The following is a 144,179-nucleotide window of genomic DNA, read 5'->3' as shown; positions in this document are numbered from 1 at the left end:
AGAGTATAGTTGATTAACAATGTTGTGTTAGCTTCAGGTGTACAGCAAAGTAATTCAGTTATACATATACATGTATCTATTTTTTTAAAAATTCTTTTCCCATTTATGTTATTACAGAATATTGAGCAGAGTTCCCTGTGCTATACAGTACGTCCATGTTTGTTATCTATTTTAAGTATAGTAGTGTGTATATGTCAGTCCCAAACTCCCAATTTATCCCTCCCTCCGTCTTTTCCCCTTTGGTAACCAAAAGTTTGTTTTCTAAGTCTGTGAGTCTAACACGCTTTCATCTTAATGTCAAAACATGAGCAGTAGGAGAGAGAAAGTAAAAGAAGACATACTGATTTCAGTGGGCAGGTGAGGGATTTTTTTATTAGAAACATTAAACTCTTGGTGATCGGTAATAAGGAGGTAAAGGCAGACCTAACTGTTTATGAAGGTGGGATCAGGGGACACTTAGTGATGAGGCTGAAGGGCCAGGGTGGCGAGGACATGGGAGAGACTTAGGGGGGCCTTCAGCATGACAGAGAAGTGAAGTGAAGTCAAATCAGCCGGGGTGCACACACAGCCTGTGACCAAGCTTGGAGAGATCAGGCCCCAAGCTCTACCATCACAGGCTCCAGCAACAGACAGACGCCCAAGGATGAGGCCAAGAGCAGAGCATCAGGCTCAGAGTGGGGGCTTTTGGGGCCAGCCATTCTGCTGCAAGGCCCAGAGGGTCACAGAGGCCACCATGTGTATTCAAGTACTCCATCTCTTCCTTTCTGTCAGAAGGTGCTGAGCCTCTACCCCATGTAGCCAGAAGCCATCATAGGGAAGAGGATCTGGGAAACCAAGCATTTATCTCAAGGGACTGTTAAGACTATTGCTTCAAACCAGGTTAATGAATTGGACAGAAGTATAATTTTTTCCCTGCTACCCATCAGATAGAGTGTCACGAATGATCAGATTATAGAACAGATTATATTTCTCACTTATAGAGAAATAAAGTACATTCTCTTCTTGTTGTTGCACATTTGAGTACAGTGTAAGAAAATCAGGTCTTCTAGTGTACAGAAGTTTCATTATGCAAAAACCAGTTCATGAGCATATGCTATTTCTAGCATTTTCCAGTAAGAAGTGGACCTTCTCCTTGCCTGATGGTCCTATGCTCTATCCTAATACCACAACCTCTACATGCCCACCTTTCACTCCTGGACTCTTTCGGAATGCTCCTTGCTTATTGGTACACTCCAGAAATAAGCTGGGAGGACAAGGTGCCGGGGAAATACTTTTAAGCTACTGTCTCCTCCGAGTTGTCCCTTTGTCCAGCTTTGGAAAGTTTGTTAATGAGGCCTCAGGGAAGAGACCCACTCGGTAATGTGCTGTATGCTCACAGACCTAACATGACTGGCAAGCCATCAGTCTGGGACTGCTGATTCCTTGTCCCTTTATTCCTTCATTCAGTAAATATGTCCTGTCCGGGATAAGCAGTGATGTTACAACTGGGAAAGAGAAATTGTAACACATTTTCCCCTCATGGAGCTTATAGTCTGAGAGGTAAACAAGCAGCAAGAAAGGTAGAGAGGGATGGTGAACTAAACGGATACTTTCTTACACCAAACCTGCTTTAGAAGTTGAACATGGGAGAAAAGAGCTTGGCAAAACATAGAAAACAAAATGATGTATTTGAGTTGACTCTATAGGAGGCTGGGACTTTCTGAAAGTCTTTAGGAAGCAGATAGATATCATGAGGATCAGAGAAAGAACACTGAACAATAATGACCTTGTCCAATTATCTCTGCATCTGACAATGCAAGAGTTTCTTATTTAAAGAACTACTTTATACAATAAGAGTAAACTGAGGAAAGAGTGGCATGGAATCAAAGAAACTTTTTGCTTCATTTGAAAAAAAAAGGATTTTTCTGTTATTCATTTGAGATGTCCTCTTTCAATACCAAGGAAAAATCATTTTATACACATCAGGGAAATGAAGCCCAAGTATATTCAATATTCATGCAGGAAATAAGCATAGCATGTGGAGCCTAAACTTGCCTTTGTCTTATTTTCCAGTCATTTGCTAGTTTGCCATACTTGGCCAACCAGTCTCATCAACTTTGAGGGCCCCCCAGGGGATTTTGGTGTCAGCAAGGAAGGATGAAATTGCAGTTAGGCATAAACATGAAAATTTGTGTTAAATGTGTTAAATCACAGCTAATGAGATTCCAGGCATTTCTCTGTAATATGCAATGGAATTTGTAACAATACGCTTGTATAAAACTATGCTACTGGAACTACTGGGCTTTCATTATAATTAAAAAATAAGATTAAATATGAAGATACTAAATATGAAGAAATGTGGTAATGACACAGATTTTGTCCTCCAGAAGAAATGAGGGAGCTGTGATTTCTGGTCATCTGAATTCAGTTCTCTGACTTAGTCTACAGAGCAAGGAAAAAGGTTAGCATCCAGAGTTATCTCCCCACTTGTGGGAATTCCCTGGTGGTCCAGTGGTTAGGACACTGCGCTTCCATTGCAGGGTGGGTTCAATCCCTGGTTGGGGAACTAAGATCCCACAAGCCATGTGGTACAGCCAAAAATATATATATATCTTTCATTCCAACTTGTTCTGAAGTCTAGTGGTGTCCTCTTCAGCAGGGCGTTCATTTTTTGAGTGCAAGAGCAGTCATGCATTGTTTACAGAAATAAATATTTTGTATCTGACCAATAACTGTTTCATTTAAATATATCACTCCTCCAGTTTTTTAATTTTTCAAAAACCTAGCCTATTAATGTACTTGTTAATGGCAAGGCTAACTCAGGCATAATAATTATACATGTCATCATTTATATAGCTCTTCATTGACAATATTCCTCAGTTTGTCTGTGAAAATCTTCATGTATGTTTGTGGTCCAGTGTGTTTATTAGCAGTGATCTCTTTGACTCTCAAAAATGTCCTGTTTTGCTGGATAACTACATGTAAAAGAATAAAATCAGAACATTTTCTCACATAATACTCAAAATAAACTCAAAATGGACTGAAGACCTAATGTAAGGCCTGAAGCCATAAAACTCCTGGGGAAAAAAAACATAGGCAGAACACTGTTTGATATACATTATAGCAAATTTTTTGGGGCTCAGTCTCCTCCAGCTAAAGTAACAAAAGCAAAAATAAGCAAATGGGACCTAATTAAACTTAAAAGCTTTGCACAGCAAAGAAAACCAACAACAAAATGAAAAGACAACCTACTGAATGGGAGAAAATATTTGCAAATAATATGACCAATAAAGAGTTAATATCCAAAATATATAAACAGCTAATACAATTCAATATCAAAAAAACCAAACAGCCCAATTAAAAAATGGGCAGAAGATCTGAAGACACATTTTTCCAAAGAAGATATACCAACGGCCAACAAGCACATGAAAAATGCTCAACATTGCTAATCATCAGAGAAATACAAATCAAAACCCCAAGGAGCTATCATCTCACACCTGTACATTGTTGGTGGGAATATAAATTGGTGCAGTCACTATGGAAAATGGTATGGAGGCTCCTCAAAAAACTAAAAGTAGAACTACCATATGATCCAGCAATTCCACTCCTGGGTATATATCTGAAGAAAACAAAAACACTAATTCAAAAAGATTTATGTACCCCAATGTTCATAGCAGCATTATTTACAATAGCTAAGATATGAAACAACCTAAGTGCCCATCAACAGATGAATGGATAAAGAAGATGTGGTGTATATATGTGTATACATATATACAATTGTATATATTGAATACATACGCAATGAACTATTACTCAGCCATAAAAAGAAGGAATTTCTGCCGTTTGCAACAACATGGATGGACCTGGATGGTATTATGCTTAGTGAAATAAGTCAGACAGAGAAAGACAAATACTCTATATTATCACTTATCCATGGGCTCTAAAAAATAAAACAAACAAAGGAATATAACAAAACAGGAACAGACTCACATATACAGAGAACAAACCAGTGGTTACCCGTGGGAGAAGGAAGGGGGGAGGGGTAAGGTAAGGGTAGAGGATTAAGAGATACAAACTACTGTGTATAAAAGAAATAAGCGGAGGGGTGGAGTCAAGATGACAGCGTGGGAAGATGCAGAGCTCACATCTCCCCACAACTAGGGCACCTGCTGGATGCTGGTGGGGGACCCCAATGCCCAAGGAGACGGGAAGAACACCCAAGCAGACCGGTAGGATGTAGGTGGACTGAGCAGGGAGGAGGAGTTGAGGCCAGACAGGACTGGTGGTCCTGAGAGGTGGCTGAGAGGGGGGAGAGGTTCCCATGTCTGGAGTGACCCTCAGGGGCTCAGATGGAGGTGGTGGGAGCGGGCGCAGCGTTTCCCCTGCCCAATCGTCTGGGGAAGTCTGCTCAGCTCTCAGGCTGGGTCCTACACCCTCAGAGGTCCCCTCTGGGCTGGGTTGGTCCTGGGGGCATGGGAGGGAGGCTGGGAGAGAACAGGAGAGGCAGACAGGAGGGGGCCTCCAAGACCAGAGGAGCAGGAAAGGAGCAGAGGAAGTTTGCTCTGCCCACTCAGGCATGGGGAGCCTGCTGAGCTCCCAGGTCAATCTCCCGCCCTCCAAAGCCCCCTCTAGGCTGCATGGGTCCTAGGGGCATAGGAGGGAGGCTGAGGAGATCAGGAGAGGCAGGTGGGAGGGGCCCTCAGGGACTGGAGGAGCAGGAGAGGAATGGAGGGCATTTGCTCTGCCCGCTCAACCCCAGGGAGCCTGCTGGGTTCCCAGGTGGGGTCCCCACCCCTTGGAGACCAGAGGCGGGAGGCATGCCTGGACCCCTTCTGTTCTGTAGAGCCTAAGCCCCACTGTCCACACCCCCCATACACCCCCGACATCCCCTCCTGCCTTTTTCAGCCCTGTGGGTCCTAAGCATAGGCCCCGTCCACCACCCAAACCTCACCTCTGCTTAGGCCCTGCCCTCCACAGCCAAGGCCTTTTCCACCATTTTTTTTTTTTTTTTCTCCTCGTCTTTTTTACTACTGTGGTTCTGTTTTACCTTCTGGTTGTTGTTTCATCTATATTTTTATTTTTATATTTTTTTCTAACATAGCTGTTAGCTTCCTAGTCTAATTTTACTTTTTACTTTGTTAATGTTCTCCCTTTTTTTTTTTTTTTTTTTTTTTGCCACCCCATGAGGCTTGCAGAATCTTGGTTCACAAGCCAGGGGTTGGGCCAAAGCTCCTGTGGTGGGAGCTCTGAGTCTGAACCACTGGACTAACAGAGAACCTCAGACCCCAGGGAATATTCAACAGGTTGTGGTCTCCCGGAGGTCCTCAGCTCAGCACCAAGACCCAGCTCTACCCCACAGCCTACAAACTGCAGTGTTGGAAGCCTCAGGTCAAATAACCAGTAAGACAGGAACATAATCCCACTTATGAAAAAAAGGAAAAAAAATGAGAAGGCAAAAAAATATGTCACAGATGAAGGAGCAAGGTAAAAACCTACAAGACCAAATTAATGAAGAGGAAATAGGCAATCTACCTGAAAAAGAATTCAGAGTAATGATAGTAAAGATGATCCAGAATCTCGGAGATAGAATGGAGGCACAGATTGAGAAAATACAAGAAATGTTTAACAAAGATCTAGAAGAACTAAAGAACAAACCAACAGAGATGAACAACACAATAACTGAAATGAAAAATACACTAGAAGGAATCAATAACAGAATAACTGAGGCAGAAGAACGAATAAGTGAGCTGGAAGACAAAATGGTGGAAATAACTGCTGAGGAGCAGAATAAAGAAAAAAGAATGAAAAGAATTGAAGAAAATCTCAGAGACCTCTGGGACAACACTAAATGCACCAACATTCGAATTATAGGGGTCCCAGAAGAAAAAGAGAAAAAGAAAGGGTCTGAAAAAATATTTGAAGAGATAATAGTTGAAAACTTCCCTAACATGGGAAAGGAAATAGTCACGCAAGTCTAGGAGGCACAGAGAGTCCCATACAGGATAAACCCTAGGAAAAACACACCAAGACACATATTAATTAAACTAATAAAAATTAAATTCAAAGAAAAAGATATTAAAAGCAGCAAGGGAAAAACAAAAAATAACATACAAAGGAATCCCCATAAGGTTATCAGCTGATTTTTCAGCAGAAACTCTGCAGGCCAGAAGGGAGTGGCAGGATATACTTAAAGAGATGAAAGAGAAAAACCTGCAATCAAGATTACTCTACCCGGCAAGGATCTCATTCAGATTCCATGGAGAAATCAAAAGCTTTTCAGACAAGCAAAATCTAAGAGAATTCAGCACCACCAAAACAGCTTTACAACAAATGCTAAAGAAACTTCTCTAGGCGGGAAACACAAGAGAAGAAAGACCCACAAAAACAAACCCAAAACAATTAAGAAAATACTAATAGGAACATACATATCGATAATAACCTTGAATGTAAATGGATTAAATGCCCCAACCAAAAGACACAGACTGGCTGAATGGATACAAAAACAGGACCCAAATATATGCTGTCACAAGAGACCCACTTCAGACCTAGGGACACATACAGACTGAAAGTGAAGGGATGGAAAAAGATATTCCATGCAAATGGAAATCAAAAGAAAGCTGGAGCAGCAATACTCATATCAGATAAAATAGACTTTAAAATAAAGACTGTTACAAGAGATAAGGAAGGACACTACATAATGACCAAGGGCTCAATCCAAGAAGAAGATATAACAATTATAAATGTTTATTCACCCAACATAGGAGCACCTCAATATTTAAGGCAAATGCTAACAACCATGAAAGGGGAAATTGACAGTAACATAATAATAGTAGGAGAATTTAACACCCACTTTCACCAATGGACAGAAAATAAATAAGGAAACACAAGCTTTAAAAGACACAATAGACCAGAGAGATTTAATTGATATTTATAGAACATTCCACCTGAAAGTGGCAGAATACACTTTCTTCTCAAGTGCACACAGAACATTCTCCAGAATAGATCCCTTCTTGGGTCACAAATCAAGCCTTGGAAAATTTAAGAAAATTGAAATCATATCAAGCACCTTTTCTGACCACAACACTATGAGATTGGAAATCAATTACAGGAAAAAAACCTGTAAAAACCACAGATACATGGAGGCTAAACAGTGCACTACTAAATATCCAAGAGATCACTGAAGAAATCAAAGAAGAAATAAAAAAATACATAGAAACAAATGACAGCAAAAACACAACGACCCAAAATCTATGGGACACAGCAGAAGCAGTTCTAAGAGGGAAGCATATAGCAATTCAATCTCACTTCAAGAAACAAGAAAAATCTCAGATAAACAATCTAACCTTACACCTAAAGCAACTAGAGAAACAAGAACAAAGAAAACCCAGGCAGTAGAAGGAAAGAAATCACAAAGATCAGAGCAGAAATAAATGAAATAGAAACAAAGAAAGCAATAGTAAAGATCAATAAAACTAAAAGCTGGTTCTTTGAGAAGATGAACAAAATTGATAAACCCTTAGCCAGAGTCATCAAGAAAAAAAGGGAGAGGACACAAATCAATAAAATTATAAATGAAAAAGGAGAAATCACAACTGACACTGCAGAAATACAGAGGATTATAAGAGACTACTACAAACAACTATATGCCAATAAAATGTACAACCACAAAGACATGGACAAATTCTTGGAAAGGAACAGTTGTCCAAGACTGAACCAGGAAGAATTAGAAAATATAAACAGACCTATCAAAAGCAATGAAATTGAAACTGTAATTAAAAATCTTCCAACAAACAAAAGTCCAGGACCAGATGACTTCACAGGTGAATTCGATCAAACATTTCAAGAAGAGCTAACATCCATCCTTCTCAAACTCTTCCAAAAAATTGCAGAGGGAGGAACACTCCCAAATTCATTCCATGAAGCCACCATCACCCTGATACCGAAACCAGAAAAGGATTTCGCAAAAAAAGAAAATTATAGACCAATATCACTGATGAACATAGATGCAAAAATCCTGAACAAAATACTAGCAAACAGAATCCAACAGCACTTTGAAAGGATCATACACCATGATCAAGTGGGATTTATCCCAGGGATGCAAGGATTCTTAAATATACACAAATCAATCAATGTGATACACCATATTAACAAATTAAGGAATAAAAACCATATGATCATCTCAATAGATGCAGAAAAAGCGTTTGACAAAATTCAACACCCATTTATGATAAAAACTCTCCAGAAAATGGGCATAGAGGGAACCTACCCCAACATAATAAAGGCCATACATGACAAACCCACAGCAAACATCATACTCAATGATGAAAAACTGAAAGCATCTCCACTAAGATCAGGAACAAGACAAGGATGTCCACTCTTGCCACTCTTATTCAACATAGTTTTGGAAGTCCTAACCATGGCAATCAGAGAAGAAAAAGAAATAAAGGAATACAAATTGGAAAAGAGGCAGTAAAACTGTCACTGTTTGTAGATGACATGATACTATACATAGAAAGTCTTAAAGATGTCACCAGAAAACTACTAGAACTAATCAATGAATTTGGTAAGGTTGTAAGATACAAAATTAATGCACAGCAATCTCTTGCATTCCTATACACTAATGATGAAAAGTCTAAAAGAGAAATTAAGGAAACACTCCCATTTACCATTGCAACAAAAAGAATAAAATATCTAGGAATAAACCTACCTAAGGTGGTGAAAGACGTGTACTCAGAAAACTGTAAAACACTGACGAAAGAAATCAAAGATGACATAAACAGATGGAGAAACATATCATGTTTTTGGATTGGAAGAATCAACACTGTGAAGTTTGGTACTACCCAAAGCAATCTATAGATTCAATGTAATCCCTATCAAACTACCAATGGCATTCTTCACAGAATTAAAACAAAAAATTTTACAATTCGTATGGAAACACAAAAGACCCTGAATAGCCAAAGCAAGCTTGAGAAAGAAGGATGGAGCTGGAGGCATCAGGCTTCCTGACTTCAAACTATACTAGAAAGCTACAGTATTCAAAACAATATAGTACTGACACAAAAACAGAAATATAGATCAGTGGAATAGGAGAGAAAGCCCAGAGATAGATAAACGCACCCACATATGGTCACCTAATTTACGGCAAAGGAGGCAAGAACATACAATTGAGAAAAAAATAGCCTCTTCCATAAGTGGTGCTGGGAAAACTGGACAGCTACATGTAAAAGAATGAAATTAGAACACTCCCTAACACCATACACAAAAATAAACTCCAAATGGATTAAAGACCTAAAAGGAAGACCAAACACTATAGAACTCTTAGAGGAAAACATAGCAAAAACACTCTTTGACATAAACCACAGCAAGATCTTTTTTGACCCACCTCCTAGAGCAATGGAAATAAAAACAAAAATAAACAAATGGGACCTAATTAAACTTCAAAGTTTTTGCACAGCAAAGGAAACCATAAACAAGACAAAAAGACAACCCTCGGAATAGGAGAAAATATTTGCAAATGAAACAATGGACAAAGGATTAATCTCCAAAATATACAAACAGCTCATGGAGCTCAATATCAAAAAAACAAACAATTCAACTAAAAAATGGGCAGAAGACCTAAATAGACATTTCACCAAAGAAGACATACAGATGGCCAAGAGGCCCATGAAAAGATGTTCAACATCACTAATTATTAGAGAAATGCAAATCAAAACTATAATGAGGCATCACCTCACACCGGTCAGAATGGCCATTAACAAAAAATCTAGAAACAATAAATGCTGGAAAGGGTGTCGTGAAAAAGGAGCCCTCCTGCACTGTTGGTGGGAATGTAAATTGATACAGCCACTATGGAGAACAGTATGGAGGTTCCTTAAAAAACTAAAAGTAGAACAACCATATAACCCAGCAATCCCACTACTGGGTATATACCCTGAGAAAACCATAATTCAAAAAGAGACATGTACCCCAATGTTCATTGCAGCACTATTTACAATAGCCAGGACATGGAAGCAACCTAAATGTCCATTGACAGATGAATGGATAAAGAAGATGTGGCATATATATACAGTGGAATATTACTCAGACATAAAAAGAAATGAAACTGAGTTATTTGTAGTGAGGTGGATGGACCTAGCGTCTGTCATACAGAGTGAAGTAAGTCAGAAAGAGAAAGACAAATACCATATGCTAACACATATATATGGAATCTAAAAAAAAAAATGATACTGATGAACCTAGGGGCAGGGCAGGAACAAAGACATAGACATAGAAAATGGACTTGAGGACACGGGGGAGCGGGGGGGGAAGCTGGGGCAAAGTGAGAGTAGCATCAACATATATACACTACCAAATGTAAAATAGTTAGCTAGTGGGAAGCAGCAGCATAGCACAGGGAGATCAGCTCAGTGCTTTGCGATGACCTAGAGACGTGGGATAGGGAGGGTAGGAGGGAGGCTCAAGAGGGAGGGGATATGGGGACATGTGTATGCATATGGCTGATTTCACTTTGTTGTACAACAGAAACTGACACAGTATTGTGAAGCAATTATCCTCCAATTAAGATCTATTAAAAAAAAAGAAATAAACATCAAGCATATATTGTATAACACTGGGAAATATAGCAATTATTTTGTAATAACTGTATTTTTTTATTATTATTATTATTTTAAATTAATTAATTAATTAATTTATTTATTTTTGGCTGTGTTGGATCTTCGTTTCTGTGCGAGGGCTTTCTCTAGTTGCGGCGAGCGTGGGCCACTCTTCATTGTGGTGTGCTGGCCTCTCACTGTCGCGGCCTATCTTCTTGCGGAGCACAGGCTCCAGACGTGCAGGCTCAGTAGTTGTGGCACAGGGGCTTAGTTGCTCCGCGGCATGTGGGATCTTCCCAGACCAGGGCTCGAACCCGTGTCTCCTGCATTGGCAGGCAGATTCTTAACCACTGCGCCACCAGGGAAGCCCCTATAATAACTTTAAATGGAGTATAATCTGTCAAAATATTGAATCACTATGTTGTACACCTGAAACTAATATAATATTATAAATCAACTATACTTCGATTTAAAAAAAATGTCCTGTTTGGGTGATAAATTGTAAAGTCAACTTAATTCAGCACTATCTATGTCCTTGGCTCTGTGCTAAGTATTTGATATGTGTTATCTCAGTTAATCCTAAACAAGTAAGGAAGCAAACAAACCTGTATGATTTCTGCCACCGTCTTTAACAGCTGTATCAGACCCATCTTCTACTGCGATTTGATGGGTCAAGAGCTCAGTACATTCTCTGCTGCTTTTCTCTTTAGGACAATTGTCAAGTTGTTGGCTGTACAATGAAAAGAGACTAAGAAGAAACAGTGCTTCAGGGTTTTAACATATACATTACATACAGGAAAGTACATAAATATGCAGGTAGTACATATAGTTCAATAAACTTTCACAAAATAAACACATCCATGTAACTGCTGCCCCTGCCAAGAAACAACAGTTCCAGCATCCTAGGAGGTGTTCATGTACTTCTTCTCGGGCATTGCTCACCACAATAGTAGCCATTCTTCTGAGTTCTCTATATGTTAGTTTTACTTGTTTTTGGACTTTATATAAATGAAGTCACATAATATATATTCTTTGGTTCTGCCTTTATTTCATTCAATTTTATTTTGTGAGATTCATCCATGTTGTTCTGTGAAGTAGTAGCTTGCTTATTTTCATTGCTGTAGACTATTCCATTGAATGAGTGGAACATAATTTATGTGCTCATACTACTATTTGATGGATATTGTTTCCAGTGTTTGGCTATTATGAATAGTGCTGCTATGAACACAGTTTTGTTGAATATATGCCTAGTGTAGAATAAGGCTGTACAGTATGTACTGTATTGTCCTGTGTTAGTAGATTTTCCAAGGGGATTGTAGCAGTATACCTTCCCCACTCCCAACATAAGGTATAAGGCACCTTTCTTTTAGTTGGTTCTTCAGGTAGAAATCCTGAAAGTGAAAACAGAGTATAAAATTATAGTATTTAGTTGTTACTAAATCGAAATTGGAAATTCAAACTATAGATTATTATTCTGGAACACTAAATAACTTACCTGAGGGCTGTGGGGAGGAAATAATTTCCTAGAGGGCCAATTTTTCAGATATTCTGACATATTAGGAACTGAGCCATTTAGAGAGCTTATCCCTGATTTCACCATACATCTGAGAGTGAAAAATGATATCTCAGTGCCATTTATATTTGCATTTATTTGATTTTTAGTGAGGTTGATGACTTTTCAAAGGGTTTATATTTCCTTATTTGGGAATTGCCTGTTCATATGTTTTGCTCTTTTTTTGTTGTTGGTTGTATGTAGTGAATTCAATGCTTGCCCTCCACACCCCCAAATACATGTCCATGTTCTAACCTCTAGGACCTATGAATGTGAACTTATTTGAAGATAGGGTTGTTGTATTGGTCCCAGCTTACTGACGGTGATGCACTTGGCTAGGAATGCCTGAGGCACCTGTCCAAAGCCAGGGCCGTATTACTCCTATGAAGCCCCACAGACATTTCTCCATTGGAGCCAAAGTTGTGGCTGGGCTGGGTTCTTATTATGATCGCAGGATGCACTGAGGAAAAAAAATATCAGAGGATTTTGAGGAACAAGGTTTATTCCTCATAGGTCCTGGACACGTCATGAGGATGTGAGGAGACAGAGAGAGAAGAAGACAGAGAGAGGGAGCCTGGGGCTCTGCCTTTATTAGAGTCCAAAGGTGGGGTGTCTGGGATTTTATGGGATCACTCATTATTGGTTAATTTGAAGCTGAAGCGTGGGAATTAGGATGGGGGAGAGTGGAGGCAGACTCACTCAAGCTGTCAGTTATCTAGGTTGAACTTCATGGGTGTGGGTGGCCTAGTTCTTTACCTGGTTGTTTTGCTAGTAGCTGTGTCATACAGCTGGCAAGATGTTTATTTAAAATGGGTCTCTTTTGAAATGGATGCCTTGGCAATCAAAAACTTGCAAGGTCAGGCACTTACATTACGAAGGTCTTTGCAACTGCAGTTGGGGTCTCAAGATGAGATCATCCAGAGTTAACTAGGGGGCCCTAAATGTTATGACAATGGAGATGTAAGAGTAGATGGCACAGACATAGAGGATAAGGCCACATGAAGATGGAGGCAAAGATTGGAGTTTGCAGCCATGAACCAAGGGACTCCTGGAGCCACCAGAAGCTGGGAGAGGAAAAAAAGGACCCTTCCCTGCAGGCTTTAGAGGGAATGTGGCATTGTGACACCTCGATTTTGGACTTCTGGCCTCCGGGACTATGAGAGAATAAATATGTGTTGTTTTAAGTCACATGGTAGTTTGTTATGGCAGTTCTAGGAAGCTAATATAGTGTATTTACAGATTTTTTTTTAAACTGAGCACAATTTGTATATTAAGACTCTTAACCATTTTCCTATTATGCATATGACAAATATTTTGCCCTTAATTTTTTACTTGAAAAATCTTGTTTAGGGTTGTATTTTTTTACAGAAACTTTAGCTTTTTTCCCTGTGGTAATCTTTTTGTTTGTTTGTAATTAATAAACTTTATTTTTAGAGTAGTTTTAGGTTCACAGCAAAATTGAGTGGAAAGTACAGACAGTTCCTATATAGCACTGTCCCCAAACGAGCACAGCCTCCCTCACTATCGACATCCCACATCACAGCAGTGCCTACGGAAGAACCTACATGGACAAACCATTATCACCCAGAGTCCATAGTTTACATTAGGGCTCCCTCTTGGTATTGCACGTTCAATGGGTTTTTGACAAATGTATCATACAGAGTAGTTTCATTGCCCTAAAAATCCTCTGTGCTCCCCTTATTCACCCCTCCCTCCCTTGATATCTACATCAGGTGAAATTAACTCTGTGAATGTAGCCATTGCTTCTTGAACTTTGACTTATGTGCCCAAGTCAAAGGTAACCATGGAGGCCAAAAGCCTGCTGGAAATGGGGACCCTATCACTCATCCATTTTGTGAAGTGAAGATGTTGGGTATTGTTGGACAAAGTGGATTACTTGAGCCTAGGCTGTGCTTTGCTCCCATATAACCTGTCCTCTTCTCATTCTTGGCAGTCTGGTACCTGGAGTGAAGGTAAGCTTGGGTCCAATGCTAAAGTTTTTTAGTAGACTTACACTCATTTTCCACCAAAAAGGTCTTCTATGTGTTTTCCTTCCTTTTCACTTGAAAGAATCTAATTAAGGTAACTTTTAAAACAAGTTGAAGTAGAGTTGATTTACAATATTATATTAGTTTCAGGTGTACAATGTAGTGATTCAATATTTTTATAGATTATGCTCCATTTAAAGTTAAAAACTATTAGCTATATTCCCTGTGCTATATAATAGCTCATTGTCGCTTATTTATTTTATACTTAGTAATTGTACCTCTTAATCCCCTACCTCTATCTTGCCCCTCACCCCTTAATTAAAGTACTTTTATAATACAGTTTATTGACTGGAAAGTGCTTATTCATTACTCTTGGCTTTCTAAAGTATTCCACCTGTATATCTGTGCTTATGCTTCCAGGTGAATTTTGAATGATGTTGTTAAGCTCCCATTTTCCACCTTTATTTCCACAATAAAAAATTCCTAATTTTTATTTGGAATTTCCATTTTTATATTTACAGTTTAATTGGAAGAGAATTGACACCCTTAGAATATTGGAACTTCCCACACAGGAAGACCCATTCATGACACAAGTCCTCATGTATCAAAGTATTTTGAGTCCATGAGTAAAGTTCTGAAGTTTTTTTTTTTTTAGTATGGGCCTTTAAGACTTATATTTAACTTTATTTAAAAATATCTAAAATGTTTGTATTTAGAAGAAGATCATCTAATTATTTCGGTGGTATTAATTCTGCTTTATTTGTTTTGTGCTGATTCTACTGCAAAGAATGATAATTTTGTTTCTTCCCTTTAAATATGATACAACTTATTTCATTACAAGGCTAATTGTATTAGCTAGTCCTTCCATAAATTGATTTATAATGGAACAAATACATTGTGTTTCAGTATTAGATATGCCTTTATACCCAACTCTTAAAACCAAGACGTATTCTTCCTCCGAGTTTCAGATGTTATTCTGTTATAGTAGTTTTATATTTTTCTTTTCCCTTTGTCTTTTATCTGATACTTTTACAATGCAGGGCCATTTGCTGTAGAAAGAGTGGGTTATTTGTCCTTGTATTATACCTGCCCTCCACTGTGCTATGTGATGACCTAACAGCTTTCTCAGATTTTCAGATGGGGGGCAGGCTGTTTTGAGCAGGACCTCATTTCTAGAATTTGGAGTTTTTGTGTACTTCTACTCTACTGTGGTTGTATCTTCTCTACCTCACTATTTTTGATAGTAATAATAAATATAAAACAAAAAAATACTATACCCAGTACTGCTCCAAAGTCTTGTGCATCCCTGCCTCATGCAAAGTGTGCTCTGCCTGCTGTCAGCACCGCCTGTGCCTGGAAGTCAATGTTGGCCTCTTAGAGCAATTCCCAGGGGTCCTAGTGCCATCTGCCTATTCTCTGCTAAGTAGGGGCTCTGCAACTCTGAATCTGGGCAGCAATGATGTGAGAGGTGCAAAGCCTCTTTGTCAGGCAGTCTTTCTTCATTTACCAAGCCATGTGTTTAAGCCTCGATAAATGTTTCACAATCCAGATCCAACTCCTCTATAATTAATGCCAATTCCTCCTAGATTCTGTTTTTAGGTTTATGATCAATCATAGTTTTTTGGTGAGTTGTCAGTGTGTCCTTTTTTGCAAGTGTTCATTTGTATTTAATGAGAAGTTGGGGGCAGCTATGCTGGGAACTTCTTGCCATTCATCATTTTGAACTTGTCTAATGTATGTTTACTCCTAAAGATACCTGTTTATATTTAACTTACCCTGATCGAATTTTATAGGTTGTTTGGTCAAAACATGTTGGTTGTGTTTCAAAATCTTGTACTCTGATCTCTTTGAAAAGTTTGCAAAATCATGCTGAGTCATTTACAAGAGGCATTCTGGAGTTGGTTAATTACAAATAGTTTAAATAAAATCTCTCATTAGAATAAAAGATGGGTACAACGGATAAGGCAACAATGGTTAAAGAAGAAGGAACAAGTTCAAAAATGTCTCCCAGTTACCAAGCTATTTTTCTCCTTTATAATGCTTATCACTATTGTGATTAAATTATTATGCAATTAGTTGTTGAATGTCTTCCTACTCTTTTTAATGCAAATTTGATGAGGATTGTTGCTTTCACTGCTGTATCACCAGAATATAGAACTTTGCACACATAGTAAGTGCTCAAAAATAAATACCAGATGATTGAATAAGGTTACCACTGTCCCAATTCACTCCCATGCCACACCCTAGAAAGCATTCCTGCCTCAGAAGAAACAGTAATATTTAGTAGAAACTAATCCTTTTGACAAATTTTAACCAGATAAATGAGTCATGGCTGACAATTGTAATACTGCAAAGAAATGCATTTTGGGGCTTGAACCCTGGGATGAAAAATGCTAAGACAGAGGTGACCAAGGGGAATGATCACAATTAGTTTTATATTTCTTTAAAAAAGTAAAACAACCCCTCCAAACAGCAATAAAAAAATGAGTCTACCCTCAAAAATGTTTGTAAAGGTAGTTTAAAAAGTTAAAAATTACATAAAACAATAGTATTAACCTCCCATATATGTTTGCACATCTTTTGGATTCACAGATTTTTAGACAGTGATTTTCAGAAATATAAAGTGATGCATGATCTTTCCAAACATTCTCAGATTATGGTCTAATGTCCTAAATCATAAGAAGTACCTCTAGTCACTAAAGTAAGCATCTCCATTTGGCTTGATGTATGTTTAGTCTATTTCTTCTTGGCAAAAGTATTTTAGCCTAAGTGTCCGAGCATAAAGCTGACAAAATGTTTTCTTTCCTACCCATTTGTGTGGTCTTGTTTAATAAAAATTATATATAAAAAAACTAAGTAGGATTTGTTCAGAGGAAAAATATATATCTATATAAGCAGTTTACTTGGTATTGAGAATAATCCATGAAAGGTAGATGAATTCTAAGTGAGAAAAAGTAAGAGACCATTTCTTCCTATCACCCTCTGTTTCAGCTGTTTAATTACAAGTTTGCCTTATCTCATTAGAGAAAGTGAAAATCTCTCAATGAAAAGGAAGTAATTTTAATTTTTGTGAATAATTTAATTTATAATACATTACCACTTTTGCTCTCACCATTTAATAATACATAGGCATGGATTTGTTTCTACTTTTGTCTTTTTTGAAAACTTGAACAGGAAATTCTGCATTCCCATAACATTATTCTTACAATACTAATATATAGGTACTTGGGATGAAAAATAATCTTAATTCAGAAAGTATGTGTTGAAATTTTTTGTGCTTATAATATGCTGTCGAAGCAGTCTAAAGACCTTACAACATAAATGATGAGATATATTCACGTGCGATAATTATATGTCTCACAAAGCAGCATGTGACTAGCTACTATAGTGGACTGTTGAGCTTGCTACAGAAATGTAGAGAGGGAGGAGTATCACAGTGGGTTAGAAGAGACTGAGTATGCCTTATAGTTTAAGCTTAGAAAAGTAGATTTAAATAAAGTAAATGAATGGGGGAGGTCACTTCCTCTCAGGAAAATAGTATGAAGAAAGATTATGAGTTGAGAGCAGGCATAGGGCAGAAAGCTTGTGTGTGATGAGATTGGCCATGAAGGCTGGTACAAATTTCAGGAAGGTCTTGAGGTCCAGACTCATCAGTTTGATTCTATGTGTTTTTAATTTTTTAGACCAGTAGGAGGACATTTTTGTTTGTTTGTTTGTTTATTTATTTATGGCTGTGTTGGGTCTTCGTTTCTGTGCGAGGGCTTTCTCTAGTTGTGGCAAGTGGGGACCACTCTTCATCGCGGTGCGCGGGCCTCTCATTATCGCGGCCTCTCTTGTTGCGGAGCACAGGCTCCAGACGCGCAGGCTTAGTAGTTGTGGCTCACGGGCCCAGTTGCTCCGCGGCATGTGGGATCCTCCCAGACCAGGGCTCGAACCCGTGTCCCCTGCATTGGCAGGCAGATTCTCAACCACTGCGCCACCAGGGAAGCCCTAGGAGGACATTTTTGAAAAGAGGAACGAAATGTTGACATTTATTTAAATTTGGAAATACAACGTATAGGATCAATAGGAATATGGAATGAGTAAAAGCAGAAAGACTACATATGGTGTTCAAGAAGTGACAATACTAGGATGACAGTGGATAGGGGTGCCCTTTTTTACTTTTTTTTTTTCATACTATGTGTTCTTAGATGTTTCCAAATTTTTTGCATGGAGCAATTAGGAGAATGAAACTGCTAGGGAGGATAAGGTAGAAGGCTTCTTTTTTATGGATGATGAATTTGGTTTTGATCATGTTGATTTGGGTATTGTGCGAATAGGAATGTCCTTAGGTAGCTGGAGATCCGGGCTAGAATTACCCAAGAAAGCAGAATGGAGGCACAGATCTGAACTATCAGCGTAGGAGAAATAATTAAAATCATGAGAAACTATAATGATAACATCTGATGCTTTAGGTAAAGGATTAAAGACAGCTTTGGATACTTTCCCATTAGTGGCTGGGGGAAGGAGGAAAAAGTAAAAATGTGCAGTAGGACACAGGGGAAAAAAATGTTAGCCAAGTATAGTCCTGGAAACAAATGGGTGTTCACTGCCCCATTGTGCTTGAAGGTCAAGTCTGAAAATTGTGAAAAAAATCTTTAGTTTGCCAAGAAGAGAGTAATTTGTCTTTTTTTTGGGGGGGGGGAGGGCGGTGGGGAGAGCCACATATAGGTCGAAGAGTGAACAGAAAGTTTGGATTTCAGGATATTGGGGAGTGAACTAGGGTTGCAGAAATGAATCCATTACTGAATGGATGGAAGCATGGTTGTAATTAAGGAAAACAGAAGAGTCAAGAGAGAGATTTTCAAGAGCTCTTTACCTTAGAAAGGGATGCCTTTTTAAAAACGACATTGGGAACAGGGTGGGTGAGGGAGCTAAGGGCTGATGGCCTCGTTTCTTTGCAGGAAAGTAAGGGCAAGAATTTGCTGGCAAAAATAGAATGCAGCAGTGAGAAAAATCGAAATATTTATACAGTAGAATCTCATTTATCAGTCCTACATTTAATTTATGTATTACCAAATGAGTTTTGAAAAAAAGGCAAGGTAACAAGTGCCTTCAGTTTCATATGGATAAAATTATTGAATCTGTTCTTCATATATAAAGAATGATTTATTTTTAAGTTTTTCCTTGGCCATGAAATGAAACTACTCAGTATATCTTCTATGGTGGACACTGTATGCACCTAGATCCTCCTTCTGGGTTGAAGGATCTATTTCCCCAGCTGCTGGGAATGCCGCCAGACAACACTCTTTAGCTGTCATTCCACTTTGGAAATTGCCTGGGTTGAAGAAATATGCCTCACCCGAGGTCATATCTCCTTCTAGGTGGCCCACATTTAGTGACTGATCAATAGACGCTATATAGACCCACCTGACCACATGCCCCTCCCCAGCAGAGAACCAGTCTGAAGGTCTAGCTAAGCTCTAGAGCCTCCCACATGGTCCCCTGGGTTCTTCATTGGGATGTATCACACAGCCTGTTTTCTTCCTCAAAACAGGTGCTCGAGAACACTCCCTAAACATCCTTTATGCTGATCTATGTTTCAAAGTTCCCTTCTCAGGGAAACAAACCTGCAGTGGAAAGAGTTAATCCTCCAGTGGCTGTAAATGATGCTAGAAGAAACCATCAGAATTTGTCTCCTTCATGATTCGCCTCAGCTGAAGAAAACTTTCTCTGCCAAGTCATGCTTTCTTCCGGGAACGATCCACATTCAATGACTGATCAAGGTGGTGACATAAAGGGCTGCCATTTCACTACAACTTGGGACAATTCTCATAGGGCAGCATACATTCAAAGCTCCCCATGGCATTGGCTGAGGCCTTAGTTGAGACTGCATTGCTGCTCAGCTTCTCCTTCTGCCCAAGTCTCTTTCCTTCCTTCCCTGCCATAGGTGGGAGTCCAAGGGCACTCCTCAATCAACCTTCTGCATGCTCAGCTCCATTTGAGAGTATGCTTACTGTGGAACTTAACCTGTGACATCTTGCTAACTCAGGTTTTATTTTTTAACACTAATTTTTACTGTAATGAAATATTCCAGTAAGGTCCCACTGTTGTATTTGACTCTCCTGGAAATAAGTAAGTTGTTCATATATTTTATTTCTTTTCATGGAGATATATTCCTCCTGTATCCATGGTTTAAAGTTTTTAAAGGTCCACTGACAATGCCACTTGGTTTAGAAAGTTTGTGTGTTATGTTTTGCTTCATTAGTTTCAATTCTCAAACACTTATTTTAATTTTATTTGAGATTCTTTTCAAATTGCCTGATACCTCTACAGAATATTAGTCAAAACATGTGTATATTTGGTCATGATATATAGAGGATGATTTCTGTTACTCCTTTACTGAATATTGAACAAGTGTTTCTATAATGCTGATAACTTTAGCTGAGTGTGGCAAAAATTGCTGGTTTTTATCCAATATCCATTTCCCTTTACGATTTAGTTAAGGCTTCTTTTCTTCCCTCCCCTCCCCTCCCCTCCCCTCCCCTCCCCTCCCCTCCCCTCCCCTCCCCTCCACTCCCTTCCTCTCCCCTCCTCTCCTCTTTTCTCTTCTTTTCTTTCTGTTTTAGGAGAGTGTAAACCTACCTTGTTAAATACTGCATTTCCCATCCTCTCTTGTAGCTAAGTATGGCCATATGATTCTATTCTGGGGATTTTCAACGTAGATGGAAATGACGTACGCAACTTCTAGAGCAGGAGAACTGACTGCTGATGGATATGAACACAATGGCAGGAACTAGGGGAGTGACCTCGGACCGTGTTGAGGATGGCAGAACCACAAGACAGAAGAAACCTGGCTCTCAACCAGGCCACCACATCAGCCAAGACTTTTACATGAGAAAGAAAGAAACATGTATCTTATTTAAGCCATTATTATTTTGGGTCTTTCCATTACAGCAGCCAAATCAACTCTTTAACTAATCTTGTAAGAATATGCCTCTCTTAGGATAGTCCCTAATGTTATATTCATATAATCAGTTAGTAGTTGCTTGTCATTAGGTTGGGAAATACACGAATTCTTCTAAAACTACACTTATTCACCTGGAATATGCGTGACTCCATGGGTAGGTGGTGGCATGCCAGAGTTCAATAACCCTTAGGATCAGCATGACATATCTTCTCCAAATACTCACTTTACTCAAAGTTTAATAATAAAATAAATTTCAAAACTGTCTCAAAGATAATTAAATTATTTTAATATTCGTATAGGTATATATTAAAGAATAATGCGAAACTACCATGATATTTTAGGACAAACACAAAACTTAAAAAATATTTAAAGCTTGAGATGGACTACCTTTTGATGTATACCCCAGCCTACCAGTGGGCTTATGTTCCCAATCCCTTTGCTTTTATGGTGCTTTTGGGAAAATTTTTGAAAAGCACTTTTCCATAGAGCTATTCTATCTCAGTGTCAGGAGCTCTCAGGCTGAATCAAAATGACTTTTCCTTATTTATATCAGCATTTAATTTTGTTCCATGTGAGTCATGATATCATTTATTAAATTGATGCTTTGATGTTTTAGAAATACTATATTTTATAAATTGTAGAACTGACTTTTGTGATTTTTCTAGACTTTATTCTTCGAGTTTTTTTTAGATATCCTTATTACCATTTTCAACAGAGGTCTTATTTATTCCAGCTCAGTAGTTATACATGGCTGAGTCTGGCTCAGACCACGGAGGCCAATTTATTGTTTTTGGCTGTCCTTTTCTAACTTTGTTATTCAAACCCTTGGGTGGCTGCATGCTCATTTTTGAGTGCCTGATAGAGTTTGAGAGATTCCAAACACATAACACAGAATGTTAGAATGCTACTTGGGTTCTATTCAGTGATATAAGTTTTGGTATAAAGTTCAAAACTGCAAATATAAATGGATTTTCTTCCTGACTGCAATCAGACTTCAGCCTCATTTCATCCTCCAGAATATTCAACATAAGAGCTAACAGTGGGGACAAAGATCAGATAGAGAGTTGAACGTGTCTAATAGAGTTTTGAAGAGGGACCTTTTAGGGTGGCTTTGGAATGTTGAATGGAGCTAATAGAGATACACATTGCCTGGCACTTCTGAAAGCCAGGTAGAATGCCTTTGCTCTGTGTCCTTATGAAATGGGTACATTCATGAAGGGGATGCAGAAAAGAGAACACTTTCGCTCCACACTAATTATCAACAAGGGGTCCCTTCTCCTTAGGCCAGTGACTACTGAAATTAAAATATTGGATACAGGAGGCAATCATCCTGTATATGTGGTTTCAGATCAACCTCAGAGTGCTAACCATAAGCTGAACAGCATGAGGAGTATAAAGATTAAGGAACAAACACACAAATGAGAAAGATGGTACATGGAACAAGGAACACTGCAAAGCCATCAGTGATTAACTGCCAAAATGCTGTGGAAGTCGCATTTAGAGCATGCTGGCCAGTAGATCATGGCACATGGCAAAGTCAGCTGCAGCTGAAGAAAAGCCTGAAAAAAGGGGACCCTTTATACAACCACAGTTATGTTTCAGCAACTCAGTGACAAAAGTTGTCACCTGGCAAGGAGTATGCAGTGAAGACATGAGCATTAGTAGGGGATCTGATGCATGTGTCCGCTCTGCACGGAGAAGCTTGAGCAAGTCTCCGGTCTGCCCTGGGTCTCATTCTTGTCACTCTAAGATATTTCTTGATGATTCAGCTAACGGCACTTTGTCTGCAACCGCAGGAACCAATTTTGCCTGCTTAAGCAGAAGAGTGATTTACTGGAAAGATGTGTGGTTGTTCACAGAATCTAGTAGAATGCTGATGGAACCAGGTTCACTTTGGGAGTCTAGGAAGTAAAAAAAAAAAAAAAAGCAATAATGTCACCCCTGGGATGAATCCAGCTTTTGTGCCCTTTGCTCTAGGATCAACTTTCAGGCAGAATCCGATCTTCTTAGTTTGAGTCACGTGGAGGAGACTGGGGATGGACAAGGTACTTTGCTTGACAGACCCTCTAAACTGTATCCAGTGAAAAAAGTAGAAAAGGAGAAATGGAATATCTTTTGCCACCTTCCAGTTAATGCACAGCACTATTCTGACTTTGAGTGCTGGTAGTTACATTATCTTGGACAAGTTAATGAAAATCATTTGTATCTGTTTCCTCATCTGCAATGACAGTGCCTAATTCAAAGTGTTGTTGAGAGGTTACATTCATGTAATTATGTGAAACCTTCCAGTGAATGGAACATAGTAAACACTCAATGAATAGTCTTTTCTTTCTCTTAATCTTTGGAGGAAGGACTGGTATATGGTTTAAGATGTGTCACGAATATCTACAAGTATGTTTTTCTATGCATGGCTATGTTAATGTCTTTCTCATGTCTATCTATGCTTGTCTATTTATGAGTGTGTCACTATCAATGAATGTTTATCAGTACTTCTTTGGGTACACAGTGCTGAGATACAAAGATGTATATATAATATGGTGTTTTGAGAAATTGTAAAATGCTAAATAAACATAAGTTAAACATAAGTTAATAAACACATCAATTATAAAACATATGTGGCAATGTTTCCAAGTGCTAAATAAGAACTTCTAAGCAAAGTGTAACCTCAGAAGTTTATAATGATTATATAGCTTTTTTTTTTTTAAGAAAACTTTAAAAAAATTTACTATATCATATATTCAGAAAAGCCCACAGGTCATAAGTAGATGGCTCAATGAATTTTCAAAGTGAACACACCCATGTAACTACTACTTGGGTGAAGAAATAGAACATTTCTAGTGGCCAAGAAGTATCTCCTTGGGCTCTGCTTATTCAGTAGCCATCTTTCTGTAAAAAATACCTTCACTTCTACCACCTTGGGTTCATTTTACCAGTTTCTGAACTTTGTGTAAGTGGAATCATACGGTGATAAATTTCTTTATATATGGTTTCTTTTGCTCAACATTATACTTGTGAGATTCATGCATGCTGTTGTGAGTAGAAATAGTTTGTTTCCACTGTTGTTCAGCATTCCATAGTATGAATATATTAATATTTATTTATCTATTCTACTGTTGGTGGACATTAGTGTTGTTTCTGATTTGAGCTATTAGGGAATCGAGATGCTATAAGCATTCTTGTAACAGTCTTTTGCTGCACCCATGCATGCATTTCTTATGAGTATATTCCTAGGGATTGAATTGGAGGGTTTTAGGATATATCTTCAGGTTTAGTAGATATTATTTTCCGAACCAGTTGTACCAGCTTATAGTCTCACCACCAGTATTTAAACGTTCTCGTTGCCACACGTTTTCCTCCTTCTTAACTTTACCCTTTGTTGTGGGTGTGTGGTGTTATCTCACTGTAATTTTAATTTGCATTTCCAGCATAATAACTGTCTTTACCATCCTTTCCTTTCTGTTTATTGAGCACTTGGATATCTTAGTGTGAAATGCTCATTCAAGTATTTGCTCATTTTTCTCTTGGGTTGTTAAAATTTCTTATTAATTTGTAGACATTAAAAAATATTTTGGACACAAAATATTATAAAAACCTTTTCCTTCAATGTGTGTTGCCTTTGTAATCTCTTAATTAATTGATGAATTGAGGTTAATTCAGTTTTAATAAATTAAGAAATTAATTCTTAATTTTAATATAGTATAACTTATCAATCTTATCTTGCAAGGTTAGGTTTTTGTTTGTATCATGTGTAAGATAACCATCAAGGAGTTGACAGGGTGGTTCCTTCTGAGGGCTGTGAGGACAATATATTCTATGTCTTTCTCCTAATTATCATCTTTTTGGGAGACACAGTTCAACACAGAGAGTGGGGTTCTATCAGAGCACATTGTTACCCAGAAGAGTATAGTATTTCAACTGGGAATATGGGGGAAATCAGACATTTTACTATTTTATTATTATATTTTATCATATCATATTTTGTCATATTTCATTGTCATGTGTGCATCTATATACAGGCAAAAGTTGAATGTTAGGGTATAGGACTATCTGGTGAATGTCTATTTTTCTTCTACTGAGTAATAATTTCTATCTTGATTCCTTTCCCTATCCCTTCCAGAACTGCCTGAAACAATTTGTATGCTAGATTCTGTCCAAAGATGTTTTGAATTTCACTATTATTATTGTTATTTTTTAACAAAAACAATCCTGTCAATTTATTTTGTATATATTTTTAAAGTGCTATTTCAAATTAGTGAAAAAAAGGAAGGGGTTCAATAAATAGTGTTGGGACAACTGACTAGAAATTTAAGAGAAAAATTAAATTGAATCTATAACACACAATTCCAAATTTCCAAAACAGACTAAAAGGAAAACATTTTAAAATATCAGTGGAATCACTTTAGCACACAGAATGACCTCCTGCTAAGTAAGCATGGCACCGGAGAATTTCACTATTATTTTTAATGGAGGGTTTTCTCATCTGCAACTGGTTACTAGCTCTATCCATCTTCCTGTCCATGTCACTATCTGCTTCTTCTCAACAATGGGCAATTGGCTTCCTGACCTTATGTGCTTGAATCATTGGAACTGAGAACATTCTCTCCACCAGCAGCTCCTGCCCGCTCCACACTCCTATAGTTTCTGTCAAGCTACTAGATTATGGAATTAATCTTGCCCAGAGGAAGGGGAGTTTGAAAGAGCCTTAGGCCAGCAGCTCATGGTGGCTGGTTCCATTATGATCCTGTTCTGTGGCTCTTATGTTCCTTTGTGAGCACAAAAGGAAAAAAACCTTCCTTTCCCTTCACCTACAGAGCCTAGACCTTTCAGTCTTGCACTTGTATCTCTGAGTCCCACTCACTTCCACCTAATCTAGGGCCCTCTAAGAGACTCAGCCAGATGAGAGGACTTAGAAAGAACAGATGTTTGCCTATTGGGACCAGATCACTAAGACGTTCCTGCACGTATATTCTTCTCTCAAATATTTTTTGACATCTTTGTAAGTGAGCCCCATTCAGCTACCCTGGCCTTGTTCTCAGAATATGTATGTATGCTTTATTGCTGTCTCTAGTTCTGTCCAACCAAGAAATACTTTTCTCACCACGCTCCATTTTCTCTTTTCCCTCTAATTTCATCACTCAAGCTCTGGGCCCAGCAGTGATTAGCACTCTTTGAAACACTGCCCTTGCTGTAACTTTGGACTATTCCCTTACTTAGAGTCAACACCCCTAGACTAAAGTCCTCTGCATGTGCCCCAGGGATCAAGACTGGAAGCTGCCTACCTTCTTCTAAGTGTGGATTTCGAAGCCTTCGTATGATGGAGAAAGACACCTCTTCCAGGTGGATGCAGCCGTGCTCCTGGACGCACTCCATGGTGAGTGGACAGGGATCCCCCCACTCAGTTGCTCCCCCTGGCATCTTTATGCAATGAACAAACTGCGGAATGGGAGAGCCCTGTGCCTGGACCTCTTCCCTTTTTCTCTTGTATGAATCCTGGCCTCCTTTAGTTGGTGCCCCCGCCTTTTTTTAACCTTCAAAAAGTTTATCTCCTGAATATCCAGATCCAAGTCTTTTAGCTCTGGCCCACTTTGTCACTAACTTAATCACAGTGGCGGATTCAGGAACAATCATAGAGCAACTGAAATAGCCATTTAGTCATGTTGGGGGTGCCAATCGGAGTTCCCAGAATCATGGATGGGAAATTTGATGCCTAAGACTAAAAGTGCAAAGATATATGTATCTATTGAAACATTGGGTCCAGTTCACATTTACTATTTCAATACCCACAAGTGACTGAGATTTCATAAAACCATAAAGGAGGTATTAATATTATTCATAACAGTACATAAGTACACTCAGAATCTAGGTTTTCTCATTGATTCAAGAGAAAACATTAAGGCAGCCTATCTGTTACAAAAAGGTCTTGGTTTATTAAAAATCCATTGTACATTTGAAGTGAATTGACCACTTTTCCTGAAAGACTGTTTAAATATAGCAATAAGAAAATGGATGCATATTAAAAAAAATTGGGTGCCAATAGCTGGTTCTGAAGCTCATTAAAACAAATGAAAGGCTTGGAATGTTTTCTTGTTTTTTTCTCTTTTTTTTTGGCAGAAATTACACATCCACATTGCAAGTTTAATGATTCTTTGTTTGTGATTAAAACTTGAGTAATATTTTTTTTCCTTTGAAGAACATAATAAATGCATGTGGCATCCATAATATTCGGTACTTCTCTGTCGTATGGTAGAATTTCTGGGTGCTTAAAAATATTAACTCCTTTGCATAATAATACTCAGGAATAATTTTTACCTTATGGCTCCCATTATATCAATGAGAAAATAAAAATAAAAGGATTGTGTCAGGTCGGTGGCAGGATCTCAATACTAATTCAGTCACACATGTAACCCAAGCCCAGGGTTACGGCCCCCTGCGGGGAACTGGGAAGACCTTATCGGATTAGTTGCCATATGGGCTCATGAAGTCGAATCATAACACCTCGCCTCCCTTCCCTGCTTCCTATCTTATGGACCTTCCGTGGGTGATATTAATTTATAAGAATCTGTATGCAATTCCAATTAAGCTTAATCTACACAGAATTAAAAACACAAATCTTGTTCCCAAAGGCAATGTAGAATGAACTATTGATGAACCACTTATCTGTTCCCTGCTTTCCAAACATACCAGTTTATTAATTCCTTAGTATGTTTTCTCCATTCCAACGCCCTCCACCCCCAACAGAAAGCAAATCCAAAAATAAGCAGTCGGTCCCTAAATCGAATAGGGGCAAAATCAAATTGAATCCCTTCCCAGGAAACCCTAACCTTTTCTGATCAATGGGCCTCATTCCTCTTTCCCACAGTCCTTGGTCAGCCTGGCAGCCAGCCTGGTTGGCTCTGGGTAGCAGGGCATTAAAGGATGACCCTGGTTGTCTGTTTCGCAAAGCTGGAGGGTTTACTCTTGGTTTTGCTCAGTTGCTTGGCCAATCAAATAGGATTCTATTTAAAATAGCATTTTTTTTTTCAACCTTGGCCTCTGAAGTCTTCCAGAATATTGGAAACCTGTTAAAGCATAAACATATGTCAGGCAGAGAGAGGGATAGTCAAAGAAATCAGGATGGCAGAGTCAAAGATGCAAATTAAAACCCAGGAAGAATCAATTAAATAGGCACCAAAGGTCTGTTTAAATGATTAAATGAGACAGAAGTTCATCTTGAGATGAATAAATTACAGGAATGTGTGAAAAAAAATGAAGGCACGAGAGACTTGTGAAGAGGAGGATGAGTGAATAGCTGTGAGAGAAGAGAGTTAATACAGGTGATGTGCACACGGTCTCAGGTTTTGGTTATTAGATTGATTAAATATGCAGAAATGTTGCCATAGCCTCTGGGTAATTGTACAAAACATGAATACAAACGGTGGGCTCGCACTGCTAGAAGAATAACAAGAGGAAAGGCTTTGCATTCCTCATGGGGCTGTGAGCACATGTCTCTTGAAACCCCACACTATTCCTCTATGTACCCAGTGCTCTGTCCTCAAGGTTCATCATGACCAACTGAGCTTTTTGGTCTCCCTCCTGCCTGGCTGAAGAGCCCTGGGTTAGGCTGCCTTGTAATAATCTCTGTCATTGTGTATGCTTCCCTAAGTGCTTTCATGTATATCACTTAATGCTTAAAACTATGTGAGAATGGCAAGCATCTCTACAGTTCCAGCTTTCTGGGGCCGCAGCCGGAAAACAGAGAAACTTAGGTAGCTGGTCACATAGAGCCAGGAGCTGCCCGAGGGCTGCCATGTGCGGTTAGGCAGGTTGTGCAGCACACAAGATTGCTGGTTAAGAGGGTGAAAAGCGGCTGTAATGCAAACCCTGTTCTCTTCACCACACTGTGCAGCTTGACACAAGCTTTTCTTCCTGGAGGTAAGGGCATTGTTTCCTAGTTGGCAAAGGAAAGGTTTAAAGACCAGCACTGGCCCTGAGATGGCCTTGGGTCTCTTGGGTCTCCCTCACTGATTTGGTCCTGCCCTAAGATAGTTCTCTTCCTTCCTCTCTTTTACCCAAGTCAGGGTCCTCCCTTCATCTCAGGCTCAACAGCCTGAAAATAGTACCATGCTCAGTAATCTAGGTCTTTTAATTGTTTCTCAGGGCTTTTTTTCCCACATAATAATCCTTTTAATTTTTTATTGGTCTTCACTGTTTCAAAGGGCTTACATTGTCTTAAAAACAACCTCATGCAGAAATGCTTATCCTCACCTCACAGAGAAACACCTCAGGGAGAATTTCTCAAGGGTGGGAGGAAAAGCCTGGATTAGAGGCGGATCAGATACCTGGTTTCCGGCTCTGTCCACTGTGGGACATTGCCTCGGGCCCAGTGGACCCTCACCAACTCCATAACAATCTTTCCTGGCTTCTTTCTAAGTAACTGTACCTATTTTTACCTCTTCCATGAATCTATTCATGGTTTCATCAGATAGGCCAATAATACCCAGCTTCTTCCGTGCTGAAATTTCATGAAATGTCCACTTAGTTTTGGCCCAAGGCAAGGACCCTGGCTTAATTCCTTTTGTTAACATTCCTATTGAATGCTGAGTTTCCATGGGATCTGTCACTCCTCCCCACTCCTCCCCACCTAAACCTCTAAAGGGGCCAATGATCCCATCTCCATGTTTCCTCCCATCAGACTGAATCGATTCAGAAATCATCTCTGGGGGCAGGAGAGAGGAATGAGTTTTATTTATGGTTATAAGTAGGATGTGGCCTGGATTCAACACCAAAATGCAGTTCTGATTATCTACCTACCCCGTCCTAGTCTGCAGAGCTGGGGGACAAAGCTTCCTACGAGGCGGGGGGACCCAGAGGAGGAAGAAAGGGCTTGCCTGAAGGGCAGGTTGTTTCCAGAAAGAGATCCCTGCGCAGCATGCATTGTCCCATCAGGCCCCCGCGGCCCCCACCCCTAAGGGAGGCTCTTGCCACCTTCCTCCTCACTTGGGACGAGAGGCTGGTTGATGGAGAGAGAAGCAGGAGCTTTTTCCTGGCTCTTTCCTTGGGAGGGCGGAGGAGGTGGCAGAAGAGCCAGTTTTATGGGCCACGGAAGGACTCTTGGCGGCAGGATGTTCTGGTCCCTAGGAATGGAAAGGGTCTTGAGGTGGCCTTAGGTGAGCCCTGTCTCAGCGCATCTCTGAGGGCTTCCTTGTCCCCCCCGTGGAGTGCACTGCCTCCTCTCCAAGACCCCTCTACTGAGAAAGACTTCTGGAGTAAAATGCAGTTTATGGAGATTGAGCAACCCTCCTAGCTGCTGTGTAATGGGAACTCCCACTGTGTGGGTGTATATGAGGAGATGCTGCTCAAAGGGCAGAGGGGAAATCTCCTCTCTCTCTCTCTTTCTTTTTTATTTTTTTGTGAGCTATTGATGATTTTGCCTGACAATTCCCTGAGAAGAATTTTCTCCTGTATGAATAGCAACATGAAGAACACACTAGTTATGAAATTATTTATGTTACTGGATTACTTGAAAACCAGGAACACTGGCCTGAGACTCAGGAGACAGACTATCATTCTGATATTGGCACTAACTACCTGTGGGGTGCTGGAAATGTCTCTTAACCACTTTGGATGTCAGTGCTGTAATCTGTATAACAAGATGGTTAGGGAATTCCCTGGCGGTCCAGTGGTTGGGACGCCGCCCTTCCATGGCAGGGGGCACGGGTTTGAAATTTACATGTATATGTATAACAGAATCACTTTGCTGTACACCTGAAACTACCACAACACTGGTAATCAGCTATACTCCAATATAAAATAAAAAGTTAAAAAAAGAAGACGGTTATATCAGCTGGATCCTTCCAGGCTCAATGTCTCCCAAGCAATGAGCTCTGAGATCTTCAGAACAGTAAGAAGCCTCCTGGCTGATGAGATATTAAACATCAACTCGCTCAACTCCACAATGATTTTTTAAAGCAGTAGGAAGGAGTCGAATTTGACACAAATGCCTGGAATATCTCTAGTTGTCACTGTCTTAGCAAGAGGCCCGACGGCTTCCTTATCTGATTTACGAGTGGAGATATTTTATTTACAAACACTGTCTAATCAGAAAAGACTCAGTACACCACAGAGAAATGTGATGGTAACAGGTTCAAAAGACTGCTGAGTAATATTTCACAGGTAAATTATCTCTACGAACACAATCTGTTGCTGCTGAGAACGGGTTATTTCTTTAAGTCTCTGGAGCATTAAAGGAGACATTGATTTCCCATAGATACAAATCAGCAGAGAGTGTGAATATACATTTTATAGGAAAATCTAGATAGGAGGAAATCAGGGAAGAATAAACGGAGTTCTTTAGTGGTGAGGATTAAGTATATGAAAGACTATATTGTTATAGATGCTCACTCCTCATTTCTGTAGGATGGTAAATGAGGGCAGCTTACAGCAAAGAAAGGATCATTTTAACTGGACAATGTCCATTTTTACAGAAATGTTCAGGTAAGGGGAAAAAGTGAGACAGCACTAAGTCAGATTCCAGGAATATATGTGGCAAAGGTTTTTTCTTTAAAGTTCAAAATTGGTATTCTGCCCCCCCCCTTATTTTTTTTCTAAGGAAATATTTTGAAAACTGAAACTTGTACTGGGAACTAGTGACCAGTCACAAGTCTTTTCTACCCTGGAAACTTGGTTGACATCCGGTTTGGATAGATTAGCTAAGTGTTATTCCTATTATAGTCTAGCCTGGTTTTTGTTTTTTGAAATTGGGTAGTTTTATTACAATTAATTCACATTAACTTCAGCTAAGAGAAAATATTACACCATCTGTCAGAATTCCCAATTTTCTTTTAAGCTTGTGGCCTTTTTGTAAGTCTTGATGGCGGTATACAGCTTGTTCTTGCTGTTGAATCCACTGAGGTTAGATTCTGTTTATTTCTGAATCTACTAAGTAGACCATCTCCAAACAATAAATATTTATCCTCTTTAAATGAAATGTGCAACTTAAAATCACAGAGAGACTCAGAAGTGAAAGTGACTTGCATAGGCTCACATAGTTGGTTCCTGATACGGGCAGGACACCTCTTCTCTTGGTTTATGGAGAAGAATTTTGGAGAAGAACTTTTGTGGTTGCCCTGATTTTGAGATAAATGGATATTTGAGTCTCTCTTTCTGTCACTTTATCTTTCTCTCTCTCTCTCTCACACACACCCCCAACTTTTAGTATATATATTATAGGCAGAAAGAAACCAAATGTATTACAATTATAGACAAGTCATACATGTCTGGGAAATTCAACTTGAAAATACAATTCATCAAAAGTAAATGGCAGTAGGGGGATATGAATGGCTTGAGGCCACTTCCAGATTACAAATGCATTGGGAAATTCCAAGCCAATTTACTATCTGTTGAGTAGAGGAGAAATTTCTGAAAGACTGAATCTAGTTTGAGATATAGATAGATAGATAGAGATACAGATAAGTATATGCATGTACAGGAACAGACACACACATACACACAGTGAATTTTAAGAAAACAACACATATACTGCTCTATTGCACTGTACATCTCCAGAGGCCACCATTCACATGAAATACAATGTGAATGGGAACCCCTACCCATGCTCCCACTCCAAATTGTATGATGTGTAGTGCTGGACATTACTCTTGAATATGTCAGAGTTGTCATCACATTAATGTTTAATTTCATCAGGCATGTTTTAAGATTCTTTTAAAACTTCTTAATCATGTATGAGTTCTTAGGTATCATTTTTTATGAGTGAACTCATTTTGCCAGAAAACTAATTGTATTTAGAAAATCAATGTAATTTGGATGAGGCCGCTGGATTTGACAAGACTTACTTCAGAGGTTGTTAATTTGTTATAAGTAGATTTAATGTAGGTGAAAACCATTCTACTTGTTGGGAAGATAAACAGTGAAACCAGGAAATTCCCCAAGAGAGCATAAGCTAAGACAATTCTCCCCTTGGTGTCTACCGTGATGTCTGGAATTCCTAATATTAGTCATTCCTTTGAGTCATGGCATTGTCTGCAGAAGGGCTCCTACAGGGCCTTGTTAAAATTATGATGTGCCTCACTCAAGTGGGGCAACATGTACCCCATTAACCATTATTGTTAATTCAACAAATAAAACATTTATTAAGAATCTTATATTTTCCTGACAGTAAGCTTTGGTTCACGTTTAATTCCACTTACTTCCGAAGAGAATTTGAATCAACCTAAAGTAACAAGCCTATACAAATAAACTTGTTCTAAAAGTGTAATGATAATTATCTGAAAAGGCAGATGATGAGAAGTGTGTATGTTTTGATGGGGTGTTTGAGGGCGTTTAATAGTTGAGGCTGCAGAGTGTTGGTCGTGGTTTACTATTCCATTAGCTAAAAGCATGATCTGCATGGGATAAATTCATTAATATGCATTTATGGTCCTTCCTCCATCTCCAGCCCCGCTGGTGCTAAACACTGTTCTCAGAGCCATTACACACTTTCCACAGCTGAGTAGAAAGTTTTGAGATGAACAAGCACCCAGTGTGTAGTCTGGTTCTTTCCTGCTTTTGCACATATTTTTCCTGTTTAGCTTCAACATGTTGATAGGTTTAAGGGATGCCATTTCTCTCTACTTTTTTTTAACACACATTTGATTGGAGAGTCAGCACTTATTTTCTCTTCGGAAGCCCTATCTCATCAATGGAAGCCCTGTGAATGAGAGCAAAATGCACAAGCAAATTCAGGAGGAGGGATTAAAGATTCAGAGTTTATATCTGAGAAGAACACATATTCAAGGGACTGCAGAATCACTCATTGAAAGACAAATATAGATTTAAGAATCAATTATTTATGTAGGGGTTTTAGTTCAAAAACCACAATTATATATTTATTTTCCTATATTCTTCATCGATGTTGCTTCTTGTGTGATTGGGATGTAAGGTTTATGTATATTCATTTAGAAGAATGAAGTGTGTGTAGAGGATATTTGTTTGCGGTGTCCAGCAACATGTGCTCTTTCCTTCTCTTTGCTGACCATCTTTTTCTACTCTGTCTATTTGATTCAGTTAAGCTGTCATTCCTGATGCCAGGAGTGGAGTCTGTGACCCAAGCTTGGCCATTCAGTGCATCAAAGCCCCTTAACCACAATGATTATTGCAGAGGCGGAAAGGAGTGAATCAGGGAATGTGCAGGAGCTCTTGGGAAGAAACATTTTCTCTTCTCTGTTGGATTGAACATGGGAGAGCATGAGCTTGGAGTTTTCAGTAGTCACCACAAGGACCCTGAAAATTAAGTCAACACAGTAGGAGGCACAGTCAAGAGATGGAGAAATTTTGACTCTAGGACTTTATTTGAGCACCTGGATCAAACCATACCTGAAACTAGAGTTCAAGTGTGGGCATTACCAGTGACAAACTCATAAGCCCCCAAAAGGTTCTGGTTAGGTCTATCAACTTCTTAAACATAAGCAAATGCTGAGGTCTTCAGACATAACTGTTATTGAATATTATCTTGTTTTTTAAAGATTTGTGAACTGTAATGAATTTAATTTTTATTCCCCCCCTTTAAAAAAAAATCACTCTTAAAGATTTCAAGTTAAATTACAAGAAAAGCTATCATTCTGAATTCCTTCAACTACATGTAGCCAGTTTTACCTTTCTAACTTTCACAGTAATTTTCACCACTTCTGTGATAAAGTTATTTGTATGCCTGTCTCATTACCATAAACAATTTTAAAATTCTTTTGAGAAAGAACAGGTCTTGTACATGTTATAACACATTCCTCTCATACTACACACCATATACATTAATTGAAGTTACTTGAAAGCATGTGTGAAGTCAGATTATGGAGGTTTTAAATTCAGGAAGTGAGCCAAAAAATTAGGTAAAGAAATTAAATGTGGAGCCAAGATTTATTGATACTCGAAATTAGCCATTTTTAATCGTTGACTACCCAGTAATGAAGGGGAAGGGACATATGCGGAACCAGAATAACAGCTAATCCTTGTATAAGATAGGCTTTGTTTCAAAACCATTCAAAAACATGTAGTTACACACAGTTATTTACTAAAAAGGTTGATTTAAAAAGGTGGCGAATTTTCTCTACTTTGTCATTTGTTTATGTGTATATCTCTTGCACTAGACTGGCAGCTCCTTAACTTATATTCATAAGGCTTGATGCTCAATTAATATTTATTGAATGAATGAGTACAGTATAGAATGAATGAAAGATTTTTTTCCTCCTATCTTCATTGCTCATTTTAAGCATTTCCTTCTATTTTTTTCCTACTGCTCTCTACCGTTTCTGCCTGACATTTGGGTGGCTCATTGTAGGGTGTGTGTGTGTGCGTGTGTGTGTGCACGCGCACTTGCATTTTTGTGTGCGTATGGCAGCAGTGGCGGTAGTTAGGGGTATTGTGAGCCTTGGATCTTTCTAGAACTCTTTAATATAAAAATATTTCTGCCTCTTGCTTCAGTTCCCTGTGTGTATATTGCATTTACATTTTATTTCAGGTCTCAGGTGAGGTATCAGGGCACAAATGGATGGCTTTGACTGTGCATATTTTGGGTGCATTGGTTGGGTGGGTGAAGAATATAGGAGATGCCTGTGTTCTTCACATTGCCACAGAACTGGCCTTGCTCACAGGGATTCTGGCTTTGTCTGTGTGAAAGGAATAGCCAGATTGTGAAACAGTTTGCCTGTTTTGGCCCCTTACGTTTTTGGATCGTTCCATAACCCAATCAATTGTGTAGGAACTGGCTCTAAATTTGCCCAAATGTAGTAAGCTGAATACATATGCACACTTAGGTACTTGCATGGCCACCCCCACTGGGCCTGGCCTGAGCATCTTGTAGACGAGTCCAGACTCCCAGTGATTCAGGACGTGCATGAACATCATGGGAGGCAGGAGAGAGTTAGGGTTAATGGCACAAGTTCTGAAGTTGGACTGTCTGGGTTCAAGCTCAGGCTCTGTCACTTACTACCGAGTGGACTTGAGTATGATATTTGCCTAATATGTGTTTCAGTTTCCTCACCTGTGAAATGGGGATAGGTCTTACCTCATTGGGGTTGTTATAAAAATTGAGTAAGATAATCCATGAAAAACGCTTAGCTTAATGCCTGCCAAATAGTAACTCTCAGGAGTTGTTGGCTATGATCCTGGCGTCATCAATACCACCATCATCACCTCCATTACTATTAGCATCAGCACCATCCATAGGACAGCTATTCGTGATAACGAGGCCAGAGGAAGGAGTGTTGAAATTTGAGGAAGGAATACGAGATTTCATGTCAGGGCAGATGATCTTTAAAAGTTGGGGACCACATGTAAATCAGGTTAGGATTAGGGTTTAAGCGCCTGTGGATGTATTTGCTTCTTCCCCTTGATGAGAAGCTGTATCAAAAGCTGGATCATGATTTGTTCACTGAAAATCCATAATAGTCCTTAGGTAATTTATTATGGGTAACTTTTTGATGGTGAGTCGTAAATATTACCTTTGTGTAAAAAGACATATGCAAGCAAAAACAGTCACAGGGATTTACAAAAGGCAAGATGGGGAAACAAGAAGATCTCTCTCTCTCGTCTATCTATCTATCTATCTATCCATCTATCTATCTATCTATCTAATAATCTATCTATCTATCCATCCATCCATCTAATATATCTACCTATCTATCACTGATCTTTATATATAAAAGCAGCTTTTTCGGGTTTCTGGTTTCTCTTTTCTCATATAAATCTTGGGGCTCTCTGTCATATCTTTATATCATAATTCCTTTCTACTCCAGAAATAACAGCAAAACAACTCTTGGAGAGAAATGTATTCCTATGTGAGCTACTGCATGAGTGTATCATATAATATGTGGTGGGTGCAGTTGTGAGGTCTGCTGGCAGAGGCAGGATTTGAAACAACTCTGGGAGAGGACCACTCCTACTGTCCCAAAGCCTGGGATGGGTGGAAGGAATGCATCAAAACAAGTTCTCTAAGTAAGCAACAAACTAGAAGCCCTTATTGCGCCTTTGTGACTCTATCAGTTTGTTTTTGAGCTGTGAGTTGTCCTTAAGTGGAAAGTATAAACTGCAGTGATTTCTGAGGACATCAGCTTCATTATTCCCATGTCCAGGCTCACGCACTTTCCCTCCTCCAGACAACAGCTTTGCCCAGCCTAATGCTGCTTGACTGTTTAGAATTCCTGACTCGTTCTTCCACATTCTTCAACCCAGAAGGTATAATAGTCTTTTATGGAAGGGCCACCTTCTATTTACCTTCTGAGAAGGAGGGAGATGAAAAAAAAATTAGGAAAAGGTGAGATACGGTGACAAAAGCACAGAAATAGCCAAGACACTGGACAGAGATAGGAGAAGCTGATCTACATATTCCACCTTTGGGCTTGAAAGGAAATAATACTTTATAAATCCACGCATGAACTGCAATTCTGCTAGGTGTTTTTTTCTCCTATGGAATATGTTCCTTTTTACAGAGCTGAAAATTACTTTGTTTTCCTCTTCTCTAGGTTTCTTTCTTACCCTTGGTTATGTTCCTTTTTAACATGTACTTCTCTTTCTCTTTTTAAAGCTTTGTTTTCCTTTGTTCTCCTTCCACAAGACCTTTCTGCTTTTCCCTTGCTTTCTTTAAATTGCATGCATGTGTGCATGTGTGTGTGTGTGTGTATATGTGTGTGTTGTGTGTCTGTATGTGCTTGTGCATGTGTCTGTTTGAATAAAAGTCTAAGGGGGAGGAAATTTAAAAATTGGGGAAACCAACTGAGTTTGGAAAAAGTTATGTTCTCTGAGGCACATTCTTTTTGCCATGTGCTTTGAGACACATATCCTGCTCAGTCGTGCAGTATACCAAAAAAGTGCAAACAGTGGAAAAAATGTCTCCCTTTCCAGCTTTCATATAAGCTACATGGGCCGAGGTCACAGCTTCTGGGATGGAGTGGTGCCTTTTCTGCTGTCTAGGTGAAAAGTCAGTCAAGAGACAGCACTTTGCACCTGGTGCTGGAGTCTGCAACAGGACGCAAAAGTTATTTTACAAGTTGCACAATGAAAGAATGTTGTTTGTGCAAGATCTGATGAGCAGAAGTGCTTATTAGGTGTACCTTGTTAAACCAGTGCCTGATTTAATCATAATGATTGTCTTTTGTGGTGGGGTTAAATTACAGAGCGTCTGCTATGTAAACAGGTAGACAATTGAAGTCCCACTGGAAAGAAAATCACCCATCTGGGCGCTCCTGGAAATATCTGATTCCTCCAAGGTAGAGAAGAATTTGAAAAATCTGACATTACAGCATGCAGGCAGCTGGGGAAAGGAGCTGCAGCTTTTACTCCAAGATACATATATTTTCGGTCTAACTTTCACTCCCGCAGGATGAAAGGCAAACCCAAACACAGCTAACTCATAATCACTTTTCCTATTCTGGAAAACCCTTAAGAACTGCTTTAAAAGTTATGGTTCTTTCGGATTTCCTTGACTTTTAAGTCTTAGGTAGAGGCTGCAATTGTAATTACTGTGCTTCTCCCTTCCAAGACCTGAAAAATTTAATGGGTACCTCAGGAGAAAAGTTTAGTTTTGTTTTAAAACTGTGCTATGTTAAAGCTTGGAAATATTATTTATTTTTCATTTCAAATCAAAAAGTCATTAAGTCATTATTTAAAAAATGTTCACTTTTTGGAGAGTAAGGTCATATACCTCAAGGTCATATGAAAATTTTTACAGTGGCAATTCCCGTGGAACTTATGAAATCTAAAATACAAGGGTTATTTTTATTCTTTGAGATTATTTTAAAAGTAATTGAAAGATTTTTTTTTCTTCTTAAAGAAAGAATACACATACAAATGCACACACACATATACACTACATTTGGGATGACTAACATGATTTACCAAATAAAATTTATCAATGATCTCTTTTTAGCAATTGTCTTTATTAATATGTGAAGTTCTGTTAGATTCTGCTGCATCATTTAGTACCTGTGAGTTGAATTACTATTTGAAATACCATTAGATATCATATAAAAGGAAGGAAAGAGGAAATAAATTCAAAATAAATACTAAATATATTCACACTCAAATGTAAATGACGCCAAGAAAAAACATTGGTGAAAAGTTTTATTTTGAAGTAGTGCTTTTGGCTCTCTATAATTTCATGCTTATAAAGCACACACATGCTGCCTAAATTGGCTCCAAAAGCCTTTTGTGTCATTGTTCATGACACACATGCCTGGTTCTGGGCCTTATTTTCTACCCAACCCCCAACATAACGTAAATTTTATAAGTGTGAAATTAAGTTAAATGATGTATGTCCTATAACTGTTAATAAGTATGCAAAAGCATGACTTAATTTTCTTGATTTTCTTATTATGCACTATTTTATTTTCTAATAAATATGTTTTGCTTAAACCACCAAAAGACAGGAGTTTGAGCAATATATGACTTTCCAAACCCTGTTATTATGCAAATAACTTTTGTTTTCTTCCCTAGGAAGTATAACTTTTGACCCATTTGAGATGAACTCTTCCATCTGAAAAACTTTGCTCTCAAAAGTGATAGGTTTTAAGATGTAAATCAAACACTAACATCTTATTAACAATTCAAAAGTAACAAAAATAAAATATCTCAACTTTCACTATACCTCTAGGTTTGAAGGCAGTCTGTATTAAATGACCAAGCTGTGCAGTGAAATTTGAGTACCATCCCAGACTGTAAGCAAAATATATTTCCCATGTCAACCTTAAGATACAACAATGTAAGATAGTCTGTCTTCTTAGAATGCCCTTCTCTGTCCTTCCAAGTTACCTACTATTCAAGGACAGATCAAGTGCTCCTCTGTGAAGCTTTCCTCACAGCTCCTGTCTGATTTCCATCACATGCAGAAGTAGATTTTCCCTCTGCCATGTTCCCAACATAACTCTTCATACATCTATTGTAGTTGTCATTGTATTATAATTATTTGTATGTGTATATTGCTAGATGGTATATTATTTGAGAGAAGTGAGCATGTATTTAGCTATATGTTCTCAAAACTGAATCCAATATCAGGCATAGAATAGATGTTTAATAAATATTTGTCACATAGAAATACATTCAGCAGGAAACTTCAAGTCCTGTCATCTGGTAATCAGTGGCTTTCAAGGTCTCTGTACAGTAATGCTCTGTAAAAGTATTTCTTTTCATCAGAACTGAGAACACACCCAAGCACAACTGACAGTTTTATGACACAGCATTTTCCTTCCCTCAGTAAGTGTGATGTACACTGATTTTTTTGTATTGTGTTGTATCATATTCCATTCCATTTCATCCAGTCCTACCCTATCCTATTCTATCCTATTCTAATTTTTAAATTTGGCTCTGATCTACTACATTGATTTCCTGAACTACTTGGTAACCCACAGTTTGAAAAACACTATTTCATCTTTGTGGCTTTTGGCACTCTATTTTTAAAATTATGGTTTCAAGGTAATCTGTCCTATTTTTAAAGGTTATCAGAGATTCAGATTATTATAGCCATTTTCTAAACACTTGTTCCACTGGAAATAATCAGTGTAGAAATAAAATGTTACTTCAAAATCTTCCTATTAGAAAATTTCTTCCAAAGCTCCTCTAGTATATTTTGTTCAAGAGATTAGCAAAATTATCTAGTTCTGATTTTACACAGTCTACTACAGTGTCCCATAAGAGGTGCTAAGGAGTGAAGTATTAAAAAGGTCATGTGTCCTGATAGTTGACTGGTAGCCATGACACATAGCATATCTGAATTCATGTAACAAGAAATCAGTTACCAAGAAAATTGCAAAAGAGTTTTCTTGAAATAACTACATGGAACACTCAAAGTTAAAGTCTAATAAGCTTGTAATTCTTGACTCCAAACCCACAGAGAAAAAAATATTGAACAAAATTATTTCCATGATCCAGGAAGTTAGTACCACAAATCAACTTACAAAAACATTTAACTACACACCACGGTCATCCCATCCTGCTGTGCTTCAGTTACAATGGGGTGACTACTCACCCGGAAACCTTCATTGGAAAATGTATAGTCAGGAGGCAGATCCTTTTCTCTGTGAAGTCAGAGAGAACTAGTCAACCTCTTGCTGATTTTCATGATCTTATCTACCATACATAGGCTATTCAAGTAAAGATGGTCCTTCTGAGTAACTCAAAGGGATCCCTTTTGGAAATGACAATGTTTTTGATGTTTTGTCATGCCTGAGCTAAATATAAGCACTGCATCTTATTATTTTTAATGTGGGGCTTTTGATAGGTAGGTAGATACCAACTTTAAAATCCAGCAGAGTCAAAAATTCTTTGACTCTCCTAACTCAGTAAAGTTTTATTCTCTAGAATTGCACCGTCCAATATGGAGGCATAAGCCACATGGGACTATGGAAATTCAATTAAAATTGAATAAAATAAAAATTCAATTATTGAGTCACAGTGGTCACGTTTAAAGTGCTCAATATCCATTTTTCCAGGAGGTTCTATTGAACAGCACAGTTCTCAATAGAGAATATCTTATTTGATTAACATCTGATTTCTTTGGTCGTTTGATTGTTGAAAAGGAAAGGTGGCAGGGGGGTTGAGATGTGATGGTAGAGACTTGTCCACACAGGAAGATATTTATTTTTGGCTGTAAGGGCCTCTTATCTTACAGTCTTTATTCCCTCTATAAGTGCGTCATTGACATGGGTCCGTTCTAGCTCCTGATTTGAGTATCTCTCCTCACTGCTTCCAGAGGTACACTTCTCAATCACAGGTCAGTGTAAGTCTATTTTTTCTTAAGAAAACTTCGAAATGCTCAGAGTAACTTTTATTCTTGTTTTGAATTCAACCTGGCACGAATCAGTAGCTCTTAACCTCTTCCTCTGTGTAGCTTTGTTCTGGTGACACCCTTAGCCACCTACCCATGCATCTTTAGTCCTTGGCTCTCACTGTTCCTTGGAGCTCCATGAAAGGTGTCCATGCCTCTTGGTTCAGTTTACATGACAGAACCTTTGTGAAAACTTCTGTGATCTCGTCAAACTCAAACTCACCCCTACGTTTTTAAGTGCTCACAGCATTTTACTTGCACCTCTACTACAGCATTTTTTTTCCCAGTTAGAGTTTTACATGTCTAACTTTCCCACTGGATTATAAGCTTTTTGATGAAAAAGAGACCCGGCATCTTTGTATCCTCCACAGCTTTCTACACATAACTGCTTAACAAGGTATATATAAAGAGAGTTAAATTTAATTTGGAGTGAGGAATAAAACAACTGGCTAACTGAATTTCAGTGAGAGTTTGCTTCAAGAAACGCTGCTGGAAGTTGGGTAGGGTTGTGAAGGATGCAGACAGGAGGAGGACTGAACTTACCGCAAGAAATCTAACCTTGGCCATGCTGAAGAGCATAACAGAATTGTGAGGCGGCACTGCAGGCTGCCAACGTTTCATAGGTCACAAAACACCACAAGGCATTCCTCCTGATGGAGATCAAGCTCAGGCAGCATGAGTCACTCTCTCCCTGAGCTCATGGGGCACTTAATCCACAGCTCTACTCTGTTCTGTGTCCTTAGGCTGGGCACGTTTTGCTGTCAATGCCACCATCTTACTCCGTCTCCCCTCCCCACCGCATGCTCTGCTCCATCCATCCTAGTTCCTAGTTTCATACATTCCATAAGGAGGTTCTCAGTAAACTGTGGCTGAATGAATCCAACTGTGAGCTAAGAAATGAGTGAAAGGTGGCCACAGGTAGAATGTAAAACATGTAAGATTGTCGAGTACAAATAGGAATGCAGAACATGTTGCCAGAGTTATTTTATTTATTTTCAAACAGCATGGGGTCTTTGGGTCATCTCCCCCATTTAACCCAGCCATATCTTGGCATGCCTGGAATTCTAAATGCTGTTTGATCAATCATCACTTTTTTTTTTTTTCCACAAAAGGGCCTGTTTTTACTAGAGATAAAACTCTCTTTCCTCATCTTCAAAAGGAAGCTCAAAATGTTTAAAAAAAATTCCCCCCTTTGACTTTTCTCTCTCTGTGTTTCCTGGGGTCAATGTGAAGTGAATTTGGAGACTCAGAGCTGGGAGTGTGAGGAACGTGGAACTCTTCCCAAGAGTGGGAGGGAAGTTCATCAAAGCACACGTGTGGTCAAGGAAGCTTAAAAATAAAGCTGATTTCTAAAGGTGAAAAAGAAAACATTCATTAAGCTTTCAATAAGCTGCTTTTTTTCTTAAGAAATTAGTTGATTTACTTACCAAAAAAAAAAAAGCTGCCAGCAGAGGAAAACGTAATCCACTCTTCCAAAAGGATCCTTTGAGTAAAAAGAACACATAAATTCTAAGAAAAGTTAGTTAGAAAGAACAGTTTATTCGCACTGGTGCCTTCTCATCACATCAGTATTTATTCCCTCCAAGTGCACTTTATTTATTCATTTTAAACCATCATAGGTGTCTACATTTTGGTCAGGACATAAAGAACTTTTCTTACCACGAAGACCCTTTTGGGACACCACATGGAGACCTCAGCTATCCTTTTAAATTCTCAGGACTCCAAAACCTAATGTCTGCAGAGACTAACAGGAGGGCTACTGCAAGAAGGCAGAAGCCTAAGTAGTTAGGATGTAGGCTTCTTACCAAGAAAATCACTGGGCTGTTCCAACACGAGCTGGTTTGCCATCAATCCATAAGATGGAGATAGGGTGTGCCAGTTTCAGACTGTGTAACTTCTATTTACTGAAACTGTAACACATATTCATTGTAAGCTACAATTATCCACAGTTTAGTCTGTTTATGAAACCATTTTGTGGTTATTTATTAAAAATAAAATTTGTGTGTGCTTGTTGAAGCTATATTTTGGCAGGCAAAAGAGGCTGGCGGAAATTTTTGAGTCAACGTCCAGGCTCCAGCCACTCTTTATGTCGTCATATAAAAACTTGTCAAATAATATTTAGTTTTTAATCTTTAGTTACGAACATAGGGTTCGTCATGAAAATATTCTGTGAGTAGGTCTCCTTGAAACAAGAACCCGGGTGTTTGGATTTCAGTAAAGGTGATAATTAAGTTTCTGGCTTCTTTAGGGGCAATCTGTCATTCCTTTCCTTCCACCGACTTCTATTACCTGTTTTTTGTCCAAGTTCCTCATGTCTTTAAAGAGCTGTTTCATAATGATTTTTAAACATATAAGCTGTTTATCTATCAGTTCTAAAATCCAAAACCAAATATATTAGCATTATTAAAAAGAAATTATCCTGCCAGTATACTCACAGCTGTCCTCTATTGGAGATCTTTTGAATGCAAATGGATTATTTATTCTTATGAAACTTTTTAGTTATTTAAATCACCAGTCTTACTTTTCTAATGCCTTCTAAGAAGGAGGTTCTTTTTAAACAGACCACAGGTGTTGGCTGCAGGAATGTATAGTTCATCTTAATGAGATGAACTTACAGATAAGCCAGAATGACAGGAGTTTGTTGACAGGAATCCTGAATGGAAAGAAAAATGTCATTAAGTAAAGGACCTTTGAATTAGAGAGAAGAAATATACTATGAACGGTTGGAATAAAGTGATTCTTTGCTTTGAATCTACTTGCAAAAAAAATCAGAGGGAGAAGAAGAAGGACTTAGTATGAAATTATTCAACAAGAAATCTTTCCTGAAAGGGAGTTTCTGAGATGTGATAAACAGGAGTTGAAAAAAGACTGCCCAATGTGCTTCTTGCTATTGCCTTAAATACCTTCGGTGTGAGCCATACTGAGATTGTTGCGTAGTTCACCTTGAAAGAATTTCTGATCCCAGATATACATTTTATATGTCAATTGTCGCCTGTCTCTCCACCCCCTTTCTCCACTAGAATTTGGCTTTGGTTCTAGTAGAAGAGCTGTTTTAAGGGTGCCCTTGTTGATAGTGATTTGATCCTGCAATTTAACATTTGTTGCCAAGTTTGCAAGTTCACTTCCATACATGTTTTATTTATTGGGCATTTTCTGTGAGAAAAGTTCTGTGCCATCTGCTAAAATGAATGTCAAGTTTTCTAACACAGAACCATTCCTGGAAGAAGCTTATAAAGTGATAAAATATATCATATATGAACGATCTGTATCCCATAGTCTATGGGAGTTTGGGTACCATTAACATGATGAAACCTTATTTTGTATCCGTCAAGTACAAGAATCCTGAGACCTGGAGGAGTTTGGTGTATTTGAAGACAGAGATTCAGCACGACTGGAGTGGGAGAGTGGCAAGACAGGGATCTGTCTGGATCAGTAGGACTCCAAAAATGCCATTGCAGGGTTTCAAGCAGGGCAGCAAAAGACTAGTGTAGATTGTGTTCCTGAGGAAGCAGTCTGAGAGAGTTGAGTAGGAAGGATGTTTATAAAAGAGTGATCTTGGGCTTAATACCTGTGGAAGTTTGGGAAAGAAGAAGGATTCGCCAGAGAAAAAAGGTGATTTGGGGTTTGAGCCCAATGACAGCCTTGGCTGACCACACAGGGAGGAGTGTTCCTCCAGAGTGGTCCAGTGATGTTCGCTTATGTGGGCATAAATACCTCCACACTCAACGATAATTGGATAGGAGCCTCCCCAGGATGGGGTGGGACCTGGGGCAAGGCAGTTCTCTGCAGCCAAGTTAACCCTGAAGGGGCTGACATCACACTCAGCTTCTGCATAACAAGTTCTTCATTGAAGCAGAATCTGAGTGATGTGTCTCAGTGTCCACCAAAAAGAGTGGATTGGGAACCCAGTTAGGTGCTCTTTGAGTTGTTCAATGCGAGATGATGATAGTTTGAACTATAGGAGACTTTTGAGTTGCAAGGAAGAGAATGGAATCAAAAGATATTTTGACATAGATCCTATAGGAACAGAGGATGGATTGGATGAGGGGAGTAAGGGAGAGAAAGGCACCAAGGATAAATCTTAGAGTTTTGGCACAAGCAAGTGGGAGGAGAGATACCATGAACAGAGGAGGGGAGTGCTCAAGGAGAATTGTAGGTGGGGGGAGGGTAGTGATGGGATTAAAGAGCTTTCCTCTGCACAAGTTAAATTTGGTATGTTGGTGATTCAATCAAGTGGAGACATCAAGCGGAATGCTGGATGCATGATTCTGGAGCTTAGAAAAGAGGTCTGCAATGTTGCTTTATATTGTTGCTATTATTGGTACAGAGCCAGTTGAAAGTGCTAATTCCTAGCAAAGGGATGTGGTAAATTGGAAAGGAGGTTCAGCAGAGAATCCTAGGGAATAGCCACCTCTAGATGTGGAGGAATGAACAAAGGAGACTGAGCTACCATGTGAGAGGAAGGAAGAAAACCAAGACAATGTGATGTTGTGGGAGTTTAGGAAGAAGATCACTGTTAGCATCTCTTTTAATACTAATAAGGAAGAATATCTATTTTAATGTTTATTGTTCATTTATTAACAACTTTGTTGAAACATATTCAACATATCATATAATTCATTCATTTCAAGGGCACAATTCAGTGATTTTATTTATTTTCTTTTTTTTAAGTAAATTTACCAAGCTGTATAACCATCACCATAAATCAGTTTCATTAGAACATTTTATCACCCAAAAAAGATTCCTCATGCAGAGTCATTTGGTTTTGCTTCTCTTTTGTCTATTGCTTTCTATTTTTTTAAATATCGATTTTTTAAAAACTCTTTTTGATGTGGACCATTTTTAAAGTCTTGATTGAATTTGTTACAATATTGCTTCTGCTTTACGTTCTGGCTATATGGCTGCGAGGCATGTGGGATCCTAGCTCCCCAACCAGGGATTGAACCTGCACCCCCTGCATTGGAAGGCGAAGTTCCAACCACTGGACCACCAAGGAAGTCCCTAAGTATTGATTTTAAAGACCTTTAAAAAAAGATATTAAAATTTTGGGGGCATAGACTTGAAAATACTGTTTTTTCAGGTTGTCATTTATCTTTCAATCTAGTTTGTGGAGATACTTTGCTATGTAGAAACTTTGCAATTTTATGGAATTAAATGTACTGATCTTTACTTTTATGGATGTTTACTTTGTTTTTGATTTTTGAGATTATTAGAAAGTCTTTTTTTCCCAAGATTATAAAGATATTTTCCTACTATTTTTAAGGTTTCATTTTTTTATACTTTGATTTCTAATCCATCTGGAATCTGTTTTGTTTTAAAGAAAGATATAGTGATCCATTTTCACCTGGTTTTCCAAACTACTGGTCAGTTGTTACAAAGTCAATTATTCACTAATCCATCTTTTCTCTATTGATTTGGTGAAATTACCATATTCTCTCCATTGTTGAATCTATTCTTGCCTTAGTGCCATGCTGTTTTGTTTACTACTCCTTAGCAATACATTTTAGTATCAATATCATGAGACTATAATAGCAATTAGACTATAGACTATAATAGCAATTAAACTATAGACTATAATAGCAATTAGCAATTAGCATGTGACAAAGTTGATTCAGAAATACATTTACTCTCCTTTTTCTAGTGCCCCCACCCTTTGCCTTTTCTCTCCCTTTGGCAGCAATCCACCCCTCACCCCAAGTAGATCCTGCTCAACCTCAGCCTTCAAGTCTATTTGTTTATTTCACCAACTGTCCAAAATAAATCTGATTCTTCAGCCAGACTAGTAATTTGGAAGTTTGACTGTTTTGGTTGCATGAACATCTAAATTGGCTTGACTGCCCAGTAATCTGAGGGTAGCTCACCAGCATCTGTGAGCAACCCATTTTGTGGGTAACGTAAGGTAAACAGTATCTTGTGATACCTGAAAAGGAGGGTTGACTATTATAATTGCATTGGCCAATTGATATACTCAGTTGAGTTCTCTGTAAGTAACAGATTTTTATGTCAATTTCATGTGGTTTCACTGTCTTTCTGGTAGTATTCAAGTAAATTTGGAGTTGAGGGTTATTTTTCCACTGACTGTTTAATGACATTGGCTATCTTTATTCCCTTCATCAGCTCAAAGTATTGTCCCAATTCTGCAGAGCAGTTTTTGCATGCTTTTCTTTTTAACATTTCTTTTTCTTTCATCCAAGAAGGCTTCTGTCTACTAGTATGAAGACCCTGAAATTTCAAGGACTTTTATATAGAGCAAAAGTCTAGGAGTAATCATGGTGGGGTAGTCGAAGGACCAGAGCTTGTGCCTGAGGACATGCATTCAGCTCCTGGCTTAGAGACCTCGTGCAGGGGGATTACCTTCTCCAAACCCCTAATTCCTCAGCTGTGAAAGGAAGTGATAACAGACACTTACCTTATAGGTTTGACATGAGTATAAAATAACACATGTGGATAAGTGTTGTAGGATAAGAAACTATAGAGATCTTGAGTATAGAGATTAATTTCTAGCTTTTCCCTGTCTTGGGAATATTCATGTTAACTGAAGGCAAAGTAAATAATGTGGTTCATCTCATTTAAGATGCCATAGATTGTAAAATACATCATTATTTTATGTACCACTAGGGGAAACCGCTCCCAATTTCAAAAATCAAATATAAAACATAACTTGATTTCTGAGATGATAAAATCTGAAATGACTGTGTCTTAGAATGGATGAAATACATTAAGTACAGACAATATTAAAGATTTGGACCTACTGGAAAGAGAGTCATTCTGAATTCATGATAACTCATACCTGTAGAATCTTTTAATAGTTTGTAACTTTCAAATTATAATAACTGAAATAGATTAAAAGGTCACTAGACTAATTGCCTTAATGAATAGATCATTGATTTATAATTAGCATGTTTTACAGGAGTAAGAATATGACCATTGTTTGGGCCCATTATAAATCTGGGCCACTTGGCCCAGCTGGGCCCTGAGCTGGTCCTATGATTGGTATACAGTATAACTGTATAGCATATCAGTGCAGCATAACTGCTGTACATTATATATGAAAGATATTAAATCCTAAGAGTTCTCACCACAAGAAAAAATGTTTTCTATTTCTTTACTTTTATAGCTATATGAGATAATGGATGTTCACTAAACTTATTGTGGTAATCATTTCCTGATTTATGTAAGTCAAATCATTATTCTGTATGCCTTAAACTTACACAGTGCTGCATGTCAATTAATACTATCTCAATAAAACTGGGAGAAAATAAATAAATAAAATAAAAAGTGTCTTTTCTCTTCCGAGATTAAAATTACACCTGAGTTTCTTTCTCACCTCGAGAGTTTGCTTTATCTACTCTCTTCTCAACTATTTCTACCAGCTTTTTCTATTTTGCTTACTAGTGGGTTAATACTTTCCAAATTAAAAAAAAAATCCTTATAATCTGCTACTATTTAGAGGCAAGATAGTCAAGTGGATAAAACATATTTCCTCTCTTTTATTCTTATCTCACCATCAACAAAGAAAGTTATTTTTCAAAACCATTGCATTGGGCTGACAAGTAGAACTATTGAAGGGAAAAACAGTAGTCACTGAGTTGTGATGTAATAAGGAGCAGGTCAGATCATGCAAGAAAGTAAGGACTTTGGATTTTCAGCTAGATGAGGTGAGAAGACATTGCACAGTTCTGAGGCGAGGAGTGCCATATTTTGAAACATGTTTTTAAAGGATTACTCTGACTGATTGACTAAAAGTGAGGTGATGGTGTTGAGAAGTGTCTCAATAATCCAGGTTAGAGACGGTGTGGCTTGGGCTGTGTGGTATCAGTGAAAAGTGGTGAGATTTGAGGTATATTTTGAGGATAGAGTCAACAAGACTATTGATGAATTGGATGTGAGAGAGAAAAAAGAAGGCAAGGGAGATTTGAAAGTTTTGACCCCTAGAAGCTAGAAGTATGTGGTTACCCTTACCAGAGATGGGAAGACTGTAGTTAGAACTGGTTTGCAGAAGAAGAGAAGTTTAATTTTGGTCATATTGAATTTTCAATGTCTGTTAGACCAGTGGAAATGTTGAATATGTAGTTGAATATACCAGTGTGAAGTTTTCCAAGTGGCCTGGGCCCAGGATATAAATTAGAGATTATCAGGATAGAAGGTACTTAAAACCTTGAGACTAATAAGATCACCAAGGGAGTGAGTGAAGGATAAGAAGAAAATGAGAGTAAGGACTGAGAACTGGGGAATTCCAGGGTATAGTGGCTGGGAAATGAGAATGGAGACATACAAGGAGGGATTATTTAGGTGGTAAAAGCATGGTGAAAGCCAAGGGGAGGAAGGACTTGTAGGGAGGAAAGAACATGTCAAGTATGGCTGAGAGGTCAAGCCAGTGAAAGATGTCAGAGGTGACCTTAACAGGAATACTTTGGTGGAGTGGTGGGAGTGAAAACTAATGAGTGGGTTTAGGAGAAAATGGGACGTGAGGTATTGTTAAAGACAGGTATAGATAACTCCGTAGAGGAATTTTGCTAGACGTAGGAAGGATGGGGCAGTAATTGTAGGGGAAAGTCATATTAATATCAAGAAAGTTTTTGTTATTTTTTTTAAGATGAAAAAAATGTTTTATGGGGACTTCCCTGGTGGCACAGTGGTTAATAATCCGCCTACCAGTGCAGGGGACACGGGTTCGAGCGCTGGTCTGGGAAGATCTCACATGCTGTGGAGCAACTAATCCTGTGTGCCACAACTACTGAGCCTGCGCTCTAGAGCCCACGAGCCACAACTACTGAGCCTGAGTGCCACAACTACTGAAGCCCGTGTGCCTAGAGCCCATGCTCCACAACAAGAGAAGCCACCGCAATGAGAAGGCCTCACACCGCAATGAAGAGTAGCCCCCGGTCGCTGCAACTAGAGAAAGCCCGCACACAGCAATGAAGACCCAACACAGCCAAAAATAAATAATAAATAAATAAATTTATTTAAAAAAATGCTTTATGTAGATGGAATGATACAGTAGAGTGAGAGAAGCTTATGAAGCAGAAAAGAGTGGATAGGTACTACAACAACATCCTTGAGTAGGCAAGAGAGGATGGAAACTGGTGCACAAGTAGAAAAGGTTGATCTTAGAAGTGCACGCAAGTTGGAGAAAGTGGACTGCAGGCAGGGTGTAAGAGTCAGATGTTGGTAGGTGGGTAGAAGTGATGGGGGAAGTTCTGTTCTGATTGTTGCTACTTTTTGTTAAATTAGGAAGCAAAGTCTTCAGATAAGAGTGAAGACTGGAACGGAAGTGTGGAATTTCCGAACAGTCACCCAGCAGGGTGGGAGGAGGGATAGAGATGATCTATTTAGAATGATTGCCTTGCATCAGGAAGGGCCCCCTAATGATAGAGACCACAAATTTAAGCTGATATTAGATTTTCTTTAGCCATATTTAGCTTTTCTGAGATAGGCCAGAAATGGGTTGAAGTTTGGTCTTAATCAGGGTTGAGTTTTTTGCCAAGTGAGTAAAATGTTAATAATATGAATATGAGTGATATGAAACACCATGTTCAAGGTATACTCCAGGGAGAGATGAGGTTCTGGTAAGAACCAGGGCACTATAGTTAAATCGAGGTCAGAGTGTGGGATTCTTGGAACTGGATTATAGACATGTTGTAGATATTGGTAACAGTGAGGAAAACTTGAGCAAGTACCAGAATCACACGGAGGGCTCGTGAAACAGAAATTGGTGGGCCCTACCCCACATTTCCTGATTCAATATAGGTCTGAAGTGAGGTCTGAGAATGTTCATTTCTAGCAAGTTCCCAGGTGATATTTAGAATGAACTTTGAGAACCACTGGTCTGGTGTATGAGAATGGTAAGTAAATGGCTGAGACGGGTGGAAGAACAGAACCATCAGAATAAATTGGGTTCAAAAATCTAAGAAACCAGAATGTTGGAAGAATCATCTATTTGGAGATAGGAAATGTCAAGGAGAGAGGAACAGTAGGTCCATGAGCTAATGTCATTGAGAAATGAGGGGTATGGCTGTCATAGGAAGAGGGGCGGGGTGGGACAGTTTGACAATGTGAGATTGAAATTTGGATGTTTAAATGAAGGAAGGGGGACTGCAGGGGTTGTGGACCCTGCACATCTCTAGGGAGCTCTGCCTACATCACGGTTCCTGGGAAAGAGAACGGTCTGTAAATTTCATTGAGACCTAGGAATACACTTACTTCATTAATTCCAAGCCCACAACTATGTAAGCTGTACATATGCTCTAATTATCTCTGCCCTAAAAGGAAACTGCTTTGGCGTCCTTAAAACTGTGGGGCATTTAGCTCTGCACTGAGGTAACCAATGAGGGAGAAAACACATAAATAATCACACAACCGAACTCCTACACAGACACCCCTGTGCTCAAATTGGAATTAGTTCTTCTGAAGTCTAAAGTCATGAAAGTTGGGTCCTTCAGGTTCAAAGAATATCACAAATCCCTCCCAGTGAAGATGAGACAAAAGCAAGGGGTACACTTTTGGATATTTGCCATTTAATTTTAAAAGTCTGCCTAATAATCCTGTGAGGCAGGAGGGTAACCTCAATTTAGAGTCTGAAGAAACAGCAGCTCACAAGTATGAAATCTGTTTCCTTTTCACTGCCTTCTTTCTTTTTACTTCCAACTTTTCCCTTTCTCTCCTTTTTTATTGTATATATCTTTTGGCCAAACACCATACATTAAGATGGATTTATAAATGCCCAACTTTCACTCATTTTCAGTCTAGCTCTGAGGGAGGACAAGAGAAGTTGAGGGATCAGATAGGAAGGCACCTGGTCCTTCCCTTTAGACAGGTTAAATGCATCCTGTATAGATCCAGCGGCCCTAGTGAGGTGGCTCTTGTCTGTGGGTGAGGTATTACCTGCTGGGGGGCACAGTTCTCAGAAGTGTGTAAGAAGTATTTGATGGCAGACCAGAATTGGCAAGTAAAGTGGGATTTTAATTTTTATATTTAAAAAATTCTGCCTTTACTTTCAGGCTTATTTTATAGTACTACTGCCAACAAAACGAAGAAACTGCTTTACAACATGAGTTTAAATTGGCTGGATGGGACCATAGCACCCTCAGAACACTGGTACAGGATATTTATTTTCAAATAGCCATGAAAATTCATATTAATGTTTAATTTCCTTAGATGAGCTGAAATTAAGAAAATTATCTGAACATGAAGAAAACATTGGGTTTAAACTAAGTTTGGGTAAGGTTTTTGTTTAGAGTATCCCTTTGTGTTTAAGTTTGTCTCTGTTTCCTTGGTCGTTTGGCCATTTGCTTTTCCTGCTATTGCATTTGAGGTTCTTTACAGAAAAGTTACATGTTTAATATTTTCCGTAGAGTATGTGATATATCTTAATTATGTTTCGAGCTTGTTTTTATGAATAAGTAAAATACACTCAATCTGCAATAACAATATATAAATAATTGAGGAAATTATATGTGAGGGGTGGTATAAAGAGTAATTTACTTTTCATGGCTCTTCTTTTAAAATATTATTGAGTGTTCATGCTGAGGAATTTTGACAATTGTATACAGCTGAATAACTGAAAACAAGATTTCCATCACCACACAAAGGCCAATCATGCCCTTCTCTAGTCAATACCCAACCTCCTTGTCCAAATGGTGATGAATACCTTGATTCTTACTATTTTATAGTACTTTTGCTTATTCTTGAAAGTCAAAGTGTACCATAGATATGTATTTTTGGTGTGTGCATGTGAGTGTGTGTGTGTGTGTGGCTTTTTTCTCTCAACATACTATTTAGGATTTATCCCCACATAATTAATATTTTGAGATCCATCCATACTGTGACCTGTATTAATAATGCATTTCTTTTTATTACTAAATAATTCTACAGTATTATCTATTCTACAGATCACAGTTTGGTTGTTTTCATATTTGGGCTATCATGAATAAAGCAGCTATTAATATTCATGTACAAATCTTTGCATAGACACATGTCTTAACTTTTCTTAGATTCAGAATTTAAGAATGCCTGGATGATATGTTAGTTGTATATCTAATCTTTTAGGAAACTGCCAGACTGTTTTTCAAAGTGGTTGAACCATTTTACATCCCCACCAGCAGTGTTTGAGAGTTTCAGTTCCTCCACATCCTTGCCAACACTTGGTATGGTTAATCTTTTAAATCTTAGCTCTTCCAATAGGTGTGTAGCTCATTGCAGCTTTAAATTTTTATTCCTTAATGGATAATGATGTTGAGTATCTTTTCACATGATTATTGTGAAGTGTTTGTGTCCAAATCTTTAACTCATTTTGTAATTGGTTTGTTTGTTTTCTTATTATTGAGTTTTGAGAGTTCTTTATGTGTTCTTAATACAAGTTCTTTTTCAGATATATAATTTCCATATTTTTATTCCTAGTTTGTGACTTGTCTTTTAATTCTCTTTACATTGTTTTATGAAGAACAGAAATTTTAATTTTGAAGTCCAATTTATTAATTTATACTTTTATAGATTGTGCTTTTGGTTTTGTATCTAAGACATCTTTGCTCAATCCAAGGTCACATATATTAGACCACTTGAAGTTGTCCCACAGTTTCAATATTCTGTTCAGTTTTTAAGCTTATCTGTTTTCCCATGTGCTTTATTTTGAATACTTTCTAATGCTAAGTCTTCAAGTTCACTAATATATTCTTCTGCAATTTCTTATCTGCTGTGAATTCCATCCTGTATATTTTTTCATCTTCCAGTTTATAGTATCATTTTTAAAAATTTGATTTTGGGTCTTTTAAAATATCTTCCAGGCCTTTACTTAACTTTTTGAACATAGGAAATATTTTTATAATAACTGCCTTAATGTCTTTGATAATTTTAACATCTGCTTAAGTTCTGGGTTGGTTTTGATTGGTTATTTAACTCCTTATAAGGGTCATATTTTTCTCCTTCTTTACGTGCCTGGTAATTTCTGATTAGATACCAGACATTGTGATTTTTGCCTTGTGGGTGTTAGTTATTTTTGCATTCCTGTAAATATTCTAGAGCTTTGTTCTGGGTTGTAGTTAAGTTACTTGAAAACAGTTTGATACTTTTGGGTCTTGCTTTTAAGATTTGTTAGGAGAGAGCTTCCCTGGTGGAGCAGTGGTTAAGAATCCACCTGCCAATGCAGGGGACACGGGTTCGAGCCCTGGTCTGGGAAGATCCCACATGCTGTGGAGCAACTAAGCCCATGGACCACAGCTACTGAGCCTGTGCTCTAGAGTCCATGTGCTGCAACTACTAAAGCCCGCGTGCCTAGAGCCTGTGCTCTGCAACAAGAGAAGCCACTGCAATGAGAAGCCTGTGCACTGCAAAGAAGAGTAGCCCCCGCTCACCACAACTAGAGAAAGCCCGCGTGCAACGACGAAGACCCAAAGCAGCCAAAAATAAATAAATAAATAAATAAAATTTATTAAAAAAAAAAAAAAGAATTTGTTAGGAGAAACTGGAGCAATGGTTGGTCAAGGAGTAATTATTGTCCACTACTGAGACAAGACCCTTAATGCATTCTCTGCAATTCCCCATAAATCATGAAGTTTCCAGTGTAGCTGGTGGGAAAATGTACTATTCTCAGCTCTCTGTGAGAGTGAAGAACTGTACCCTCTAATCGTTTTGGGTAATTCTTTCTCTAGCTTGGGTAGTTTCCTTGCATGCATGTGCTTATGAATATTCAGCTGAATATTTGACGGAGAACCTCTGAGGAACCCCAGGGCTATTCCTCTGTGCAGCTCCCTCCTTTTCTAGTATTCTGTCCAGAGAACTTTAATTATGCTCTTCTCCCTGAATTCTCAGCTCTTTCTTAACTTAGGATGTTCACTGGACTCTACAAGGTGTCTGAGTTTTCCTTCCCTGTGCTACAAACTGGAGGCAGTAAGCTTGGGGTAACTGTAGAGTCCACCTCATTTGTTTCCCATCTCTAGTTTGTAAGCCATTTTTCCATATATTTTGTTAAAAATAGTGTCTTAGGAAGGAGGGTAAAAACAGTTTCTGTTATTCCATCTTGACCTAAAGCAGAAGTCATCTTTTACTCTTGTCAGTTTTTGCTTCATGTATTTTGAAGCTCTGTGTTTGGTGCTTACACATTTAGGATTGCTCTGTCTACTTGAGGAATTGATCTTTTTATCATTATGAAGTGTTTTTCTTTGCCACTGACAATACTGCTTGTTCTAAGTTCCACTTTGTCTTATACTGGTATAGTCAAACCAGATTTCTTACACTTAGTGTTTGTTTTGTATAACTTTTCCCACCTTTTTACCTTCATCTTGTCTGTCTTTATATTTAAAGACCCTTTTTATAAAGAACATACAATGGGTCTTGCTTCCCCCCTCAGTCTGATAATATTTACTTTTTAACTGGAATGTTTATTTATCTATTCTGTTTAATAGGTCTTGTAACATGATTGTGCTTAATCTCCCATCTTTAAATTTTATTTGATTTTATTTATCTCATTTATTTTTGTTCCATCTTTTCTCCTTTCGTTTATTATTTTGAATGAATCACATATTTTAGGTATCCCTTTTGGGGGTCATCTTCTTATTAATTTTTCTAGACGTTGCAATATGCATTTTTATGTTATCACAGTTTACTTCCAAATAAAATTAACAGTGTAGTAATTTCAATTACCCTCTTCCATTATTTGTGCTATTATTGTTTTACATTTTATTTCACTGCATAGACTCTCTTCCTTCCAGTACATAGATGTTATTTTTATTTTAAATGGTCAATAGTTTTTTAATATATTTTTTATTGAAGTGTAGTTGATTTACAATGTTGTGTACAGCAGAGTGATTCAGTTATACATGCATATACATTCTTTTTTCAAATATTCTTTTCCATTTTGGTTTATCATAGGATACTGAATATAGTTCTTTGTGCCACACAGTAAGGCCTTGTTGTTTAAATGGTCAATAGCTTTTAAAATTCAAAATTATATTAATATGTAAAATCATAGAATGAATTATTAACATATACCTACCCAGATTTATTCCTTTGGGTATTCTTTATTCCTTCTATGAGTCTGAGTTCAATCTGGTATCACGTACCTTCAGATTAAAAATATTCTTTTATCATTTCTTGTAGTATATGTCTGCTGGAGAGGAATTCTCTGTTTTTACCTGTTTTAAAACATCGTTACCTAACTTTATTTTAAAAGAATATTTTTACTGGGTATAGAAGTTTAGTTGTTTTCCCTTTCTATAATAGGAAAAGTCTGAGTGAAAATTGTATTAATTTCACATCATAAAAATAGAAGAAGAGAAAAAAACAAAGTGGATGGCATGTGAATATTTTCTGAATCCTTATATTTAAAACTCATTTTATGATAGAATTGAAATTGCCATTTTAAATTCTAATAGAACTTATGAATTGATTAAATTTGGGTTTACTATAGTCAAAGGTAAAATTTATATATAATGACAGGAATCCTTTCCATAGCAAGTAAGTTATTACTTCATCTATAGTGTTTAGAGGTAAGAAAGTAAAAATATCAGGAAATAAGGCAATGGATGCTTGAATATCCATAGGTTTTACTTATAGGAATCAACAAGGCCAGAACATTATTGTCAAAAAGTTCTTTAAAGTCTGTCTTAAATAAATACAGTGATGTCTTCCAGTTATGAGACCTATCACTACAAAGAATATGAAAATATATGAATACAATTGAAGCCCATTTAAATTATTTGGCTTTTAGCTGAAAATTATTTAAAGTATGTTTTAGTTGGTTGTGGTAGAGATTGTGCTATTGCTCCTAGTTATTTGTTGCCCTCTTTGTGTGTTATTTGTGTATCCCTACCTATTGGTATAAGAGCCACAGTGCCTTTTTGTATGCATCCCCATCCCACTGAGTCAGGTTTTGTCGCTGATCTACTTAAGCTAATGAAATGTGAGTAGCAGTAGAGGTGACTGTATGTGAGTTGAAACTTCAGGAGCCATTGTATGATTCTTTCACTGCTCTTTCTTTCTCTTTGCCCAAAATTAGAGTAATGGCAACTGTGTGCATCTGCTCACTGAATTGTTATTTAGAAACATAGCACCTGAAATTTTATTTGAGTATAATTTAAATATTTGGAAGCTGTGGTTGGCACCATTCTTTTATAATTTTAACATATGTGTGGAAACTGATAATGAGTTGACAATTATTTGGAGAAATAAGGCTATCGTATCAGGGCAAAGTTTAAGATGTTCTAATAAAAAGACCCCCATGATATAATGGCTTGAAAAGAGAGAAGTTTTTCCATTTCTCATGTAACTATCAGTCCAATCTAGCCTGGTGGGGAAGCTATGCTCCCTGAATTCATTAAGGGACTTGGTTTTCATCCATCTTATTCTTTCACCAAATGGGTCACAGATCTTTTCTGGATGATGGAATTTGGGCACTGATTTATCTATATTTACAGTTCACAATAAGGGGAATGAGAAGAGTTCTGGGACATGACATTCTCTCTTAAATAAACAATTTAGAAGTGTGCACAGATGATTTTCACTCATATTCCACTGCAAAAGAAGGTAAAAATGTAGTCTCTAGCAAGTTTCCCATGATTCCAGCCAAAACTAAAAGCAGAAACTCTATTACCATGAGGAAGAAGAGAGTTGATAAATGTGGACAGCAATCCTCACCTCACTATAAGATGGGAATCCAGATCATTAGGGCTCCCTACACATTGCATTTTTCAGAATTTTTGAGTTGAAAGAGACTCTAGAAGCTATCACACTCAGCCTCCTGTGAGAGATAAATATCTATCTTAATCTTTAGCTTTTTGAGAACAGAAAATTTAAAGCTCTTCTTAGTTGTCTACTTTGTTATCCTGAGACACTAAATCATGAAGTTCTTTACAATGCTTGGCACATAGAAGATGCCTGATTCAAAACAATATTCAATGAATGCACAATATATTTATTTGGATTTTAGGAGAGTGCTTGTTAGAAAATATTCAATAATGTTTGTTTAATATGGAATGAGTGGGTGATTAGGTAAATTCTCAATTGTTAAGCGTAAATAGGCTTCCCATTGAAAATGGTGAACTGAGCATGTGGATTTATTTCTTCTGCCTCCAAAGATTGAATAAAAATGACAGTAAAAGAATAAAAATCAAGTATGATCTTAGAAAAAAATATAGCTTGGGCAATCTTAAGCGAATAAGATATTTCAAACCTTTTCTTGAATGATGAAATATAGAACAGCCATAGACTTGAACACTCTCAGCGAAGGATGCAGCCAATAAGACTTTCAGGTCTCAGAGGCTGCAGGGATGAAGCATGGGAATGAGAAGGGGTTGAAAATGGAGGGGCTCATATAAAGTCTGTATATCGACCAATCAGCTCTACCCAAATCCCTTTCTTCCCTTACCTCCTAAGAGAAAAATAAATCAGTCGTGTTTTTTTTTTTTTTCCAACTATACAAGCCACTCCCCCAAACTGAAGTGTTTGTTAAAGAAATTGAATCAACAGCACCCTTAGGGCCGGTGGTGTGGAGTGAGATTGATGTTCCAGTGCAAAGCTTCCACACCCTGTGGTCTGGGCTCTCAGAACAGAGCCACTAGCATCAAATTGGCAAAGAGCTTGTGAATCCAAGAGCCTCACAGCACACATGAGAAAGACATGAAGATAACCGCCACAAGAATAAAGCCACTTTATTTTTTATTGAAGTGTAGTTGATTTACAATGTTGTGCTAATCTCTGCTGTACAGCAAAGTGACTCAGTTATACATATATAGACATTCTTTAAAATATTATTTTCCATTATGGTTTAACCCAGGAGATTGGATATAGTTCCCTGTGCTATAGAGTAGGACCTTGTTGTTTATCCATTCTAAATATAACAGTTTGCATCTACCACCCCCAAACTCCCAGTCCATCCCTCTCCCTCCACCCCCTCCCCCAACCTTGGCAACCACAAGTCTGTTCTCTATGTCTATGATTCTCTTTCTGTTTTGTAGAGAGGTTCATTTGTGCCATATTTTAGATTCCACATATAAGTGATATCATTTGGTATTTGTCTTTCTCTTTCTTTTAAAGTGGCTCTTAGGAATGGATAAAAGATAGAAAAGGAGCTGTTACCTTTTTCAATGGACTGAATTGTGTCCCCACCACCCTCAAATTCATATGCTGAAGTTCAACCCTCAATGTGATTATATCTGGAGATACCGTCTTTAGGAGGTAATTAAGGTTAAATGAGGCCATAAGAGTGGGGCCCTAATTTGATAGTACTGTGGCCCTATAAGAAGAGGAAGAGCTCTCAGTCATGTGAGGACCCAGCAAGAAGATAGCCATCTGCAACCCAGGAAGAGAGCTCTCACCAGAACCCAACCATGCTGGCATCCTGATATCGGACTTCTAGCTTCCAGAACAGTGAGAAAATAAATTTCTTTGTTGAAGTCACACACAGTTGGTGGCATTTTGTTATGGGAGACTGACACACCTTTCATTATGAATCCTTCTTTGCTCTTTGATTTTTAATGATTTGTAGATGTCTACATTGCTTTGAAAAGCCATGACAAAACAACAACAACCAGAGCAACAAGAAGAAATAAGCAAGACCTTCCAGCTGGTATAGAGTAGATCAATCAACTTCCCTTTTTACAGTTGAAGGACAGTCCCAAAGAGCAAAAGGATTTACCTATGGTCACCTAATTTGAAATACAGCCTGTTTAAAACCTACAATTTTTTGATTCCAAGTCTGTCACTTCCAGTGTTTGCTACATATTCTGTAATATACTTACATTTAAACACATTTACTAATTCAAGTATTTTAGCCAGTTTGAAAATTTATACCACGTTCTGATTTAAGATTGCTTGGTTATATACGATGACTGCAGAATATTTTGATAGCTTGAAAGGGAAATTATCTATATGGATTGCTTACACGTGGAAAATAATATGAGAGATATATAACATAACATAAATTTCCAAAGAGTTTAGAAATAGGTGAGCATTTTCATGTGAATATTTATGAGAAATTGCCTAGTTTAGTGAAAACTTATGAAAAAGTTGGAACTGTGGCTCTTTTACATATTATCTGTGTGACAATGGCACTCATTGAACTTTTATGGGTCTCAGCTTCTTCATCTGTAACATGAGGATAAGGCTTGAACCCTACAAGGATGAACTAGGTAATGAATAATTTTTGATGAGGTGCCTCATACTTTTGTTTTTTTGATTGCTGACCTTATTTTTCTCCCTGCTCTGACAAGTAGTTAGTTTCACATATCCATTCATTTCCTTCCTGAATCTGTTGAAGAGGATTCAGAAAAATAGATTGAGAATTCTAGGATATTTTAATAATGCAGCCCTCCTGATAGTCCCTTAATTGGTCTCAGATGTTATTTACTAACTCTTGAATTCAATATAGATTCTTTGCAAAAGAAATAAAATGAATTTAACATTATGTAAAAGTTGTGTTTTTTTTCCTAGTGTTAGTTTAGAGGAATCATTTTCCTTATTTTGTATTACAAAAAGATCCTGTAATGTGAGTAAAACTACTGTAACAGTCATATGAAAATATCAAGCAAATAACATTTTGTGCCCAAATGCATATTAGTCACTATTAATTACTCGTCGGTTTAGGGTAACAGCTGTCCAGCCAAGCATCTCCAATTATCATAGAAAACGTTCATATTTTTTTTCCCTTTGTCGCTTTTACATCTCTTGTTGGAGGAGTTGCTGACACAACAGGGGATGCTGATGTCCCAAGCAAACTAAATTTTCAGGACCAGCGATCCCAGGGAGGTACATGATTCATTGCCTTCTCTGCATACCTGTTTTCTTTGAGCATGCAGTCAACTGTGCTTTTCAGTGTTTGTTGGTTTGTGCCAACCTCCCTGAACCCAACAATTTCCTGACTTAAAATCTCATATGATCGCTTTCCGTATTTACCCTTTGGATTGAAGGAATTTATGTGGTTGATCTCATTTCTGAAAATAGGAAACAAAAAGGAAGAAAGATTAGAGTTTATGGTAAAGTTAATTACCCACCTACCTGTTCCCACAGACTTGGCCTTCCCCTCCGACTTCTCAGGGTCATCAAAATACAGAACCTATTGGGTTGCAGCATAGCGTAGCTAAGAACGAGGACTCAAGTGTCAGATTGTACGACCTTGGATATATAATTAAGTCCTTTATTAAGGAAGCATTCGTTTCCTTATTTGTGATATCTGGATAGTGATTTTTTACCGCATAGAACATTTGTAAAAAGAGAAGAAATAATGGATTGAGGGTGCATGGCATTTTACCTGACTCATAGTAAGCAGTCAGAAGTGCTGGCACTTATTGCCATAGCCCTGTGCTTAAAAGAACTTTTTATTTTTTAAATATGTGTTTGTGAAATAAGAATGAGTGCTGGCCAGGAGAATCCCACTATACCTTACTTGTGGGACTATTAATAAACTATTAATAAAAATGCTTACTATACTTCTCTGTAGAAGCCAATACTAAATTTATTTCACAAACAGTTGAGTTCCCAGCATCTATGTGTAGTGCTAGCAAAGTAGACACAAATGCAACCCTTTTGCTTTTCAGGAGCTCACAATCTAGTAGAAGTGATGGACTAATAAATAAATTACAAAGGTTTAAACAATGAAATAAATTACAATGACAAAATTCCTATTGGTGCTGAATTTGCCTCCTGGACAAATACAGAAAGTCAAAGTCATCAAGAACATAATGCAAATGTGAGTTTTATTTTAGTTTTGAATTGAATAATCTAATGAATCAGGATCAATCTCGACACATCTTAAATGCTCTATTTGAAGAAACTCGTATATTTTGGGTAGAAGACAGAAAACCACTGCATGTATTATACTGCATTGCCTTACATGGTTTAGGGAAGTGAGGCCAAAAAACATCTACCGGATATTCTACTAACTGTTGTTTATGTGAGCCAACAGAAAGAATTAGTTTGTACATCCATATCAAATGCCCACACTCTCCACTCCCCAATTCTTTATATAGCTGTCATGAAACAAAGATATGCCTAATTGGCTTTGCCAGCAGTAAGGGATAAGCTTTTTTTTTTTTTCCATCTTCATTGGCCGCAATTCTCATTCCTAATTTGATACAGAACACTTAGCTTCCTTTAACAAAGATCCCTGTTAAAATGAATCCATATACAGATGCATTTTTGCATGTAGTCTCCAAAAAGCAATGGCATGCTGGAAGTCTCTGGTGTTGTGGAAACTTGTGATTTAGGACACGTGACTGGCATTTCTTTTAGGGGTGTAAGCGGCTCAAGTGGCTCAAGATAGAATGCCACTCTATGCCTGGTATTACATTATGCACCGTCAGAAACCCTGACACTGATTTATTATTGTTACTGATGTGTATTACACCATCTAATATCTTACATGAAATAGACTCTAACTCAGTTCCAAACATTGTTTCACTAATAAGAAACAACCCAGACATATTAACAAAAAGTAATTGTATTCAGCATAATTAAATTTTGTTTCCAACGTTTTAGGGAACCCCCCTTAAATTTTTCCCTTATTCTGTTCTCATAGCTTTTCCTTAGAAGTCAGACTTTAATAATAGGGCAAGATAGCTGGGAGTGTGCATCCTGACTTCTATTGTTCTCTGTATAGTAAAATTAAATTTGGCTGAATCTGTAAAATAGTGTTAATATGTAGTTAAACTGTACATTTGAAAATCTTGTGAATTTTTACCCAAGTGGTGGATAATGTTATTCCGGTCATAAATGAATGGGAACAACTGAGAATTTTATGATCACAAGTTAATTTTTTAATGTTGTTTACTACAGAGTTTGTTACTGAAGTTTATTTCTGAGCTATATATTTATTTACAGAAATATGTATGTAGTAAAGAAAGAAGAAAGTAGAAAATCTTAGTGTTTCAAGAGGATTTTTATGCCACATTACACTCAGAGCACTGTATTCATTATTTGTTCCTGTACTTTTTTGCACTTTTAGCTAACTTTTTCCTTTTCTTCTTAGGATAGTTTTTTTTTTGTTTTGTTTTGTTTTGTTTTGTTTTCAGGATACTCTTTTGAGAGTAGATTTATCTGTTAGGTTTCTTTTGGTTCCAAGAGATACATAGTTGAACCTAAGCTTTCTTAGGCAAAAGGGGCAACTTATTGACTCATGAAATGTACAGTGTGTAGGGCTGCCTTCTGGTGAGGTTTGAGTCAGATGTTCAAATGATGGCATCTTCTTTTTCAGTTTCAAGATTCAGGTTCCACTTGGGTCTGTTCTCATACAGGTTCTCTCCTTGTAGTATCAAAATGGTTGTCTAATGATGCGTTATAGTTTCAAGTCCAACTAAATAGAGGAAGAATCTTTCTCCTAGAAGATCCAGCCCAAGTCCATGCTTCTGTTTCGTTTTGATTGACTGATGTGCACGTCTCTGAACCAATCACCATCACCAGGCTAGTGGTTTACATTTGTCATATTTCCACTTTTGAGTGGAAGTAATAATACACTTGGCTAAGGGTGACCAGAAGGTAAATGCCCAAATAATATTCTGGAGCTAATATTGGAAAAAAGGGAAGTGTATGCAGAGCCTGAAAACAAACAAACAAACACAAAAAGTCCATTGCAGGCTGTTGGGCGTTCCAGCCAGTGACAGTTTAGGCTGTGGTATGAATGACTGGCCTGAAGAATGATTAAGTGTAGGTGCCCTTGGAGATACTCAAAACTTTCCAATGTGTGCACCTAATATTCCTAGAATTCAGTTTACCAGAGAATTCAGTTTACCAGAGTGACTGTGGTCACTCTCTGAGGAATAGGATTTTGGACCACAGCGGTTTTCTCAATCTGGAATCATAGCCTGAATAACATGCTACATGGAATGTCAGCTTCCCTTTCTTCTCTTTCCCTTCACCTCTGCTATTTCCCTTCCGTTCCTCTTTAAGATGTGCCCTTTCTCACCCCTTCCTTATCACATTTAGTACTCAGATAACTCATATTGTGCTTTCTACTAGCCTAGTGCAAATTTCATATAAGCTTTTCAGGTTATAAACTTTTGAAGCCTGATCTTTATTAGGGAAAGAATTGGCAAACTGATTTCAATGGCAAGAAGTGTAGTGAATGCAGAGGTCTCTTTCTAGGGTCAGTGGAAATCTTTGACCGAATACACATATGAAGCTCACGTGTAAAGCCAGTCTTAATGAGAAAGAAAGAGGGTCTTGGTTGAATGCGGTTGAATACAGATCATATTTTAGAGGACTCCAGAAGATTTAATTTTGGAGTCATCCCTCTACCTTGATATCTCTCTAGGAAGGGTACTGACATAATACTGTATTCTCTAGGTTTTTGATTCAAAAAAGTAAGCTTTGAGGTTTTATTCCCTTAGAGAGTCAAGAACTAATCAGCCTTGTAAAGAAATATTTTAAAGCAGCATTTCACAGATTTCGATGTGTATGCAAATCACCTGAGAATCTTGTTAAAATGCAGATTCTGTTTGTAGATCTGTGATTCTGCATTTCTAATAGAAATGCAGTGGGTGATGCCAAAGCTGCTGGGTCCCAGACCACACTTTGAATAGCAAATCTCTAGTAACTGTGCTGTCTGAGAGAGTAGCCACCAACCACATGTGGCTATTTAAATTTAAATTAAATAAAATTAAATAATTTCATTCTTTGTCTCACTAGCCACATTTTAAGCACTGAATAACCATTCATGACTTGTGTTGCAGTATTGGGCTGCACAGAATAGAACATTTCCATAATCTCAGAAACATCTATTGGACAACTTTGCTCTGGAAGATGGACAGTCCAACTCTAGATTGAGTGCAAGGCTGTAAACAGGACATGGCTTCTTGAAATTTCAAGGTAGCTCTTTTTCCCAGAGAAGTCGTCTATGTTTTCAGAAGGTCCAGAACCAAAGGTCTAGCACGTACTAAGCCCTGGTGTAATCTAAGCTACAGGAGATTTCTCCTGAGATCTTCTTTTCCTGCTCATACACAAGATTCCCAGCACCCATCACCACACCCCAGCAAGACAAGTGCATCCAATTTAGTGCTTGGTTTCAGTTATTGGCCATGATTCTCATCTTGGTACTCTTGATATATATTTTGATTAAATAATTTAAAAACTGTAGAGTAGCTCCTTATCTATCGAGAATTCTTATGTGGCAACCACACATATTGTAACACAGGTAAAAACTAAGAATTGAAAAAGGCTCTTAGTTATCAAACCACAACCACAGACAAAGACTTAGCAATGAAACAAGTAAACATGTACCTATAAAACACCCTATGCATATGGCAATGAGTAGGTCTCGGTGGTAAGGGAAGAACCCAGTCTCTGTCCTCAGGGTGGGCTTATGAGGCTTTGACTTTACACACAGTCAGCTCTTGTGTTATTAGAGCTTATTAATTTCAATGTCTTAGAGGAACAGGGTATGCAAATGTCCCAAGCGACGCTTAGCTGCTTCCAATTTAGCTCTGAAGCTCTTTTCCAGTGTGTAAATGTCAGTATCTTATGCATGGCACTTGAGAACGCCTCCTGAGCACAGGAGGACTTGCGTCATTCAGTCAACCCTGTGCTTTGGATTCGCTTCAACATGGACAGGACCTTTGTGGTGATGAGTATGGGGCACACTGCTCAACATTTCTCTGTTACGGAGACGCAGTTTGGAATTTTGCGTCACACCATCTCCAGTGCTGTTCCTCCAGAGTCACATGAGTCTTTAGTATTTCTGTCTCCTGAGAGCTGGCATGACAAGTATACATTTGGCCTTCGAGTGTGCTTACGTCAGATCACTGGCCCACGTGAGAACATGGGGTGAATTCTCTCAAGTTCCTGTAAGGATAAGTGCAGTGCCTTTTGGCTACAGGTTAAGGTTAAGAGCCTCAGTGAGATTCTGCCTCACAATGGGATAAATGCACAATTGAGAAAGGAGTTAGAGATCAACCAGTGCTTCCTCCACTGAAAGGTTGTCCAGCCATGAGCTGAATAATCTCAGGGATGCATGTCGGTGACTTGAGGTGGGGGGCAATAAATATCATCTTTCTTCCCTCCTGAGATTGGAACCAATGGGCACTGGAGCCAGATCCATAAAATAAAAATATCACTTTTATGATTTTTGATAAGGCTGCTGGAGAGTGGGCCTTAAGGGTTGTAGAAGACAGCTTCTGATATGACCGCCAAAGATACCCACCTCCTGGCATTCAAGTTCATGTGTAATCCACTCCCCTTGAGTGTGGGCAAGACCTAGTAACTTGCTGTAACCAATAGAATATGGCAATGGTGATGATTAGAGACATAAGATTGTAGCTTCCATCTGGCCAGCGGGCTCTGTCTATTGACTCTTTCCCTTACTGGCATTGATGAAGGAGACATTCAACTGACAAGAAATTGACGGCAGGCTCTGGACAACAGTCAATGAAGGATGGAAGCCCGCAGTCCAATATCCTGCAAGAAACTGATTCTGTCAACAACCATGTGAGCTTGGAAGCAATATTTCTCCAATTGAGATTTCAAATGAAGCCTCAGCTCTGGCTGACACCTTGACTGCAGCCCTAGGAGAGACTCTGCAGCAGAGGGTCCAAGTAACCCATGTCAAGATTCCTAACCCACAGAAACTGTGAGCCAGATAGAGAAGAACAAATATCGTATATTAACACCTGTATGTGGAATCTAGAAAGTTGGTACCGATGAACATATTTGCAAAGCAGAAATAGAGACATAGATGTAGAGGACAAACATGTGGACACCAGGTGGGGAAGGAGGGATGAGATGAATTGGGAGATTGGGAGTGACATATATACACCACTGGGTATGAAATAGTTGTCTAGTGAGAATCTGCTGTGTAGTGTGGGAAACTCTACTCAGTGCTCTGGGGTGACCTGAACGGGAGGAAAACCCAAAAAGGAGTGGATATGTGTATACACATGGCTGGTTCACTTCGCTGTGCAGCAGGAGCTAGCACAACATTGTAAAGCAACTATACCCCAATTTAAAAAAATATATTAAAATAAAAGAAACTGTGAGATAGTAAATTGTTTTAAGCTGCTAAATTTTGGGTAATTTTTTCCTAAGCAATAGGTAACTAATACAGGTGTGTTTGCCAAGTGGACTTGCTAATACTCTGCCCCTAAAGTAGACAAATATACCCCCTTACTCTCTGGGGGTACTGAGTGACTACATACCTCATCCTCTATAGCTTGTAGAAACAGAGAAGACAATATGCTTTTGTTAGGCAGGTGGATTCCAAATCAACTGAGGAGAGGGGATTAGTTCCTTTTACCAAACTTACCTACTGATGAGTTTCTCCTCCCACTGGGGAAGAATGAGGGTTGAGAGAAGCCAGGACCTTTACTTCAAAGACGGTTTTCTCTCTATGCAAATGCAAGTGGATGAGCTTCCTTGAGTCAGTTGGTTACCTAGTGATCAGGTAAGTAACTCCACTTTTACAGTAGGAGTGAGTTGGAGTCATAAGCCAAGAGTATTTAGGAAAAAAAAATCTCTTCTCATGGAAGTGAGAGTAGTTAAAAAAATAAGTACTTTTCTATCACAGTGAGAAACTCAACGAGTCCCTGGCATAGAAAAATCTCCCTTGTGCTGATTTGAAATCTCACATTTTATTTTCTTGTCCTAGATTGATGTCTTTTATTAAATGAAAATTCTGAGCCCTGTCTCAAGGAGTCAGGTCTCAGTAATGCTTTAGGATCCATCTCTTAAGATGTGGGATACACACACACACACACACACACACACACACACACACACGAATATTACTCAGCTAACAAAAAGAATGAAATAATGTCATTTGCTGCAACATGGATGGAACTAGAGATTATTATACTAAGTGAAGTAAGCCAGACAGAGAAAGACAAATATCATATGATATTGCTTATATGTGGAATCTGAAAAAAAAGATACAAATGAACTTATTTACAAAACAGAAATAGACTCATGGACGTAGAAAACAAACTTATGGTTACCGAAGGGGAAGGAGGGGAGGGATAAATTAGGAGCTTGGGATAACATATACACACTATAGTAATAACCTATAAGGGAAAATAATCTGAAAAATAATAACTGTGCTAAACCCTGAAACTAACATGACATTGTAAATCAACCATAGTTTCAAAAAAAAAGAAAAAAAAGAACCATCTCTGCCCTCAAGTGACTTACAGCCTGGGAGGAAGATATATTTGAAAGCAAACAACTAGAACACACTATTGATTCCCCTGGAAGCTGGCTCTGAGGTGAAGTTTAATATGTAAAATGTGTATTGGGGAAGGTCCTAGGGAAGGAGATGATGCAGTACTGGGCAGAGGGAGTTATTGAGCTGAGAGGGAGAGTCTCAGCTGATTGCATAAGAGGCTCTGGCACGAAAATGGTGCATTGGCGTTGACCAGATAGGCTGAAATAGCTTGGCCTTATATGCCACTGGATCCTTCATTGGATGTGGGCCACCCTGACAGAGGAGTGATCTTGAGAAAGGTTATTCTCTGCACCTGAGGGAATCCCTACAGGGCTGACAGCTAAGAGCAGTGTGCCACCAGCCCTCCTAGTACCTGAGACAACAAGTCCTTCCTTGATGGGCTAATTTAGAAGGCTGGACCCTCAAGCCCCTCTCTCAAAAGGTAGGAGTAAGACTACATGACAACAGCTCTCTCCAGTGTAGACATCCCACACAATCCCCTCTCTCCACACTCAGGTCCATTTTTATTTACTCCAAGTGGGAGAAGTGGTTTAAAAAGCTCAGGTTGGTTATTTTTTTCTTTAATTTTTAAAAAATTCTATTGAAATAGAGTTGATTTACAATGTTGTGTTAGTTTCAGGTGTACAGCAAAGTGATTCAGTTATGCATGTATATATCAGGTTGGTTATTTCCTTTGCTTCTGTCTGCTAGCCTAGATCAGCCACACACCCTCTATGGCATCTTGTGTCTGTTGAAGGGGGTGAAGTTCCCATTGGAGCATCCTTCTGTGTATAATTAGGTGCAAAATGGTCATTCAGAGGGAGTCCCTGGCTGTGAGACTGAAAGGTTACCTGGGGTCAGCCTGCAAAGTAAGCTGTATATTACAGTAAGAAATCTGCACTTTTGGGTTAATGAGACACAATTAGAAGATTATTCTCCGCAGCACCCATGGGCCAGGTTCACTGGTTTGACCCAGGTAACGGGTGAGAGTGTAGAGCATGCGTGGAAGGAGGAAGAGATTGGAAGCATGGAGACAAAATTAAGAGACCAGAAAGCTGTGGAAGAGAGTGGTGATGAGGTCCAGAGCAGAGCAGAGGCAGAACAAGAGCAGGTACGGGGGCTCTCAGGGGGGATTTTGGAGATTAGATTGACAGGATTTGAAGACTGAGTAGGTATAGGAGGTGAGAGTGAAGTTAGACTGAATAAGTTTTTCAACTTGAGCTAATTTGTCTGGGGGGAGGAGGAGTGAAACTCTTTTCTATTACAAAAATGTATTTATTCTAAAAACATGTAAGATATGCTATTAATTAGGTAATATTATATTTTTTTCATGTGTGCATTTGTTTCAAAACAGTTTTTCAGGCATAGAAAATTTGAGTGGACATTAAAACATTCCAAAAAATGAACTCACAGTTGATAATAAGAAAGGCAATCATTTCCTGGGTATTTTCTAGGCATTGGGGCACTCTCCTTAATTCATCTTATGATACTTCACAACCACACTACTATCCTGTAGATTATTATTATGCCACTTTACAGATGGGAAGAGGAAAACGGTGTATCCAAAATTGGAATGACCATGGTCTGACTTCAAAGCTCATGCTTTCTTCTTATAACCAATTCAAAGCCTTACTCAAGATGGTATCCGTCTTTTCCCGGGCCTATCCCCTGGGCCACTCCAGCTCTGCTGATAATGTGTATTCCCCATTACTGGCAACCAAAGGGTTAAGGGTGAGGTAGCTGATTCTGGAGGCAGTCTACGCCAGTAATTTGTGGTATGGAATGTTGATGTGCTGAGAAAAAAAGATGTTCTAGTTGCCAGGATTTCTTGCATAGAAACAAAACTTCCATTCACATCCTGCTGAATTTTTCAGGACCTAATTAGACGTGGGACCACATATTACAGTTTGTTCGCTCAGTAAGAGCCCAGATGGTTACTGATAAAGGTTAGGAATAGGATTTTCAGCCTTTTTTTTGATCTTAAGAATTACAGATTTGTTGAATGTTAAACTTTGATTTAAGTAGTACCTTTCAAACTCATGTGTCCTCTCTCCAGTTTATCGTATAATATGTTACCTTTGACTAGCACCCTGTGTTTTACCAATAACTCCCTCACATGGAGTCCCACTTGATCTTCCAATAATGTAAGACTGAGTGACTCAGAGGGCTGAGCTGTCAAATCTCACCCAGCTACTAAGAGTCAGGACCAAGTTTCATACTTGGCACTTCCAATTTCAAGTTCAATACTTTGAAAAATTCTTTCACCACATTTAGGAATTTTGGTGGCCAAACAGTAACCAAAAGCACATGATGTTAATTTTATTTTTCTCATTTGCTGTATATTAACATATAGAAAAATTATTTTAATTCTACTACTGTTAAAAGTAGAGTTTGAGTGGAGTGAATGAAAGTTTGGGTGTCTTTTTTTTTTTTTTTTTTTTTGCTTGACCTAGAAAAACAAAACAAAACAGAGAACAGGAAATAGATTCATTTTTTATAGTGCCATGGTACTGATGACATCCAGTTAACCCAAGGATTTGCATAGAGTTTGCATTGTTTTTGTGAAATGTTGTGGAAGGCTATGCTATTGAACTGAGTTATGACCTTAGAATTTGGACTTTGAAATAAAGACAAACAGATAAGTCTTGGTGATATACAAAGGCTGGCCTCTTTTGCCTTAGATTTGCAGACAGGGATTTCTGTGTCATTCCATGATTAAGGGTGCCAAATGTAGCCAGGAACTGTTTCAGCAATCATAGATGTTGTTTTTCCAATTGGGCCAATCTGCCAGACTGGCAGACAGAAAACTAACAGAAATATTAAATATAGACAGCTTCTATAGTTGAATCTTGTTTTTCCCTCTCTCTGCTGGAAGCCACGATAAAATGGTCGCCTGTGTGGAGGTCATTAAAAACATACACAGACACACACACCGCGTTGTGTATTCGTACCGTTAAATTAAGTCTTTGTGGAGTCCATAGCTGGATGCCAAAGCAGTTGTTGCAAATGTACTGGGTGACTGAGGCCGTCGTTCATTCATCATGTTCTACCCAGATTCTCTCTCCTGGCTCCCAGTCACACTGTGAAGGATTCCATTCTTGCTGATCCACACACCTTGGGGAACCATTTCAGGGGAAGCGCCATGCTTGAATTTCCAAATTCACACTCTTGAGGTCTCGTAAATGTGATGGATGTGTGCTTGGAGAACTTGATAAAAGAGTTGGTTTTATTTCCAGGATTTGTTTCCACGCACGGTCCACAAAGATGCATAATTATGTACAATTCTTTTCCTGGCCGCAAATGTAACAGGAGTGGGCTCAGTTAGTCTCTGTGACCACAATTTATGTAGCGCAAAACCCTCCCCTCAGATTCAGAGAAGTGATGATGCAATGATATGGCAACATACATATGTGGCTTCCCCAGATGCTCCCGGGATACAAAAGGGCCTTATACAGCTTGCGTGGCACCTTGATCTTCCTTTTTAATGAATATCCTACTACTACTTTCTCAGCTTTCTTAGGAAGAAAAGAGTTTTAACAATATGATGTAAAGAGAACTTCTGTTTGGTAGAATTGATCAATATTCCCTTAGGAAAAATATCTTGCAAATAATTTTATCTCATAGGTAGAAAGCATATAGAGAGCAGTGAGAGCGCCATCATACCTGATTAGAAATGACGTTTTCCACCTCCTCTTTCCTTTCCATCAGTAACACTGGCAAATGAGAGGATGATATATTTGGAAATCTGTCTTCTTTACATAGGGCTTGAGAAATAGTACTAGCCAATATTAAAAGTAGCATTTAATGTACGCGTTTTTATAAGGATTGGGAATTAAGACTTTTTTCTCTGTTTAAAGAGTTTGGATTATCTGATCTTTTGATCAAAGTAATGAGTGATTTTCGGGAGCAGTAAACAATGTGGTTTTCCATCTAGAACTCTTTGCTTCTTGCCAGGCTTAGAGATGTGACCCTGAATTGAAAAAAAATCCTCCATTTCCCCTTTGTTATGTCTGAGAGGTGGAGAACAAGAAGAAGGGGTTAGAAAAATTTTATGCCTCAAGCAGTTCACACCCCAGAATAAAGAGGATAATCATATGTTGGCAGTGTTTATTAACTAGTTTGGTCCGATTTCTCAACCTAGATTCTTCACTGTTTTATATATATATTATATATATATAATATATATATACACATACACATATATATAAAACACTGTTACATATATATATAGCAATGCACTCCCTATACTCAAAAGGGCATTTGTGGCCTGGTCATCCTACACATGTGGGAAGACACCATTGCAATCCTTCTCTTCAGTATGGGATATTCCCTTTGCATGGAAGACCCCTTCTGCCCTGCATATAAATGCTTGGTTGGTGGTTTAGAACCATTTGGTATATTTTAGAAATTACTACTATTAATTTTCTATGGAAGTTTAACATATTACCACAGTTTTGTGGCTTAAAACAGCATAAATTTACTGTCTTACAGTTTTGCAGACCAGAAGTCTGATATGGCTCTCACTAGGCTAAAATCAAGGTGTTGGCAGGCCTGGGTTTCTTTCCGGAGGTTTTAGGGGAGCGTCTGTTTCCTTGCCTTCTCCAGCTTCTAGAGGCTGCTGACATTTTTTTGCTTCATGGCTCTCTTCCATTTTCAAAGCCAGCAATAGAGTGTTGGGTCCTTCTCACATTGTGTCACCCCGACCTCAGCTCCCATCATTGCATCTCCTTTTCTGACTTTGACTTTTCTTTTGCCTCCTTCTTCCACTTCTAAAAGTCCCTTGTGATTACATTGGGCCCACCCAGATAATCCAGGATAATCTCAAGGTTAGCAAACTTAATTGCATCTGCAACCTTTATTCTCCCTTGTCATGTAACATGACATATTCATAAGTACTGGGGATTAAGGTGTGGACATCATTGGTGGGGGCATTATTCCGGTTACCGTAACCTCCCCTCATTTTAGATTTACCTAATGAAAGACAAAAGTTGAATTCTTGAACTGGATTAGCAAAAGTTAGCTGATCTTGGCAGAACTGAAAATGGTATTTCTTGGGTAAATACTCAGGAGCCTCATCCCAAGCCTGGGAATCATTGTGTAGAGTAGGTACGTATGACTGCATGAGGGCATTCTGCAGAATCATGTTAGAACCAAGACATGTGGTCTCTGGGATTCCCAGAAGACTTAAAAAGGAGTAAGTTGACAGTTACTGGCTACGTATTCTTTGGTTCTAAATGCATTGTCATTATTATTATTTATACAAATGATTATACTGCATGAACACTAGTAATTTACCAGCATGTTTGTCTTTGAAAAGACAACATGGTTCCTGAGAGGATGCTCCGGGCCCCTGGGTTTCTACCTTTGCTCAAGCACCCACCGAGCCTTGCCCGTCTGCGGGAGGAACATTTCCATTAGATTAGACCGTTTTAGAGGGTGTTTCAGACCAGGCAGCTGTCTTGGTCCAGTTGTTGAGATGTGCTTTCAAGTCTCCTGAATTGTGCAATTTCCCCTTTTCTCATTTGAATCTTAAAATTCTAGCTGTGTATTCAGATTTTAGATTTGACCTCTCCCCCTCTGCCCAGCCTGGACTCCTGGACTTGGGTACTGAACTCAGCTCTTTTGGGTTTACCCATTATCTTTGATTGGGCCAGTAATCCCAAATTGGATTTTCAATATTCTTCTGTTTTCTCTATTCTTACCCCTTCTTATACCTTCCTTCACACATTTGGGACCTCTTAAGGCACATAAAACTCTCTGTCGGGTCTCACTGACCTTGCCAGATTCTATCTCAGCCTTTCTAATCTTTCCCTTGCTGATTTCCCTTAACTTTGACCAGACAATGGTAAATGACTCATTAATGTAGAAGAAGATGCTTTAATAAGAGAAGTGAGGCAACTTCCGAAAGAGCACAATACACGTAATTTCTCAGCAGCACTTTATAAGGAATTGGGAGTACAGGGAGTTACTCTCTCATATTTTTATATCTGTAACAGCTAGAGCAGGGCTGTGATAAAGAAGGAAATCTCAATACTGTTAACTGAATAGGGAAATGGTCATGATCAGGAAAGAAGATTTTGGCCACAGAAATTTGAGTCACTGTATTAAAAAATGGCTCCCTTTAAACTGACAGGTTATTATTTTTTTAATAAAAAAACATTTTTTTTTTTGGCTTTTAGATGGAAACGTTTCTCAGATTTCTAATTACCTAGAAGTAGTTTTCTCCAGGATCTTTTGGAAATGAAATGAAGGATACAGAGAGGAAGAGAAAAGTAGCTGAAAGCCAAAAAAAAAACTAAGGGGGAGTGTTGTGTTTCTTTGGAATCTTTTTAAAACTGTCAACAGTGTTTGGGGCAGTTTGGGGACACAGAGACACACTCTTAGCAGTAGCTGGAGTTCTGTTGCCTGATCTTGTCCTACCTAAGGGTTAACTTGCAGATATAAACAAGCTCCACTTTCCACTACCCAAGGGATTGACTTCAAAGTTGAGGTTCTCTACACCCTACAATTTGAATTTGCACTACTTTTGGTTCAACTGTGAAATTGTGGTATGCTAGAGCTTAACTCAGCCAGGCTTACTTTTCCTATTTTTCCCTTGCAGCCAGTTTGGCATTAGCTACATCTTAAAACTGGTTTCACACTCCATTGTATCAAAGGTTAGAGGTCAATTTGAAACATGGCAGGAGTGGACAGTAATAGCATTTGGCACGTAGATCCCCCTTTTATACACTGTGAAGCATTTTAGAAACACTAACCTCAGTGGGGTTCTCAGATTAGTTCTGTTTTGAATTAGTCCCTCCAGTCTGGGTGGTAAAATGCTAGCAGGGAGTTTAAATGAACTTATTCAAGTTCAGAAACAGAGCGCTTTTCGAAACTGATATTCATATTTAGAATGTAATTCTTCATTGCTTTTCTATCACCCTCCCTATTGACCTTCTCTGGAATCAAATGCATTCTCTGACATTTGTAAATCTTCTATACCTGGAAGGAAATGTCATTTAAGTACAATATTTGTCTATATTCTTTCACTGTTTGGTGGATGGAGATTTTGTTACTGGACAGAGTGCATCAGGAGGGGAAGAAGGGAAAAATCTTGTTCATGATTGTTTATAAGGTTATTGGAATAAAAGGAGCTGCAAAGACTTCCTTGGGAACTAGTCATCGGTGGTCCAGGAGGGGGATTCTGGAGGCTTGGTTTTGGAGGGGGAGCGGTTCATAACTGATGCTGAATATTCACATAATAATTTCTCACTAGGAAATGATGCTGGACAGCCCCTGCCGCCGCCCCCCCGCCGCCCTGCAACTTAGAGAGGGGCTCAAGACAATCGGAAAAAAAAAGCTCTAAACTGGTATCTGGCCCTGAAAGTTTCAGCTGGAAGGGAGTGGCTTGGTAAAAGATGCTCTTTTTTTTGGAAGATGAAATGTAAAAAAAGTCTCGACATTCTTTTTGATGCTTACTGGGCAGTAGTGGTGGTATCTCTCCTTCCTGATGGGTTACTCGTCCTGGGAAGAAGACTTCAAACAGTGGGAACTCCTGAGGCAACCATCTATTCTGTGTCTGAATAGTTCTTTTTCAGAGATATGCCCATCCCCAGTGTCACCCTGGATGGCTGCAATCTAGAAGTGCCTCAAGGAACGCTTCTCAAACTGTATCTATTGTGAAGGACCAGGTTTTATTCTTTAATCCCAAAGAAAGAAAAGACACACAAACACAAGTCTGCTGATCAGGCAAATCAATTCACTAAAAAGTTTCTAAATAGTTTCTTTCAATTTTTATACTTCTGCCACTACGGACAGGTAATAACAGTTGGAAGACCAGCATCAGTGCCTGGAACAAACTTTGAATAGCACTGACCTAGGTCTGTTGGTAGAAGGTCATCTTAGTTCTACTCTCTGGACCAGCTAACATCCCTGCTGAGCCATGTGATGGAAACTGATATTCAAAGTCCTCTCAAGTTGCTTTGTGAAGGAATTTTCATAACAATCCTGCATGCCACCTTGCTCACAGACCAAAGTGCCCTGAAATAAAGGCTTGCTTCATTGCATTCCTTTTATTAGGATGTGTTTTCCTGCTCAGAGGATACCCTTTGGATTTCCTGTTTCATCTTGCTTAAAATGTTTGAATTCAAGAATTTAGAGAATTTGGCAAAAGTCCCAAATTCCTTTTGAATTTCTCCCATGTGACATAAGGACAAATATGCAATTGAGTATCAGAAAGAATAGGGGTACATAGTTCGCCAGGGTAGATATGTTACTCAACATTAATAACAATTCTGGGCTATATTAATTCATGTTCATATATAGGCAATGGGACTTCTGAGCTGAGGGAACAATTGCACAGTTTTAATACAGGAAGCCACTTATCTCCATATACATAGAAACATTACTTAAAAAAGGATGACGATAGCCACAAAACCTGATAATAAATAAACCTGTTGTTAGAGTTTTATTCTGCAAAACCAACTACTACAAAGCTGTGTCTTTCCAATGTGTGTTATTCCTATATCTTAATTGTACAACTTGAGGAGCTTTTAATTTTTGTTGTAACCTCTTTTTTTCTTTCTACTCAATTTTTATTCCTCCTAGCTCTTTTTGTTGTGAAATTAACAACTCAGTGATACTCAACAGGGACATACTGGGTCTCTGAGGGATCTTTCTGAAGCCATTTTTGACATTTAGAACAAATTCTGTTCTATGATTACTGAGAATTTGACAAAGTCAAACTCTCCCTCATATGTATTTATAGAATAACACGGGAACTGATTGATTGGATTTTCATCACTTGACTAAATATAGCTTCGACTTAAAAACAATGAACATCTACTTGGCAGTTAATCTTATCCTAAGGCAAAATAAAGTTGGTAAACTTGCAAGAATCCAAGGAATAAAAAGGAAAACTTGCTAGTAGACAAAGCGAAAATGTACTAATCTCTCATCTTTTGTTGGAAGGTAGGTTTCAGGTGGCATGTCATAAAATAGCCAATTAATTGAATTAAGGGTCTCTTCACAATATTCAATTAACATTTGGCTACCTCTAAGCACTTTAAGGAAAGAGAAATAAAAAGTATTCAACCTATCAATTTCCAGAAAAATAATCTCTGCCTAAACACAAGACATAAAAATTCACTTTAGGAGTGACTTGTCTGTCATGTTAGGAAACTTATCTGGATGCCCTTAATTCTTTTCAGATGAATACAAAATAATTTTCTACATCTGTGGAAGGTGTAAAATGAGAAAGTCTCATAAAACACCGTTAATAATCAGCCCAATGCCCTGCAGTTATTGGCAGAGTTTGATAAAATGGAGCTTTTTGGTGTTTTTCTCTTCTTTGACTTTTAGAGAGGAGAGGAGCAGAGAAGTCCTTTTGCCTGGCAGAAGAATCAGGGAATGGATCAAGGCAGGGAGGTATCAGATTAAGACTGACCCCACCCATGGTGAGGTCACTTCTATTCATACATCTCCATGAATCAGAACACCTCACCTTAAAAAAATCCAGGTATAGAAATTAAAGGAGAGAAACCTGTAAACCTCACCCTGTGTTTCTGGAAGCCTTACAACAAAATAAAAGTTTCCATTATCTAGAGTAACTTATTTAGGGAAGAAGCTTATCTAGAGGATATTTCTAGCAATTTTAGTTTCAATAAAACAAGACAAAAAAGAAAGCTAGGGTTCTCAGTTTTTGCATCATGCTTTAAGGGAGCTCCATGGTGGTCAATAGGTTTATTGATTCCCTGAATGATTAAAAGTGCTGACTCTTTCATTAAGTCCCCTTCTCAATATTCCATCCTATTTTTCATCCCAGGACCTGTGCTAGGGTTGTGGGACAATGAAAGCAAGCCCTTTCGCTTCATCTATACCCTATCTGGTGAAGGGAGGTAGACAATTACATACAGCACATAAGAAGAGGTAGGGATATTACAGGAGTACCTAGGAGAGGCATATAATCCTGGGTTTAGAATTTCCAAGATGGCGCCCAGGAGGTGGTGATATCTCCCTTGGAACCAGATCAACAGAATGCAGTTTTTAGCTGGGTATCTGGAAAGATGAATGGAAGTTAACCAGATGAAGACTTCACACTGGAACATACGTGAACAAATAGACATACTGAAAAGGCAGGTTGGGTTCTGGGAACTGGATTGGAGGAAAACAAGGCTGGAGGGAAGCAGAGTATGTCCTAAGTCTATAAAACTAGAAAACTTAATCCTCAATAAAGAACCACTGAAGACTTTTAGGGAGGAACAAGGCACAGATTTGTGTTGTGAATAGATTATGTGAATGGCAGGGTGGAAAATCGATATTGCGGCGATATTAGTCCAGAGTTCTCACCAACTGTGCATCTCTGAATCCCATACCTATTTTGACCTGTTTCATGTCAGTGACTTGTGACCAGTAATCTTTCCCAACTTTTCAATAACACACACAAGAAGGAGTGGGAAGAAGAGACAGCAGAGAAGGGAAGGTAAGCAGCCTCAGTCTCTGGTAGAAGGAACTACAGTCGTCCCTTGTATTGGCAGGGGTTTGGTCCCCCCCTCCCCCCATATATCAAAATACACGAATGCTAAAGTCCCTTATGTAAAACGGTGTAGTAAATCGACCCTTCCTATCCGCGGGTTCCACAACCTAGAATTCAACCAATCGCAATTGATTCATTGAATGTCGGATGCAGAACCCTCCAACAGGAGGGTCTACTGTACTTTAGCCAGGGTCTTTGGCTTCAGGCTCCTCACGCTACATGAGCAACCTGAGTGGGAAATAAAGGGATACAGAGTTCATTCACCGTGCCCTCAGAGGTCTAGTCTTCCTCTGAACGTGGATTGTGGCTGTCGCTCTAGGCTGCTGCGACCCAAATTGTGATCCCCTGGATCCGAAGCATCAGAATCACTTTGGATTTACGGAAATGCAAAATGTATCAATAATACCCTAACCCGGACCTACCAAATCAGAAGCTGCATTTTAGTAAGATTCCCAGGTAATTTTTATGCCGTAAAGTTTGAGAAGCAATACTTTAGAGCAATGTTTTTCAAATTTTTAAACCAAGACGTTCTCACATAGCCAGAAATTCATTTTTCACTGTGGCCTAGAAAACGTGCACGCGTGCACACATGCAGCTGAAGAAACAATTTTCAGGAGGTTAATGCTGTATATTTTATGCTATGCTATCCAAACAAACAAACAAAAACACAAAGTCTCCCCAAAAATCTGCTCAACATCTACTCCTTTGATTTCATAATTCACTAATAGTTTGTGACTTATTTGGTTTGTGCTCCCAAAGAAACCAAAGTAGTATAGCCCTAAAATAGAATATTGGAAGTAGTTTCCCTGTTTGTAGGAAAAATAAATTAAATGGAAAACAGTTTGTCAATTTAAAGATTTTTTTTCTATACATTTCTTTTTAAAGAGCTGGTTTTTGCCAGTAAACATAAAGAATAAAGGAAGAGGAAACAAATATTTATGGGAAAAAAATTAGTAGAGCCATGTTTAGTTTAATAACTTAAAACATTAGTGATGTGCTTTTGGTTGAAATTTTATGTATCATAAAATTATTGTTTCTTGCTGTGACATTTTTCTGGTTATGAAAAAGATTTGGCCACGTGATATCATTCTGTGTATTAATATTTAATACCACCTGATTACAGTTGAGAGTCATTGTTCTGGAAGAGTATTTCTCAAACTATTTTTGATTATGGTGTGGATTGGCAGAGCAAAAGACCCCACAGCCCACTTATTCTATCCATTCCCACTCTACAGAGGGAAGAGAATATAGTAATAAGAGGGAATGTGTCACTGTATAAGCAAATTTTTGTGGTTTGCCTTAGCAGAGTGGTAGAGATGACTCGTCTTTGAATCACAATGTATACATGACTTAAAGTCTGGTGATTGAAAAATTATGGTCCTCAAATACCGTTGATGGAAGCATATATCACTCTACACTCTGGGGTTAACCAAATGATCCACAACAAAGTCCAATGTAAATGAAGAAGCTAAGCCAAAAGTAATTCATAAGTACACGGCATTTGGAAACCATGACCAAGTTAAGACCACATCGATAACCAAGTATGCTTCCTGAAAACTGCAGGCACTCCACAAGTTGTGCTCAATTAGACTTACACAACCTTGCCTGCATTACATGGCAGTGTAGGACCCTGAATTAGAGTCATCTAATTATGAGTTTAGTAGAGTAAACCCTACTAAAGCAAGAGCTTAATTTTGTAAATACATCATTTCAATAACTTTAACTCATTCATTTAGTAGGTGGCCAACAAGTAATCTTTGAATGTATGTAATGACAGTATATGAATTATGCATCTTTTAGCTGTAAGAACCAAAGAAAGAATGTGCATTATCAATGAGGCCCAATGTGGATTATAATCCAGATTTTCAGAACTACCACTAGAGAATCATTCATTATCAAGGCCCCAATGAGCTATCTAGTGACAACTCTGCAATTTCATGGCTTTTTATGGTCTTTTTGTTGTTGTTTTTTAAATTTTATTTTCTGTTTTTCAGAGAATACAGGAAAACCCACTGAGATTTGCCTGGGAGCTAAACCTGAGTAATTCCACATATTTCCACTCTCTTCACCTTGTCTAGGCCAGGGACTGCTAAAAGGTTTCATCTCACGAGCGAAGTCTGATTGATTTGTAATGGATGTCTGAGGGGTTGTGTTGAAGCCAGAAAGGGGTATCTTGTTTGATTAAGGATGTTGGCCATGGGCATGGGACAGCGGAAGGGCAGCTGCATGCCTTGTCTTGCCCTTTCTGCTCCAGACTTTCTTTTCCTAAACTCTGAGGCAGGACATGGGTCCTCTGTCACTTTGTTGAGGTCTGCTTCTGGAATATTATTGATTAAACTTTGACTTCCTCCTCACCGTGTCCAGATGCAGCTAAGGTTGCCAGATAAAAGACAGGGTGCTCAGATAAATCTGAATGTCAGGTAAACAACAAATACATTTTGGGATAAGTATGTCCCAAATACTGCAAAGGACATACTTATGCAAAAGACATTGTTTATCTGAAATTCAAATTTAATTGGTTACCCTGTAGTTTTATTTGCTAAGTCTGGCACCTTAAATTCAGCAGTTAGGGTACTTGACAGTGTCTGAGTATCTGAATTTATATGTTACTTACCTTCAACTTCTTCAGGGTATGCCAACTCACTTAGCACCAGAATAGTTTTGTGTATCCCAGAGTGACCCAAGGTAAATATGCAAACTAATCCTGAATTACAAAAGTTTGATAAATCCTAGGAATGTGGCAAAGGAGAGTGGGGGAGAGATTTAAAGGATTAGGGGTCAGTGGAATGTAGAGTCAGGAATGTTCAATATTGTAGGCTGGGATTAAGCTGTTTGGAGGAGGCTGAGGTGGGTGAAACCAGTTGGCTTAGAGGTGACTGTCAGGGTGGGATTTAAAAGGAGAAAAGCAGTGCAGCATTGTGTTTGATTCTTTCAAAGCTGCAACTACTTCCACATTAGGAGTTTCTGGAAAAGGGGGAGGGAGCAAGAACAGGCATTTCTTAAGACTCAGGCTGGCACTTGGCTTGGAATGGAGATTATAATTCTATGTGTGATTCTGAAATATGGCGGCGATAATCTTTGGAGTCCTGCCAAAGCATTCCAAAAAATATTCTTAACATTTTAGAAAAGAGGGATGGGGAGAAAACATTTAAACACAGAATGCTCGGAGAGATTCTTTGTACTCTCTTCTCTCTCTCTTTTTTTTCTTTCTATCTCATCTTCACTCTATCAGTTTTCTGGGAGTAAAACCTAATTGTTGGTGTTTGTGCCAAATGAATTATGTGTATGTGTACATGTATGCATGTATGAATATAGTTTAATTTAAAACCATGATCGCTTTTGATTATAATTCAGAAGCATCCTAAGCTTTTAATGCAAAACAACAGAAAAACTGGGAACCAGAGTTTAGCCAAAGATTAAATTTGTGACCAGCCATGGGAAGATTTACAGTTAAGCACTACTATTAAGACTAATTTCCCCAGTGGTTTCACTAGATTTTCTGCTGTGCTGAAGAGTTACACTGGAGTATGTCAGATCTTAGTCATCTTGGTAAATTGCATGAAATCAACAAGGTATGTGATGACTGTAGATTGGAACAGTGATTGAATTCTGTATTATGTATCTGAATTTGCAATTAATGTTTGACTTTAAGGCTTCTTAGGAAATCTAACACAGATCTTTCTTTTGTCTTATTGGTTTGTTTTATTAAGCACTTGAAATAACCTGCAGAGTGCCCAAGGAGTGCAAAGGAAATGGGGGTTAAGGATATTCATCTGATCACTTTCACATCAAGTCTAGATATTCAGCAGTTTAGGAGGAAATGCACCTACCAGCCCCCAAATGAAGCTGCTGGTAAACTGGCTATCTTACCTTGCCTTCTAAGAACTCTCTACCCTCTTCTCTTTTTCCCTCTTCTCTCTCTCTTTATCTCTCTCTCTATAATGTTTTCGCACTATGTAATGGTCATTTTTGCATTACTTACTGTAGGGTGCCCAGGAAGGTGAAGGCAGAGGAAACAGATTATGTGCCAGGGAGCTGGATTTCCTCTAAAGCCTTTTCCATCGAATGAAGCTTCCTCCTTTCACAGGTTTATAAACAGCCCTTCCTGTGATTTTGCAGCACAGAATATGGTGAGTCCTCCTGCCAGCTCAGTGCAGGCAGGTGTTCAGCGTCTGCTGCAGTGAGCTAGTGCCTCTGCAAGCTGCGTGTTTGCGATCATACTGGCATTCTTTCATCCTCCAGGGAACCAGGAAGCTCACTGTAACATACAACGCTCCCCACTTGGTCGTGCAGGTAGCAAGAATATCACATTAATGTGAAATGCTGATGCTCTGCTTCTGCTTTGCTGTTTTTTTCCCTGATAAGCTTATCACAGTGATATCAAAAGCAGCAGGAAGCCCAGCCTAGGTGGTACATTACTGCTTTGTGGCCAAGAGGTCCTGGAGGATAGAGCAGAGAGTTTTTCTTTTCCCTGAGGAGTGAGGGCAAGTCCCCTTTTCTTCACATGATTTCCTTTTTCCATATAACTGTTGAATTTCTGGCATGGTAGGAAAAGCATAGTGATAGAAGTCTTTCTGGATGAAGAAACTTGCTAAGCCCATGCAGATACATATATAATGGAAAGTGTTAGCCGTCAGTCCTTATTCTAAAGGTAAAAACAAATATTGGGGAAATCATCCCATATGCATGATTACTAAATTCTGGATTGTACAACTACTGAATGTGGCATGAAATTTAGATCAGTGGAGAGCAGAGCAAATGTTCTACCTGAATAATTATGAATTTGATTTGTAAATTACATTAATGAGTTTTCACAAATGGCAGATTTGGTGATATCAAAATTAACCCTGTCTCATATTTCTTCATGATTGTATCCCAATCTAAGTGTATGCCAGATGCACCTCATTTCATATGCTTTATACAATAGAAAACTGTGTACGTTGAATTTTAATAAAGCAAACTACATTTTAACTCTGTGATGGTGAGACAGATGTGTGAAGATTGATATTAATTTAATGATTACTATGTGCCAGGCACAATGCTTAGTTCTTTATATGAATTTTCTAATTCGAATCCTTACAACAACTCCATGATTTAGGTACTATAATAATTCCCATTTGATACATGTAGAAATTGGCCCAGAAAGGTCGAATAACTTATCATAAGTACCTAGTGATGAAGTTCAGATTTCAACTCAGACAGTCCGATATTCCTGGGCCCAGGCTATAACGGTGAAAAGTGATCCTACATAGTTGTCACATAGGTAAACCTCAGGCTTGCTATGGTTCAGACTGGATAGTTGTTCCAATGAGATAGTTCCAACTAGATATTCCATTCTAGGGAATTGGGATCTCATTCTACCCTCATTGCCAAATCTCCCCTGTAAGACTTTGGGACTTCCCTGGCACTCCAGTGATTAAGACTTCGCCTTCCAATGCAGGGGTTGTGGGAGCTGGTCAGGGAGCTAAGGTCCCACATGCCTCGTGGGCAAAAAAACAAAACATAAAAAAAAAAAAAAAAAAAGAAGCAATATTGTAACAAATTCAATAAAGCCTTTAAAAATGGTCCACATCAAAAAAAAATCTTAAAAAAAAAAAGACTAACATCCATTTGGTCAGGCTTGTGTTACTCATCTCTGTATTTTGGACTGCAGTTAGCTTGGACACAGGAGGCAAGGCATGCGGTAGCTTTGCTGAATAAATGAGTAGGGTCTTGATAAACATAAATGAATTTTGTAGTGTTGTGTTTGTATTTTGCCAGATGTAAAGAGGTTAAAGTAACATTACTGTAGTTATCAACAGTATTCTCTCTGGAGTCTTTATCCTGCCATAGTAGCAGAAAAAATATCTTAGTCAATTTAGGTTTTCCCGTGCTTTTCTCATACACTGCAGCTATACTGGGGGTGAGTTGAAGGCCCTAACCAGCTAAAATAGAACTGGGGGACAATGCCCAGATTCTCCTTTCAGGACTGAGGCATCCATTCTCCCAGCTACCAAGAGTGTTGTCTCTTGACAGCTCACAGCTGCTTTCCACCCTGGGACTTTCCATGGTTGTTACCTTGGGGACCTCCTTTCAGCCATATTAACTGATATTTTATAGATATTTATGAGTGTTTATTTCTGTCCCCCATCTTTTACCCTTTCTCTATTCCAACCATCTAAACCTTCTTCATTCATTGCCTCAGGGGAGGGCAGAGGTCAGACCAAAAGCAAAAGTGGTGAAGACCACCCACCCTCTTTCCACATTGAAAGACCACACCCCAAAGGGAGTAAAAAGGCTTCTGATTTTAGTTAGGAGGCTAGTTAGTCCTTATGATGAGGATCTACCCACTTCTCTCTTCTCATCATGTCTCCTCTGCTCCCTTCTCTCCCCTTCTCCAGGGGAGAAGAGTGTTGGTTGAAGAATTCACTTCTCAAGCCCTCACAATGACTAATATGATTTTTCAAAGATGTAATCTCACTACATCTAGCACCTTATTGTAGTTGAAATCTCTTTGCCCTCCACAATTCCGTTAAAGCATCATCAATCTCTTCTTTTTTTTAAAATCTAGGATTTTAAAAAAATACACTGTTCTGCTCATGGGGTGTTAATAATTATTTGTTGTTATTTTTCTTCTTCTTATTGAACTTGTTGACTATAGCCAGGACACAAAATAATAAAATGCCTATCAAGTATAAAACTGACATTAGATTTTTGAAACTCATTGTTGACCATATCAGCCACACTGATAAGAATATGCAGTCCTCTCCTCACAGCTGCTTGACTTAGGTTTCTCTTATACTTTGAAACGTATAAACATCTTTCTTAGTATCCACAAGAATCTATTTATAATGTTCACACACTTCGATGATTCACTGTAGTCACCACTTGTAAGTAAATATCTCACTTCCTGGATAGATAATGAGAACTCATGAATGAAGCTGGTACTATGAATGAAAGGGTTACCAAGGAGAGGAGGCAAACCGAATCCAGAATTCACGTACACCTTCTTTCCTTTCATTGGTCCCTGAGATGAGTAAACAAACTGCCCAGGGGATTTGAGGGAACAACCTTTCGGCTTTATCACTAAAAGGGAATACTTGATCAACAGAATTAAGGTGTTCAACCATGGTGATTGTCAAGGAAGTGCATGTAAAACTAACAACGATGTACCATGTCATGACTCTTAAACTGTCAAAGATGAATACAGTAATTTCTGTGGGTTCAGGAAATGGACACTTTTTGCTCAGCTAGTAGGACTGTAAGTTGGTCTTCTCTTTCAGAAGAGTAGTTTGTAATTTGGGACACAAAGCCTCCAAATACTTGTTTTCCCTTTGATTTAGTAAATTCCTATTCAGGAATTTATCCTAAGAAAATTATCAGAGATAAGGCAAAGAGTTATGTACAAGGATGCTTATTGAATATTTATTTATAACACTGGAAAATTAGAACCAACTCAATGTGTGGCAATACTTAACAGATGGTTAAATATTGTCATGATTATGCTATGAGATAATATGTATCAATTCAAATTTTTGAGCAACATTTAATGACACAGAAGAAGCTATGACATTACATTAAGTGAAAAGTACCATATTTAGGATAATCCAAATTTTGTAAGTAAGGAATAACTATTTTGGGTATAAAAAAATTCCAGAAGGAACCAGCTCTGCCAACACCTTGATCTTGGACTTCTAGCTTTTAGAACTAGGGGAGAATAAATTTCTGTGGTTTAAGGAAAAAAAATTCCAGGAGGAAAATGAACCAAACTGTGAACAATGATGTAGTAGAGTTAAAAGGAGTTTTAATTTTTTCTTTGCAATTTCTATACTTTCAAAAATCTCCAGATCAGCTATGTATTACTTATAATTATGAAGGAACAATAGAAGTATTCTCATACAAATGATATTTGTCTTCGGTGATGACATTAGTGCCTTCACAGGGAGAGGAAGAAAGCACTCCATATGTACATAGTGTCATTCAATGATAGACATATCTGAGGATCACTTCCACAAAGTGCCCCACCAGTCTCTGTCCTGCTCTCAAAGTCCCAGTTCTGGGTTTCTTTGGCATGCATGTACTGTGAGTACAGCATTAAAAGCTCAATCTCTTCCTTTGTAGGGTGACAATGAGAATTGATCTTTCGTTATTCCTTGAGGATTACTTGCTAAAATGCTTCATTCATAACTATGCATGATTTGGAAACTTCCTTCTCTTCAGAAACAGCAAACATGTTAAACTGTAAGCAAAGCACAGAATTTTGCAGACCATAGTCTTTCTCAACTGCTGTGGCATGAATTTAGACTTACACTCACGGGGATATTTTTGAAAAAGGAATTTGAGCATCATGGAGTGGAGAGAGAAAACGACCACTTGCATAGAAACAATAACATAAAGTTCCTGATTTCTGTGTCTACTGAATTAGAAAAAGAATTATTAGTTACTGTTAATGGAAACTCATGCAGTTATGAATGCAATGCAAGGTTGCAATGTTTAGTATTTCTCCAAGGAAATTGTTTTCTTTATCCCTTGTTAATTTTTTAAATTGAAATATAGTTGATTTACTATATTATATTCAGGTGTACAAAATAGTGATTCAATATTTTTATAGATTATATGCCATTTAAAGTTATTACAGGGACTTCCCTGGTGGTCCAGTGAATCCATGCTTCCACTGCAGAATGCACAGGTTTGATCCCTGGTCAAGGAACTAAGATCCCGCATGCCACGTGGTGTAGCCAAAAAAAATAAATAAATAAAGTTATTATAAAATAATGGCTATATTTCCTTGTGCCGTACAATATATGTTGGTTGCCTATTTCTTTTATACATAATATTATGTACCTCTTAATCCCTTACCCCATCTCACCTCTCTCCCCTTCCCTCTCCCCACTGGTAACCAGTAGTTTGTTTTCTGCATCTGTGAGTCAGTTTCTATTTTGTTATATTCCTTCATTTGTTTAAATCAGGTTGTTGGTTTGTTTGATATTGAATTGTATGAGCTGTTCATATATTTTGGATACTAACCCCTTATTGGTCATATCATTTGCAAATATTTTCTCCCATTCAGTAGGTTGTCTTTTCATTTTGTAGATGGTTTCCTTTGCTGTGCAAAATCTTTTAAGTTCAATTAGATCTCATTTGTTTATTTTTGTTTTTGTTTCTTTGGCCTTAGGAGACTGATCCAAAAAAATATTGCTGCAGTTTATGTCAAAGAGTGTTCTGCCTATGTTCTCTTCTAGGAGTTTTATGGTTTCAGGTCTTACATTTAGGTCTTTAATCCATTTGGAGTTGATTTTTATATATGGTGTGAGGAAATATTCTAATCTTATTCTTTTACATGTAGCTGTCCAGTTTTCCTAGCAATACTTATTGAAAAGACAGTCTTTTTTCCACTGTATATTTTTGCTTCTTTTGTCATAGGTTAACTGACCATGGGTTTATTTCTGGGCTCTCTATTCTGTTCCATTGATATATGTGTCTACTTTTGTGCCAGTACCATCCTGTTTTGATTACTGTAGCTTTGTAGTCTGCAGTCAGGGAGTGTGATATCTCTAGCTTTATTCTTTTTTCTTGATTGCTTTGACAATTGGGGTCTTTCGTGGTTCAATAACAATTTTAAGATTATTTATTCTAGTTTTGTGAAAAACATCATGGGCATTTTGATGGGGATTGCATTAAACCAGTAGATTGCTTTGGGTAATATGGATAATTTAACAATATTAATTCTTCCAATCCAAGAGCATGGGATATTTTTCCATTTCTTTGTATCATCTTCAATTTCTTTCATCAGTGTTTTATAGTTTTCAGAGGATATAGATCTTTTATCTCCCTGGTTAAGTTTATCCCTAGGTATTTTATTCTTTTTGATGTGATTTTAAATGGGATTGTTTTTTGATGTCTGGTAGTTCATTTTTAGCGTATAGAAAAGCAACAGATTTCTGTATATTAATTTTGTATTGTGCAATTGTGCTAAATTCATTTATTAGTTCTAAAGCTTTTTGGTGGAGAATCGTTGGTTTTCTATATATAGTATCATGTCATCTGCAAATAGTCACAATTTTACTTACTTCTTCCCTTCCAATTTGGATGCATTTTATTTCTTTTCCTTCTCTGTTTTCTGTGATTAGGACTTCCAATACTATATTAAATAATGGTAAGACTGGGCATCTTGTTTTGTTCTTGAATTTAGAGAAAAGGCTTTCAGCTTTCCACCATTTAGTATGATATTAGCTGTGGGATTATCATAAATGACCTTTATTATGTTGACATATCTTCCCTCCATACCAACTTTGATGAGGGATTTTATTGTGAAAGGATGTTGAATTTTGTCAAATGCTTTTTCTGCATCTATTGAGAAGATCATGTAATTTTTATCCTTCCTTTTGTTAATGTGGTATATCACATTGATTGATTTGCGAATATTGAACCATCCTTGCATCCATGGAATACATCCTACTTGATCATAGTGTATGATCCTTTTCATATATTGTTGGATTAGGTTTGCTAATATTCAGTTGATTTTTCTGCCTATATTCATCAAATATATTGGCCTGTAATTCTTTTCCTTTGTAGTGTCTTTGTCTTGTTTTGGCTTCAGGGTAATGTTGGACTCAAAGAATGAATTTAGGAGTGTTCTGTCCTCTTTAGTTTTTTGGAATAGTTTTAGAAGGATAGGTATTGCCTCTTCTTTATATGTTTAGTAGAAATCCCCTGTGATGCTGTCTGGTCCTGAACTTTTGTTTGCTGGGAGTTTTTTCAATTACAAATTGAATTTCAGTACTGTGATCAGTCTATTCAGATTGTCTGTTTCTCCCTGATTTGGTCTTGCCAGATTTTATGTTTCTAGAAATTTGTCCATTTCTTCTAGGTTGACCAATTTGTTGGCATATAATTGTTCATCATATTTTCTGACAATTGTTTTCATGTGTCTGTGGTATTGTTTTTATTTCTACTCTTTCATTTTTTAATTTGTTTATTTGGTCTTCCCTCTTTTCTTCTTGGTGAGCTTGACTAAAAGTTTATCTTTTCAAAAAACCAGCTCTAGGTTTTATTGACCTTTTCTACTGTTTTTTTTTTTTTTTTGGACTCTATTTTATTTATTTCCTCTCTGATATTTATTATTTCCTCCCTTCTGCTGACTTTGGGCTTTGTTTGTTCTTCTTTTTCTAATTCCTTTAGATGGTAGGTTAGGTTGTTTATTTGAGTTCTTTCATATTTATTGAGGAAGGCCTGTATCACTGTAAACTTCCTTCTGTTTTTGCTGCATTCCATAGATTTTGGTAAGCTGTGTTTCCATTTTCATTTGTCTTGAAGTATTTTCTGATTTCCTCATTGACCTATTTTTTTTTTTTTAGTAGCATGTTTAGTCCCCATGTGTTTGTCCTTTTCCCATTTTTCTTTCTGTGATTGAGTTCTAGTTTCATACCATTGTGGTCAGAAAAAATGCTTGATATAATTTCTATTCTCTTAAATTTGTTGAGACTTGTTGCCTAGCATGTGGTCTATCCTTGAGAACATTCCATGCACACTTGAAAAGAATGTGTATTCTGCTGTTTTTGGATGGAATGTCCTATAGATATCTACTAAGTCCAACTGGTTTATTTTGTCATTTAAGACCACTGTTGCCTTATTGATTTTCTGTCTAGAGGATCTGTTCATTGATGTAAGTGGGGTGTTAAAGTCCCCTACTATTATCGTATTATTATCAATTTCTCCACTTATGTCTGTTAATATTTGCTTTATATATTTATGTGTATCCCCCTTTAATTTTGATTTACTCCTTCCAAGATTTCTCCTGGCACAAGTTTTGCAAAGTATCTTACAGAAAATAAATGAGACAAATAAAATGCTATAAAATCACCATATGTTTTCTAGGAATAGAGGAATGAATGTTTTTTCCTTTCATTTTTCCCTCTGTTCCTCCGTCCTTCCCTTCCTCTCTTGCTCTCATTTACACTCCTGTTCTCACTCTTTCACCCTCTTGCTCTCTCTTTCTTTGCTTCCTGATTTAGGTTGTTACATAAAGTCTGATCCTACTTGGCCCTTTTGAGGTAAGAATATATAAAATCTTAGTTTTAAAAACAGTATTTTAGGGGCTTCCCTGGTGGCACAGTGGTTGAGAATCTGCCTGCCAATGCAGGAGACACGGGTTCGACCCCTAGTCTGGGAGGATCCCACATGCTGCGGAGCAAGTAGGCCCGTGAGCCACAACTACTGAGCCTGCGCGTCTGGAGCCTGTGCTCCACAACAAGAGAGGCCGCAATAATGAGAGGCCCGCGCACCACGATGAAGAGTGGCCCCCACTTGCCGCAACTAGAGAAAGCCCTTGCACAGAAACGAAGACCCAACACAGCCATAAGTAAGTAAATAAATAAATAAATAAAAATTTAAAAATAAACAGTATTTTAACATGCATAAGCCATAACTGCTGTAATAGGAACATGTTCTCCTGTGTAAGATGGCATCATCTTTTAGGATTTAACTTGTGATATGTAACTTTGCTTGGACAAGGATACTCATAAAAAGAGTGCCTTTCTTAATTTTCAGATTTGGAGATGCCTTGTGGCCATTTTTAAATGGTTTACTCACTGTGGATTCAAAACTAGGGAAAGTCTTATTTCTTGTTTCTTTCAATAATTTTAGCAAACATCTGCTAAGAGCTCCCAGGGGTATATTTTGCACAGAACTGAAAAATGACTGCTGGTAATGCTAAGAGCCTGCTACTTTCGGAATATGTAACCCAGCTAATATGCATTACAATTTAATAAATCCATGAATGGATATTACATGGAGATTGTAGACCAGCTGTTCCCTGCTAAAACAAGCCAGAGGAACAGGGGTTGTAGCTAGAGGGATTCAGGTTCAATATAAGGAAGCTGAAGAAGTTGCTGGTGAGATTTTTGAGTGCACTATGAAGATCCTTACTCAGAAGGTTGAATGTTGTCACTACTGGCCTGTGATTTCCAAGTCTTGCAAGTTAAAAAAAGAACAAAAATATCTATTTGTATTTTAAACTTAGATGAAAATTGTTGTATTTACTGAAACAAGTTCTCAAGCAGTACTGAAAATAAGGAGGAAAATCTCCTTTCAAAATTTCTAGAGTTAAACTAGAACCTGTTCACCCTCTCTGTCTCTGTCTTAACATAGCAAAAACTGAATCCCTGAAGATTGTAGAAGTGATTTCAGGCCTTGTACCAATCCTCTACCATCACAATTTTCTCACTGGACTTTTCAATAAATTCCCTGTCCGTTACACTGACAACCAGAGTCAGACCTGGAGTAACACTGAAGCAACAAGGTTCCTTCAATTTAGACAGTAATCTTCTGATGTCGAATGCTTTCTTGTTTAGTGTCTCATTTAATCTTCCCAACAATCCTACAAAACAGGCATAGTTGTCTCCATTTCCTGATAAGAAAAGTGAGAATCATGGGAGGACCTGTGCAAAATTACCTGCTTTGTAAGTGGCAAAGCCAGGGGTAAAACCAGTTTTAAATCCTAGCTAAGGGCTCTTTATCATATCTCAGTAATTTTGATGTACTCATTATTTTTTTTTTCCAGGGCACTCCACCTTCTAACAATGTGGCTGATTTGTTTGGAATGAGCCTCCATATACACCCTTCTAAGAAACTGAAACAAGTTCTCAAGCAGTACTGAAAATAAGGAGGAAAATTTCTTTTCAAAATTTCTAGAGTTAAAATAAAACCTGTTCACCCTCTTTGTCTCTGTCTTAACATAGCAAAAACTGAATCCCTGCAGATTGTAGAAGTGATTTCAGGCCTTGTACCAAGCCTCTACCATCACAATTTTCTCACTGGACTTTTCAATAAATTCCCTGTCCGTTACACTGACAACCAGAGTCAGACCTGGAGTAAGACTGAAGCAACAAGGTTCCTTCAGTTTCAAAGAAAGGACTCAGACTGGAGCTTTCCAGAAAGCACCCTTGATGCAGAACATTCCTACTTATCCATTCACCATAAGCATTGACAGTCTGGCTTTTCCACTCATCAGTTGTGTGGCAAGTTATTTAATATCTGTATGTCTCGGTTTCCTCATCAGTATAAATGTAAATTATAATAGTACCTACCTCAAAGGGCTGTTGTGAAGGAAAACTAATTTAACACCTAATTTGCCTGGAGCAAACTGTGCTTGGAACAAAATATGTGGAGTGGAAACGTCGGCTAATATCACAAATTTGCCATCAACTCTAGATGCCAAACTTGGCTTCCAAACATGTGACAAGATAGCTAAATAATTTTATAAAAATCATCTATAAATATACCTCTTTTTAAGGTACTGGAAGAATGCAGGGATGAATAAAAAGTAATATCCAAGAGGTTTGTCATTCAGTGGAGGAGATATAGAATATGTGTACATTTCTATAGTCCAAGGCACAATAAATAATGTAAGACCAGAGCACAAAGGAAGCAGACATTCTTAATAGCTGGAAGAATCTGATAAGATTTGTAGGCGTGGTGAAACTTTGAATATCTTACTTGCCTGGAGTCTTCACAGTACCTGACTCAGTGGCAGCTGCATAGCAGGTGCTCAGTGGATATATAAGGAGTGACTGAGTGTGGCAGGTAGAGGTCAGAGGTTTGGGGAAAGCTTCTTTGGAGGGGAAAGAGTATAAACCAAACATGGAGGCATGGAAAGGATCCAGTTAGGAAGTCCATGACTGGTGGATTCATACGTTGGGGGTCAGCGATGAAGCAATCATCAACATAGATTTAGTTTTAGATATTGGACAGTCTTGAATGACATTCTAGAGATTTAAATTATATGTGATACCAATGGAGACAAACAGAACATCAGATAGTTCCAAGAAGGATCTGGTGTGATTAGATATGAACTATAGGAACATGCCTTTTATGATTTTGAGGAATGTTAGGACAGTGATCTTATTAATTATATTAACAAGACCACAGCCACTCCTCTCATAAGGTTGCCCATGTTGTGAGTTAAAAGTTATTAGTTGAAATTTTTGTCCTCAACACCTAAGGACTCTAGTAAGATGGGCTTAGCAAGTGGCATGTAGACAAGAAAGAGCGTCTTTGCTATCCCTAAGCCTAGATCGTAACCTGGGGGCTGTGCTCCTGCTGTCCTCGAGAAAGGACAGAAACTTCTGAGATTAGTGGACTGAAATATATATGAAAGAGAATTGATGAGTAAGGCAACTAGATGACTCAATCTCCCCCATGTGGGAGAAGTCCCGGGCTACTTTGCCATTCCTGGTCCATAAAAGGAGAAAGCAAAAGAATGAGCCATGCCAATGTGTGTGATCATTAATCCACAGTGACCCTGCTCATTAGTAAATGCAGCCCAGGCACATGCCTGAAATCTGACTCATTAAATGAGTGTTCTTCCTCCTGGAGAGAAGAAAAGAAGGTTCAGGGGAAAGTAGGTGTTTGTCTTTTCAGAATCCTACCTGGAATATGACTTAAAGAGAACTGTTAGAGACAGAGAGAATTTGAGCAAGGTCAGTGTCGTGAGGAAAGAGAGTTTGATTTCAAAGACTTCGAAGAATCTGATCCGATGTTGGGTTGAGAGATACAGAGGCATTGAAGATGATTATCATTTTGCCATCTCTTGTGACTGGGAGGATGGCGTTGCTGCCATTAACTGAAATAAGCAATGAAGAGGCCAGGATGATTTCTCTTCTTTTGCAGTTTTCCTGTAGCTTAAAACAAAACATATCAGCTTGTACCCGGAGACTACCTTAAGGCTGAGAAGAGCTATAAGTTAATTAACAAGTAATATTACAGTGTTAGGAGAAAGGAAAGGATGAAATTACCTTTTTTTCCTTTTTCTAGAGAATAAGGAATAGCAAAGTAGAATTCTTCAGGAGGCAGATAGACTCAGTGTCCTGAAACAAATGGCTGCTTGTTTGACATCCTTTTTGTGTCTCAGAGGATCTCAAGAAACATCTAAGAGGTGCTGAAAGCTTTTAGAAGGATTATGTAAAAAAATTTGTGAAAGAAGGCAGTCATAGAAATTACTCTCTAGGCAATATTTTCATAGCTGAACAGAGAGCCTTTGCTTTTGGAACTGTTTAGGTATATGAAAGAAAAGAAGAGACTCCTCTTTAAAGCCAGCAATGGTATTTTAAAAAGAAGGGCAGGAACAACATAATGATTCTAGGCTCATGAAGAAAGACACACATATGTAACTTAGTATTTGCCCTAATATCACTGAAGGGAACTGGTGAGGGGCCTAGGATAGACAACTGAGATAAGAAGTGCTGAAATGTAGTTAATAGTCCAGGTTAATATTTGGGGAAGACAAGAAAAAGCTTATGACAGAAAAGGGACTCAAACTCAGTAACTGCTAACAAGTCATGCAATTTAAGAGAACACGCAAATGAATGAGGATCAACTCCCAACAAAGATTGGAAGGCCCAAGAGCTGGAGACTTAGGCAACTGTCAGAGGCAAGAATAGACAATGTCCAAGATCCAAGATGGTAGTTTGAGCCACGGGGACAATTGTAATAGTAGGGCTGGAACTTTGGCCAGTGGCTGGGGGAAAACTGTAGGAACCCACTGTAGTAGTAGGAAGAAGGACCGTGGTAAGTTAGAGTGTTTTCATTTGGGTTCTTTTTAGGACAAGAGTCAGTTCTCAGGATGGGTTATTTTGAGTCCTTATGCAAGAATGAGTAAGCTCTTCATGTACATATATGGAATGATCTCTCAGAATAAAACAAAAGAAATACAGAGCACTTGGTATAGTATGCTAGCAATTGTGTAAAATAAAAGTTGTATGGCTATATATATCTAATCTATCTTAGAACTTCTGGAAGGATACACAAGAATTTGCAATAGTGATTTCTTGGTAAGTGGTCATGAAGAACTGAGGAAAAGAAAAAAGGAATGGAAAGAAGACTTTAACTTATACCTATAAATTGTTATATGACCTTGGAAAAATTAAAGATATATGTTTTAAAAAGAGTGCTGCTTGGGGATTTCATGTGAGACTAAACAGGATTACATGTGTTGGGAAGGGTAGAGAATGAGGTGATAGTCATCTCACATGATGGAAGGAAATGTTTTGTTTTAATAAGTTGTTTCAAATATTTATCATCCATAATTTAATGTGTTTAATGTGTAAGTTAGAAACTTTAACTCATAGAAATCCAATGTGTGAAGTGAGTCCAGATTAGAGATGAATTTCCTTGGAGAATAGAAATCAATCAAAACACCTACTTTGGGGGCTTCACAGATCTCTGACTCTTTCTTGCTATCTTCAGCAGTATAATTAACAATCAGGGGCAAACCTAAGGGATGAACAAACTTCTTGTATGTGAAATTGTGAAGTAAACTCCATGTGGCAATAGCTGAGTGATAGAGCTCTTCCTACTTGCAGGTATTTTTGTTTGTTTGTTTGTCTTTATTAGTTGGTGTCAGCAATGTTTTGGTTTTAAAAACACTGACGAATCAACTCACTAACTGAACCAAACCCAACAAAACAAACCAGAAAAGAGAGACAAAGATGATGGTGATGAAGAGAAACACTTGTATTTCACAGTTCTGCTCAGGACTAGTTTTTCTTGAAACAGTTTTCCATTAAGTCACACAGCAGCTTATGATACCAATTCGTGGTTCATTAAAAACCTTTCTCCTGCCTGGAGCTCTCTTTGCAGTCAGTGGGAACACAAATGGAAAGAGATTTTAGAGTGATGGTGTGTGGGTTCTTACTGTGAGTGAAATCCCATTCAGGATGACTGAAGGATTGATTTGTGCAAGTTATGGATGCAGTATTGACTCTAAATAGGTGTTGGGTTCAACTTTGGGAAGAACTGGAAAACCTGTGGGAGAATAGATTTATAGTCAGGTGTTACTATGTCAAGGCAATGCTTTTAAGTTATGGCCAACCAAAATGTTTTAACAGTGTGCAAAGAAATAATTTAGTTAAGTAATTATAAAGAAAATGTTAAAAGCGAAGATTTTTAGATTTAATCCTGTTTCTGGGATTTCCTCATTTTATTTTCATCCTCTACAACCTCAGTGCCTCAGTTCTTACCGTTTCGGAAATGGGGAGATCAATGCTGCTTCACGAGGTTACTAGAAGAAACAACTTAAGAAATAGGTTTGGGGGATTGAGAGGTACCATCTTCCAGTTACAAAATAAATGAGTCACAGGTATGAAATGTACAGTGTGGCGAATATAGTCAATAATAATGTAGTATCTTTATATGGTGACAAAAGGTAACTAGACTTATCCTAGTGATCATTTTGAAATGTATAGAAATATCACATCACTTTGTGATTGAACTAACATAGTGTTGTCGGTCAATTATACTTCAAAAACAAACAAACAAAAAAAATAGAAAAAGAGATCAAATTTGTGATTACCAGAGGCAGGGGTGGGGAGAGGGGGAATCGGATGAAGGTGGTCAAAAGGAACAAACTTGCAGTGATAAGATAAATAAGTACTATAAATTCAATGTACGACCTGAATAATATAATTAACATGGCTGTGTATGTATGAAAGTTGTTCAAAGAATAATCATGAGTTCTCCTCATAAGTAAAATATATATTGTTTCTTTTTCTTTTATTATGTATCTATATGAGTTGCTGGATGTTCACTAAACTTATTGCAGTAACCATTTCACAATGTATGTAAGTCAAATAATTATGCTGTACACCTTAAACTTATACAGACCTGTCTGTCAATTATATCTCAATAAGATTGGAAGAAAAAAAGCAATGTTATTGCAGTCATTCTGCAAGGATGAAATATTAAAATTTTGGAAAAATTTTATCAATGCAAAAAAGATTGTCGATTGGATTTATTGATAACTCTGATATTTCACCTGTTCTTTTGGGTTATGTTCCTTTGACGTATCAATAGTTTACTTAGCTGCTCTTTTGGAGATGTTCTGATCGAAAATTGAACCAACATTTCTTTCCTTATTCATATAAGTTCTTCTTTCAGTTTTTAAACGTCTCTTCTTTGATCTAAAGCTTTTTTGGAGGCTTTTATTTCTTCTAGAATGTAAGCTAGAATCATGGAGAAGAATTTTCTGCAGTACTCTAGTCTTGCTTATAACAGTAAGTTCTTTAAAACTTTCATAACTGATGTTTCCAAGGGTTCACAATTAAATATTAATACATTGGGGTTGAACTACAAAACACCAATTTCTGGAGGAAAGAGTCAAACAGTCAACAAACCAACAAATGGTGAGAGCTAGTAAATACTCTGAGATTCTAGCTATTTATCATCGGTGTTTGGTAATTGTGATTTATTGGGGAAAGTTACAATTCTCTGAGTTCATCAGGCTTTCACTTCTGTATTGTGGCCCAGGCTTACTGCATTTGTTTGTAACGTAAATCATGTCTGGATACCAAAGACTACAGACCTGCTAACTTTTAAGCTTTTGATTTTTTTTTTTTTTTGTATTCTTTGTGTTTCCTTATTAGGAAATCTTGATGCTATGCTCTAATGCATATTATTTTCTTAAAAGAAATGTCATCCAGAAATATTATTTGATATAAGGGTTACTAGAAGACAGGTGAGCTTCGAATTTATGGCATTTGACATCTCTTTTTTAAAAAAAAAAAAATAAACAAAACTCTTCTTGGTGTCATTTTGGATCAGAATCACCTACACAAAGACTGTTGTTTCTTGAAATCCTGACAGTAAGCAGTTTATTAGCTCATATTGTGGATAGTTAAAAAATTAGCATACTAAATATTGCTTTAAGTTACAGGTTACTGTCTCCCTTCTTTTATGAAATCCCCTCAGAATGCTTTGCTCTTAAATCTTTACTTGCTAGGTTCCTTCCTGTCATTCAAAGTTCACATCAAATGTCATTTCCTCAAGTAGGAAATGATGTCTAAAGCTCTAATGCTTTCTAAAGTGGTCCCCTGCCATTACTCTCTATCACATTACCTTATTTTATGTCAATATCTGAAATCATCTTACCTATCTGTTTCCTTTTTATTGTCTGTATCCTCTTAGTAGGAGAAACCTTTGTGAGGGCCGAGATCCTGCCCTTCTTGTTTTCAGCTGTATCCTCAGAGCTATAGCCTCAGTTTGGGACTCAGGATGTAATAGACACTCAATAAATACTTAAAAAAATTCAATAAACAAATTAAATTGGAGTTACCAAGAGCTTTTTTCCCCTGCAGTTTACTATGTGTATAATCTTGAGCACATTCTTTAATCTCATTCATCTTATTTCTTTCTTTGTAGAATATTGAGTTGAGGAGCATGACTTAAAAGGTTGCTTTAAGGTTGAAAAGCGTGACAGCTTTAACTTTGAAAATTCCATTTAATTAGTGTAGTTTAATGTCAAGAAAGCCCTTTGCATTGGGTTACTCTACTAGCAGACATCTGTAATATTTTAGCCAAATTATTGTTTTCCTTGGATTTTGAGAGGAAATTTTCCTACCTTATATTTTTTCCTCTCTTGGATACTTCCTTTCTGCTATAACATTGACTTGACATCATGGCATAGAAGAAAAAAGACCACTGTTTAAAAGGACACCCATCATCTCTGGCTGTGCTCTGTCAGGACTTGATCAAGTCTGGCTTAGTGTTACTGAAGTTAAGCTCAAGAGATGTTACTGAATCTCCAGTTCACTCTGAGTGATCAGGGGTCTTTGAAAGGACTCAATATCTACTCTTCATTTTTTCCACAGTTCAAATTCAAAGCCCAGATTTCAAGTGACTAAGACAAACAGATGACAACTGGCTTTTTTCGCCTCCTATATTTGATCACACTATGTATTCTTATGATATATTTTAATAACCCTATTTAAAATAGGATAAGAAATCTGATCCTTCTTATTCTCTTTTCATGTTAATTTTCTCCTTGGTACTTACCAATTTATCAGCATCTGATATCACACACACACACATACACACACACACACACCCCTTATTTATTTATCTTCATTTTGTTTTTCTTCAGTAGATTGGAAGCTCCACATGAGAAAAATTTTCTATTTTTGCCTGTTTTGCTCCCTGTGTGTCTATGGTGTGTCACATAGTAGAAATATAATAAATATTTGTTGAATGAGCAAATGAATATTTACATATATAATTTCTAGATACTTTTTTTTCATTAAATCTATTATCAGAAAAGCAGGACCAATATTTGCCTATGATTTCTCATTAAAAAAATCAGTCACTATTTTGGAACTTAATTTTGTCATTGATTAGTGTTCACTGTATGTGTTAAACACTACAATTTTTCCTTTGGAATGGGAATTGAGAAAAAGTCCATAAGAAGATATTCAAATTAGCTTGCATGCAAAAAGTCAACCTTACGAGATTCTGATGAATAGAAAAGAGAGCATTTAAAAAAAAAAGGTTTCCGTGGGTACATAGTTTAATGATCTCACACAAAATGCTTCCTATTTTTTAAATCTTCATTAAAGAAGAAGAGAGAAATTTTGTTTATTCTTTTGATCACCATACTTCTTTGTTTCTAGACTATGAAGTAGGAGGAAAAGGTTTGTTTTTTACATGAGTTAAAATTTCCATAAATTTCATTTTTTTTCAGGATAATTTGAGCTTTTTGAGTGCCAAGCACCCCATTTCTTTCTCATACTTAACTAGATTAATCTCAGGAGGGAAAACATGTTGAACAGCATTTTCTTCTTTCCAGTAAATCAAATTAAGGGTTGTTCAACATGTCAAGCAGGATGGGGGAGCTCTGTGAAGTGTTTTTTCCCAGAAGAGCAGGCATCCACTATTCATAAGACTCTAGCAAGCAGAACAACAAAGAGAACTAAATAGCAAATTGCCAGGACTTAATAAAAATCTGAATGATCTTTCCTCCTTAAAGGAAAAGGGTCACTGATCCAAAGCATGCTATTGACACGAACAAGAAAGAAAAATGAATACATGGACTTGGAAGAGTGAATTTTAGGTTAGTTAAACTGAACCCACCTGTTGTCCCCAATTATTTTATTTTTCAAAAAGTGAACCCAAAGTGTTAGAAATCCCAGATTATAGAAAGATCTTTTTTTGGAGTTAAATGAACCAAAAGCATAATTTCCCCTTCTGAAACACATCCCAACCATTCAATTTCTCACTATTCATTCATACATTCTAGGGGCCTATTGTCTATGAGACAGACCAACCTGGAAATAATTACAGTGGTATGACAAATGTCCTAATAAAAATGTGGACAATGTACAGAGAAGGATTTGGTTAACGCTGCCTGCAGAATTTAGACAAAGCTTTTGTCAGAGAGTGACATTTGGACCACGTTTTAAAGAATAAGGAGGATTTTTCCAGCAGGACAACGTGGAAGGAACATATTGACCAAAAGGAGATGGCTTTTTCAAAGCAATCAGTATGAAAAAGAGCAAACAAAAAATGTGTAAGTCCTTGCTTGTTTCACAAAAAGGCTTGTTCATTTTTCTGAATGCTAATATTACTTTTTTTTTTTTTAAACAATTATATACGTGCTTTTCACGTCTAGCCCAACAAAGTCTCCAATAACCAAATTTAGATGACTAAAACCAGAGTGTCAGGGAGACATATTTTTAATGGGAATCATTTGTTTAAATCACTATGGTGAAGAAATGTGTTCACTGGTCAGTTAAATAGCCTAGATGCTCTGCAAGCATTTCCAGGATAGCTATTCATAATGATTGGTCCTCTTGTGGGTAAAATGCTGCCGTTTCCCCATTGCTGGTGATGGAATGTCTTGATTAATATCTTTCACTTTTCTTCGTTCTCCCTCCTGGGTGTTTTGGCCATGACTTCATGGGAATTGAACCGTTGCTTGGTAGAAATATTTGTAGAGTTGTTAGGACAGCTCATACACTCCTTGAAACAGATGTTTGTTTGCTCCCATTACTCCTTCGGCCCTCTTGCCTCCTTTCTTAGCTGCCTCGCCTTTTTCCCATCACCTTCTTCCTGTCCCCTCAAAAGGAGGTAAGACTTGTCCAAGCTATGATCTCTCTACTCATTTTTCTTAATCCTTATCATTTACTCCATACTGTAGATGTTATAAAATTAAATAAATATCCCAAATCTGATTATTCTTGCTTATACTTTAAGTAAATGTACAATTATTTGAGTTTTAAGGTTGTAATAGAAGTATTTTTGGAAATATTAATAACGCTTTCTATTTTATGATAAAATATTTTCTATTATGTTATGATAATATTAAATTTGATTTAATTAATCTTTATGAACTGGTATAGCATCATGAAAAATTATTATAATATTTAATAAAGTAGAATATTAGTCTTTACATATAGCTCTTAAGTGTATACATACACATGGGTGATGAAAAGAATAAAAATCTTATTGCACAGAATCTTTTATTTTTCTGTTTATGATACTTGTCACATCTAAATATAAATTATGATAATTATTACTTACGTCAATAAGCATTAAGCTCCATAAATGAAACATTCATCTTTTCACTTTTCTTACACATGCCTAAAATATATGAAACAAAGTACAGCCAACATATTAATCGCCCATTTAGCCAAGAAAGGAAAAATAAAACTTTCTCAAACTATAAACAAAGATTTTTTAAAAGTCTTTATGTTTTAAAAACTAATAGATATCGATAATATTTAAGATGGGGGGTTTAAGTGATCACCTTTTGTATCTATAGTTAAACATGATTTAATGAGAGTCGTTGGTTTGGAATGCATGGTTACATTAAGGGGCATTGTTCAGTTGGAAAAAGATTGAATTATCCTGTAAACACGACTTTTGTGGGATGCAATTTGATCTCAAGTGTTGTCATTTCCACAGAATTATTAGTTTTTGCTATCACATGATGATAGTTAACACTTACTTTGTATAGGCATCATTCTAAGTGTTTTATATTTATCTGCTTATTTGATAATCAGAACTGCCCTATGGAGAAGGCACTGTGGACCATCCTTGTTTAGTAGATAAGGAAACTGAGGCACTCAGTGGTTAAGGTCCAGGCCACATAGCTAGTGAGGAACTTCTGGCTTTAGATCTCTGCAGTTTGTGCTAGTAACCACTGAACTCTATTTTTTTAAATAATTAGGTGTCCTGTTGGACTACTCCTTCTACTAAATTAGCTGTGTATTAAATGTTTGAGGAACATTTAATGAGTGACTGAAGATTATATATATATATAATCATGATCAATCAAAAGTGAAGAAGGTAGGCATGGAGAGTAGCACATAAAACACTTGATTAGATATGTCACTTTCTGTAAATGTGATTTCTCTGGTCGTGGTTTCTTCAACTATAACATAGGAATCATTATATACTTTTTGCCAGGTGATCTTTAAGATTCCATAGGCTAACTTAAGGTTAAGTGTTTGTAATCTGCAAAGAAACTTTTGTGAATCAAAAATGATCACAAAACACAAGGCATTTGCATCCTGCTTCTGCTGCACTTAAAATGTGCTTGTCTTTGTTGTTTCTATTCTTGTTGATAGCAGAAGTCAGTGAAAACCCTAATGTTCAAGTTAAGATGAAATGATTTTAAAAACTTGGAGATCCTCAGGAGTTGCTGAGTAATGACTGAATTTATATTTTCTAAAATCAATTAGACTATAATAAATATTTTGGCTTTTAGGCTCAAATAATTGATTTGACTCATTTCTATTTATGAAACATTTTATTGTTATGTACTTGATAACTACAGAAAATTTGAAAGGTCTACCACTAACAGTTTGACCAGAAGGTGAATTGTTGTGGTGACAATTCAAAGAATCTCATTTAAACACTTATTTAATGACCAGTATCTGTCTGACCTTTTTTATTGAGTACTGTGACATAAAGATACGTGGAATGAGTTAACTCCCTCAAGAGTTAAGCATGATTGCAGAAAACCATTTAAGTTTTTTATAACTTGCAATGGGGTAAGTGTGATGATAGGTGAGTGCTTTCATAGGAAAGAGGAGAGTCTTCAAAACAGTCTTCCCAGAGATTGAGAGAAGAATAAGGCTTAGCATGGGAAGGGTGGGGTGGAAAACTGTCCTGTTGAAGGACTCAGCATATACAACAAAATGGACACAAGAACTCTCATGTTGGTTCAAGGGACTGAAGTATTTAGTATGCCTGGCATAAGGGATTCGTATGAAGGAGTAAGAAGAGACAAAATTAGAGGTAGAGGCAGGTCTGGATCATTTAGAGCCTTGGGCACTTATCTAGACTGTTAGAACTTGATCATGAAAACTGTGGGAAGCCAATGAAGGACTTATAACAGTTACATTACCAGATTTTCAATTTGGGAATATCACTCTGATGGTACAGTAAAGGAAAGCCAGCCATCCTGGAGGTAGAAGTGGAGAGAAGCAATTTTTCCTAATCCAGGTGAATTGTGATGAGGGCTGGAGAGGAGGATGGATAGAAGAGTTGTGAAAGATGAAATCCTTTTGATTTGGTGACTGATTGATTAAAGGTGGGGGAGGATTGAAAGGGTATAGTCTTGAATGGTTCCTTTGATTCTAGTCTGGCAACTGGGAATGGATGGTGGGATCACTAAGATAGAGGACACAAAACGTGAGAAGTGGGCATATTCAGGAAGATTGGGTTGTTTGTGTCTAGAATTCAAGGTTGTAGCTTGGGATTTAGATATATGTTTGAGAGTATTTTCTGGCATATTTGATTAACCTTCAACTAGACAAGGAGAAGAGGTCCCCTGAAACACTAGATGTGTCTCTCTTAACCCCCTTTTGTCTCAAGTGGACATTCCCGTTGAGTCACACTTCTGATCTTTCTAGGGCATTTAATATCAGCTGTATTTTCCCTTGAGGATAGAATCAGATTCCCAAGGCAACAATTTTCTAATTCTAAAAGACTGATCTAATCTTTGTGGAGATATGCTTCACTGGCCAATTATAGACAGGGTTTCAGGTAAGAGGACTTTAGTTGTTCGTCTTAATTGGTACCATAAATGGAATCAGAAGCAGTTTAGATATAACATAATTAATGTGGGGTGGGCATAAGGCAGAAGCAGAGTTCTGTGTTGCCTGTTCTTAGAGACAAGCAGAGGAGACACCAGAATTTGGATAGACCAACGTGGTGGCCATGGAGTTGCATTTCTCATCTGTCCCATCAAGAAAATTGCTGTGAGGAACAGAGCTGCCTACCTAACAATCTCCAGTTACCACAACTTTGGGCTCCATAGGGGCATTCACACCATGGCCAATGACTAAGCATGGCAGTAGTGCTAGATATAGCAGTCCTGCCATAAATGGGAGTCCATTCATGGACATTCTTTGCTCACAAGCTTCCTATTAACCTGACCAAGACATTTTCAAAGCTTCACTATAGTCTGAGACTTTTTTATCCAATTCTCTTCCCACTCTTCTTGCACAAATGTCTGACCTGCACTGTGGTTGGAAAGCTCTTCCTGTCTATTCCTGCTTCCTTTATCTTAATTCTTCATAGGCCTTTCTCGCAATAAAGCTCTTACACATCTAATCCCATCTTGGCATCTATTTCTCAGAGGACCCGAACCCAGTTATGGGTTAAAATGACAAGGGTTTCTATGTGACGTATAAGCATATATTACTTATCATGTCTCAGATGATATTCCTATCCTCACCTTTGGTCTAAAGATGATCTATTGGTGGTCATCCCTGGATAAGAGGCCTTCTGTTTAGCCTGGCCAAAAGAGCACATTTACATACATTCTTGAAAGTCACAGAAAGATAAAGATATACATAAAAATAGTTTTGAGATTATTTTAAGCAAACGGTCACACTAATTCTTGAAGTTGGCAATTGTCTTTCTGAAGGATAGATAATTGAATGAAGGGAGTGAAAGTTGACAGCTGATCCCTGTGGAACACGAACATAAATGCAAGGCGAGAAAGAGGAATTCACAAGGGCAACCAAGAGAAAATAAGTAAAACGATAGTAGTAAATGGGAGAGGTGACATGCAGGCCACTGGATAAGAAAGGGTTCAGAGGTAAGGAGCAGTCAGCAGTGCCAACTACCAAAGAGAAAGCAAAGAAGAGAAGGACAGAGTCTTTTCACTGATCTGATACTATGGGTGTTATTAGTGACCTTAGCAGGAGCAGTTTTACTGGAGTGGGGAGGACAAAAGCGAATAGCAGTATGTTAACGAATAAGAGCTATGGTAGTGGATAGTATGAATATAGATTTTTATTTTAAAAACATTTATTATTTCGTAAAGGAAAGAAGAGGGAGAAGAAATAGAAAGAAATGCGAACTTAGGGCCAATTTTGTTTTTAAACATAGGAGAAATTTTCTGTTGGATGAGTGGTTTTGGACCCATCATTTAACTACCCCATGCTTCAGTTTCTTCATCTGTAAAATAAGGGGAGTAATTATGCTTTCTCGGTGTCCTTGTGAGGGATAAAGGAGCTGATATACATAAAATACTGGAAGAGTGCCAGTATTGCACATCCTAAAGCCAATGAAATGTTTGCTTTTATGTAAAATTGCTTGTATGTAAAAGTAAATGAAAAATATCTATGGAGAGGGAAGGTTGGAGTTTTAGTTTTTCCTTCAGAGACAAAAGGAAATGAGGAATAAAGTTTCAAATTAATAAGTAGAATTTTTCTTTTTATCCTGATAGTTCCCATGTTCTCATGAAGGAATGAAGGTCTTTGTATGAACAGTAGATCTTCTTAATCGTTCCTGGCTAGCTAGTGTCAAAGCTTCCATGAATAAGCTAGCAGGTAATGGGTTGGAAATTTTGAGGAAAGAAGTGAAGTTTAGAGCATCTGCTGAGAAGCAAAGGAAAGATGAATGGGCTAAGGATAGATAGAAGGGCTGGTGGGATTATTAATGCACATGCTTAGAAATTATTAATTAATATGGGCTTTCATCATCAAGATCCCTGAGTGATATTCTTTAGCAGGGTTCAGTCATCTGGAATAAAGAACAGGCAAGTTAGGCAATTGGATTTATCCAGATCTATACTATTCCAGGGCAAATGAGGTGGAGAAAGCAAGAAAACAAGAGTTTGAGGAAAGGACAAGGAAATATTTATGTGATAAGCCTAAGAAAATGGGTTAGAAAGGTATGGAAGTAAGACCTGGAAAGTACAGGCAATTAGGAAGCATTGATGGGTACAAGAGCCAGACTGTCTCTATGAGGGTAAGAAATAGAGAGGTTTGGAAAGATGAGTTTGTGAAATGATGTTTGTAGTGGGAGAGTGGAATATTGGAATTTAATGAACAATATGTGGAACTTTACAAAATATCAGCCACGTTTATAGGAACTGATGGTGTGAAGGTAAGAAAATTACTGACATGGAGGAGATCAAGGAGCAGTTGTCTAACATAGTAAAACTATCAAAATGAACATGGATGTCAGCTAGGATGATGGCAAGACTATGGGTCTATCCTCATGGAAGACCATGACCTACTGATAAAAAATCATTAGTGAACGTGGAGAAGGAAATAGAATGCAAATAGATGACAGCGATGAGGAGAGAGACAAGGGTCCCAAGGAGATATAGTTACTCTAGGGAGTAGGTTTAATAATATTGTACAGTAGCAATGGGCAAGAAGCAATTATTGAATAATTTCCACACACTTCCTAGTCTCTACCCCCGTTCTCTAATCTTAGCCTTGTAAGAACTTGGAGTGGGAGAACGTGCAGGCTCTATTTGAGTGGACTGAAAGCAAGATGGGAAAAATCTTAAGGAGAAAAATTTTATCTTAAGGAAAAATAGAGTGAAATGTGAACTTAGGAACAATTTTAGGCGCAGGGACTCTTTTGTGAACAAATTGATGATGATGATAGAAATAACATTTTTTGGAACATGCGTTCCCGAGGATAACCTTAAATGGATTGGCAGGGAGGGCCTCAAAAGGAAGGTGAATTGGAAGAAATGGGGTCTGAGTAAGAGTTTGGGAAGGAGTGGAATACAAAAGGATTTGCATTTTGGATAGAAGCCAAAAATATCAGGGAGATATTGGCATTGCGAGAGATAATGGCATTGAATGGTCTAAAGATTTGGAATGGAACTCTGATGTAAAATTATTTTTGTGCCAACAGAACACTGGGCCTTAGAAAAGACCTTATTCTATATGTGGTCTGGTCAGCAATTTGCAGCCATTGCTCATTATTACGTATAGAACCTTGATAAAATGAAGTGTTTCAACTTGGCAAAGCTCAGATTTGGGTATAAAGGACAATGTAATTGGAACCAAATCAAGATGTTGTCACCAATCCCTTATGACCCATTGGATCTAATGGGCTTAAATATTTGCCAAATAGCTATTAGTACTCATCCATATTCATGTTCTCTTCATCTTGGTCTCACAACTAGATTATATTTTTCAGTCTTCCCTGTGGCTAGATCCATATCAAACTCATATAAATGAGTTCTACTCAATGGGATTGATGGAAATGGTATAGATCACTTATGCGTCTACCCGACAAAATCCTCCAAAACCCTCTTTCCCTAATGTCTGATGAATGGGGAGGTTTCTGAGGACTTGGGGAATCACAAGATGGGAGGAACTTGGAGTAGAGGCTGCTTCCTCCGCTGCTCCCAAATGATCAGCACTGCAATGGGACATAAAAGTAAACTATATTGTGTTAAACTAGTGAGAATTGGAGATTATTTATCATAGGAATGGCCTTGCCTATCTGATGCAGTATCTGTGGAAGATATCTTTATTGTATTGAGCTTGTGACAAACGCCACAGAGTTTTGGAGGAAAGACATACTTTCTCAGAAAGTAAATTTCTTTTTATTTTAAGGAGGAGACCCTAGCTTGTTCCTGGGACGTCAAAGAGACTAAACACAGGGTTACGATGCTGTCCAAGCTCTCTCTGTCATCAATTCACCGTCATCTGATTGACTGAGCCATGGAGTCAAGGGTCCCCCTGGGCACTTCCACATCAAAAGGAAGCATGTCCTGATGGCACAGGTGACTAACATCCCTATAATATCTGCTTCTTCTGCGAAATACTATTATGGTCTCAGGAGCAATTTCCTATGACAAAATGAGAAAAAGAGTCTAGTTAAAGATAACTATACATGATATATTGGCACCAGCATTACAACCTGCTGCCTGGGTGGCCCTGAGGGACAGTGTGGGAAAAGAAATCTTCCCGGGGGTAGAATTTCGCACAATACTTACTAAATTTTGAGTTCATAGATAAACCAGCTCCTCTTATAATACATTCTCTGCATTATAAATAGTCTTTAAATATTAATTAGAAAATAACACTTGCATGCTCAAAATCCTGCTGTAGCTTACTATTATACTTTGCATTATTTTATACTCTTATTATTCCTATTATTTTATTTTATACTCTTAGCTTTGGTATACCAGGCCTGAAGTAGTGTGTTCCTTGCTTTACACTAGAACTTCAGCTTTCTTTTACTGCTCTAGCCACTGGCCTTATTTTAAGTCCCAAGCATCAATCTCTAGGCCTTGTAGAGACCTTCACCTGTGGTAACTCATAACGTGGCTGGCTCTTTCTCATCTTTCAGATTTTAGCTCACATTTGACCTCCTCTGATGGGCCTTCACTAATCTTCAGCATAAATTAAGCTTCCTCTGTTGCTCTACCCTGTTATTTTCCTTCATAGAAGGTACCAATACATATGTCATTGTTTATGTATTATTTTACTGAAAAGTTTTCTTCTTTATTGTGTTGTAAATCCTGTAAAAGTGAAGACCATGTCTGTTTCGTTCACCATCAGATACAGAACACTTAGCGCAATGCCTGGCTCATAGTTGGTGGTTGAAAACCTTTTGTTGAACAAAGAATGAATAAACAGCTGTCCCTCTTGGAAAGTTGTTAAAGAGAATGTGGGTCCCTAGGCCAAATGCAAGTGTTCGGGTACCAGGAGACTAATTTGATTTATAAGCCACGGTAAAGAAAAAGAATAGAAAGCTGGTAGGGCAAAGTCAGCAAACCTGTGAGGAACAGGAAGAGACAGGACAGATATAAATATGAAAGATGGTGGAATAAGGAAGGTCTTGTTGGTTATCAGGGTCCAGCCAAAAGAGGAACACAAACTTGCCCAGGATCTCCTGTAGCACTTTAAAGAGAGCCATTATCCTACTCTGATTGGAGCTTACATTTCTTGATTTTCTTTCTCTTTTGTCATTCTTTTCTTTACTTTTTACACACACACACACACACATAAACAGAACAAAACAAAAACCAACCAAATTAAAAAAAAACTAATCTTCTAGGATCTGGGGCTAAAATATTGAGAACAATAAAGTTTATTTATAGAGAGTGAAATTTTCAGGAGCCTCCAAATGCATTCATTAAAAAAAAACATTATGTACATTTCTGCTCATTAACAAAATAAAGATTAGTGTCCCTTACGAAACGTTTGAATTTTACTGCCAAATTATTGTAATGATGTTTTTCTAGGCCTAGACATTCTAGAAAATACAGCTTCTAATAAAAAATTCTAAAAGCATCCAGAGAGAAAAATTCCAGATTTCCAACTGAAGTGCATCCCTGAAGCTGATTAAACATTCATATAAAATGAACACACACCCATATATAAAAAGTAGACCATCAAAGGTCATGTTTTTGAAGGTAGAAGATTAAGGAAACAGATATCCTGAGGGCGACTGGCTGTTACTGCTAATTTCAAAATACTCTTGGTTTCAGTTATTTTTTTTCAAGATGTCATAAAATCCTGTAGTCATTCCAATCATTTCATGCCTAAAGTTTTCCCCATAGAAATAACCTATTTTTCAAGACAGTGTTACAAAAGGAATGAAGTGAAGGTCTGTTAAACATCTGCAGAAGATCTGTGAGATGAAAGACTTGGTTGCTTTGTGATATGTTTATTCCTTTCTCCTGCTAGCTTGCTGGAGTCCCTTCTGACCAAGCATTTGCTTCACTGAAAAAAAATGGGCTCTCTGAAATATATCTAACCTCAGGAAAGACACAGTCTTTGATTGAGGTTGATTAAACAGTCAAATATGACCCCCAGAAAAAATACCTATCATTTAGACCAATGATGGGTACATTGAATGGTGTAATGAATTGCAAGCAACTGAAATACACTAATTTAAGTAGTAAAGAAATTTATTACGGAGTAGGTGGCTGGTCATAGAGTCTCCAAGAGGACCACAGGACTGGCCTGGGGGAAGGCAGCCAGGAAGAATATCTCAAATTGTGCCCCAGAACTACACATAAACTGTCACCACAGGGTACCGCCAAAGTGGCCAGTACCATCAACGCCATGGCTGAGCACTTGTGTCCCTGTGAACCGGATGCAGTCGCTAATTCTGCTGCCTCCCCGACCTTATTACAATGGATCGCATGTGCACTTTATTTGCTTGCATCCCCATTTCAAAATTCAAAGTTCAGGGAAGGCACATGTGATTGGAGGAGCCTAAGTCTTGCCCTAGCTTCAGGGGCGGCTGGCATTCTCCAGTTATACACTGGGAGGTAGTCTTTTCCATAAGATAGGCATGGGACTTGTACATAAAAGGATGATTGGTTCACAGATGACCTGAAGGAATAAAGAATGTCTGCTACAGCCAATATTTGTTTGACTTCGTGTAGATTGTGTTATAAAAGAACGTCTAATTTCTTAAGTAGTTAGTAAAATCAAAATGTGTTTGGAGTAAGAAGGTCTGGGTTCAAATCAAGACATGAACATTTAAGCTCATCAAGCCTTAGTATTCTCTTCTGTGTGTGTGTGTGTGTGTGTGTGTGTTTGTGTATCTGTGTGCATACATACACTTAGATGGAATAATATTTTGCCTTTTTTTTCTGCCTCACATTATTATTGGGGGGGGTCCAATGAGATGTGTGTGAAAAGAATTTGAAAATATGAAGGGATTTAGAATCATATAAAACCAGATTCAAATCTAGGCTCTACCTCTTATTAGATGTCTGACCTTAGGCATGTTATTTAAATTATCCAAACTTCAGTTTCCTAATATGTTAAATGGGGATAAAAATTGCTACTTTTCAGAGTTCTTAAGACGCTTAAACGGGATAAAGTAATTAGAACTCAGAACACACATGACACGTAAAAAGCACTCAGCAAAGGATCGTATTTACGTACACAGGTACACACACGGACACAAATACAAAAAAGTATGCCCTTTACCCAACTAAATCTATTATCTAGTTGACATGGAAAATATATATTGTTTATATACTTCTGAATATTTTCTTGTTGCTGCAAATTAATACATCTTAGTAAACATTTAACATGCTTTAACTTAACTTGTATATATCTATCTCATGCTAATTATGTAACTTCATTTTACACAGAGTGCTCATTAAAAAATCCCTAAATTCTCTTTCAGTCTCTCCTCCCATCTCTCACCTAAATATACTCTGTGTTCTCCATGTATGGCAAACATTGCATGGTAACATCATGTGTTTACCTGCTCACTTAAATATTTATGTATTATACCAGGTAGCATGCTAGTCAATGAATACTGAGCGGTGAGTTAAAAGGCCATCATATAATGAAGGAGACAAGAGATAAACAAGCAAACAGGCACTGTAAACATAAACCAGATCATGCCACACTGCTGGGAAGCTGCCAATGGTTTCCCATGTAATTGGACATAAAAGCTAAAGACCTTCTGAAGACCTATGAGCCCCTACAAAGTCCACTCCTGACCTCTTTACTCACAGAACTAATTTTTACTAGTCTCCCCAACTTGTATTTTGTCCCAGCCATGCTGGCATCCTTGGGGTCTTTGAACACAAAAGCTGTGCCCCACTTTAGCGCTTTTATACTGGCTGTTCCTTCTGCCTAGACTATGCTTCCCTAGTTACTATAGCTAATCCTTCAAGTCCTGCTTAAATATCACCTTCCTAAGGTTACCTGAACCGCCCTACTTAAATGCAACTCTCCCATTTCTCTACCTTGCTACTCCTGACCCTCTTTAACTTGCTTTGTTTTTTTCCATTGCACTTATAAACTTCTATAATACTGTATAATTTACTTATTATCTGTTTCCCCTTACTGTTGGTGTTGCATGTGGGCAGGGAACTTTGCTTGGCTTCACTGTTGTATCCCATGTGATTATCACATGCCCTGGAACACAGTAGACATTTAATAAAAACCTTTTGAATAAGAGAACAAAGAAAAGAAGTAATTTTACTATACAGAATTGGGAAAGAAATAAGCAAGATACTAAGATAAAGACTAACAGTCTAGGAGAGGCCTATTCCAGATAGGAAGGCCAGAAGAGGCATCATTAAAGCTAATTTTAAGCTGCATTGTGAACATCAACTGAAGGATGTGAAGGGAAAATGTTGCAGGTGGAGGCCGGACATTCATTTATTCAACACATATTTTTTGAGTTCTTACTTGGTTCCCAGCACTGCTCTAGGTGCTAAGAATTCAGTGATGAACAGAACAGATAGAATCACTGATCTTATGAAGCTGATATTCTGGTAGTGGAGGCAGAAAATAAACAAGGTAAGGAAAATATATAGCATCTTACAAAATGATAAGTGTTAGGGAGAAAAAGAAAGCAGAGGAGGAGGACAGAAAGTGTCAGTGGCACACGGTGAAGATGAAATTGAAGGAGAGGATAATACTAGAGATGAGTGGCTATCAGATAACTGTGGAGGTGAGGGAAGAGAAATGGAAGGACTTCATTCTTTATACTTGTTTCTTGGCCAAATTATGTGCTGAGGATAAGGAATATGGCAGTGGGGTTGAACTGTGGGATTGAAGGAGAGGTAACCCACTGTAGGGAATGGAAATACTGCTGTCAATAAAATCAATTAAAATGTCTGTTTCTGCCCTGATCTAGCAATGTGCTTTCCATTTGCATATTATTTTTGGTCATACCTCACTCAGCCATTGTTTGTTGTAGCCATTAAGTGGAAAATATTACTAGAATCCTATCGAAGTTCGACGGTTAAGTTTATGGATTTTGTGAACTGATACCTAACTTTAATTTCTTTTTATTCATGGAAAAAAAATCACATAACTTGAAAACCAGATGCTAAATTGCTAAAGAACCCAGAAGACTATGTACTTGCATAATCGAAGAGCTCAAGCAGAAAGGGTATTTCAGAATAGAGTCCCAAGTTATGTTCTTAAATAAATTTAAGGGAGTTAGCAGAGCATTTCAAGATTTTTGTTCCATTTCCCTTTATTTAGGAAAAATGAATATATTCATAAGCCACTAAGGTGATTCAGAAAAACAAATTAAAAATGTATTTTTCAGTTTAAAGATTAGAAGTTAAATTGTCAATAAAAGGAGCCAACCTTTAAATAATGATACTTGTTTGATATAATATGAAAGATTCATCGCTTGATACTCTTGATGAAATGAAAGGCAGACTACTTTCCCTAAACAGTTGGAGTTGTGGAGTGCTGTAAAACTAATCAGATACCATTTTCTCTTAGAAACAGAGTCAGATTTTTACAACTTAGTAATCATGCTGGAAATTTTCACAGAAATGACTTGAGGGAAAAAGAAACATCTGGAACCTTTGTAGAATATGTCTGGAGAGCAGGGAGGGACTGAGAGATCTGTCAGTGGAGTAAATGACTGCCTGCCTGGGAGATCCTGTCCCCAAGTATTTCCCCACAGGCCTGTCTCTATTGTGAAATTCCACCATTAGCAATTCATTTCTTTGTTTAAGTTTTGTGCTTCTGTAGGGTCCAGAACTCATTCTATCTCCCTCTCTTCCCTTCCCAATCAAATATCAGTGTTCTTCAGGGTTGATACTGTGATCTTCTCTTCTGTGTATTTTCTTTCACTGCTGTCATTTTGAGCCACCTGTGCGTCGATGATTCTCCAAACCTGATTTACTGCTTTAGACTTACAACCAAGTCTATTGGATATAATAATAATGATGATGATGATAATAATAATAATAATGTTAATGATAATAAGTGTCATTTATGAATGGCTTTACAGACAGCATATATCAGGAACTAGAATAAGAACTTTAAAATAGGATTCCATTTGATGTATTAACTCTGTGAAGTTTACAGAGGAGGAGACCAAAGAACATTAAATCTAGATAATTTGTCCAGGATCTCATGGCTTACAAGGGGAACAGCTGTGACCTAAACCCAGATCTTTCTGATTCCAACGTGCTTGCTTTAATCACCACCTTATACTAACATCCCACTCAGATGCACCACTGGAACTTCAAAATCAACATAGCTAAACAAATCTCATTTTATTCCTCCCCCACCTCCTCCTTCTCCCATGTTCCGGATCCTAATTAATGGTCCCATCGTCTACTCGAGTACTAGTCAGAACCTAGGAACAGGGCCAGCTTCACAGACGTGTGACCTGTGCAGTGGAGTGAATGCCACTCCAGAAGTGCCCCATGCTTTGCTTAACGCTCAGCTGTTGCTGTCTTGAAATTCCTAATAATTTTTGAACAATTTCACTTTGCACTGGGCTCCGTAAATTACATAGCCAGTCTTGCCTGGGGAGTGGGGGTCATCTTTGACTCTTTCTTTCCTTTCACACATTTCTCTCACTCTTTCCTTCATCTTTAATTCGTCAGTAAATCCTGCTGATTCTCCCTCTTAAATCCCACTTGAACCTCTCCCCTCTTCTTCATATCAACTTTCCCTGCCTTAATTTAGGTCCTCATCATGCTTTTCCTGGATTACTGTCAAGTCTCCTGTCTCCCTGTCTCCTGTCTCAACTTCCTATGATTGGTCCTGAACATTTTTTGGAGGGATCTCTTAAAAACATACTTGTTAATACCACTCCTCTGCTTGCAACCCTTCAGTGACTTCCTACTTCCTTTTGGAATAAAGTGCAAACTTCTTATCATGGCATGTAGGGCTCTCGAAACTCTTGCCCTTTATCTGTTTCCTTAGCAGCACCTCTTACTGCCTTTCTGCTCACTCCTTGTTTTGCAGCCAAATTGGGGAAGAAGGGCAACTGACAGCCCCATTCCCTACACCAACCAGGACTCGTAATACACCTTTATTATTAAAGCAAACACCCATATGAGCCTAAGCCATAAAAATGGCTGTTTCTGTAGTTCAGTGATGGTTGTACATCTGCACTTTTCTGTGGTTCGACTTATATTTTGTTGAGATTTCTTGACACTTTTACTTGATTGTGAGTTAAGGGCAGGAACTATTTTGTATTCAACTTCATGCTTCTGTCCTTGAGGATAATTTCTGGCATAAAATAGGTGAATGAACTTCGTGGGAGGAACAACAAAGAGCAAACTGTGAGAACATGATAAACTTGAATTGGAAATGTTCACTTTTAATTATAAAATCCTTTCCTCCTTATGTTTATAGGCTCTTGTTGGTTTTAAGTAAAGTAGAATCTCTGACTCAAAGGGAACTAAAGTATTTCAATATGAGCTCAATAGATCTGGACTGTTTCTTATACAGTCATTGTCAGAACTTAGTTCTGAATTAGTTCTTAGTTCATAAGACCAGTTACTAGAGCTTAAAATTTCATTAAAGAAAAATTGTGAGACAGAGGCTTTTGGAGATTTGAAGTGACTAATCTAGGCTGATACACCCATAGGTTTAGAAGAAAAGCATTGGTGTCTGACACAGGCACCCAGAACCTGTGGGCAATAAGGACCCTGGGGCTGGCTAAGGAGTACAAGGAACAGCTTAATAGGCTGTCAGGGCAATTCTGGTGCCACTTTCCAAGAAATGTCTTTGAAATCTATTAATTTTCTGTGGATCACCATGTATCCCCCTAGAGTGATTCCTGGTGTGTTCTGCTTCTGGCTCTAGATTTATCCTTATTACCCGCTTCAAGTTCTATTCATTTTATCACCTTTGAGGAAATTGGAGCCCAGAAGTTTCTCAGTCTGAATGCCCTTGTGGGAAGCCCTCCTTAATATCAGACCTCTGAGACTTCTGGCTTTTGAGCTGGCCTCTCACCACTCTGGTTTGGCCTTGCCCAGGAGGGTGCCTAAATAAGGGAGATGCTGCCGACTTGTCTAGGAAGAAGGAAAATATACTAAATGAGAATTTTTAATTCTCCTGCCTAATGGAATTTCAATTTTTATTCCTTTTAACCATTGATTATCTTCATCATACACAGAAGTTGTGCCCACTGAGGGGCTCTACATTGTGAAGTATGAAAAATAAAAGATCTGGTACATTACTTTGTAATCTCTCTGAGATGTCAAATTCAGCCCTCCAACATCTCAATCAGAGAATGATTAGAGTCAAGCTGATATCTGTATAGGAATTTAGGTTTATCTCAGTTACTTTTGGGTGTGATTCCTTTGGGTGGGAGTATCAGGAAGACACACGGAGGAGTTGAGCCTCCAGATGAGCCTGCTGGGAGCAGGACAAACAGCTTCTGTGGAATCACTGTCACCTTAACTAGCAGGCTTTGATGAGAGGATGAAAGCTCACAAGAAGGAGAGGAAAAAGGGGAGTCCAGGGAATCATTTTATATAAGGGAGAATAGAAATATAAAATTAGAAATAAAGAAAATAGAAATCTAATATAAATATGAAGCATAAACATAAAAAATAAATATAAAAATCTTTTTTTAATAAGGGGAAAGTAAGGCTCGTTGAGAAATTGAATCCAGGAAAGTTAAACAGTGAGAGTCAAGGTTTCTAAACTAAAGCCTGGAAGAATGGTAGTCTTGCTGGAATTATTTGGAAATGGTAATTGATTGTATTTTATTTGGGGAATGGAGGGAATCAGAGAAGGCAGAGAGGATGCTAACATCTAACTTTGAAGAGTTAGTATCCAACAGAGAGCAGTGTTTCCCAGCATGCAACCAGAGAAACACAAATCTTGCCAGGATGTTCATAGATGCTAGAAAGAAAAAGAGAGAGAGAGAGAGAGAGAGAGAGAGGAAGGAAGGAAGGAAAAGAAAGACAAAGAACGAAATAAGGAAAGAAAGAAAGAAAGAAAGGAAGGGAGAAAAGGAAGAAAAAAATGAAAAAGAAGATCAATTGGTTATAATTAGTTAATTAATTACAAATAAATAGTTGAGAAAGAAAGTGATCTATGGTTAAACATGCTTGAAAAATATCGGGTCAAACCAAGTGAACCCAGTTTTTTTTTTCTATTGTAGGACTTATTGGATCCTCTCTTATAAGAATGTTCAATGTTCGGCAATTCTACATCTGTGACTCTACTTCTGTTTTGTAAATAAGTTCATTTGTATTAATTTTGTTTTAAATTCCACATATAAGTGATATCATATGATATTTGTCTTTCTGTGTCTGACTTACTTCTCTTAGTATGACAATCTCTAGGTCCATTCATGTTGCTGCAAATGGCATTAATTTGTTCTTTTTTATGGCTGAGTAGTACTCCATTGTATATATGTACCACATCTTCTTTATCCATTCATCTGTTGATGGACATTTAGTTTGTTTCCATGTCTTGGCTATTGTAAATAGTGCTGCAATGAACATTGGGGTGCATGTATCTTTTCAAATTATGATTTTCTCCTGGTAGGTTAATTTTTTTCCTTCTCCTGACTTCACTCCAAGATTTGTTTTGAAGGGTAGATGATGCTGAAGTCTCAGTGTATTTCTTCTAGGGCAGCGTTGAAAATACCTTTTAAAACATTTATCTGTGTGCCTGATCCAATTTGTTCATAGGTGCAATTTTCTCCATATGAGTCATAAAACATATTGTACCTATCATTGTGCAAACATACACACACACACATGCACATGCTCCTAGCTCATGTAGAGAAGGCATGATTCCACCGAAATGAAATGGATTTAACAAATCACATAAGATTTTTATTAGGTTGTATCCCCTTATCGTTGCTAAAAATTTTGATATAATTATTAATGCTATTCAAAATCAATTTAAGTATCTAAAAAGTATTTAAATACATGCTTAGATGTTAGTGGGATAAAGCATTATAAAAATCTGGAATTCTCTTTCCACTTCTGTTCTCCGCAAATATTCCTTTTTGTTTTCTACTCTATGGTTGATGGAACCTGGCATTCCAATGATCATTTCACTTAATTTAGCAAATTTATTGCATACTGGGTGTGTGCAAGGAAGTGAACTAAGATTCTCAGGAAATAGGAATGACTAGTACATTTTCCCCTCATTAACATACACATAGATGAGTGGTCAGCAAGTGAGGGGGCTGTATGTATGTGCCTCAACTACACAGCCTGTCCTGGCTGTCATGATGGGGATTCTGTGGACAAAGGAGAGAGCGTAGGGGAGGGTTCCTCTAACCAGGTGGTGGGGTGGTTGTGAAGGACTCATTCAATGAGCCAGTTCAACCTCGAATTTGGAAAAAGAGACTCAGAGAAGCCAAGGAGATTTCTCCTAAATTTCTTCAGTAGGAAGTAACAATATAATGAAGAGTCCAGATTCTAGCCTGTTTTTGAGATAAGGCTCTTTCATGTGATGTCTATTTCCCTTGAGCAAATATTTAACATTACTGAACATCAGTTTCCTCTCCCATGAAATGGAAAAAAATAATATCTTTGAATTTGAGAATTAAAAAATCATAGTTACCATTAGTTGAGCTATTTCTATGTGTCAAGTACTGTTCTTAGCACTTTAACTGGGTTAATTCATTTAATGCTCCATATATATTTTTTAATTTGATTATTAGGTATTATTTCTTGTGTGCCAAGCTGAGGCTGAGAGAGGTTAAATAATTTACTAAACTCACACAGCTAGAAGGAGGTAGAGCTAAGATTCAAATCTTGAGCATGATGCATATTGTTTTAATAGTTTCCAAAAACATCAGTATATCTCAGTAAATGGTGACCTTGGTTATTATTACTGGCTTCCTCTCTCTGTGTGCTAAGATAACCTCCCTCGCTCCCAGATACAATTCCTTAAGACTCTACTTTGATCATTTTATTCTGAAGTTTTCTTTCTGATTTCTGTTAATTAAATCCAAACTCCTTAGCATAGTATTAGATATTTTCCATAATTTGGATTCTTTCTTACTTCCAAATATTATCTATCACTATTTCCCTAAACATCTCTTCAGATGAATGGGCTTATATATGAGGTCATCTATTCATGTATAGTACCCTTTGGGTAATGGAAATTAGTATTCTGGCTACTGTAAGACTACGGGGAGAGGTGAGGACTATGGTAAATAAGAGGGTGTCTAAATATTTCTACTAAGCTCCAGCCAATGGTGTTCACGGGGAAATAAATATTTGCTGACTATTGCTGGATCTTTAAATTTTTAACAAAATGCTAGTAATTTGGACTTTTATGTGAAATTTACCAAGTGTTAAGTGTTGTCAACTGATTTAAAAAAAATAATGTGTTGGATAATAAGCAAAATATATCTGTGGGTTGAATCTGGTCTGTGAACTGCTATTTGGAGATGTCTTTTTCTCAAAGTATGTGCAGACTCCTGAATATGATTTGTGTTCCTCTAGCCATGTACTTTTATTCATACTCTTCCTTTTGCTTATAATGCTTGGTTGCCATCTCATTCTATCAGAAATCTTCCCAATAGTTCAGTGTCCAGTGCAAAGGCCACCATGGACTCTTCCTTGCTCTGTCAGCTTCCTCTGAGTACCTGTAGGGCTTGTTGTCTGTGCCTCTTCTTTGATTCTTACAAAATCCTATGTTTTATCATTATTATTGGATATGTCTTATATCTGATCTTTAAAATCTGTAAAGTTTGGTAACCATGACTGTATATTGTAGACTGTATATTTTAGCCATAATAGCAACATCTGTCATGGCATCTTGTATGTAGCTCTTGTACAAAACCAAGTAGTGAATGAATGAAATGTTGTATCTCAAAGCATTTGGTTAAAATTATTTTTGCATGTATACAAAAACAATGTTATAGATATAAAACTAAAGTTTTATTTCATTAATCATGGATGTGGCATTACATTACTTTTAGACATAAAGCTTTATTGGTAGAGGAAAGTAATTTTACTCTCATAAGTCTGAGAAAACAGATGGTCATTCAGTATCACTTGGTAAACCACATGTGGGATTTAGTATTTTTTAAACTTTTTCCTTCAGGTTTTTTACCTAATGCACACTCCTTGAGCTTAGGGGTATTTTCAGGTATAATTGCTTTGGAGATGTTGAAAGGAAAGTTGTTTTAAAACACTCTGGTACTTCTGTGGGCTGCTTACTCCTCTCTGCTTCAGATCCATTAGACAAATGTTGTAAGATCTTAAACTTACCTTATAAAGATATTACGTTCTCAAATTGTCTAGAGAAAATGAAAATTTTAAAGTATTCTCGGAGCAATTATTTGAAAGGTCTCATATTTAATCCTAGGTTATGAGTATGGACAGACAAAAAACAAAGCAAGGAACTGTAAGAGTGTCAAAATAACAGATCGTTTTATTGTTTAGTAAATCTATTGTATGCAAGACAGGCATATACATATATCTATATCTTCCTAGGGATATATATATATATATACATCTTTTAAAAGTTTAAAACATCTTTCTGTTCTAAGGAATAAAATAACACATTCATCTAAACCACATTATGAAAAGAGGAAAGATTCCCCACATCTGTTGGAAATATTAGGGCAGAGATGTTTGAGCTGGTCAGACCTATAATATTTCCTTTGTACTCTACGTGATATCATGCATGTGGCAGTTTGCTGTGTGCTATAACAAGCTCCCTTTTTGATTGCGATTTGCAAATGTTTCCAGGGGGCTGATCACACTTGTTAAAACAAGGGGGAAATTCCTCTCACTTGAAAGAGTATATTACCTTTAGGACTGGTGGGATTATGTCCCAAGCCCTTAGATGTGAACTTCTAGAAAAGGCCATGACTTTGAGAGGGTAACTGCATGACAATGTCTATTGCCCAGCAATACCTTTATGCTCAAATTTTTGAGGACAAAAATGTATTTGGGTCCAAAAATCTTGTGATATTTTTCTGTCTGGGAAAAATGCCATCACTTTTCATGCTTCAATGCAGCAAAGTTTGAGATAAAAGAATATGAATCTTCCCCTTTATTCAACAGTATTTATTGAACTCTACTATATTCTGGTCATTGTTGGCTCTAGGAATAAAATACAAATTAAATTAAAAACTACCTCCTTTTACATTCTAGGAGAATGAAACAAATTTCTTAACAATTATAATACAAGATGATGAGTTTTATAATTGAGTCAGATAAAGAGGGGAAAGAAATCCACGCTTCCTTTGGGAAACCAGAAGAAATCACAGGAGCTAGAACCTGAAAGTTACATAGACTATGGAGCACAGTATGGAGGTTCTTTAAAAAACTAAAAATAGAACTACCACATGATCCAATAATCCTACTCCTGGGCATATATCCAAAGAAAACCATAATTCAAAACGATACATGCACCCCAATGTTCATTGCAGCACTATTTACAATAGCCAAGTCATGGAAGCACCTAAATGTCCATCGATAGAGGAATGGATAAAGAAGATATGGTACATATATACAGTGGAATATTGCTCAGCCATAAAAAGAACAAAATGATGCCATTTGCAGCAACATGGGTGGACCTAGAGATTATCATACTAAGTGAAGTAAGTTGGACAGTGGAAGACAAATATCATATGATATCACTCATATGTGGACTCTTATTTTAAAAAAAAGATACAAATGAACTTACTTACAAAACCGAAACAGACTTACAGATATCGAAAACAAACATATGGTTACCAAAGGGGAAACATGATGTAGAGGGATAAATCAGGAGCATGGGATTAATATACACACACTACTCTATATAAGATAGATGACCAGCAAGGACCTACTATATAGCACAGGGAACTCTACTCAATATTCCATAATAACCTATATGAGAAAAGAATCTGGAAAAGAATGAATACATGTACATGTATAACTGAATCACTTTGCTGTACACCTGAAACTAACACAACGTTGTAAATCAACTATACTCCAATAAAAATAAAGCCATTGGAAAATCCCTTTAAGTGTTACCTTGCTCCTAGATAAGATCTTTGTAATTTTCTCCGGTGATTATATTCTAAGAGGTCATTTTATTTGGCCTGTTAATTGTAAAGCAAATTGTTTAAAAGATAAGTTAAATTGTGAATTGACAGGTATGCAAGTGTAATGAGTTTAAATGGTTATTAGAAAAGATTTCATTGAGTGGATGTGATAATAACTGCTTATATTGGGATTTCTGTTTAAAATGTGTTCTTATACAATAAAAAAGAAAGTCATGTAGAGATATTCTTGGGAAAATGGGCATGGGAGGACAATTCAGGCAGTGGAACTTTACAAAAGCCTAGGGGCTTGGAGTCAACATAGGTCTAGTTCAGAAAAGTGCCAGTAACCTGTGTGGTCATGTGAAGTGGTTGGTGGGAGATGAGATGTGGTCAGAACACAATGGGTATTATACGCTTGCTGAGGGTTGCTAAATTTTATCCTGGAGGGGAATATTCTAATTACCTTTGACTAGCTCTTTTTGACCAATGATTTAACACTATGTTGGGTAATAAAGGAGGAAGATTAACTCTGAAATTTTGAAGTATGTCTTACTGAGTGTCAGATACTGATCTGAAATTTAATCTTTACAACTGCCTTTTTGGGGTAAGCAGCATCTGCTATCTGAAGACTCTGACACTTAGAGAGGTTATGGACTTGTCCCAGAGACAGACACCCAGTGAGCATCAAAGTCAAGTTCAAATCCAGGAAGTCTGGTTCCAGGGGCTACACTTTAACCTCTAATGTTCTGCCTCTCCAGACAGGTCCTCTATTCCTTTGCATCCTTAGCTGATATAGTAGACTGTTTTGTTTAGTGATAAGTCACTGATATTTACCATTGGATTCATATGTATAACTGAATCACTTTGCTGTACACCTGAAACTAACACAACATTGTTAATCTACTCTGCTCCAATATACAATAAAAATTATTTTAAAATTAAAAAATAAAAATTAAAAAAGGGCATGAATATGAAAAAAAATGTTCTTTGTAAACACACACAGAAGAGTATGATCTTAACTGTAAAAATAAAAGGTCTAAAAGGAAATATAAGAACATGAAATAGAAGTTACCTCTAAATGGTAGAGCAATAATGGATGTTTTTATATTTATGTTGCTTAAACATTTTCTAGAGTACATGTGTGTTGCTTTTAAAATTATAAGGAAATTAATATATATTGCTTTAAAATTATAGAAAATATACAGGAAAACTAATCACTGAGACAGTTGATCTTAAACGTTCTCACCAGAAAAAAGAAATGGTAATTACATGATGTGATGCAGGTGTTATCTAATGCTACGGTGGTAGTCATTTTGCAGTATGTAAGTGTATCAAATCAACATGTCATCCACTTTAAACTTGCCCAATGGTATGTCAGTTATATCTCCTTGAAGCTGGAAAATAAATAAATAAAATTAATCACTATAAAAAAAAGTTCAAAGGCTTAATGGATATGATGGTTAAATGTCACATGTTAAGTTAGAAAGCTGTCTTTTGAGTGCTCTTCAAGTGTAACACCTTAAATGAGAGAGTATTCAGGCCAATCCTCATCCTTCACTTGGATACTAAAAACTGAATCTGGGAAAGAGAGAGCGATCTTTGCTCTTTGGCCGAAGGCTGTAAGGATGTGACTTCAGAGCTGTCAGTGGCCATGTGCCACCAAGTGGAGAAGTGTGAGAGCAGGGACCCAGCCTGCAGACAGATGGAGAGCTGAGGTTTGAGAAGAGAGAGAAGGAACTGACTGTGTTCCAGATCTGAATCCTTGTCATGCTTTAGTTTAGAGGCCCCTCTGCCTTTCTAATATCTGACTATATTAAGCCATGAAGTCCTTTTTTTTTTTTCAAACTGAACAACTTAGGGAGTTAAAATTTTTGTATCTCCAACTTTGAATGTATGACAGCATGAGTTCCTCATTCTTAGAATAGTTCAGTTCTTAAAATGTAGGTTTTCTTTGTATAAATTGATATAATACTACTAATTATACCTAAATTAATATCAAATGACTATACTCCAAACTATCTTCTTTCTTTGATATCATACAAATAAATATTTATATGCTTTTGGCATTTAACCATCCAGTGCTCAATTATTTTTTCTTGATCCATAACAAGTGAGAACATAAAATAAGGATAATGAATATATGATTCAGAAAGAGAGTAAGGGAGATAGCTTCTAGAAATGGTGCTATGAACCGTCTTTAAATAATGAGTCTCTTTTGAGACCCTCTCTAGCAAGATAAATTGGTAGACAAATTAAGCTATATGGTGCTGAGAAATTTTAGAGAACCCTTGTTTGGTGTGATATTAAAAATAGGTAATGAACTGTCACTGTTTGCAGATGACATGATACTATACATAGAGAATCCTAAAGATGCCACCAGAAAACTACTAGAGCTAATCAATGAATTTGATAAAGTTGCAGGATACAAAATTAATGCACAGAAATCTCTTGCATTCCTATATACTAATGATGAAAAATCTGAAAGAGAAATTAAGGAAACACGCCTATTTACCATTGCCACAAAAAGAATAAAATACCTAGGCATAAACCTACTGAGGGAGACAAAAGACCTGTATGCAGAAAACTATAAGACACTGATGAAAGAAATTAAAGATGTTACCAACAGATGGAGAGATATATCATGTTCTTGGATTGGAAGAATCAATATTGTGAAAATGACTATACTACCCAAAGCAATCTACAGATTCAATACAATCCCTATCAAATTACCAATGGCATTTTTTTTACAGAACTAGAACAAAAAATCTTAAAATCTGTATGGAGACACAAAAGACCCCGAATAGTCAAAGCAGTCTTGAGGGAAAAAAACAGAGCTGGAGGAATCAGACTCCCTGACTTCAGACTATACTACAAAGCTACAGTAATCAAGGCAATATGGTACTGGTACAAAAACAGAAATATAGATCAATGCAACAAGATAGAAAGCCCAGAGATAAACCCACACACATATGGTCAACTAATCTACAACAAAGCAGTCAAGGATATACAATGGAGAAAAGAGAGTCTCTTCAATAAGTGATGCTGGGAAAACTGGACAGCTACATGTAAAAGAATGAAATTAGAACACTCCCTAACACCATACACAAAAATAAACTCAAAATGGATTAGAGACCTAAATGTAAGACCAGACACTATAAAACTCTTAGAGGAAAACATAGGAAGAACACTCTTTGACATAAATCACAGCAAGATCTTTTTTGATCCACCTCCTAGAGTAATGGAAATAAAAACAAAAATAAACAGACCTAATGAAACTTCAAAGCTTTTACACAGCAAAGGAAACCATAAACAAGATGAAAAGACAACCCTCAGAATGGGAGAAAATATTTGCAAATGAATCAACGGACAAAGGATTAATCTTTAAAATATATAAACAGCTCATGCAGCTCAATATTAAAAAAACAAACAACCCAATCCAAAAATGGGCAGAAGACTTAACTAGACATTTCTCCAAAGAAGACATACAGATGGCCAAGAGGCACATGAAAAGCTGCTCAACATCACTAATTATTAGAGAAATGCAAATCAAAACTACAATGAGGCATCACCTCATACCAGTTAGAATGGGCATCATCAGAAAATCTACAAACAACAAATGCTGGAGAGGGTGTGGAGAAAAGGGAACACTCTTGCACTGTTGGTGGGAATGTAAATTGATACAGCCACTATGGAGAACAATATGGAGGTTCCTTAAAAAACTAAAAATAGAATTACCATATGACCCATCAATCCCACTACTGGGCATTTACCCAGAGAAAACCGTAATTCAAAAAGACACATGCACCCCAATGTTCATTGCAGCACTATTTACAATAGCCAGGTCATGGAAGCAACCTAAGTGTCCATTGACAGACGAATGGATAAAGAAGATGTGGTACATACATACAATGGAATATTACTCAGCCATAAAAAGGAATGAAATTGGGTCATTTGTAGAGACATGGATGGATCTAGAGACTGTCATACAGATTGAAGTAAGTCAGAAAGAGAAAAACAAATATCATATATTAACGCATACATGTGGAACCTAGAAAAATGGTACAGATGAACCAGTTTGCAGGGCAGAAATAGAGACACAGATGTAGAGAACAAACGTATGGACACCAAGGGGGGAAAGCGGAGGGGTGGTGGTGGTGGTGGTGTGATGAATTGGGAGATTGGGATTGACATGTATACACTGATGTGTATAAAATGGATGACTAATAAGAACGTGCTGTATAAAAGAACAAATAAAATAAAATTCAAAAGTTCAAAAAAAAAATAGGTAATGACTACAATGCATGAGCACTGGCCAATCAGAATGGATACTGCCCTTCCACAACAGTTATACAGTCATACTGATGTGGTGGGTACTTGCTGAATACAGGCTGGTCCTCATTCCAGGTTCTAATCTGGTCCCTAAACATTATCGTGCTCCTCTGCCCATCCCTGTTTTCTCCGTTACCCTGAAAACAGCCCCCCAAACACACTTTATTGACTTAAGCAGGAATTCCGGATTTTCATTGAAAGCAGAATTGGGCCCAGGGGCTTAACAAACACATATTTTTCCTATTACATTGAAGGCGGCTTGTTTTAAAATTTAAACACGGGCTCTGTTTTGTATGACTATCATTTGACTATTTTCTGGCATTTTAATAACCTTTATTTATGGAATTCTTTTCCTATTACAACTTCTTCTATGTCTTTCAAGAAAACGTAAGTTGCTATGGTTCCAAAGAAAACCCATCTGACCTCAGTAACACTTTTTCCCACAGGGAGTTCAAAGTGCTTTGACCTTCATGCTTCACGTTTGAAGGTGCTGCTGTGCTGAGTTTAGGTTCTGGACTTGGCCTTCTCACTGGCAGGGAGAATTAGGCATGGATTGCCAAAGGCAGGGGTGATTTGGATGTCTCAACTTTGACCCTGCAACCAAGCACTCCCACAGTGAGGGACAGTTTAGAGAGTCATGTAGTGACTAACAGATTCTCTGTGTAGTTCTTTAGCTGTTACATCAACATGTAACATGTAGCTCAGAGGCTCATGGTCTTCCCTTAAAAATCCCATTCCACCCTTGACTGGTAGTATTTATAGAGAATTTTAACATATGTATAATTCTGAAAGTTAAAACACAACCAGGGTTTTGAGGAAAAAATCTTAAAATGGAGGGAGACTTTTTTTGAGCAGGGAAAATGGTATCTCATGGGAATTGGGTAATATGGGGGAAAAAGGTCTAGAAACAGAGTTGAAAGAGATGCTGTATGCAAGAAAAGAATAAAAGGACAAAATATATAGATCAGCAAGGGTGGTAGAAAGTAAATAGGATGATATCATATGACAAGGACAAATTTGTTAGATTTACAGGAAAGCTATCATGAATTCTTCATTTCCTTGTCAATGAATCTCTCCAAAGCTGAGACTTGGGTTATTCAGGCTGATGGAGGAAGAGACAAAGTTATTGAAGGCTTTGATGGAAAGTTAGCAATTCATTTATACTGCTTCCCAGACTTCTATTAGGAGAGGAAGAACATGAAAGTTCTCTGACTATATGGAGGTCTAGCAGAGATCCAACATTTATTTTTCTACTACAATCTAGAAACGAAAACTTACCCAAATCTAGAAACAACTGTGAGAGAAAAGAAACTCAGATTTTCCCATAAGCCCAACATCATAGGAAAATTACTATTAAAAAGACAGCAAACAAAGCTTTCATTCATACAAATTCTGATGTGATTAGTCAACAAACACATGGTGAATCAGGTCAGCAGTAATGAGGTTACATCCCTCACTAATGTGCTACAACAAATGCTCAAAATTTGCAATTTTCTCTACATATGTTTGCATTTTCAAAAGGCTCCAATGATGAAAATAATTTGTATTACTTCTTCATTCATAAGAGACATGAAGGTTTGTAGAAATAGGAAAGTGTAACTTATGGATGGAAAAGTACACATTTTTTCCTGTGAGGCTGGAATTACGGGACACACTGTAAAATTTATAGTTACTGTTATTGAGAAGCTAAAGACTGAATATAGGGAAAGAAAGAGGAGAGTTTAAAAAAATAAAAAATTAAAGCATTTTATGATTTGGGCAGTTTGTGTTTTACATGCTTACATACTGGTAGGATACTATGTTAGATTGGGCTTTAGACCAGGGGTCAGCAAACTCTGGCCCATGGGCCAAATCCAGCCTACCATCTGTTTTTGTCAATAAAATTTTACTGGAGAAAGCCATGTTCATTGGTTTACATACTGTCTATCTGGGGTGCTTTCCCACTTAATGGCACAGTTGAGTAATTGCTATAGAAACCATATGGCCGGCAAGCCTAAAATATTTACTATCTGTCCATTTTCAGAAAAAGTTTGCCAACACTTGTTTTAGAGAGTTAGAGGCTGCAATACTTAGAGGTATTCCTAAAGACCTATAGGCATAGGGTAGACCACAGTGAGTAGCTCTTCCCATGCTTTTTAGGAAAAATTGAAATTAAGCTGAACTTTAAGGGTAGGTTTGAAGGCAAAAAGAAGAAAAGCCTATGTGTCCTAATGGTGCATGTGGAAAGGGCTGCTGCCCTCAGGGTCATTATGATTCGCTCAATGGATGTATACCAGCCTTGGATCTGTTTTCCAACCAGTTGGCAGCTTTTACCATTCAATCCTGTCATGTGAAACTTTAGCCACCTGGTACCAGGAGCTGTGAGGGCCCCCCAAAGTGAGGGGCTCAAACTGATTAGCCCAATTTGTTATACTCTAGGATTTGGTTGTGAGAAGTTATACTAAGCTAAATTGGGACCTTGTGAAAAATAGGCACTTATTGAAAGGGAGTTATGTGATAAAATTCTCATCACGTGATGCACACAAAAGACATAAAATGTGTAACTTGAGAAAGAAAGAGTCACCTGCTGGCGTCATAAGTCAAGAATTCCCAAGGATGGTGGGATTTGAGGCGGGCTCTGAGGAACAGGTAAAATGGTGATAAATGGAGAAGGGAGAGAAATTCTCCCCTGTGGAATGAGTGGAGGTTTTCTCTTCTCTGCCTGAGCAGAGCAGAGCGACAGCTGGCTGACTTCCTGCAGAGAACAGCCTTTGTACACAGGAATGGAAGACGAAGTCCAAGCTTTAAGCTCTAGGATTAAGCTACCTCAGACCTTAGAGACAGGGCATCTCTCGGCACAATACTCACTATTGTTCATTTGGGAATTTTTATTTGTCTTATCAAATTTCTCTCCAGTGCTATCACAATGGAAAGCCACAGGAAATATTTTGCAATTTACACATTGAAAAAGAAAGACATGCTTATACATAAATCCGTTTAAATGGAATTCACATGGAATGAATTAAGGAGGAACAGGGATAAACTTACTTTCAAAGTAGGGGAAATTGAGGTGCGAGAACAATTTCTCAGAGTGACAATTAGTGCTAGATTAGTTACTGAATTTCAGCCTATTAAATTCTAGTGTGTAGTGCTGATACGTAGTCAATATGCACGAAGGAGGCTTTGTTAACATACGTTTTAAAAATTTCCCTTTTGGTTGGTAAATAGTCACTGCCTTGAGTTCCAAAAGACTGGTGACCATAATTCCTGCTTTGCCTGGACAGTCCTGCTATACCCTTGTTATCTAGTGTAATTAATATAGTGCCCTTTATCATTCCTGAAACTGTTCCAGTTTGGGTGATAAATTATATGGTCACCCTGCCACTGTTCCCTTCCTGGAACCCCTTGGACCTCCCTATAAACCAGCAACAATGGGCTAATGACAATGCAACCAGGGTCTGTAGAAAGGAGCATGGCTCAGCACTAAAGCTGGTGTCCTTGCCTAATCAGTTAGTAAATACTTTGACTTTTATCTTTACAGGTTTGGCCTTTTTCAGATTTTCAAACTCTATAGATGGTTCAGAGAGATTCTCCCTCAGCCTGTGGCTGTAACTGCCTGGTGCAGAGGGGAAGACTCCAGTCCTCTTGTGGCTTATGTGGCCCTGGATGATGTGGCCCAGCCTCCACACCACTCTCCAGCCTCGCCCTCATTCCCTGTCCTCTTGCCACGTGGGTCTTCTTTCAGTTTTGTGAGAGCAGCTCTTTCCTTTTCACTCTCATTCTGTCCACAATGCTCCTTCTCCCTCCTCATCTAGCCAAGTCATCTTTTAGGTCGCAACTTCACGAAGACTTCCCCAGGCAAGATTTCCTTGACCCACTGTGGTAGCAGAATTCAAAGATGGCCCCTGAGATACCTGCCACTGGTATATATATACACCTTTTCCCAATTATTCAATGAAACACTAATCTAGGTACTACTGTGAAGGGATTTTGCAAATATAATTTAGGTCCCCAATAAGATGAGCTTAAGATGGGGAGCCTAAGCTTGGGGAGCCAAACCCAGTCCAGTAAACCCTAAAAGGAGGCTGAGTTCTTCTGGAAGAGAGAGCTTTGAATCATGAGAGATTCATTACAAAAGAGGTTTTCCATGGCTGGCTTTGAAGAGGGAGGGGACTCTGTGACAAGGAATGTGGGTAGTCTCTAGGGGTCGAGCACAGCCCCCAGCAGTCAGCCAAGAAAGAAACAGGGACCTCAGTCCTGCAACCACAAGGAACTGATTTCTTCCAACCACCCGAATAGAACTTATTAGTGCATTGTTCCCCGGAGCCTCCAGACTAGAACTCAGTCTGGACAACACCTTGATTTCAGCTTCTGAGACCCTGGGTAGAGAATCCAGCCACACTGTGCCTGAGTTCTGACCTACAGAAGTCTGAGATATTAAGGGGTTATGGTTTTAAACTGCTAAGTTTATGACAGTTTGTTACATAGCAAAAGAAAACTACTACATCCAAAGTCTAGTTCACAATCCTTTCTTATCCATCCATAAGATCATATTCTTTCCTTTCATTGGTGTTGTTTAGTTTCTAATTATATATTAAGTTGTGTGGTGGGTTGCATAGTGTCTCCCAAAAATTCATGTCTACCGAGAACCTCAGAATGTGACCTTATTTGGAAATAGGGCCTTTGCAGATGTAATTAATTAAGGATCTTGAGATGAAATCATCCTGGATTTATGGTGGGCTCTAAATACAGTATCTGCTGTCCTTATAAGAAAAGAGGACACAGAGACACACAGATGGAGAGAGAGATTGAGTGAAAAGTCTTACAAGCTGAGGAACTCCAGAAGCTGGAAAAAGCAAGGAAGGATTCTCTGCTAGAGCCTTCAGAGGGAGCTTGGCTCTGCCAACGTCTTGATTTCAGACTTCTGTCCTCCAGAATTGTGAAAGAATAAATTTCTTTGTTTTAGCCACCCCGTTTGTGGTACTTTATTATGGCAGCATTAGGAAACCAGGATGCAGTCTATGATTTTTTAATTTTTGGATTCTCTCTGTCACACCCTTTGAGTTAAGGGTTGTGTCTATTGTTGCCCAGCATGGTGTCTTCCATGCCTTTCCTAATGTCTGACATAGAGTAGGTGCTCAAAAAATTAAATCATCATCTAATTAATATGCATATGGTTGTAAGAATGGAAAAATGACTGAGAGCTTTGCCTTACCTCTGACTGATTAATTTTCCTTTTCAGCACACTAGGGAACAAATATCTCAGAAGGAATAATTAGCACAAGTCCAGGTTTGAGGTCAGTCAGTATACTGTATATTTGGGGACCACAGCTTTTCATAGTCCTCCTTCTACAACAGAAACAGCAATGTTCTTGGATTATTTCCATTCAGGGCTGGATATAGATTTTGACAAGAACTTAAATCCAGTCCTGGACATCTAAGGTAATGTGGATTTCTGAAACTAACTCAGTTGTATGCAGACTTTGGGGCTAAACTCAATGGAAATGCCTTGACTAATGTAAGCAGTAAAACAAAGCTATGGGAATGCACTGAGTAGAATACAAAATTGAAGGAAGACTTGAGCAGCAAGATGTCTGGAAGGACAGGAACCAAGGCCCCTCAGATACTTTGGGTATCTTAGAAACAGGCTCTTATGGTTACCACTTTAGGGTTCCACCATTGGCTGATTCAGCTCCAACCACTTTTTGTACCTCAGAGCTAAAGATTACACGTCCCAGGAGACCAGATCTGATTGGCTAACAAGTCACAGGCTCACCCCTGTGATCGGGGTCCTGTGATTGGCAGTTCCACTAAACCATGTGAAGTAAGAAAGTTCCACAAATAAAGATGGTACTATTACCCAAAGGCAGAAAAAGGAAGCTGGACAGATAACCCAGAAAACTTCCTCTAAACTCTCCATGTAAGCTCATCCTCCAACCACAGTGACCTGACCAAAAGTTTGTTATTTTGTCCTTTTAGAACCCACCTTCCCTTTTGGTATCAGTGTCCCCATATTTTGGGGGAAACCCTCTCTACATTCATTTGGTGTGAGTGGAGCTCCAGGTGTGCATAGGAGACCCCAGCCAGGTTAATTCAAACCAAGGAGTTTTCAGGTTTTTTCTTGGATGTATTAGAGGAAAAGTATTTTTTTTTTTTAATCTTCTTGAGGTTGCTAAGAATGTAGGGTATAACTCTTGAAAGTCTAATTTTCACACAAAGGAAAGAGCTTGGAGAGTGTGAAGCCAACACAGAGGACATCAGAACCGAGGAGGGAGGAGAATAAGACTGAGCCATAATGATGTCACTTGTGTCCCAAATCTGACCCCAATTCTGGGTGTTACAGTTGAATGAGTCTCCTTTCTTTTCCCTTCCTTCCTGCTTTTCTCTCCTCTCCCTTCTCCTCTTCCTCATCCTTCTTTTCCCTTTTCTTTGGCTTGATTAAGTGTGAATTGTAGTTTCTGTCACTTGCAACCAAAAGAACTCTGAGTAATTTGGAGAGAGAGAGAGAGGAAGTGTGTGTGAGAGAGAGAGAGAGAGAGAGAGGGAATTTCACTCATAAATAGTGAGGACAGCAGAGTCCCCAGCCTGGTCTCTGCTAATGCAAGTTCTGCCCTGGTGCACACAGTGAGTACCGTCTTCTGCCTCCTCTTCAGAGGCCACACAGTGTGTCTGGTGTTCTATTTTTCATCCCCTCCCCCAACTCAGATTGACTGTGTCCAATCCCTGGTGTTCTCTGTTATGGCTTCTTGAACTGTCTCCCTACTCTTCCTGTGCCTGCTTTGACAGTTACTGTCACTCTCTCGAAAGTTGCAAATGTTTCTCACTGTTGCTTTGAGAAGTGGGAATCGTGCAGAGAGAGGTGTTATCTGTCAGCAAAGCAGCATTGTGAGATTGGCTTGCCAAGTTGGTGAGACTCTTCAAAGTTGTTTCCCTCAGGCTGTGGAGCTTTGTGAAGGTCTCTTTTACTTTGCTGTAAGGGAGTCAAGTGCATAAAGGCACATGTGCCTGCTGTGTGTGCAGACAGCACCTGCCTGAAGCAGCCTGGGTCGCAAGGACTGCCTGCCTGGGGACCTAGCATTATCCATCACTTTTGCTACAGATCCCGGCCTCTGCTTTGAGAAAGTGATTTGACAAGCTGAGGCCGTGATCTGAGCCGTGGCTGAACTAGGAAAGAAAAAGTTAAAAGAGGGCTTCTCAGGGCTTCCTTGTTTATCCTGGAGCCAAGCTATTGGCATGGATGTAATTTCTCGCTACCCACCTCTGACACAGCAGCTGAATGACTGTTAGAATGATTGGTGAATAAGTGGAGTGGAGCTATTTGAGGATAATGTAGAACATCGATTTTATGGACTTCAATATATTGTTTCGATGGACAGGTGGCCTTGCAAGTCCATTCCCATGAATGTGGGATGCTGTTTGTTATACATTCACGGAAGTGAGTGTGTATCACTGCCGTGCCATGTTCATGGTTTTTATTATGATCAAGTCCTTTGTCTGAATTGATAGAACCGTGTTGTTTGGAAGCCCAAATGACAGCAGCTGTTTTTTTTGTTTGTTTAAAACTAAGCTCTACATTTCTATTAGCAAGTTGCTAAATCTCTTATGAGGAAATACTGCAAATATAAACAGAAAGCTCCCCAACATTCACTTACTTAGAATTTATAAACTTATTCTTGCAAAAGGTATTCTGGTAGAGCTCCCAGGAAGAGCATGCAGAGTGCTATTAGAATACATTACGAGGTTCAGAGGGTATTTTGGAGAAAGCTTCTAGAGGAGAATGATTTGGGGAAAGGAAATAAATGTTAGCCAGGCAGAAAAAACAAAACAAAACAAAAAAAAGAAATAAAGTACAGCAAGAGCATTATAGGTAAAAGGAACAACAAAAATAAATGCAGTCTTTCCAAACATTCCTGTAACCTTTATAAGAATTATTCATAGGAACAAGAGATGCAACAGAAAACTCCTTGATAAATTTTCTCCTACAATAATACGAGAAATTGGTGTTACATTTCCAATGAAAGTTTGCTGTCACTTAATCGCTTTAAAGAGAAAACATTGTCCTATGCAGAGCACACTGTTTACTCTTGGGCTGTAACTTCTGAGGGGTGTTACATCCATCTCCGGGGATGTGGCCGTGGAGCTGTGCTCACACGTAAGGAAGCTCATTGTCTTTCAATCCCTGCAGGGTATAGAGAAGTCAGACCCATTTCACCATCTACTAGCTCTGTGATCTTTGTAAATTGTTTACTTCATTTGAGTCCTTTTTCTTCATCTGTAAAATGGAGCTAATAATGGTCTCTACTGAGTTCCTGCTAGGGTTAAATGAGAAATTACATTTAAAGGGCTTATCACTCTTTCTAGAGAAAGAAGAAAAATGAACCACTTAATCCTTAAACAAAATCAAATAATAATAGAAAATAATCATAAGGAAAGCATGGGAAATGGTGTAAGGCAGATAAAAGCAAAAACTATGAATTAAACAGAAAAGCAGTTGACTTGATAAACTCAAGACATTTTTATATTGGACAAAAATGTTTAATATTCAAGTTTAGCAAAAACTGGAGAAAACACAATGTTATGTATTAAATGCTTTAAAACAGTACTGCGCTGTGATCCAAAATTTCCACTTCTAGAAAATTCTTGTGAGGAAATAATCACAGAAGTGCATAAAGAGTCACAAATATATGTATTATTTATGTTGGGAAAATAATAGAAACAGCATCCATTAGTTGTATGTAGCTCATTACACAATTATGGCAGAGCCAAACAATCAAAATCTATGAAGAGTATTTATGGGTATAGGAGAAGACTCATAATAAGGTGTAAAGCTAAGTCAAGAAGCTGTACACTTAGATACTAATTTGATTTCTAAAAATCCATATGAATTTATAGTCATAGGGGGTGAGTGTGTGTGTGTATGTGGGGGGGGTTAATGCTGTAGCCCAAGATACTCAGACACACAGTGGAATAAGAGAATTACATAGTTTGATTTTCTTTTGTATATTTTTAAAACTCTCCTAATTTTGTTCAATAAGCATTTATTGCTTTGGTGTCAGAAAAAAATATAAATACTAGAAGTTACCATTTTTTTCAAGCCATGCCTTAACATGGGAATAATTGAAAATCTCTCTCCCACTCTTTTGTTTCCCCTTTCCTCCTTTCCTCCCTCCCTCTCTCTCCCTCTTTTCCTCCTGTGAGACACTTCACTGGACTGGGTAAAGTCCAAGGATCCTTTCACAAACAAGACTTAGCATGAAGAAAATTTTATGGACAAAGACTATTGTTTTTCAAAGCTCATCAAGGGGCTATGGGAGAGGGCATTGAAAATATCCATCATTTCCACCCAAACCACTTCTCGCATTTATTTCTTCCCTTTATATACCCTGACCAGGTAAGACATCCCACCATAGTGAGGGCTCTCATGCTATCTACTCTCCTAAACTCACCTTAATCATATTTTTTCCTTCCTGGCCTGGCAGAGTCAAATCATATTTGTATGTATTTGAACATTACTTACATGCATAACTGGTTATTTTTTTTTTAAATCCAGCTGCATATTTTAGTTTCCTCCTCATTCAGGAAATTTAAATGGAACCTTAAGTCCATTCAGCAGTATGTACTTTGTTCGTTTCCTGAAGCCATCAGAAAAGGTCCAGTTTCTAAAATGTTTCATGAACTTCATACAGTGGATTCATTTCTCTATACGTACTAATTTCTTAAATTGGGTTGCACGTCACACTTTTAAGCTTTTGATTTCCTACCTATTTAGTATTGCCTATGTTTTATAGCAAGTCAATCTAAAAGAGCAACAGAGATGGGGCAGGGGTTGAGTTCCTTGGGTCATCTCAAGGAAGACACTTGGTCTTCCTGGACAACAGCATTCTCTTCTGTAAAAGGAGAAATTTATTTGCATAAATTCTCCCTTGGTTGCTCTGGAAGGATTAAATAGCCAATGTCTGGAAGCAACACGAGCCATTCTGAAAATAAGGCTCTGGGAGACTATGATTTTCCTTCTCAGAAGGATTTATTGCTTCAGCACTGGGGCTTGCGTGCATTGTGTGTACAGAGCTGGGACTGACGTTCCTGGCTCGAGAAAAGAATTTATTTCTTTAGCAAACACACATGTAGTGGCTAATATGTGTTAAGCACCATTTTAAGCTCTACAAATTTTAATTCATTTAATCCTTGCAATAACCCTATGAAATTGGCACTATTGTTATTTTCATTTCATGAGGTAAGGAAACGGCCCCAGACTGGTGAAGTAATTTGCCCCAAATCTTGCATTTACTAAATGATAGAGTCAGGGTATAAACTCAAGCTACTCGTCTATAGATTTCATGTTTATAACCATGATGCTATGCTGCTTCAAAGGAATTTTTGAGAATTGACTGAAAATAACCCCCACTTTATGTTACTGAGGGGATTTTTGGTCTGTTTTAAATATAACCTTATTAATGTTGCCTACTTCCTGATTGATAGCCAATATTTATCCCAAACGGAAAGTGATTCCTGAACTTAATCTTGCAAGGGTGATTCTTCTTCTTAAATGCCTTCCATGAGCTAATGGAACCCTTCCCATCACATGTACTTGAACGCATTTGAACACACAGATTGAGAACCGCCAAAGAAGAGAGAGGGAAAGTCCTTTTCCCGATTCATGGAGGCGGAATCTCAGCATGAATCTGTCCATCAGGCGGCTCACAGTACTCAGGAAACCTCTCAGGAGATAAGCTGCTTTGAGGATTTTAAATCCACGAGCCCAACAGATTCCCCACCACGCTGGTGGACAAGATTCACTTGACTAGCCTCTTGGCCCTCAGTGGAATTAGCTTGGCTGTATATGGCATTCGGCATTTTGATCAAAATTAATGTAATGTAGCTGAGATCCAGATAACATTCGTTAATTTTGAAAATGTCGCTGTTTTACCTAACATGAAGCTTGGGTTGATCATGATCTTTTAATTTTTTTATTTAAAAAAATTTTTTTTGGCTTCAAACAAGTAATGCAAATCAAAATACCTGCTTTTTCAATCTAACGAAAGAAATCCTGAAATCGATGTCACCATCAAGCCATGATCTCATTTCTTTCTGAATGCATTCGTAAAGTTAAATGGCATTAACCTCAAAATTGACGGTGGGGATCAGAATAAAGCAATCTCCTTGAAATAACTGCTATGTGTAAGAGCTATAATAAGACTTGTGAACATCACCTCCATCCTCTGTAAGTGACTTAGTATGACATTCTTAGAGTCGTGGTGGCACTTTACAGTTGGAATTGTTCTTTAATAAACTCTTTCCTCACAACTTACCACCCCTTACTCAGTAAGTACCTTCACAATCCATTTAATGGGCAGACAAGCATTATTACCTTTAAAATCCAAAGAAAAAAATAGCAAAGAGCTAAATTTGAAAAGTGGTTGTTAGTTAAGGCAAAAAAAAAAAAAAAGAGATAAAGATGGTTAAAAAGCAAACAGAGGAAAAAATAGAACAAAGAGATGTTTAAAAAATCCTACAGACAATGAACAATGCTTCCTACTTTTATTTTAAAATACTTAGATAATGATAGAATGCCTCTAACCAAATTCCTCTGTTTCTTTTATTTTTCTGGTAGAACAGTTGGTTTGTGCAGGTGCTTATGAGGTCAAACCAAGAGATTTCAGGTAAATACCTGCTGTTGTAATGCCCTTATTTAGGGACTATCTATTCAGGTTAGCTCTAAAGGGCTTGTAGTAACACACTTATGTTCTACACTAGCTCTCTGGAAACTGACAGCAACTCCAACATTTCAGCAGTCTGTGGAGGCTGTGAAATCCAGCCCAGGGGCAGTGGTGTGTTTCTGCTCTCTGGGTATCAGCCCTGTTTCCTTTTTGCCTCTCCATCTCATATTTGTTCAACACCTCTTTAAACAATTCATTTCTTGTATTAATGTTCCTCTGTCTAAAGTACTTAAAATAATTACATTTTCCTGAGTGGATGCTGAGCTTAATTTCAGCAAACTCATAGAAAATAAAGGATACTTCTTTAATTTTAATGATATCACTTAGAAACCATTCTTTCACTGGTGAATATTTTTAGAAGGGCTTCTAGAGGTATGCTAAAAGCCATTTAAAAGCTGTTATTAAGCAATAATTAATCAATTTCATTTACTCATTAATTATTTATTGACACGCCCAGTGTTGTACTTATTACCTACATGCAAAATTTATTCGTAGCTTTTACATAGTTTGCTTCTCTTATTATTTCTTACCTAGTATTAACCAGGTTACAAAACAAGGATTTGATTGGAAGCAGACATAAATGCTAGTTTTCATTAAAACCCTTGGTTAACAGGAATAAAGCAACTCTGATCGCTCTAAGCAAAACAATAAGGCAATTATAAATTCTGGAACTATCAAAGGAACTTGAAACTGCTAGAAAATTGCCAAGCATCTGTAAGCCTCTAAAGGTTTGCATCATCAAAGAAAATACACTTTAATTTTAAAACAGACTTTGCAATTTACTAATAGTACTAAATACAGTGTTTCTAGATGCAGAACATATTGCTTTTAACTTCTGTAAGGCTCACAGAAATCTCAACAAAAAGGGAAACTGGCTAATAGTTAACATGGAGAATAAAAGAAGAAGAAGCCTCAGGACCTGAGAGGCAGGTGGCCCATGGTGTGGAGCCTACCTGAGCCAGAATCCTGGCCCTGCCATCATGGCCTCTGAGCTGTAGAGTGCAGATTTCTCCTGTCTGAGAGAGATGACTCTGACTATAATAACAGAAATGAACTCATAGGGTTCTGGTGAGGACCACATAGAAAGTACTTAGAATAGTGCCTAAGAGATAGTAAACATTCAGTAAATGTTATTATTAACAATTATGATTATGGCTGGTGTGGTCACAGGGCACAGGCAACCTGGACACTAGTGAGTAACTTATCTCTGATCACTACACTCACCTCAAACCTCTTCCTTCCTTCCTTGTTTCTTTCCTCCCTCCCTCCATCCCTCCCCCCACTTCCTTCCTCCCTCCCTTCCATCCTTCCTTCCTTCTACCTTTCTCCCATCCTTCTCTCCCACTCTCTCTCTTCCTCCTTCTCTGAGTGTGATTCTGTCTTTTTCTGTTTCCTTTTACCTCTCTCTCTCTCTATTATTCTGCCTTCTCCATTTAGTTCAATCTTCCCACCCTGATTTTTCCCTACCACCTTCTTTCCATTCCCATCAACCTCATTAGTGTCCTTTCTCCACTAGCTATGTTCTGTTTAAAATGCATTTTTAATTACTTACTCTTTTCAAGTAATCTAAGATTTTCATATTTCTACTTAAAAAATTATCAAGGGAAGTATTTTTACACCTTGAAAAATAAAGTCCTCAAAACTATTTTAAATTATTTTATACGTGTCATTGCCTTGGTTGGATATTGTTATTTGGGGAGCAATAACAAACAAAGCTGTCTTCTATTCCACCATGGTAAGACATCAGTGGATTCCTAGCTTTGAAACTGTAAAGAGAGAGAGAGAACAAGAGAGAGAATATGAGAGAGAGAGAAAGAGAGAGAGAGAGATCTAAATTAGGGCTTGTCCAGGGTGTAATAGATTAGCACCTGCAGTTGAAACACACAATCAGGAAGCTGGGCTGTGCACAATAGTCTGGGGCCACATCCCCAAAGCAGCTCCAACCACTGAGCAGGGCTGGCCAAGTCGAGGCTGGATGGCAGCCATGACCAGGCGTGTGGCAGAAGCAATTCCTGTCCTAGGAGGAGGAGAACAAGAGAACCTCCCATGGCTTTTCTTCTGGAATATTATGTTGGTGGTATTCTTGTATCTTTTAGGTCGACATATTTGGACACTTTTCTCTCTTCTTGCTTGTATCTCAGAGCAACTAAGTAGACCTTAAAGATGATTCAGGAGAAAGTTCAAGTCCATTCTAGGTGCTTGTACTGTCACTCGTGTTTGGTAAAACATGTATCTGTATTTGTTTACTTATTTAGTGGATGGTCCGGTGTACCATGGGGAAAAAGATGCACTTGGTAGACAGGAAACTTTTTATTAAAAAATACTTATGATGAAGCTACGTAATGAAAAGTACAAATTATTTTTTTCTATAAAATATTTTATTTTATCAATATAGCTTTTAATAACACCCAATCCACCCTATTACAGTATAAAGAGAAGTGAAATGGAAACAAAATTCCCTTTTCCTTTTCCACTGAAAAGCCTTCTACTTGGTACCTACTTCATTTAGGGATGCCACAAAGTGACGCATGGCCTCTCAGTGTCCCATTGTGCACTGAGCAGAATTAAGATGGAAACCTAGACAAGTATCAGAGCTAAATCCACTAGCAGGATAACTTCACATTATAACTCCATTTCTTAATACGTTATGTTTTCATCAGAATTCTTAATAGAAATAAAGGTTAAAGGAGATGACTGCCAAGCTGCTGTTTTCAAGAACACCTGGTCTTGGATTCTGTCATGGATCTGACATTTATAACGTTGCTCACTGCACACTTCCATCCATTCTATGAGCTTGCATTTATAGAGCATATTTAACATCATACAGATCTTTTACATGCATCATGGTATTTTACATCTGTGGAGTACTTTAGCATTTATGAAGCACATTCACCTTCATGGTGGCATTTGAGTTTTACAGAAATCTTGTTGTATTAAAGAGGGGGCCCACAGAAGACCAGAGGTTATAAATCATCCCCAGGTCACACAGGTAAGAGATAACTCAATCTTCTAATGAGACTTCATTTGAATCCAGGGCTTCTGATTTCTTTTCTCACAGGAAAACACCAACCAACACACACACAAAAAAATTTGCAGATTTGTGCAAAGTGGCGACAGTGAAGAGAATCTGAAGAGAACAGAAGTCATGACATAAAATTCCTGTGTGCTCGGTGCAGCCCTTACTAAGTCAAGGTAGGTGTGTTGCCCTTTTCCATATTAAGTTATTTCAGCTATATGAAGTGCACCAAGATGACACCAGCAGGGCACTGACTTGATTTAGAACTGAGCCACACACCTGTTCTTCTAAATATAAACACATTTGCAACCTGAGCTACTGGCAGTCACTGGAGGGTAAGCAAGTGAAAGCTGGGGCTGGCGCCTGCCTGCAGCCTGACCCTGGGCTTACAAAAGCACAAGGATGAAGAAAGCGTCACGCCAGGCAGGATATTTGGCATTGCAATCTGGTGGTCACAGTGACCTTTTATCTCACCAGAGAGATTGCAATTATTAGCTTTATTATCCTTATTGTTATTTTATAATGTGCTTAGTTTGCTCTTGTGGTTCAGCTTGTACCCAGCTTGTTGAATTTTCCAGGTCCACTTGGTTTGTATATATGAAAGTTGCCTCAGTTGCTGTGTTTGGAGAAAGCTTATCTGCAGGGAAATTGTTTGCTGCACTCCAGAACACTAAATTAAATCTATAATATATTTTCAGTGTCCATGTGAAGGCAATATTGTTCCAGAGTCTAGAGTTCCTGGCTATTCAAAGTATGTGACTATTCCTTTATACTATGATGCCTCTTTCCATTCTTGCCCAGAGGGAAAGAAATCATACTGGGGTCCTTGGAAATGTTCCACATTATCCTTAACTGATGGGATACTACAGAGGTGATGCAAATGTAAGTAGCCCAGTGGCAGGTGTGTTATGGTGCACATGATGGAATTGTACAGAACTGGGGGACTTGATTGATCTGATTGGCCAAAACTCTTAAGATGGTCCAGATTAGTAGGTTCTGAAAGCACTATTTCTAGATGCTGAGCATCAGCAGAGAAGTCTCTTAATTCTCTTTCAAAATGACTGCTATGCAGTTGCAGAAGATTTGCTTGTTGAAATTTTTGAATAGACAGAAAAGCACCAAAGAATAGTGAAACTATTGCCATCTTTTGATTTGCTTATATGTTCCTCCATCTTCAACCTGGTAGTCTGATGAATTCTACTAAAATGTCTTCTAGTGTAAATAAATATATTGAATTCTTGGGGTAAACCCTACTTGTGTATGGTGAAATGTTACATATTTAGATAGAGATAGAGATAGAGAGATTGATGTATACATGTAGATTGATCTAGCTGAGATGGTGATAGAGCTGTAGTTCAATTCTCCCTTTGAGAGAACCTGCTGCAAAGAGTCACTGGCAGACAGACTCAGCTGCCGTCACTGGGGAACTACCTTACCATTCACACGTGGCCATGCTCTCCCTGGTCTGTTCTCAGCCAATGACTGAGCACAGGAGGAAGATTAGAGCTGGACATTCCTGCTCTTTCCCATCCTCCACCAAGAGGATAAGTCAAGACAATATTACAGCCCAGGGGAATGGTGGAGATTAATGTCACCATTAAAGACCTGAAATGTGGTGTTCTTCATCATATCTTCATGTAATTCATTAGTCCCTGCAGAAACTGGATGAATCCTGAAGAATGACTATAGACTACCGCAAACAATCAAGTAGCTCTGATCACAACTGCTATACAGGATATGGTATGATTGTCAGAGTTAATTTATAAGGTCTCAGGTACATTGCAAGTGGCCATGGATTTGGTGAGTGCATTCTTTTCTATTCCAACCAGAAGAGAAGGACAGAAAGCGTGCACGTTCATGAGGACTACACAACAATAATTATAGGTTTCCCTGATGGCTACGTTAACTCTCTTCCTCTTTCAGGATACAAT

The 144,179-nt window shown here is 37.9% G+C and overlaps 2 long non-coding RNA genes across 2 annotated transcripts; both read left to right on the top strand.

Moving 5' to 3' along the window:
• The first annotated feature begins 26,292 nt into the window (after nt 1-26,292).
• Nucleotides 26,293-93,167, top strand: LOC118897724. Its single transcript, XR_005020538.1, has 2 exons — nt 26,293-26,431; nt 93,011-93,167. It is a non-coding gene; the product is annotated as an uncharacterized LOC118897724 (long non-coding RNA).
• On the top strand, nt 69,292-91,619 carry LOC118897725. The gene is made up of 3 exons (XR_005020539.1): nt 69,292-69,399; nt 91,464-91,502; nt 91,592-91,619. It is a non-coding gene; the product is annotated as an uncharacterized LOC118897725 (long non-coding RNA).
• Nucleotides 93,168-144,179: the final 51,012 nt, after the last annotated feature.

This window comes from Balaenoptera musculus, chromosome 7 (genome assembly GCF_009873245.2).
Source record: "Balaenoptera musculus isolate JJ_BM4_2016_0621 chromosome 7, mBalMus1.pri.v3, whole genome shotgun sequence".
Classification (NCBI taxonomy): domain Eukaryota; kingdom Metazoa; phylum Chordata; class Mammalia; order Artiodactyla; family Balaenopteridae; genus Balaenoptera; species Balaenoptera musculus.
Note: the sequence above shows the minus strand (reverse complement) of the source record. Positions and strands in the feature narration are given on the sequence as shown.